General features: G+C 42.5%; 2 protein-coding genes across 3 annotated transcripts; one reads left to right on the forward strand and one right to left on the reverse strand.

Moving 5' to 3' along the window:
• Positions 1-1256: 1256 nt before the first annotated feature.
• Positions 1257-82850, reverse strand: gys2 (glycogen synthase 2). 2 transcript variants are annotated; one of them, XM_072241834.1, is made up of 16 exons: positions 82655-82850; positions 70767-70948; positions 66451-66642; positions 65197-65382; positions 49878-50022; positions 41830-41947; positions 37795-37915; positions 25879-25985; positions 24525-24584; positions 22077-22155; positions 20390-20503; positions 14141-14267; positions 3216-3311; positions 2934-3097; positions 2040-2120; positions 1257-1902 (listed from the first exon to the last, which is right to left on the reverse strand). In XM_072241834.1, the coding sequence occupies exons 1-16, from the start codon at positions 82773-82775 to the stop codon at positions 1711-1713; spliced, it is 2085 nt and encodes a 694-aa protein (XP_072097935.1). In that variant the 5' UTR covers positions 82776-82850; the 3' UTR covers positions 1257-1710. The 2 variants fall into 2 exon arrangements, with proteins under 2 accessions (XP_072097935.1, XP_072097936.1); XM_072241835.1 differs by lacking the exon at positions 82655-82850 and adding an exon at positions 81999-82102.
• Positions 82851-112253: 29403 nt separating this feature from the next.
• kiss2 (kisspeptin 2) lies at positions 112254-119356 on the forward strand. Its single transcript, XM_072241184.1, has 3 exons — positions 112254-112418; positions 112693-112795; positions 118610-119356. The coding sequence occupies exons 1-3, from the start codon at positions 112413-112415 to the stop codon at positions 118924-118926; spliced, it is 426 nt and encodes a 141-aa protein (XP_072097285.1). The 5' UTR covers positions 112254-112412; the 3' UTR covers positions 118927-119356.
• The last annotated feature ends 24823 nt before the right edge of the window (positions 119357-144179 follow it).

The following is a 144179-nucleotide window of genomic DNA, read 5'->3' on the forward strand; positions in this document are numbered from 1 at the left end:
ATCCAAACAATGAACTAAATATTTCACGTGTTTGTCAGTTCATAGAATTGAAGTTGTTTGGCAGCACATGCCACTATTTAAAGAAAAGCTTTGCAGTTAAGCAATGTGTGGTGACTTAATGATGCTGATGCATTTTGGAACAGCTGTTAAGGTTTAGGAAAACAACAGAGCTGGTGCATCACTCCTAGGTTATCCAGTTTGGAAACATACCATCAGCCTTTTACTGTATCCCTGCAATGGTGCTTACAGGGGTGAGAGAACCTTGATAGAAATGAACAGTTTTGCTTGAAGGAATTCAAATCAGATTAACTCTACCTTAAGTCTGTTGAATAACTCGAGTGGGTATTTTCTATTCCCTACATGCTTCAATATAGTCCAGCATTAAACTAAAAGATTTTCTTGCCTTATGGGCAAGATATGCAGTGACAGTCATATTTCAGACTTTCCACTCAGAGGAAGTAAAATTTTTAATCTCAGTCTAGTTCCAGAAGCAAGTTGTGATGTGCTAATTAGTTGCAAGATTCAGTCCATACTGATAGCATCGATTAGTTTTAAGCTTCTCACTTCTTGCAGTTCGACTGACCTTTGTGGAATGGATTGAAAACTGGTTGAAATTGGATACATTTCTTCCCAAGGCAACTTTAGATTATAAATACAGCTACAAAATATTCTAAAATTCACAAGTTGCAAAGAAATGCAGAAAAGGTGGAAATTATTCTTACTAGGAACTAATAGAAAATACCCAACCTGTGGTGTGAATAAAAGTGTGGTTGTAAGAAACAAAGCAAGTTATACAGCAGGAATATCTTGTAACATGTAACCAGTTACGAATTGGTATTCTCCAGTTATAGAAGAGTTTCTTCGCTGCATTGTCGTGAAGGAGTCCATTTCAAATTATATTGTCTTCTTTTGTATTGGGGATAGGATGATGAATGTGCACCATTTCATATAGGGGGTAGGGGTGGGCAAGTGCTTGGTAGTGGAAGTAGTGGTGTAAGTGGTCTTCAGTGAATGGGACAACAATGATGATTAGCATCCAAAAAAGTGCTTCCAATCACACTATTACAATCTGATTTTGTTTACTAGTAGTGTGTGTGTCAAAAGTAGTTATAATAAACTTCAACCTCTACACTAAAATATCAGTTCAAGTGACAAGTCTTGGGAGGTCCTTCAATTCATGGATTCTAAAGCATTGGGCATTTAGTGATAAACATCATGGCCAGCCACGCCTTCAATTCAAAAACTAATTACAGAAGGTATTTCCCAAGGACCAAATATCATGTAATATAACTAATATTCTTATAATTTTTCTAAGAAATTTATAGAGATAGTGTGTGCAATGGAATCAAGGACGGTTTTGACAGTTCATTTTTCCTTAAAGTGGAAATCCATTACTGGAATTAACTTCTATAACGCCGAGAGATGGATGATGTAACCAGATGTACAGCAAGGTGCATAATCCATACGGCACTAGCTTGATACAATGCAGCAGGAATGGGGAAAATGCACCACCTCTTCCCCAATTATTGTAGTTTCACTACAAGTTCACTCTGTATATTTGCAAACAGGTCTTTCATAAAAAATTCTGGCCTTGATATAGTTGAGAATGTATGACCAGATTATATGGATTTAGTTTGCTAGCTCTCGCATTTCCATTTTCCCATCAAGATATTGTAAATGAAGCTTCAAAGGGCTATGTTAGCCATCGACTCAGTTTTGGTACTCTGCATCTGACTGGTTCATTACGATAGGTGCTTTAATGTTCCTTCGATCCTTCTCTGCCTCCTCCTCCTCATCATACCGCTCATCATTCTCATCATCACTCTCATGTGGACTTGAAGGCAAAGACACAGAAGGGGATGGGGGCACAGAGGCTGGCCGAGGATATCTGAAACCTTCCGTCTGGCATATATATAAAAAAAAAAGAAAGATTAGTCTACGGTATTGCCCCTTAAGGAAAGGCATGTCTTTGTGGCATATAGTTTTTGTAATCCTGCTTTAGCACCAATCAAATCAATTGATAATACAGGTGGACTTACCAGTGGGGGCGCAGTTGGCTCCATATGAAACTTTTCTGGGAAGGCTTTACACAATGCAAGATGGCGGGCATGCACGTAATACTGAAGACAAAAAGAATTGAAAATTGTCATCACCATTAGAGAATGCAGTGAAGTTTATGGAAGCCAACACTGCAGATCCTTCATGTGCCACGTCTTCAGGTTGAGCTAGATCTCCAGAATTTGCATGAATCCAAAATAAAAGTGCAAAAAAAAACCTCTTGCAGAATAACCTTAATTAATTCTATTCAATTTTGAAATTGCTTAGTTTCTTTAAAGTTGGAGGCAAGTTTATTACTAAATTTTACAGCTTAGCTGATTGTCTTACTTCCTATCCACCATGGCTGATTATTCGGTCAATAAACTAAAATTATTAAACTCATTTTCACTGCACTTTGGAATAAGGTATTAAAAAGTGCCATACAGTAATCCAGCATCTGAACGTTAGAAGATCCTGATGGTTCAGCTTTTGGTTCACTCATTAATCTGCAATGCAAGTCCAGAGAGCAAGTAGTGTGTAGCTGGAGCTCAGGGTCTGGACTATGGGCTTGGAGAGCAGATGGAGCCAAAATCCAGAATACCTAGGATCAGGAACTTGGGTAGTTTTACATCTGGAACTATGATTTCAGTTGCTTTAATATTTCCCAGTCTCCTCAAACTTAGTGTTCACTGGAAATCCATCATACTACTGTACAATACCCCAAAAAAATGAAGGAAGTGTGTTGGGATATTATAGGAGCAACATCCAGAAGTCTAGAAAACCCTTTGTCTTGCAGCACCATCCCAAGGAATATTGAAATTTTACTATATTTCACTTCCAAAGGCATAACCAAGCTCAACAACCCTTCCTTCACGGAGACATTTACTTATATTTACCCTGGTCAGGTATCTCCAGTCTAGAAGTTCTGAAAGTCTTTCGGTCCGATTCCTCTGGATAATTCTCTGGCGACGTGACTGCTTGCAGAACCCGAACATGAACTGGGTCAACTGATTGCACGAGTCCTCGAGAGACCGGAATCTCCGATCGACAATATAAATCCCTGTACGCAGCAAAAAAAAAACACACACACACACACATAGATCGAGGAAGCACAAACCCTTTTGGAGAAATTAAATGCAGAATGTCCTGTGGTGCAGCATTTGAATCACAGAACTTACCATAAGCTGTTGGGTCTGCCACGTGTTCCTGCATGAAACAACCAAAGCCAGAGAGATTGGTGGTCACACTGGGAATTCCCATCACTGTGCACTCAGCTACAAATGCAAATATCCAAGTTATGAATTCTGCTTTGGAATCGGAGTATTGCAACACAAACACAGGACGTTCAGCCCAACCAATCCATGCTAACCTGGTCTTCTGTCCAACGTCATCTACCTGCACCCAGGTTCCCCCATACCCCCTCATCCAAACTTCTTAAATGTTACAATTGTACCTGCATCCTCTACTTCTGCTGGCAGCTCATTCCTCATTCACACCATCCTTAGTGAAGATGATCCCCATGAGATTCCCCTTAAACATTCACTCTTAAATTATGACCCCAGTTCTGGTCTCATTCAAACAGAGGTGGGAAAAAAGCCGACATGCATTCACCCTATCTATACTTGTCAGAGATCTATTCACCTCAACAAGCTCTCCACTGACTCAAGTTTTTGCAAGTTAAAGTTCATCTTTTAATTTGTTTTCCTTTCATCCATAGTTCACTGCCCTCTCTGATCAGATTCTTTCTTCAGCCCTTTACCTCTTCCACCCATCACCTCCAAAGTTCTCCATTCACCTCACCCAACCTTCTCTCTCACCTGGTTGTACCTGCCATCTTGTACTCCTTCCCCTCCCCCAGTCTTTTTATTCCAGCTTCTTGCCCCTTCCTTTCCTGTCTAGACAAGGGTCTTGGCCAAAAATGTCAACTGTATTCCTCTCCATATTGCCTGAGAGAACATAGAACAGTACAACACAGAACCAGGCCATTTGGCCCACAGTATTGTGCTAAACCAGCTAAAAAGCAAATCAAAAACACCCAAACTCTAATCCCTCCTACCTACACCATGTCCATATCCCTCCATCTTCCTTACATCCATGCGCCAATCCAAATGTCTCTTAAAAGCCTCTAATGTATTTGCCTCTACTACCATACCAGGCATCCACAGAGTAAAATATAACTCCCACATCCCACTTGAGCCTACCGCCTCTCACCTGCAATGCATGCCTCTGGTATTAGACATTTTAACCCTGGGAAACAGATTCTCCCTGTCTACTTTATCTATGCCTCTCAATCTTAGAAACCTCCACCAGATCTCCCCTCAGCCTTAGGCACTCCAGAAAAAACAACCCAAGTTTATCCTGCTTCTCATGATAGCACCTGCCCTCTAAACCAGGCAGTATCCTGGTAAACCTCATCAGCACCCTCTCCAAAGCCTCAACATCCTTTATATAGTGGGGGTGACCAGAACTGTACAAAATACTCCAGATGTGGTATAACTAGAGTTTCACAAAGTTCCAACATAACCTATTGACTTTTGAACTCAGTGCCTCAGCTAATAACAAGCATTCCACAAGCTTTATTAATTATTGAAGATCAACAAAAAATACATTAATCAAGTCAACATGTCAATATGTACAATGAGAAATTAAATTATCAAATAAATGATTAACAAAGCTAAACAATATATCAATAAGAAAAAATAAAATGTTAAAACTTTTTTTTTGGAAAAAAGGAAAAAAGAACCCCTACTAACAAAATAAACCGGGAAAAAAAAACCCATTGGGAGCACAACCCCAGAGCTATACGCCATACAAGCTACCATAAAAGAAAAACATCAATCTGCCAACTCAAATCCATTTAAACAAGAATCAGAAGGGGACCATCTTAATTAACTCAAATCAAATGATAGCAGCAGGCAAAAGAGCTCTACCTTTTCTCAAAGTCAAATCGAGGATCAAAACATCGACTTCTGATTTTTTCCAAACTAAGACATAACATCACCTGAGAGAACCATTGTATCAAAGTGAGAGCAGAGGCATCTTTCCATTTCAATAAAATAGCCCTTCTGGCCAATAATGTAACAAATGCAATTACATGTTGGTCTGATATAGAAATACCATGAATATATTGAGGTATTATACCGAACAAAATTGTCAATTTATTAGGTTGTAAGTTAATTTTTAAAGCTTTAGAAATTGTAGAGGAAATAGGTTTCCAAAAATGTTTCAATACAGAACACGACCAAAACATGTGTCAATATAGCTGTCTCAGTTTTGCATCTATCACACTGACTATCAACATTAGGAAATATTTTAGACAGTCTCTCCTTTGTCAAATAGTAATGATGTACAATTTTAAATTGAATTAAAGAGTGACTGGCACAACTCGAAGAAGAGTTAACTAACTTCAAAATTCGCAAACAATCCTCTGTTATCAAGGTCATGTTAAGCTCTCTTTCACAATCTTGCTTAACCTAAAGGATAATTGTCCTGTTGTAATAGCAAATCATAAATTTTCCCAATAAAACCTTTCACTAAAGGATTCATTTTTAAAATAATGTCTAACAGGTCAGAATCTTGTATATATGGAAAATTTCTCAAATATTCTTGTAAGAAATGTCTGACCTGAAGATATTGCAAGAAATGTGAGTACGAGAGAGAGTATTTAGTTATTAATTTCTCAAAAGACATCAATCGGCCTTCTTGGAACAGATCCATGAAGGAATAGACTCCTTTATTCCTCCAAAGGTAGGATCACTAAGTAAAGGTTTAAATCCACAAGCCTTCTTGATCATCTTAAATAGACACCTTATAGAGCAGGCAACAGGTAGAGGGAGACAGAGTAGGAAGGCCTTGGCTCAACGGGGCTTTCATGTTAATGGGTCGAGCCGAGGTAGGTTGCCTGAGTAGAATACAGACAGGAAGTATGTGTGTGAGGCTGGTTTTCTGTGCTCAGATGTGGGAGGTCCTGGAGATTCCCAGCCTCCCGGATGGTCACTTCTGCTCCAGGTACGTCAAGCTGAAGCTCCTTAGGGACCGTGTTAGGGAACTGGAGATGCAGCTCGATGACCTTCATCTGGTCAGGGAAAGTAAGGAGGTGTCAGAGAGGAGCTATAGGCAGGTAGTCACACCGGGGCTTGGGGAGACAAATAAGTGGGTCACAGTCAGGAGAGGGAAGGGCAGGAGTCAGAGGCTAGAGAGCACCACTGTGGCTGTACTCCTTGACAATAAGTACTCCTGTTTGAGTACTGTTGGGGGGGACAGCCTACCTGGGGGAAGCAACAGTGGCTGCACCTCCAGCACAGAGTCTGGCCCTGTGGCTCAGAAGGGTAGGGAAAGGAAAAGGATGGAAGAAGTGATAGGGGATTCTATAGTTAGGGGGTCAGACAGGCAATTCTCTGGATGCAGGAAAGAAATGCGGATGGTAGTTTGCCTCCCAGGTGCCAAGGTCCGGGATGTTTCTGATCGCCTCCGAGATATCCCGAAGTGGGAAGAACAGCTAGAGGTCATGGTACATATTGGTACCAATGACAATAGGCAGAAAAAGGGAGGTCCTGAAAGCAGACTACAGGGAGTTAGGAAGGAAGCTGAGAAGCAGGACCACAAAGGTAGTCATCCCTGGATTACTGCCTGTGCCACATGACAGTGAGTATGAGAATAGAGTGAGGTGGAGGATGAATGTGTGGCTGAGGGATTGGAGCGGGGGCAGGGATTCAGATTTCTGGATCATTGGGACCTCTTTTGGGGCAGGAGTGACCTGTACAAAAAGGACAGGTTGCACTTGAATCGCAGGGGGAGCAATCTCCTGTGTTCCAACCAAATAGACTCAGTATCCTCCATTGTGACTTCCCTGGGTGCAGCTGTGATATTGTCCCTGATTAGTAGTCTAACTCTACAACACCACCCCCCCCCCCCCCCCATCTCCTCTACCTTTTCAAAAACCTGGTACATTAATTGCCCATTCCTGCCCCTTTCTCTACCAAGTTTCAGTCATGGATATAACATTGTAGTTCCATGTTCTGATCCACGCTCCAAGTTCATCACCCTTACCCATAATACTCCTGCTGAGTTCCTCCAGCATTTTGTGTTTGTTTCATCTTTTACTATCTGTCACACAATAGTGAACATTACACACGAAAAGACATTCAAGTCATTGCTGAGCATCAGTTTACTACGATGACTTATTACCTCCTTTAGTCCACCAATGCTTCATATTCAGATTCCCTTCCAGGACAATAAAGAAGAAATGAATGAACACTCATACACAATACCATGTTCAGTGATGGAAGGAGGGATGTGTGGCAGGAGATTGTCAGGAGACAAGGAAAGCCTCCTGCTCCATTCTGTGGGAACATGTTCGGCACAGCTTTGTGAGCCGAAGGGCCTGTATTGTGCTGTAAGCTTTCTATGTTAACTTTACATGCACACTTGTATTACTAGAAAGAAGGAAATCAGTTGCAAACCTACAATACAAAAATGGGATCTTGTGTTCACAGTTTAGTGCAATAGCCGGTCAGATCGTGCATTCCAAACAATGATCAAAACAAAATTGCACATGCTCGGAAACAAATAACATCCAAAAGTGCTAGAAACAGCAGACAAGGCAGTATCTGCTGACAGAAACAGATAGCATTTTAGGACGGTGAGGAAGCGAGTGTTGGCTGATAGACTCTCTATCAGTTTGTTTTGATTTCGTGCTTCATGCATCTTAACCCAGATGAAATAGGAGTTTAGTGGACAGAGTAAAACACATCCTGCAATTTGGAACAATGAGACCAATAGACTTTAAATAATTACCCCAGAAGGACATCCAAGACAATGCAGAATTCTACTCTGAGCTTAGTTCTCCTATGTCTCAACCACTACATTTTGCTCAGTTCTTGCTAAAGTACAAATCCAACCAGTTTTGCACCTTTCCTATAATACAAAGTAACTATGCTTCCAGATAATTTCACAGCCATTGAATATTTTTGGTTAATTCAAGTTGACAGGGTTTTTAAGGCAGGGTATGATGTGTTGGCCTTCGTTAGTTGGAGGACTGAGTTCAAGAGTCATGTGATAATGTTGCAAATGTTTAAATTCCTGGTTTGACAACACATGTAACATTACACTCAGTTCCATAAGAGTTTGCAAGCTTCAGGCAGGCTGCAGAGATTTACTAGGGTGCTGTTTGCATTAGATGGTATGACTCTGACCTCAGTGGTTGGGAAGATGTTGTAGTCTATTGTTAAGCATGTGGTTTTGGGGACTTGGAGGCACATGTTAAACTAGGCCAGTCACCATGGGCTCCTTAAGGGAAACTCTTGCCTACAAATCTGTTGGAATTTTTTGAAGAAATAATAAGGTAGACACTTGGATTTTCACAAGGCCTTTGACAAGGTCCCACATGAGGCTTCTTAACTTAAGCTTACTGTATTTCAGGAAAGATATTAGCATGGATAGAGCGTAGGCTGATTGGCAGGAGGCAAAGAGTGGATATAAAGAGAGCCTTTTCTAGTTGGCTGCAGGTGATTAGTGGTGATCCACAGGGGTCTGTGTTGGGACTACTTTTTCCATTATATGTCAATGATCTGGATAACTGATGTGATGGCTTTGTGGCCAGGTTTGTGGACGATATGATGATAGGTGGAGGAGCAGGTAGTGTTAAGTAGAGAGGCTACAGAAGGGTTTAGGTGTGGAAAATGGGCAAAGAAGTGGCTGATGGAATACATTGTTGGAAAGTGTATGGTCATGCACCTTGGTAGAAGAAATAAAAGCATAGAGTATTTTCTAAATGGAGAAAAAAAATTCAAAAATCAGAGGTGCAAAGGGACCTGGGAGTTCTTGTGCAGGATTCCCTAGAAGGTTAATTTACAGGTTGAATCTGGTGTGGAAGATAAATGCAATGTTAGCATTCATTTTGAGAGGACTAGAATACAAAAGCAAGGATGTAATGTTGAGGCTTTATAAGGCACTATGGCCTCACTTTGAGTACTGTGAACTGTTTTGGGCTCCTTATCCAAGAAAGGACAAGACCATAAAAAAAAACATGACACAGGAACAGAATTAGGCTAGTCAGCCCATTGAGTCTGCTCCACCATTCCATCATGGCTGATCCCTGATCCCACTCAACCCCATACACCCACCTTCTTGCCATATCCGTTGACGCCCTGACTGATCAGGAAAATATCAACTTCCACCTTAAATATAACCAGGGACTTGGCCTCCACCGCAGACTGCAGCAGAGCTTTCCACAGATTCACTACTCTCTGGCCAAAATAATTCCTCCTTATCTCTGTTGTAAAAAGTAGAACCTCAATTTTGAGACTGTGCCCTCTAGTTCTGGATACTCCCATCACTGGAAACATCCTCTCCTCTCCACATCCACCCCATCTCATCCTTTCAACATTCTGTAGGTTTCAATGAGATCCCCCTACACTCTTCTAAATTCCAGTGAGTACAGGCCTAAAGCTGCCAAATGCTCCTCATATGTTAATCCCTTCAATCTCAGAATCATCCTCGTGAACCTCCTCTGGACTCTCTAATAGCAACACATCCTTTTGGAGGTATGGGACCCAAAACTATTGACAATACTCCAAGTACAGCCTGACTAGTGTCTTATAAAGGCTCAGCATCATCTCCTTGCTTTTATATTCTATTCTCCTTGAAATAAATACCAACAGTGCATTTGTCTTCTTTACCACAGACTCAACCTGCAAATCAACTTTCTAGGAGTCTTGCACAAGGACTCCCAAGACCCTCTGTACCTCTAATGTCCGAGCCTTCTCCCCATTTTGATAATTGCCAGCACTATTGTTCCTTTAACCCAAATGCATTATCGTACATTTCCCAACACTGTATTCCATCTGTCACTTTTTTGCCCATTCTCCCAATTTGTCCAAGTCCTGCTGCAATCACATTGCTTCCTCAGCACTACCTACCCCTCCACCTGTCTTTGTATCATTCACAAACTTTGCCACAAAGCCACCAATTCCATTATCCAAATCATTGACAAACAATGTGAAAAGTAGTGGTCCCAATACTGACCCGAGGACCAGTAGTCACCAGCAGCCATCTAGCTAAGGCCCCCTTTATTCCCACCTGCTGCCTCCTGGCTGTCAGCTGTTTCTCTATCCATTCTAGTATCTTTCCTGCAACACCATAGGACTTTATTTTATTAAGCAGCCTCACGTGTGGCATCTTATCAAATGCCTTCTGAAAATCCAAATAAATGGCATCCACTGGCTCTCCTTTGTCCATTCTGCTTGTTACTTCCTTGAAGAACTAACAGATTTGTCAGGCAAGATTTCCCTTTACAGAAACCATGGTGACTTGACTTATTTTATCATTAGTCTCCAAGTACTCCAAAACCTCATCCTTTAATAATAGACTCCAACACTTTCCCAACCACAAAGCTAACGGGCCTACAATTTCCTTTCTTTTGCCTTCCTCCCTTCTTTAAGAGGAAGAGAGACATTTGCAATCTTTCAATCCTCCAGGACCATGCCAGATTCAAGTGATTCTTGAACGATCATGACCAATATATCCGTTAACTCTTCAGCAACCTCTCTCAAGGCTCTGCAATGTAGTCCATCTGGTCCAGGTGACACGTCCACCTTAAGCCCTTTGAGTTTGGCTAGCACTTTTACTTTGTAATAGCAGTGGCACTCATTCCTGCTTCCTGACACACTGCTAGTGTCTTCCACAGTGAAGACAGATGCAAAGTACCCATCAAGTTCATCTGCCAGTTCTTTGCCCCCCATGACTGCCTCACCAGCGTCATTTATCAGTGGTTTAATATCAACTCTCACCTCCCTTTTACTCTTTATACAACTGAAAAAACTTTTAGAATCATGATTTATATTATTAGCTAGCTTGCCCTCATATTTCATCTCTTCCCTTCTTGTGTCTTTTTTAGTTGTCTTTTGTTGGATTTTAAAAGCTTCCCAATCGACCACCTTCCCACTCACTTTTGCTACCTTATATGCCCTTTCCATATATAACCATATAATAATTACAGCACGGAAACAGGCCATCTCAGCCCTTCTAGTCCGTGCTGAACTCTTACTCTCACCTAGTCCCACAGACCTGCACACAGCCCATAGCCCTCTATTCCTTTCCTGTCCATATAGCTGTCCAATTTAACATTAAACGACAACATCGAACCTGCCTCAACCACTTCTGCTGGAAGCTCGTTCCACACAGCTATCACTCTCTGAGTAAAGAAGTTCTCCCTCATGTTACCCCTAAACTTTTGCCCTTTAACTCTCAACTCATGTCCTCTTGTTTGAATCTCCCCCACTCTCAATGGAAAAAGCCTATCCATGTCAACTCTATCTATCCCCCTCATAATTTTAAATACCTCTTCAAGTCCCCCCCTCAACCTTCTATGTTCCAAAGAATAAAGACCTAACTTGTTCAATCTTTCTCTGTAACTTAGGTGATGAAACCCAGGTAGCATTCTAGTAAATCTTCCCTGTACTCTCTCTATTTTGTTGGCATCTTTCCTATAATTCGGTGACCAAAACTGTACACAATACTCCAAATTTGGCCTTACCAATGCCTTGTACAATTTCAACATTACATCCCAACTTCTATACTCAATGCTCTGATTTATAAAGGCCAGCATACCAAAAGTTTTCTTCACCACCCTATCCACATGAGATTCCACCTTCAGGGAACTATACACCATTATTCCTAGATCCCTCTGTTCTATTGCATCTTAGCTTTTATACAGTCCTTAACTTACCTTGTTAGCCATGGTTGCCTACCCCTGCCATTTGAGAACAACTTCTTTTGTGGGAAGTATCTATCTTGTGCCTTGTGAACAACTTCCAGAAACTTCAGCCATCTCTGCTCTGCTGTCATTCTCGCCAGTATCTTCCTCCAATCCACCTGGGCAAGCTCCTCTCTCATGCCCCTGTATTTCCCTTTATTCCATTGTAATACTACTACATGTGACTTGCGCTCCTCCCTCTCAAATTACAGTACAAATTCAATCATTATGATCACTGCCTCCTAAGGATTCCTTTACATTAAGCTTCCTAATAAGATCTAGGTTATTACACTACACCCAATCTAAGCTAGCCTTTCCCCGAGTAGGCTCAAGCAAAAGCTGTTCTAAAAAGCCGTCTTGTAGGCATTCAACAAATTCCTTCTTGTGATCCAACACCAACCCGATTTTCCCAATCCCCTGGCATAGTGAAGTCCCCCATTACAATTGTGTCATTAACCTATTACACACCTCTTCCAGCTCCCTTTGCAATCTCAACCCCACATCTTGGCTACTATTTGGAGACCTATATATGATTCCCATATTTTTGTTTTAAACCTTAACTCCACCTACAAAAATTCAACATTCTCTGACCCTAAGTCACCCTTTTCTAAAGATGTGATTCCATCTCTTATCAACACAGCCACACACCGCCTATGCCTTTCTTCCTGTTCTTTTGATACAAAGTATGTCCTTTCAGGTTAAGCTCTCAAGTATGGATGCGCTGACATCAGAGAGAGTTCAAAGGAGGTTTACGAAAATGATTCCGGAATTAAAAGGCTTATCACACAAGGAGCCTTTGATGGCTCTTGTTATTCAGACCAGTGGGGTGGGGGGGGTGGGCAAGGTGGAGAGGGCATCTCACTGAAACCCATCGAACATTAAAAGGACTCAAAGTGGATGCGCAGGGGATGTTTCTTATGGTGGGGGAGTCCGAGACCAGATGACACAGCCTCCGATAGAGACACGTCTACTTAGAATGGAGATGAGGAGGAATTTCATTAACAAATGAGTGGTAAATTTATGGAATTTGCTGCCACAGGTGCTTATGGAGGCCAATTCATTGGGTATATTTAAGACAGAGGTTGCTAGATTCTTAATTAGACCAGGCATGAAGGGACATGGGGAGAAAGCAGGAGATTGGGGCTGAGAGGGAAATGGATCAGACATGAAATGGCAGAACAGACTCAATGGGCCCAAAAGCCTAATTCCTCTGGTCTTGTGGGGGATAGACTGAGTAAGCTAGGACTTCTCTTTGAAGCAAAGGAGGATAAGAGGTGAGTTGATGGACGAGCTCCCACTGCTAAACAAATGCTCTTCATGGCGTGCATCTCAGACAGCCTCTGACAACCAAATGCAACTCTCCTGGCCTTCACGTGGTGGAGCTGTTCTCACTGACAGGAGAAGGGGCAAAGACGGGCCACTGGCGCCTTAAAACCAGCTGCTCCGGGCAGATGGGGCTCGTTAACTACAGATGGCAGCTCATCTAGGAGAGGGAAAACTCCAATTTCAAACCTCCGCTGCCTTGTGGCTAAACCCGCTCACGGGAAAGGCTCTGGGAGTAAACCCTGAGGAAAAATCCGGAGCCCAAGTCCCGAAGGCGGCTGACTGCTGTACCCAGCACTGGCACAGCAACTCCTGCCATGCTGCTGGCACCAAACTGTATCGACTATCGCCGTTCCTTTGGACCTGTCATCAGCATGGAGAGGGGGGGTCCCACTGCATGGGCATCAGGCGGATCTCCATATCAACTCTGCCCCGGCTTGCGCCCTGGAGAGGCCACTCCCAGTGACTACCAGGGGTACAGTACCCATGGTCGACCACGACCTGAGGCCACAACAATGATAGAGGTGTACAAGACCATTCATGTGGATAGACAGACCTTTACCCCAGGGCAGAAATGGCTAATATGAGGGGATATAATTTTAAGGTAATTGGAAAAAATTATAGAGGGGGATGTCAGGTGCAAGTTTTTTCTCACCGCCATAAAAAACATTAGTGAGTGTCTGGAACGCCCTTTCAGGGGGTGATGGTGGTGGCCTTTAGAATCATTTAAGAAACTCTTAGATGGGCACATAGATGATGTAAAAAAAAAAAAAAAAAATTGAAGACAATGTATAAGGGGAAGGATCAGATTGATTTTAGAGCAGATTATAAGATCAGCACAGCATTGTGGGCCGAAGGTGCTGTACACTACTGTAGTTTTATGTTTGATGTTTTTAATTAAGCACATTTTCTTTTCCTCCATCTCTCATACCACCTCCAGGTGAATTATTTAGGATCTTCTCCCAACACTACATGTTGAAACTCAATCTGGTTAGTCAGATTAGTTACAGAGCTGATGACACTTACCAGGAGTATATCCCCAAGGCTCATAGTAAGATGGAAATACTCCAAGATGACAGCCTCGGACAAACTCTTCATAGTCCATGGGTAAAAGTGGACTTGTGGATGATAGAAACTCAGGGTGAAAAACAATCTAGAAAAATGAAAATGGATTTTAAAAACACACCAAATATTTTTTTAAAAAAATGTCTGTCAAGGGTAAAGCCCTCCCCATCGTTGAACACATCTACATGAAGCATTGTTGCAGGAAAGCAGCATCCCTCGTCAGGGACCCCCACCACCCAGGACATACTTTCTTCTCACTGCTGCCATCAGGAAGGTACAGAAGCCTCAGGGCTCTCGCCATCAGGTTCAGGAACAGTTACTACCCCTCAACCATCAGGCTCTTGAACCAAAGGGGATAGCTTCACTCAATTTCACTTGCCCCCTCATTGAAATGTTCCCGCAATCTATGGACTCACTTTCAAGGACTCTTCACCTCATGTACTCAATATTTATTGCTCACTTACTATTTTTTTTTGTATTTACATTGCTTGTTGTCTTCCACACTCTCGTTGAATGCCCAAGTTGGTGCAGTCTTTCATTGATTCTATCATGGTTATTATTCTATTATGAATTTATTGCATATGACAGCAAGAAAATTAAACTCAGGGATGTATATGGTGACATGTACCTTAATAAATTTACTTTGAACTTTGGTACATCATGAAAATAGACTTTGATAGATATTTTTACAGTTACGACTAAACCAACCACTGAAGTCAGGCTAACTGGCCTATAATTTCCTTTCTTCTTCCTCCCTCCCTTCTAAAAATGTGAAGTGGCATTTGTAATTTTCCGCTGTGTGGAACCATTCTTGAATCTTGTGTCTCTTGAAAGATCATTACTAAAACCCCCATATTATGAATGAGCAGATTTCTGCAATGCTGGTCTAAGATTTAGAAAACTATTAATTAACAGAGAGTTAAATAATAAAGAGGCATCTGTTGAGACTTTCTGTTCAATTTCAGATAGCATTAGCTGTTACTTGGAGCGAGACAGATTTAATAAGTGGCACCTTTTTTTTGTCTGTATTCCCAAGAGAAAAGGAATAGGTAGTCAGTGCAGGGTACTCCTATAGCCATTCCCCTCAGTAAGTATATCATTTTAGATACTGTTAGGGAGTGGGGGTGGGGGGAAACAACTTAGCAGAGAAAAGCCACAGTGGGTCTCTGCTACTGAAGCTAGTTCTGTGCCCCAGATGGGAAGGTGGGAGATTGCTCAGAGGAGAGGTAAGCAGTAGTGATGGGTGATTCCCTGGTTAGGGTGACAAGATAGGAGGTTCTGTGGATGAAAACAAGACTCCTGGATGGAGTGTTGCCTCCCAGGTACCAGGGTCAGAGATGTCTCTGATCAAGCCCATAGCATTCTTAAGCAGGAGGGTGAGCAGTCAGATGTCATGGTCCACATTGATACCAATGACATAGGCAGGAAGGATGACAAGCAGGAAGAAGGGCGTCAGATTTTTGAATAGAACATAGAACAGTACAGCACAGTACAGGCCCTTCGGCCCACAATGTTGTGCCGACCCTCAAACCCTGCCTCCAATATAAGCCCCCACCTTAGATTCCTCCATATACCTGTCTAGTAGTCTCTTAAACTTCACTAGTGTATCTGCCTCCACCACTGACTCAGGCAGTGCATTCCACGCACCAGCCACTCTGAGTAAAAAAAACCTTCCTCTAATATCCCCCTTGCACTTCCCACCCCTTACCTTAAAGCCATGTCCTCTTGTATTGAGCCGTGGTACCCTGGGGAAGAAGCGCTGGCTATCCACTCTATCTATTCCTCTTATTATCTTGTACACCTCTATCATGTCTCCTCTCATCCTCCTTCTCTCCAAAGAGTAAAGCCCTAGCTCAATAATTGGGCTCCTTTCAGGGAAGGAGGGACCTGTACAGAAGGGACAGTTGCACCTAAACAGGAGGGGGGCAAATATCCTTGTGGAAAGGTAGTACTACTCAGGGGGAGGGCTAAACGGGAGTTGCAGGGGATAGGAACCAGAACTAGAGTGCCAGTGCAGCTAGTGGAGTGGTTGTTGGGAAAGTAGATATTAATCCTACATGCACAGTCAGAAACAAAGCTGAAGCACAATGGAACTCCTGTTCTAAGTTGTGTACATTTCAATGCAACGAGTATTGTTGGCAATGCAGAACATGCATAAGCATGTAGAATCATGTTGTTGCCCAACAATTGCTGGGAGGGGCAGGATTGGCAGCTCAGTTTTATACAGTTGGGGGGGTGTTTAAGGGGGGGGAGGAGTGGTATTATTCATCTGGAAAAATGTCAACTGTGCTCAAAGACATACTGGAGGACTCATCTACTGAAACAATATGGGTGGAAATGAGGTACAAGAAAGGGATGACCATGTTGGTGGGTTTGTACTACAGACCACCCAATAGTCAGTGGGACTTAGAGGTGCAAATGTGTAGGAATAGTATTCAGTTGCAAGACAAATAAGGCTGTGATGGTAGGGGATTAACTTCCTGTACAAAGACTGCATCACCCAGGGTGTAAAAGGACTGGATGGGATAGAGTATTTCAAATGCCTTCAGGAAACTTTCTTTAAATCATTACGTAGAGATCATGTGGAAGTTGCAGGCAGGTGTGAAAGACAACACCCAGCTGAGAGTGACTGTGGCAGTGTGTAGTCAAACTCAAACAAGGGAAAACTTTGAATTGAGACCACTAGAGGCAACCTTGCTTACCGCAGGCAGATTGACGAGAGTGACTATGGCAGTGTTCAATCAATCTGGAACAAGGGCTCCAAACCTGGGGTCCAAGGACACCGTGCTTAACAATTTTGGTCCATGGCATAAAAAAGGTTGGGAACCCCTGATCTAGAAAAACCTAGCTTTCTTTTAAAGAGTAGGGGGTGCCAGAGACAGACAAGATAGGAAAAATGGAATCATGAGAAATATACCCAATTATGGGACAATTGCTTTACCAACTTCAAAAATATCATCAGTTGTCAGCTTATAGTTCCTGTTGACTTTTAAAACCTCTATTGTGAACATTGATTGATCTTGCAAGTAAGGAAATCAAACATATAAATTTACAATGATCAATATCCATAACTGGCAAGTCAATTCTGTATGAGAGCTTCAGTACAGCGTGGCGTGGGTGACAGAGACCAATGCTGTTCTCCTTGTGCACAAGTAAAATAGAAATAAGCTTGAGTTGTACGAGTATGTGTATCCTGGGCCTATTTATTTCAATTATTGGCAATAATCATAAATAGACAGCACAACACTGAATCTCATCTTAAGGAATGAGACAGGGCATGAGACAGAATTGTGTGTGCTGGGGAAGATTTTGTATCTAATGATCATAATTCTTTGAATTGAGACCACTATAGGCAACCTTGTACGGTGTCCTTTTTTTTGCCGGTGGATTGGGGGGGGGGGGGGTGGCTGGAGGGAGGATTGTTGCTTGCTGCCACTTACACGTGCAAGGGAGGGGGAGCTGGGGGGGACTTTGGGGTTCTAACATTTAACTGTCATTCATTCTTTGGGGGCACTTCTCTGTTTTCATGGATGTTTGCGAAGAAAAAGCATTTCAGGGTGTATAGTGTATACATTTCTCTGACATTAAAGGTACCTATTGAAACCTTTGAAGTAGCAAACTGGATTCAGCATTGGCTTAGCAGGAGAGAGGGTGGTAGTAGATGGTTTTCTCTGACTGGGGGCTTGTGACTAATGGTATACTACAGAGATCAGTGCTGGCTTCAATCCAGTAAGATGGCAATGCATGGACACGGCAGCCTCTCTGGGTCCAACATAAAGGTGATTGTTTGCCCTTCACATCTTCTTCACATTCGCAAGATGCTGCTGGTTATTAAGGACATCAGGTACTGCGGCTCTAGCCCATCAGCGAGTTGCTCGATAGTAATGGAGCTGGACGTTGTATGTTGCAGCCTGCTTCAGCCACTCAGAGAGGACAGCAGTGGCATGAGGAGGCAGTGCATAACTCAATGGATGGTGAGGGGGAGGGGGCGGGGAATCTCAAACATTTTTGTTGTCATCGCAAGGCCCTGTTGGACACTGGTAATGTCGAATACTGCAAATCCGATCCACTGGTTTATGGGAGAGACTAGTTGCAGGGGAGCTACATGGCGTCTGTTGTGGCGTGGACCAGACCCTATTCATATCTCGGAGTCACCTAGTGTGGCCGCCAAAGATGGCTGCATCACTGGCACCCAGCACTGGGTTGGATGCTGGCCACATCTGTCCGTGCTGCCCTCGAAGTGTTCACTTGGCGGGAGACAAGATGAATTTCGTTCCATTGCAACTGCACTGTATGAGATGAGGAACTGCTACAGACTGTTCTTGCAGAAACATGGCTCTGGGACCACATAGCATGCACCATCAACACTGACCATGACATTCAGGGACATAGGCTAGTTTGTTATTTTTCTCCCAATATTAGTTTTCAGTAACTATGCTTTTTTGTTATCATAATTATATGAGCTATGTGAGATTTTGGTTTCGTGTTTTGCACCTTGGCCCTAGAGGAACAGTGTTTCTTTTGGCTGTACAATTAAACAAATTTGAAAGAGCAAGAATATTTGAAGATTTTGCCAGGACTAGGGACTTGAGCTATAGGAAAATATTGAATAGGTTAGGACTTCATACTCTGGACCAGAGTATGACAGGAGGTTTCATAGAGGCATACAAAATTATGGGGCTATGGACAGGGTAAATATACGTAGCCTTTTCCCCTTGAGGTTGAAACTTGAACTGGAGGTCATAGGTTAACAGTGGAAGGTGAAATATTTAAAAGGATTCTGAGGGGAAACTACTTCTTTCAGAGGTGGTGCAAGTGTGAAACAAGCTGTCAGGTTCATTTGCAATTTAGAGAACTTTGGATCTTGTTAAGGATGAGAGGGGTGTGGAGGGCTCAATGTGGTAGATGGGAGTAAGCTGAATTTCAACGTGGCATGCAATAGATGTGACAAAGGAGCTGCTTCTGTGCTGTGGTGTTCTATGACTATCTACTAATGAAATTGGTCAAGTTTATTAGACTTTACTAATCAAAAATACAATGAAATAGTTTCTTCCCCCTCCACCCCCAAGTAGTCCTGCATGATTTTCTCAGGGAAGGTAATCAATGCCACAAACCTTTCATCCCTTTAATGCCTCACCAAACTCTGAATGATAGATCACAGTATTTAATTGCACCTGCCATCCAGAAACACATTCAACGAGGGAAGCCAACCCTTCAGCCATCTGTACTCATTAAAGTAATGCTTATTTTCATTAAAATAATTACCAGTCTAAACAATATCCACATTTCACCTCATTAAGATGCAGTTCAATTCAGTTTATTTTTAAATTTAATCTTTAGAAATGCATCCCCTCCACCTCATTAGGCACTCTGCAGACCAGTTGTCATACCACTGTACATTGCAGTTGTATCTGATCTGCTTTGCTCCAATGATTCCAGCCTCAATCAGCAACACCTGGGGACAACGTTCATTTAAACATGACGCAGAAACCAGTGATAGGCAATGGCGGTGGGTGAGCAGATCAAAATTATGGGATTAGATCTCCAATTGAAATAAATTCACATCAGTGATGCATTAAGTAAATCCCCCTTTCCAAAACAGTGAAGGCCGTAATATCGCAGAGTTCTGGATTTGCCAAGAAAGCAGGGCATGTTACACCTTCAAGTAATAACGTGGGCCGACCAGCGGTGCAGTGACATCAGCACTGGACTGTGAGGCGAGTGATCCTGAGTTCAAATCCAGCTAGGTCCTGGCCTGGGCAGCAGCTGAATCTGCGTGGAAGTAAGGCCTGACAATCTGCTTCCGTATCTTGCCAGAAAACTCTATGGACATCTACACTATCTATACAGTGACTTGACCATACTCAACAACAGACCATTCAGCCCAACTTGTCCATGCTGACCAAGAGGTTCATATCCATCGAAATCTTCCCTATCCACGTGTTGCTCAAATGCTATTACTGTACCTACCACTTCTCAGGCAGCTCATTCTATATACACACACACACACCATACTGTGTCATGAAGTTGCCCCCTTAGACCCCCAATTGCCTTAATACTATGCCCTCAAGATCTTTCATTGTTTAATGACAATATATTCTGAGCACAGACTGATATCAGACAGCAGAAGAATATACAAGGAGGTAGACAGTCAGTCTGGGGCTGAAGGCAATGCTTCCCTCACCCATGGACAGCAGCTCAATTACAAACCTTGACCCTGTCAGCCCGGTTGTTGAATAGTCCGATTCGTCGGATGGTGTTGAGGATGGGGTCTTTATCATCGTCGAGCATGTTGTGGGTGGTCACTGGAGGCAATGTGTGACGCTGAAGTTAGGGAGGTAAAAGCTCCAAAAATCAGTAAGTGCAGTAACAGCAATACGTCTTAGCAACACCTCATGCAATAAAACTGGTAAGCTTTAAATTCACAGTTGGGGTCATGAATAGAATTCACTCGTTGATAAAAGGCACAAAGTCTGTGGTATCAACCAATAAAAAAAATTAAGTAGCAAGATAACCCTTCTGAATTGAAGAAAACAAAACAAATTAAGATCAAAGTACTGCAAAAATAGATTTAGATACAGCATGATATCAGGGCTTCTGGCCAAATGAGCCCATGGCTCTCCAGTTAGATTCAAATTCACATTTATCTATCCCAGGTACATTAAAACAGACAGTCAAAATAGACAGATAGTTTGCGTTAACAACCAACACACCCCAGCAGCATTGCCACACATTCCAGCAGCAGCATAGCAGGGCCAGAATGCTTGGCAGAATAACACAGCACAAAAAAAAAAAGAAACAGAACACAACGAACAACAAAACAGCAGCAAAGACCATCCTCTTTCCACACACACGGACATTCCAACTACAGGACTAGTCTCCAATGTCCCTTTCTAGGATTTAGCCATCAGACTGACATCCAGACTTCTGATTGGCCAATTACACCCATGTGCCCAATTAACCTACTAACCTGTGCACCTTTGGAATGTGGGAGGAAACCGATGCAGACACAGGGAGAACTTATAAACTCCTTACAGATAGTGTGGAATTGAACCTGTGTCAGTGGTACTGTAATAGCATTACGTTAACTGCTATGCTCCCATGCCACCCCAGCAGAGAATAGTTTACATATTGCATTTCTTCCTTTTTTGGAAAAAATTTCCTCATTGCAGTTGAAACTCAAGGCAGAGGTCAGTAATGCTATTAGAGGGATAGGGCTCAAAAAATGGGTGGAGGGTTTACGAACCACTAAAGGAATGATCTTAAAAAAAAAAGAAGAGACAATAAATTCTGCAGATACTGGAAATCTTGAGCAACACACACAAAATGCTGGAGGAGCTCAGCAGGTCGAACACCATCAATGGAGGGAAATAACTGTCAACATTTCAGACCTCCCAAAATATCAACCACTGATGCTGCTTGACTTGCTGAGTTCCCTCAGCATTACGTGTGCAAAATGGGAGAACAGTTTTGAGGGGGATAGCAAAAATGGTTCTAATCAGAATTAAAAAAAAAATCAGGAGGCAATAGGTACAAAATTAAACAAGTCTTTAAAATATGCAAGATTGATTGTTTAAAATCACGGCCCAAATCACATCCAAAGATAACCATTGCCAAATCCAGTGTCAACAATATTTTAAAACCACCCAAGATGTTAATATGCTAAACATTAAGATGTCATTGCAATGGAAATCCTTGGACATCAAGTTCACGAAAAATCCTTACCAGTCCCTCCTGAGGATTCAATCAGAAGATACAAATTAAAGAATTTCAGAATCAATAGTTTCATGCAATTTACATGAATTTATACAGTTTCTTTCTCAAACATGGGAAAATATAGTTTTTAAATACCTACCCACCCACCCTGCTGAAACAATGATTCTAATCCCAGGCATACCTGCGTTGCATAAATGGCTCTTTTCATTATCGTCATGTCATCCCGATCAAGGAACTTGGTCATGTCTGGAGTTTCTCCTCTGTAAACACATAGCATAGGTATGGTATTAACAGGATAGATTAAAGCAATTTTGTTGCACTTGGTGCAAGTTAGGCTGAGTCTACGTAATATCCCTTCATATTAAATTAGTCTCCTTGAAAGCAAAAATGTACAGTAGGGGAACATAAAGCAAAGCATGATCACAGATCAGGGTGTTAGAATTCAGAGTTCAATTCCAATGTCCTCTGTAAGCAAACCTATACGTTCCTTCCACCGTGCGTGTGGGTTTCCTCCGGGTGCTCCGGTTTCCTCCCACAGTCTAAAGACATTGTTTAGTAGGTTAATTGGCCATTGTAAATTTTCCTGCAATTAGGCTAAGGTTAAATCAGTGAGTTGCTAGGCAGCATGGCCTGCAGGGCCGGAAGGGCCTCTCCAAATAAATCTAAATATTTTAGAAATGTATTTCGAAATAAAATAAAGTGCTGGAGGAACTCAGCGGAGGAATAAAGTCAAAGTTTCAAGCCGAGACCCTTCATCAGGACTGGAAGGGGGAAGAAACCAGAGTAAGTGTGGGATGGGTGGGGAAGAAGGAATACAAGCTGGCAGGTGATAGGTGAAATCAGGTCAGGGGGAAGGGGGAAATGAAGAAGCTGGGAAGTGATAGGTGGAAGAGGTAAAGGGCTGAACGAATCCAAAAGAAGAGAACAGTGGACCATGGGAGAAAGGGAAGAAGGAGGGACACCAAAGTTAGGTGATGTGAGGAAAAGAGACAGAAATGGGGAATGGAGAAAGACAGAAGGATAGGGGGCTGGGGGAGGAGAGAAAATCACTGGAAATTAGAGAAATCAATGTTCATGCCAACAGGTTGGAGGCAGCCCAGATAGAATTTAATGCCCCAATCATCTCAATATGCAGCACGCCCTGGTATGGAAACACTAATGCCCAGGAACCGAGTTCCCAGCTGTCACTGATAACTTCAATCATTTCAACTCTGCACTGGTTCCACAGCTTACAGTCTCAGTTTCAAGGACTCTGCAACTCATGATCTTAATACATTTTTTAACAATTTTCTTTTCACAACACGCTGGAGGAACTCAGCAGGTCGGGCAGCATCCGTGGAAAAGATCAGTCGATGTTTCGGGCCGGAACCCTTCGTCAGGACTGAAGACGGAAGGGGCAGAGGCCCTATAAAGAAGGTGGGGGGAGGGTGGGAAGGAGAAGGCTGGTAGGTTCCAGGTGAAAAACCAGTAAAGGGAATGATAAAGGGGTGGGAGAAGGGAAGCAGGGAGGGGATAGGCAGGAAAGGTGAAGGAGGAATAGAGGAAAAACACAATCGGTAGTAGAAGGAGGCGGAACCATGAGGGAGGTGATAGGCAGCTGGGGGAGGGGACAGAGTGACATAGGGATAGGAGAAGGGAGGGGGAGGGAATTACCAGAAGTTGGAGAATTCTATGTTCATACCAAGGGGCTGGAGACTACCTAGACGGTATATGAGGTGTTGCTCCTCCAACCTGAGTTTAGCCTCATCATGGCAGTAGAGGAGGCCATGTATGGACATATCTGAATGGGACTGGGAAGCAGAGTTGAAGTTGGTGGCTACTGGGAGATCCTGTCTGTTGTGGCGGATGGCAGAGGTGCTCGATGAAGCGGTCCCCCAATCTGCGTTGGGTTTCACCGATGTAGAGGAGGCCGCACCGGGAGCACCGGATGCAATAGATGACCCCAACAGACTCACAAGTGAAGTGTTGCCTCACTTGGAAGGACTGTTTGGGGCCCTGAAATAAGACAAACATTACATAGAATAGAGCGCAATTGAATATATCAAATGATATAAATGTAACCAACATCAAAAGGCATTAAGTAATCCTACAAGTAGGCCAAATTTAAAAAGAAGGCTTTTATAAGTGTTTTGAAGTGTTCCATAGTCCTAGCCTGGTGTATCTCAGTCAGCAAACTATTGCAGGGTTTTGGTGCACAAGAGCAAAAGGCCAGATCTTATGTGCTTGGCTCTAGAAACACTAAACAAACCAGTATTTACTGTTTTAAGATTATGCTTGGTATTACTTACATTATGATTAATGCAAACAGGTGTGTGGTGAAAGCTAGTACAAGTTTAATGACAGCACAGATGCAAGATACTCAGTATGTGCTCATGGAAAATAACTCAGTGCTGCCTCACAGATATATTCTGTTTATTTCATGTCCAAAGGAGTATCATCTCAAGCACATTCAAACAGACAAAATGAGACCAGTGTAGTTAGCAACTTGCGTAAACATAGATAAGTTAGTGCAAAGAGCTTGTTTCCATGCCGTATGCCTAAGTTTTAAAACACTAACAATCAAATGCTATTACTAATGAGCACACCTGTAATTTTATTTGTAATTTTATGAAGGACCTGTGTAACTTACTTTAACAATGCTTCATAGAGTCTCTTTCCAAATTTCTCCTTGATCAAATGGGCAGTATCCCTGTGAACAATAAACATACAAAAGCATCATATGGCACATTAGTGTTTTATATAAACACACTCAGTAAACACCAGTTATTTTTCCTGTGTACCCTGCATATCCACATCACCAGTGTTTGACAATGTAGATATCTAGGGCACAAAAATATTCCGTACCAACATTCTCTCCATCTAATCCTTCCTATATGCCATTTTGGGGATTCACTTCACAGCCGGGATATTTACAGGAGTCATACCAGTTAAATCTATCCTTCCTTCCAGCACTGAATAAAACAATGGATATGGACAATTCCAGTGCAAATCTTTCCCTAAGGCTTTGCACAAGAGTCAAATGTACAGACTCATTAGGTTTGATACTGGACCAGAGAAGGAATTCAGAGACCACGAAGATAACTTGTCACTATGAACACCTGACATCAGCCTTCACATCTAAATTCACACAATGTGTTTCTTTTTAGTTTTAGTTAGTTCCTCACTTGTAACTTAAATCATCAGCCTGGTGAGTTTACCCTTGGTTACAAGTGGGATCTGCAGTACCAAGTGCTCAGAGTGCATGAGAGTCACTCTGAAGTGTGTAAAGGCAGCCAGTTGGTCACAGTGAGGTTCTGATTACTCAGCTGTAAAATAGGAAAATATGCAAATTGTGATAATTAACATATATCAATTGTTCTGCATAACCAGGCCTGGTCAGCGCACAGATGCTGCATCTGCAAGTTTATAGCTAGGAGCTGCTATGCTTACAGTTCAGGTTTTATTGGCAGTGAAATTCACCAGGGGTACAGGTGCTCGAATTATTTCCTTGTATTATCAATGGTGCATTGGAGACTATAACCAGCTGCGCTGTACCTCACAAAACAGCTTTCCCCCGCCTCCGCCATTTCAAAAATTTGAAACTTTGCTCAACAAATGTCCAGTAATGTCATCAAGCATTCAATGATGTGATAAAAACAGAAACTTCAGTACTCCTCCAGCTATAGCAAAGAGGCATTTGTTAACCTTGCCCCTCCTCCATTTCCTCATGGCTGCTATCTGATAGTCATTGCTTGCCTCTCACTTCCAGAAGAGGATTCAGTTTGCCCTAAATTTAACAGTTTAAGTTTCCAATCCAGTATATTTGAACAAAGTTCTGTGTGAAGTTTTATTTTTAAATTGTTTCAGTAAGACTAAAAATCAATAATCAAAACATGAGAATCTGGAGCAATTTAACTCGTTCATGACCCAGAGGCCACAAGATAAGGTTAACTGTTCAAACGCATTAATGAATGCTTAAAAAGTGTGAAAAAAGATGATATTACCATAGCTGTTTCCTGACTGCCTGCCCCTTCAAGGTTTCGATATTAAAGTTGTGAGTTTTGGCGGGCATTATGAAAAATACCACAACGGTTACATCACATTTCTGAACCTGATAAGAAAAAGATATGTTACATGTAAACAGAACAGCTCCTCTTACACCCTGCATAGGAAAGGATCTCTGTAGAGAATGCTTCACTATCTACTATGAGCCATTAATTGGCTAGGTTTGAAAACTGTATTGTGTCGTGCTTTCCGTTAACAGCACCTGCCCAGTGTTTCTACAGGGACGCAACTACAGTGCATCGAACAAGCACTACTGAAAAACTAAGCTGTCCTGGGTCAGATTTCATAAAATTAGGATTCTTTTAGTAGCTCAAGACTCTATGAATGAGTGGAACATTGAACACTAACAACTGATTACCAAATGTGCTAGTGAAGGGAACTCCAAGTTTAATCAGTCATAGGCTCCTGGTTGTATTAACATTGATTGGGCTCCTGTACCTAAAGAGTCCACTGAGTGTATGTTTGTGGTGTTCTTATGCTGCAGCCCACTTCAAGGCTCAACACGTTGTGTGATGTGACACAACAATTGTAGGCCGTATGAGTTTGAGTACAGAGAGGAAATTAAGAACCTGCCTCTCGGTTTTTTTTTGCTTCCCATTTTTCTATTTTCTATTTATGATTTATAATTTAAATGTTTAATATTTACTAATTTTAACTATTTTTAATATTTAATGTTTGTACTCCAGGGAGTGGGAAGTGCAGAATCAAATATCGCTGTGATGATTGTATGTTCTAGTACCAATTGTTTGGCAATAATAGAGTATAAAGTATAAGTGATGCCCCTCTGCAAAGTGCTGTCGCAGTGTGTGGTGATTTGAGTTACTGTTGCCTTCCTGTCAGCTTGATTCAGTCTGGCCTTTCTTCTCGGATCTCTCATTAACAAAGCAGCACACAAAAAGCTGAGGAACGCAGCAGGTCAGGCAGCATCTATGGAAATGCATAACCATTAACGTTTTGGACAGAGACCCTTCTCAGGACTGTCTTCTGCCTGCTCTGAGTTCGTCCAGCATTTGGTGGTTGCTGCTTTGGATTTCCAGCATGTGCAGAATTTGTCTTTCATCAATAAGACGCTTTGGCCCACAGAACTGCCACTTAATGTTCATTGTTTCTCAAACCATTCTCTGTAAACTCTAAAGACTACTGTGGGTGAAAATTCTCAGACTGGGACTGGAGTGGATCACAGAATTGTTTTATTATTTTAATTATTACTTTATACTTTATTGTCTCCAAACAATTGACATTAGAACGTACAATCATCACAGCGATATTTGATTCTGCACTTCCCACTCCCTGGATTACAAAATATTAAAAATAGTAAAAATTAGTAAATATTAAAAATTTAAATTATAAATCATAAATAGAAAATAGAAAAATAGAAAGTAAGGTAGTGCAAAAAAAAAAAAAAAAAAAAAAAAAAGGCAGGTCCGGATATTTGGAAGGTACGGCCCAGATCTGGGTCAGGATCTGTTCAGCAGTCTTATCACAGTTGGAAAGAAGCTGTTCCCAAATCTGGCCATACGAGTCTTCAAGCTCCTGAGCCTTCTCCCGGAGGGAAGAGGGACGAAAAGTGTGTTGGCTGGGTGGGCCGTGTCCTTGATTATACTGGCAGCACTGCTCCGACAGCGTGCAGTGTGGTGTAAAGTGAGTCCAAGGACGGAAGATTGGCTTGTGTGATGTGCTGCGCCACATTCACGATCTTCTGCAGCTTCTTTCAGTCTTGGACAGGACAACTTCCATACCAGGTTGTGATGCACCCTAGAAGAATGCTTTCTACAGTGCATCTATAAAAATTAGTGAGGGTTTTAGGGGACAGGCCAAATTTCTTTAGCTTTCTCAGGAAGTAAAGGCACTGAGGGGCCTTCTTGGCAGTGAACTCTGCTTGGTTGGACCAAGTCAGGTCATTTGCGATATTGACCCCGAAGAACTTAAAGCTTCTGACCTGTTCCACTTGCGTACCACCGATGTAAATTGGGTCGTGCGGTCTGCTACTCCTTCTGAAGACAACAACCAATCCCTTTGTCTTGATGAAGTTGAGGGATAGGTTATTATGCTTGTAAACTGTGGAATTCAATACCCAGAGCTAAAAGGGATGCAGTTGACACTTAAATGCCAGCAAATAATACTTAACTATCCTTCTAACGTTTGTTTGTTTTTTTTTCCATGTTATTTTCATGTTCACACTTTATCCCATCATAAAGCATTTTGAAATACACCTGTATGAATAGTTCTCTACAAGTTATTTGCCTTAAGGTGTACAGGTGTACCTAATAAAGTGACCACTGTGTTTTTACTAGCTCATTAAATGAATGGCTCCATCTAAATTCATAAGGACCCAATTCAGGATTTCTCAGATTAAATCTGAAACACCCAATCTTGCTTTGTTAGTTAACTTGATGCGGTCCATTGTAGCACAATAATGACAGCTTTTGTAGAACTCCATATTGCTCCAGATCCAGGTGAAAGGACATCACATGTGCAATTAACCCCCGACACCTTGAAATGACTCGAGCAGAAACCCAACTAAATTTCTTTGAAAAGAAAATGAGTGTGCAAATGCTTGCAAACTGAAATAAAAATACCAGATGCAGAAAAAATTCAGGAGGGTTGAGCAACATCTGTGGAAAGGAAAACAGTTAAATGTTTCGGGTCAAAGACCATCCACAGCTGCACGTGGCAACAAATCCCACAGATTCACCACCCTCTGGCTAAAGAAATTTCTTCGCATCTGTTTTCAATGGACTCCCCTCTATCCTGAGGCTGTAACCTTTTGGTCCTAGACTCTCCCACCATGGGAAACATCCTTTCCACATCTACTGTGACTGCGCCTTTCAACATTTGAAAGGTGTCCATGAGATCCCGCCCCTCATTCTTCTAAATTCCAGCAAGTATAGACCTAGAGCTAACAAACGTTCCTCATGCTAACCCTTTCATTCCTGGAATCATTCTTGTGAACCTCCTCTGGACCCTCTCCAATGCCAGCACATCTCTTCTAAATGAGGAGCCCAAAACTGTTCACAATACTCAGGGTGAGGCCTTACCAGTGCCTTACAAAGCCTCAGCATCATTTCCCCACTCTTGAAATGAATGCTAACATTGCATTTGCCTTCCTCACCACTGACTCAACCTGCAAGTTAACCTTTAGGGTGTTTTGCACAAGGACTCCCAATTCCCTTTACATCTCAAATTCTTGGATTTTCTCTGTTTAGAAAATAGACTGCACATTTATTTCTACTACCAAAGTGCTTGACCATGCATTTTTGAACATTATATTATTTCATTTGCCACTTTCTTGGCCATTCTCTTAATCTGTCCAAGTCCACCTGCATCCTATCTGTTTCCTCAACACTATCTGCTCCTCCGCCAATCTTCATATCATCTGCAAACTTGGCAACAAACCCATCTATTCCATCACCTAAGAGGCGGAGAGAAGAAAATGACGGTGCGACGCAGCGCGCACAGCCACTTCGGCGGTGATGTCTGTTATTTGTCAAGTAGGGGACTGTGCAGTCTGATTTGGTGGTGACAGATGTGAGAGTATGGAGGAACATCTGGAAAAACTTCTGAAATGCCCGCTTCACTGCCGCTGTTACTGTGTGGTCTGGAATCTCCGGAGAAGGCCCCGAATCCTCGGCTTTGCTTGTTTCGGCAGCCGGGCGAGGTCGAAGGCCGCATTGGAGGGGCTGGGCGGAGGCTCATAGTTTTCGGACGGACGGTCTCATTGTGGTCGGGTGCTTCCAATGCATCGGCAGTTGTCAGTGCCTGGAGGTTTATGGCAGGGAGTTTCTTCCTTTTGCCGCCTGCTATTGGGGATTTGGGAGTCGACTGACTCGGGACTTTGAGACTTTTTTTTTTTACTGTGCCTATGGCCTGTTCTTTATCAAATTATGGTATGGCTTTGCACTGCTGTAACTATATGTTATAATTATGTGGTTCTGTCAGTGTTAGCCTTTGGTTTGTCCTGTTTCTCCGTGATATCACTCTGGAGGAACATTGTATCATTTCTTAATGCATGTATGCATTTCTAAATGACAATAAATGAGGACTGAGTGTTCTCATAATCTAAATCACTGATATACAGCATAAAAAGAAGTGGTCCCAAAACCAAACCCTGCAGAACACCATTAGTAACTGGCTGCCAACCAGATAAGGAACCTTTTATTCCCACTTGCTGCTTTCACCCAATCAGTCAATGCTCCACCCATGTTAGTAATTTTCCTGTAGTACCACAGGCTCTTAACTTGGTTAGCAACCTCATGTGTGGCACCTTGTCAAAAGCCTTCTGAAAGTCCACTGCATCCCCTTTATCTGTCCTATTTGTAATCTCCTCATAGAATTCCAACAGGTTCATCAGGCAGGATTTCCCCTTAAGGAAACCATGCTGACTTTGTCCTATGTCACCAAGTACTCCATAATCTCATCCTTAACAATTGACTCTAACATCTTCCCAATCACTGAGGTCGAGCTAACTGGTCTATAATTTCCTTTCTGCTGCCTTCCTCCTTTCTTAAAGAGTGGAGTGACATTTGCAATTTTCCAGTCCTCTGGCACCACGTCAGAGTGCAATGATTTTTGAAAGATCTAATGTCGCTACTATCTCCAAGGCTAACTCTTTCAGAACCCTAGGGTGCAGTTCATCTGATCCGGGTGTCTTATGTACCTTTAGGTCTTTTAGCTTTTTGAGCACCTTCTCTCTTGTAACAGTAACTGACCCACTTCTCTTCCTTCACACACAACATCAGGCACACTGCTAGTTATCTTCCACAGTGAAGACTAATGCAAAATACTCATTTAGTTCATCAGCCATCTCCTTCTCCCCCATTATTTCTCCTGCCTCATTCTCTCGTGGTCCCAACTCCACTCTCATTTCTCTTATTTTTAAGATACCTGAAAAAGCTTACTGTCCACTTTGATATTGTTTGCTAGTTTGCTTTCATATTTCACCTTTTCCCTTCTAATGATTTTTTTTTTTTAAGTTGCTCTCTGTAGGTTTCTAAAAACTTACCAATCTTCTATCTTACCATTAATTTTTGCTTTGTTGTATGCCCTTTCTTTGGTTTTTACAATAGATTTGACTTCTCTTGTCAGCCATGGTTGTACTATTTTACCATTTGAGTAGTTCATTTTTAGAATACATATGTTCTACACCTTCCTCATTTTCTCCCCAGAAACACGCACTATTGCTGCTCTGCTGACATCACCGCCAGCAGCTCCTTTCAGTTTACTTTGGTCAACTCCTCCTTCATACCACTAATTTCTTTTACTCCACTGAAATACTGCTATGTCAGATGTTACTTTCTCCCTATCAAATTTTAAGTTAAACTCAAATAATAGTGATCACTGGCTCCTGATCTTGTGCTCCACACATTGAGATACAACAGGGGGATGGGAACCAGTGCAAAGAGACAGCGGGGTGTAAAGTGAGGGTAGAAGCAAAAAGTACTATGGAGAAAAGTAAAAGTGGCAGGCCGACAAATCCAGGGCAGGCATCAAAAAGGGCCACTTTTCAACATAATTGTATAAGGGCTAAGAGAGTTGTAAAAGAGCGCCTGAAGGCTTTGTGTGTCAATGCAAGGAACATTCGTAACAAGGTGGATGAATTAAAAGTGCAGATTGTTATTAATGATTATGATATAGTTGGGATCACAGAGACATGGTTCCAGGGTGACCAAGGATGGGAGCTCAACGTTCAGGGATATTCAATATTCAGGAGGGATAGACATAAAAGAAAAGGAGGTGGGGTGGCATTGCTCGTTAAAGAGGAGATTAACGCAATAGAAAGGAAAGACATAAGCCGGGAAGATGTGGAATCGATATGGGTAGAGCTGCATAACACTAAGGGGCAGAAAACGCTGGTGGGAGTTGGGTACAGGCCACCTAACAGTAGTAGTGAGGTCGGAGATGGTATTAAACAGGAAATTAGAAATGTGTGCAATAAAGGAACAGCAGTTATAATGGGTGACTTCAATCTACATGTAGATTGGGTGAACCAAATTGGCAAAGGTGCTGAGGAAGAGGATTTCTTGGAATGTATGCGGGATGGTTTTTTGAACCAACATGTCGAGGAACCAACTACAGAGCAGGCTATTCTAGATTGGGTTTTGAGCAATGAGGAAGGGTTAATTAGCAATCTTGTCGTGAGAGGCCCCTTGGGTAAGAGTGACCATAATATGGTGGAATTCTTCATTAAGATAGAGAGTGACATAGTTAATTCAGAAACAAAGGTTCTGAACTTAAAGAGGGGTAACTTTGAAGGTATGAGACGTGAATTAGCTAAGATAGACTGGCAAATAACACTTAAAGGATTGACGGTGGATATGCAATGGCAAGCATTCAAGGATTGCATGGATGAACTACAACAATTGTTCATCCCAGTTTGGCAAAAGAATAAATCAAGGAAGGTAGTGCACCTGTGGCTGACAAGACAAATTAGGGATAGTATCAATTCCAAAGAAGAAGCATACAAATTAGCCAGAAAAAGTGGCTCACCTGAGGACTGGGAGAAATTGGGAGAAATTCAGAGTTCAGCAGAGGAGGACAAAGGGCTTAATTAGGAAGGGGAAAAAAGATTGAGAGAAAACTGGCAGGGAACATAAAAACTGACTGTAAAAGCTTTTATGGATATGTAAAAAGGAAAAGATTGGTAAAGACAAATGTAGGTCCCCTACAGACAGAAACAGGTGAATTGATTATGGGGAGCAAGGACATGGCAGACCAATTGAATAATTACTTTGGTTCTGTCTTCACTGAGGACATAAATAATCTTCCAGAAATAGTAGGGGACAGAGGGCCCAGTGAGATGGAGGAACTGAGCGAAATACATGTTAGTAGGGAAGTGGTGTTAGGTAAATTGAAGGGATTAAAGGCAGATAAATCCCCAGGGCCAGATGGTCTGCATCCCAGAGTGCTTAAGGAAGTAGCCCAAGAAATAGTGGATGCATTAGTGATAATTTTTCAAAACTCGTTAGATTCTGGACTAGTTCCTGAGGATTGGAGGGTGGCTAATGTAACCCCACTTTTTAAAAAAGGAGGGAGAGAGAAACCGGGGAATTATAGACCAGTTAGCCTAATGTCGGTGGTGGGGAAACTGCTGCAGTCAGTTATCAAAGATGTGATAACAGCACATTTGGAAAGCGGTGAAATCATCGGACAAAGTCAGCATGGATTTGGGAAAGGAAAATCATGTCTGACGAATCTCATAGAATTTTTTGAGGATGTAACTAGTAGAGTGGATAGGGGAGAACCAGTGGATGTGGTATATTCGGATTTTCAAAAGGCTTTTGACAAGATTCCACACAGGAGATTAGTGTGCAAACTTAAAGCACACGGTATTGGGGGTAAGGTATTGATGTGGATAGAGAATTGGTTAACAGACAGGAAGCAAAGAGTGGGAATAAACGGGACCTTTTCAGAATGGCAGGCAGTGACTAGTGGGGTACCGCAAGGCTCAGTGCTGGGACCCCAGTTGTTTACAATATATATTAATGACTTGGATGAGGAAATTAAATGCAGCATCTCCAAGTTTGCAGGTGACACGAAGCTGGGCGGCAGTGTCAGCTGTGAGGAGGATGCTAAGAGGATGCAAGGTGACTTGGATAGGTTGGGTGAGTGGGCAAATTTATGGCAGATGCAATTTAATGTGGATAAATGTGAAGTTATCCACTTTGGTGGCAAAAATAGGAAAACAGATTATTATCTGAACGGTGGCCGATTAGGAAAAGGGGAGGTGCAACGAGACCTGGGTGTCATTATACACCAGTCATTGAAAGTGGGCATGCAGGTACAGCAGGCGGTGAAAAAGGCAAATGGTATGCTGGCACTTATAGCGAGAGGATTCGAGTACAGGAGCAGGGAGGTACTACTGCAGTTGTACAAGGCCTTGGTGAGACCACACCTGGAGTATTGTGTGCAGTTTTGGTCCCCTAATCTGAGGAAAGACATCCTTGCCATAGAGGGAGTACAAAGAAGGTTCACCAGATTGATTCCTGGGATGGCAGGACTTTCATATGAAGAAAGACCGGATGAACTGGGCTTGTACTCGTTGGAATTTAGAAGATTGAGGGGGGATCTGATTGAAACATATAAAATCCTAAAGGGATTGGACAGGCTAGATGCAGGAAGATTGTTCTCGATGTTGGGGAAGTCCAGAACGAGGGGTCACAGTTTGAGGATAAAGGGGAAGCCTTTTAGGACCGAGATTAGGAAAAACTTCTTCACACAGAGAGTGGTGAATCTGTAGAATTCTCTGCCACAGGAAACAGTTGAGGCCAGTTCATTGGCTATATTTAAGAGGGAGTTAGATATGGCCCTTGTGGCTACGGGGGTCAGGGGGTATGGAGGGAAGGCTGGTGCAGGGTTCTGAGTTGGATGATCAGCCATGATCATAATAAATGGCGGTGCAGGCTCGAAGGGCCGAATGGCCTACTCCTGCACCTATTTTCTATGTTTCTATGTAACACCTTGAGTACTGTATTTGCAATCCTTTTTGGTTTTACATCCCTGTTGGCTGTGACTATGTCCCATCACCTGTCTGCCCATCCAGACAGTCTGACTGCACTCTATCTTTACCTTTTTTTTTAAAACCATCTGTCCTATCCTGAGTCCCATCACTACAGTTCCCACCCCCTACCAAGTTAATTCAAACCCTCCCCAACAGCTGTAACAAACCTGCCCGCGGGAATATTGGTCCCCCTCGGGTTCAGGTGCAACCCGTCACTTTTGAACCGGTCGTACCTCCCCAAGAAGAGATTCCAATGATCCAAGAATCCGAAGCCCTGCCCCTGCAGCAGCTCTTCAGCCACGCGTTTATCTGCCAAGTCATCCTGATTCTACCCTCACTGGCGCATGGCACAGACAGCAATCCAGAAATTACTACCCTGGAGGTCCTGCATTACAGCTTTCTACCGAGCTCTCTGAATTCTCTTTACAGGACCTCATTGCTTCTCCTTCCTATGTCATTGGTACCAATATGTACCAAGACATCCGGCTGCCCTCCTTTCCTCTCCAAAACGTTGCAGACGTGATCGGAGACATACCTGACCCTGGCACCTGGAGGCAACATACCATCCGGGTGTCCCGTTAATGTCCACAGAATCTCCTGTCTGTTCCCCTCACTACTGAGTCCCCTATCACTACCGCTCCCTTCTCCCTTTCCCATCTGCACCACGGACCCATGCTCAGTGCCTGTAACCCGGATGCCGTGGCATTTCACCAGGAGGTCATCCCCCACAAAAGTATTCAAAGTGATGTCCTTATGTTTGAAGGAAATGGCCACAGGGGTGTTCTGCTCTAAATGCCCCTTTATATTTCCATTCCACCTGACAGTCACCCAGCTACATGCCTCCTGCAACTTTGGGATGACTACTTCCCTGTAACTCTGATAGATTATCTCCTCCCTCTCCAGTACAAGCCGAAGGTCATCCAGCTGCTGCTCCAGATCCCTAACACGATCTTCAAGGAGCTGCAGCCGAATGTACTTCATGCTTTATAGTTATATTCCTTTGTTTCAACTCACTCTCTTGTCAAAGCTTCCGTTTATTTCCCCTCTCTAATTGCTCCTATTAACCCACAGACCGGACAGCCTCTACAATGGCATTCCTACAGCAATCTTGGTCTCACCTTAGAGATATCCTACTTTCTGTTCAGCCCTCCCCACCCTCTTAGCAACCTAAACCCAACTTTACTTTCTTTTTACTAGTTCTGATGAGGGGTTGTTGCCTCCCTCCCACCCCGCAACAGATGCTGTCTGACCTGCTGAATAAGTTTTTGGTCTCAATTCCCACTGTCTTAACATTTGTCTTTCAGGGGAACAGGCATAGTAAAGAGAAATTAAGCTTATAGAGTCGAGGGAAGGAAGTAAATGGCTCTGATGCTTATTTAAAAAAGAGCCAAGTAGTGGTGGTGCTCAGGATGACAATGGCTCTGATTTCTGTTTACAGGTGTCCCCCGCTTTCTGAACGTTCGCTTTACGAAACTTCACTATTACGAAAGACCTACATTAGTTACCTGTTTTCGCTAACAGGTGTTTTCACTGTTACGAAAAAAGGCAGCGCGCGAAAAAAGGTAGAGCACTCCCTGAGCAGCCGCTCCTCCCGCGGAATGGCATTCTCGCCGGCATTGCTTAAACACATGCCTGTAAGCAGCCATTTGCAAGATGAGTTCTAAGGTATCGGAAAAGCCTAAAAGAGCTCGTAAGGGTGTTACACTTACTATAAAACTAGACATAATTAAGCATTTCGATCATGGTGAAAGAAGTAAGGACAAAGTGAGTTTGGCTTGTGGAAGTTGACGAAGATGACGTTGAAGAGGTTTTGGCATCCCATGACCAAGAACTGATAGATGAAGAGCTGATGCAGTTGGAAATGGAAAGGACAAGAATCAAAACCGAATGCAGTAGCGAACAGACCGAAAGTGAAGTCGTCCAGGAACTGAATGTGAAACAACTGCATGAGATTTTCGCTGCAATTGACAACAATGATTGCAGAAAAGTACAACTTTAATTTTGAAAGGGTACGTCGGTTTAGGGCATATTTGCAAGATGGTTTGAGTGCTTACAAAGAACTGTATGATAGAAAAATGCGCGAGGATAAGCAGTCAAGCAAGCCTTCCACATCAGCCACAGCAGACGACAAACCTCGACCTTCAACATCGAGGCAGGCAGACATAGAAGAAGATGACCTCCCTGCCCTGATGGAAACAGACGACGATGAGATGACACCCCAGTGTCCCACCACCCCAACCCCCAGGCCGCGGACCGATACACTGCCGCGGAGAATGCAGCGGTAGTTGGGCTGCACCCAACACATCTTTAAGAAAAAAGCTGAAATAAACAAGCTAATTAATTAGGTGCCACCCGGCACGTAAATGTCGGCCCAGATCAGATGCGATTGCCCATTGCGTCGCCTCAGATCTGGGCCGACATTTACGTGCCAGGCGACATTTAATTAATTAGCTTGTTTATTTCGGCTTTTTTCTTAAAGATGTGTTGGGTGCGTCCCGGCTACCGCTGCACCACTGCATGCTTCGCGGATCGGTATCGGGTCGCTGCTCGGAGGGTGGGGGCCACTACACCATCCAAACTCTGACGACTCAGCCTAACATACCATCATCAGTGTGCTCTGCGCTGTCCCAATTCCGGTAAGTGATACTACACTGTACATACATTATTTCTACTTTATATAGGCTGTGTATTTATGTGTTATTTGGTATGATTTGGCAGCTTCATAGCTTAAAGGTTACTGGAGAGAGTGTTCCTGCCGAGAGTGCTTGCGTGAGATCTTCGCTACGGAGAACAGTGCAGGCAATGATCGCAGAGAAGTATTTCTACTTTATATAGGCCGTTTATTTATCATATCATTCCTGCTTTTACTATATGTTACTGTTATTTTAGGTTTTATGTGTTATTTGGCATGATTTGGTAGGTTATTTTTGGGTCTGCAAACGCTCACAAATTTTTCCGCATATGAACAAATGGTAATTGCTTCTTCGCTTTACGACATTCCGGCTTATGAACCGTTTCACAGGAATGCTCTACCTTTGGATGGCGGGGGAAACCTGTATTGGTTTTTACAATTTGAGCATAGTTTACTTACACCGCAAATGAAATGGTTTAATGCATGATAATTTAATGAAATCACTTCGTATAATAAACCAGCAATTTAAACAGTAGCATCTAGGTGAGATTTATTACCTGCATACCCCTCAAATGGATACCTTAAACATTGGTTAAACTAATACTGTTCAATTACAGAACAAGTTCATAATGGCAACGTGGAAGTAAAGTATTATTGCTACAATTCAACACAAGCATATAACAGAACTTTGCACTTGTTAAAAAAAAAACCTGCCACAATTCTTACCCTAAGGAGAAAGTTTAACCTTGATAAAGCTTCCATGAACAGGTCAGCTCCTTTATTTGTAAATTCATATCTGCCAGCAATGAAGAAGAAGAGTGTCTTTTCCAAATTGAAATCCAGGTGGCTGGGATAAAATTTAACAAAATTGTTAAATATTCATAGCAACTAGAACACTTTTCTTCCATTCATAAAAATACTACTCAATACTGTTGTGTTTACATCAACACGCGTGAACGAGTCAAATTACTAAAGGTGTTCAAGGGGCTCTTAGAAGAATGTGCAGAGGGCCGGCTTGTTGCACATTGACATCAGCGCCGGACTCTGGAACGGAGGTTCCCGGATTCGAACCCAGTCGGGGCCGCTCCCGAGTACACTTTCCATCCGTGCCGGGTTGAATGTCGAGGTTGCAACTTGACCTTGTAAAATAAAGGGAAGAATACTGCAAAATGTCTGTGTGAGGAATGGCGCTCCACACAGTCTCTCTCTCTCGCTCCGCACCTTGTAAAGGCATGAAAAAGACATCGTCCTGCCAACATCGCACATGCACGGATGCACGCACACAGACGTACACGCCAAAAAAAGGAAGAACGTGCAGAATATGAACACTGTGTAGACAGAAGGGATTACTTTAGTTGGGCATCTGATTACTAATTTAATTAATTTAATACAACATTGTGGGCTGAAGGGCTTGTTCCGGTGCTGTACTGTTCTATGTTTTTACAAATAATACCAATGGAATTGATTTGTTATTGTCACATAAACAGGTAGGAGAGTCTGGGACAAGAGGGCACAACTTCAGGATTGAAGGATGTCCATTTAGAACAAATACGGAGAAATGACTTTAGCCAGATGGTGGTAAATCTGTGGAATTTGTTGCCACGAGCAGCTAAGTCATTGGATGTGTTTAAGGCAGAGATAGATAGGTTCTTAATTAGCCAGGGCATCAAAGGGTATGGGGAGAAGGCAGGGGATTGGGGATGACTGGAAGAATTGAATCAGCCCATGATTAAATGCTGGAGCAGACTCGATGGGCCGAATAGCCTACTTCTGCTCCTATATTTTATGGTGTTATACTGATGTACAATGAAAACCTTCTGTTGCATAGTTGATCCATTTAATTTACTGCACAGTGCATTGGGGTAGAACAAGGTAACACAAAACATGCAGAACAAAATGTGACAGCTACAGAGAATGTGCAGTACAGGAGAGCAATATAAATGCAATGAAATTATGAGTTTTGATTTTGCACATTTTGCCTGAGAGAATGGTATTTCTCCTCCCAGATTATTCTACACATAGAAATGCTCTAAATGAATGCATTGCTTCAGAAAGTCTAAGCAAATATCAGGAAACAAAGAACTGATGATTTGCAGCAGCTAGATCAGTATGATTCTAGGAAGCCTAATAATGAACTGAATTTCAAACAGGTTTGCACACGATGTCTTGGTAAAATTATCCGTGGCCAACACAACCATTCTCACTGCTGAAGGAGCATGAAACTCAGTCATACTTTATTGATCCCAGGGGAAATTGGTTTTCGTTACAGTTGCTCCATAAATAATAAATAGTACTGGAAGCATAAATAGTAATATGTAAATTATGCCAGTAAATTATGAAATAAGTCCAGGATATCTGACCCTTCAAGGGAGGAGTGGTAAAGTTTGATGGCCACAGGCAGGAATGACTTCCTATGACGTTCTGTGTTGCATCTCGGTGGAATGAGTCTCTGGCTGAATGTACTCCTGTGCCCAACCAGTACATTATATAGTGGATGGGAGACATTGACCAAGATGGCATGCAACTTGGACAGCATCCTCTTTTCAGACACCACTGTGAGAGAGTCCAGTTCCATCCCCACAACATCAATGGCCTTACGAATGAGTTTGTTGATTCTGTTGGTGTCTGCCACCCTCAGCCTCCTGCCCACGCACACAACAGCAAACATGATTGCACTGGTCACCACAGACTCGTAGGACATCCTCAGCATCGTCCGGCAGGCTGTTAAAGGACCTCAGTCTCCTCAGGAAATAGAGATGGCTCTGACCCTTCTTGTAGACAGCCTCAGTGTTCTTTGACCAGTCCAGTTTATTGTCAACTCGTATCCCCAGGTATTTGTAATCCTCCACCATGTCCACACTGACCCCCTGGATGGAAACAGGGGTCACCGGTACTTTAGCTCTCCTCAGGTCTACCACCAGCTCCTTAGTCTTTTTCACATTAAGCTGCAGATAATACTGCTCACACCATGTGACAAAGTTTCCTACCGTAGCCCTGTACAAAGCCTCATCTCCCTTGCTGATTCATCCAACTATGGCAGAGTCATCCGAAAACTTCTGAAGGTGTCAAGACTCTGTGCAGTAGTTGAAGTCCGAGGTGTAAATGGTGAAGAGAAAGGGAGACAAGACAGTCCCCTGTGGAGCCCCAGTGCTGCTGATCACTCTGTCGGACACACAGTGTTGCAAGCACACGTACTGTGGTCTGCCAGTCAGGTAATCAAGAATCCATGATACCAGGGAAGCATCCACCTGCATCGCTGTCAGCTTCTCCCCCAGCAGAGCAGGGCGGATGGTGTTGAATGCACTGGAGAAGTCAAAAAACATGACCCTCACAGTGCTCGCTGGCTTGTCCAGGTGGGCGTAGACACAGTTCAGCAGGAAGACGATGGCAGCCTCAACTCCTAGTCGGGGCTGGTAGGTAAACTGGAGAGGATATAAATGTGGTCTGACCGTAGGCTGGAGCAGCTCCAGAACAAGTCTCTCCAGGGTCTTCATGATGTGGGAGGTCAATGCCACTGGTCTGTAGTCATTGAGGCCGCTGGGGCGCAGCATCTTTGGCACAGGGACGAGGCAGGACGTCTTCCACAGTACAGGAACCCTCCTGTACTATTCCTGTAACTGTTGTTTCCATTGGAAAGAATTTTTTCGGGGCTTAAGAATTGCTAGGCTTTATTTCCAAACTATCTTTGGGAGTGTTTGCATGCTCTTCCATTTTTTATTTCTAAAAACCAATGCCTTGGTACTTTATACTTGGGTGTATAAAGGGAGGACAGAAGGATGAATACAGGGTCCTGGTGGAGGACTTTGTCAAATGGTGCAAGCTGAATCATCTGCAGCTCAACATCAGTAAAACAAAGGAGATGGTGATGGACTTTAGGAAGACCAAGCCTGCACTGCTCCCTGTTAATATTATTGGTGAGGACGTGGATGTGCTGAGGACCTACAAGTATCTGGGGGTGCACCAGGATGACAGACTTGAGTGGAGCACCAACACAAGAGGCTGCGTACAAGAAGGGCCAAAGTCACCTCTACTTCCTGAGGAGACTGTGGTCCCTTGGAGTTTGCAGGCTTCTTCACGTGTTCTACCAGTTTGTTGTTGCTAGTACAATCTTCTATGCGGTGGTGTGCTGGGGCAAAGGCATCAACATGGGTGATACCAACAGGCTCAATAAACTGATTAGAAAGGCTGGCTCTGTTATATAGTCAAACTGGACACACTGGAGACTGTGGTAGAAGAAAGTACCCTATGGAATATCCTGGCAATTCTGGACAATGTTTCTCACCCTCTGCATGCCACCTTGGCTGAACAGAGGAGCACATTTAGTAATCGACTAAGACAACTGCGCTGCTCCAAAGAGCTCGACACGAGGTCATCCTTACCCTCGGCCGTGAGGCTCTATAATGAATCAGCCTATAGTCTGAAAGTGTTGACCCCCTCCTGTTTGGAGGCAACTTTTTTTTTATTCTTTCTTACTTCCCTTCTAATATTTGTATATCTGTGCACTTGTAATAATACTGAGACACTCATTTTCCTTTGGGATCAATAAAGTATCTATTCATCCAAGTTTTCTTTCAGTGTACTAGTCTGCTCACTGTACACAAACACTTGATCAGCTTGGAAAATGGCTTTATGGATCTTAGGCTTTCAATAGGTGGTAACTCTCAATTATGTGTCTCAATATACCGTTTGTTGGATACAAAAATCCTAGCACTTTGCAAAACACAATGAAATTAAGAAATGCAAAAATGCAGCATACAATACCCATAGAAGTGGCCCCGAATAAATTCTTGGATGCGAGACTTGTACAGGGCATGCAGATTCTGAAACTCATGCATGGCAGAGAACTTCTTGATGTTCAATCCGTTAGGTGTGATTACATCTAGACCAAGTTAACAAATAGAAATTTGATTTCTGTGGTGGTTACTTCACAGGCTTAACGATGTAACGTGTTTTAAAAGTACCATAGTGGGCCAGCACTTGAATTGGAACAAGGGAAGTGGTCTAGCATGGAAACATACACTACCATCAATATCATGAACTTGACATTCACACTCACCTATACTAGAGTACCAAAATACAGTCAGGTGTGAGAAGTAATCAAATGTGACAATGCCCATTAGACATGGAGGTCATACACCAATAGGAATGCTGCCTGTCTACCAACAACAACAAAATACCAAGAGAGTCATTGAAACATTGGAGCTTGCACAAAAGAGTCGATCCTTGGCTTCCTTTACTTCCTTGATGAGGCAACCCTCCGGATGGATGAGCAACACATGTTTTGCCGGGGTAGCTTCCAAACTGACAGCATGAACATCGGCTTTCAATTTCTGGTAATTCTTCTCCCTCCCCCTTCTCTTTTTTCCATTCCCCCATTATGGCTCTCCTCTTACCCCTTGTCCTCAACTACCCATCGCTTCCCACTCGTGTCCCTCCTTCCCCTTCTCTCATGGTCCATTCTTTTCTGTAAGATTTCTTCAGCCCTTTACCTTTTCCACTCATCACCTCCTAGCTTCTCAACTTCAAAGCCCCTCCCCCATCCACTTATCTAATCGCTCACCCATCACTTGCCAGCTTGTACTCATCCTCCGTCACCACTACCACCCTCTTATTCTGGCTTCTTCCCCGTTACGTACCCCGTAACTGGGTTACCAAACCAGCAGAAATGGACCACTTAGTTGGAGTCTGGATTACTGGAACTAAGAAAGTTTTATTAAAGAAATAAGTAACACAGTACTCTAAACGTAAGGATATAAATGCAATGGGTTAGCAAAGATAAAACACACATGTACACAGAACTGGGATAATAGGATCAATCGAGCTCTATCGCAGCCTAGGGGTAAAATGATCAGTCTCAAGTGACACAGAGTTCAGTTCGCAGTAATCGCTGTTGTGCCGTTGGGGAGAGAGAGACAGAGAGAGAGAGAGAGAGAGAGAGAGAGAGAGAGAGAGAGAGAGAGAGCGAATGCTGATATTCAAATTGGATTCAACAGACCTTTGATATTCCTCGCAGTTAGTTTTCGGCGCGAGCCCTTTTTAATGTCTTCTGAGGTCACCGACTGTGACCCCTCCGTTCCGGATACGATCGTTCTTCTGTGGTGAACCCGGCACCCAGGCAAGGGTGGACACACACACCAGGTTCCCTCCGATCGTACCTTCTCACCCTGTGCGTCTATGGTTGGTCCCGCGACCAGACCTCCAAAACTCCCGCCAACTTGTGGGGGCACACCACACTTCCAGGGTCTCGTTATCTCGTGGTGTCATGGTGTGTCTCTTGCCTTAGCGAACCGGTTCCTTTTATCCCCCTGCTGGGGTATCGCCTGTCCATCAAACTTCAAACAGTTCAGGTTCAAAGCAACCGGTCTAAACAATACTTGGAACTGTGTCTCTTTTCGTTAATTTCTCTCATCTTCCATTAACATTTCTGAATGTTCCCCCATTGTCTTTCTTATCGGCCTCAATCTTCTGATAACTTGGTATTTTGTCACATACCCCTATCCTTCAAAGGGTTTTTACCGGGGTAAAAATTATAGGCATGAATACATTATTAGACACACACAAACATACATGTTCATCAGCTATGCGGCTAATACAGAGAATTTTAAGTTGCCAACACCTTGACAGACAGTCAGCAATCACATTTTCCGTTCCTTTTATATGTGTTATTTTAATAATCCTCTAAAACCAGGCTCCAACTTAGCAAAATTCATAGTGGCCAAAGACACTAATGAATTGTGATCAGTGTAACTTCTCAGTGGTTTTCGTCCCGGACCAAGATAACAACGGTCGTCCCATACCAACTTAGCATTCTTTGGCAAGGGCTTAGTAAGAGGGTGGGTAATATCTGCAAAGTTCTTGCAAAACTTCCTATAGTACCCCCCCCCCCATCTCCAAGAACCTTCTCAGGGCTCTCGTCTGTTGGGGTGGGGACATCAGAGATAGCCCGCACCTTAACTTGCATCGGTGCCAGCTGCCCGTTTTACCACAAATCCCAGATAAGTGACCTTCACGTGGCCGAACTCACCTTTTGCGAGGTTCACTGTCAGGTTGGCTTCAAACAGCCGTTTAAACAACTCCTCTACTGTCACAATGTGCTCCTCCCACGTGTCACTCCAGACCACTACATCGCCAATATACACTTCTGTGTTCTTTAGCCCTTTTGTCACTGAATTAATCATTCTATAGGGGTGTTGCTCACTAGGCTGACCTGATGTGACAGCAACACCATGTCCCAGCTCTTTGCATCGCCTCGGGACATTCGGACATACGTGGGTGTGCCGTTTAATTAGCTCTCGTAACGGGTCGCTTTGTTCGGGGATTAAGTGAGAGAACCCATCAGCAAAGTTGGTCAACACAATAGAGTTCTCCCATCTGGTCAGCACCACACTTATCTTTTCAAAATGGGTCCTCCCCTTATCAGGTGGCACCCTAGCCTCATTAATTTTCAATGTATCACCAGCTAGATCTGCTTTCTGATCGTGGTGAGCTTTTAACATGTTAATAGCCTCTAACTGTGTTAACTCACGTCTACAATAGTCAATAACATCCTTCCTCCTGTGGCCAGTAGAACTCTTTCATGATTCCGCCGACTGTTTTCCTCCCCCCAAAATGTCCACCGAAGGGTATCTTGTGGGCCAGGTTAAGAATCTCATCTCCATAAATTTTTGTCACCATCCCCCATTCCTCATCTGCGGGCACGGTACTTGGTCTCCCTTTCTTCCTTAGCACTCCCTCCTCCACACAATAGCCCACTGGCTCCCTTTTTAATTCTGCTTCGGAGAGAGCTGTCTCCGCCGAAACCATCAGCTCCTCGTCTTGCTCCTGTGCCTGTACAAATTCCTTCCTGGCTAATGCTAAGTCTGCCTCAGCTCCCTCACTTCCTCCTGTTCCACTACGCTCCTTCTTTTCACTTTCTACCTCCCCCTGGTACAAGGCTGGTAGAAACGTCTCAGCTAGAGCTGTATCAGCTTCGGCAGTCTTCCTGGACATACGCCGAGTCACTGCGCAAACAGGATGAACCTGTGAGTCCATGGGCAGGGCCTCAATCCTGGCAGGCTGACTTGTCAGTTTTACTGCTGAGAACACATTTCCGCCGGCAAGGTCATTACCAAGTAAGACCTCCACGTCTTTCATCGGTAGTTTGGGCCTCACCCCAATCGTGACCGGTCCGGAGACCAAGTCGCTTTGTAGGTGTATCTGGTGCAAAGGTACTGCTTCAGTCCCTTTTCCAATGCCTTTTATGACCCTGACCTCCTCAGTCTGGGTCTCTGAACTAAAGTCTAACACACTCTTTAATATCAATGACTGACACGCTCCCGTGTCTCTCCAGATCCATACTGGAACTGGGTTTAACCCCTCCTTCACCGACACCAATCCGGCCGAGATAAACCTCTCACCCTTCCTGAACTTTGTCAGACCTCTTCTCTCCTAGCGGTTTGCTTACCAGCTCAATGCAGCCAGTCGGAACCGCCGTTTTTCCTTTCCCCGTCTCCTTCTTTGGGGCAAAGCACCTGGACGGAAAGTGTCCGACTTTCCCACAATTATAGCATACGACCCCAGGAGACTTCCTACCAAACTGCTCCCGGTCTACCTTATCCTTCTCACTAGTCCCCAGCTTACTTTCTGACTTTTCTGGCGGACTCTCCCTGCCTTTCTGACTACCCTTCTGGTAGCCTTTACTCGGGGCAAACTTCGTTTTATGTGTCAATGCGTGCTCATCTGCTAACTTAGCCGTTGCGGCTAAAGTGTCTACCTCTTTCTCATCTAGGTAGGGTCTCATACCTTCAGGGACACAACCTTTAAACTGCTCACTCAGGATCAGCTGTAGCAGTCTGTCATAATCCCCATTGACTGCTTTCGAGGCGCACCAACACTCACAATATGTCTGCAGCTCACGGGCAAACTCTAAATACTTGCGGCCCCACTGCTTCCTCGCATTCCGGAACCTCTGCCGGTATGCCTCCGGGACCAACTCATAAATCCTGAGGAGGGCCTCTTTCACCACCTCATACCTCTGGGCATCTTCTGCGGACAAAGCCGAGTAAGCTTGTTGGGCTTTTCCTTTAAGTACACTCTGAAGCAAAATAGCCCACTTATCCCTCGGTCAGTCCTGACTTACAGCAACTTTTTCAAAATGGAGAAGGTACCAATCAACATCGGTCTCGTCAAATGGGGGAACCAGCCTAACCTCCTGGGTCGCCCTGAACCCTCCACCTTGGTTCGGCATGGGCCCCTGCATTGCCATCATCTTTAACCTCTCCAGCTCAAATTCCCTTTCCCTCTGTTTCTCCAACTGCCTCTCTCTCTCCTGCCGTTCTAACTGCTTCTCTCTCTCTTACCGTTCTGTTTCTCTCTCTCTTCGTGTTCTAGCTGTCTTACCCGGAACCCGTGCTCGAGTCTCAATTTTTCCATCTGCACCTGTACTGTGTCTCCACCAGGTTTTCCCATAGATATCACCTCCAGCTCCCCTTGGGGAAACACACCTTTAGACACATAATGCTCTATGATAGCTCTGTGCATCTCCTCTCTCCTCATGGTCGACTTCCCCTTAAAAAGATTCAACCGTTTGGCCACAGCTGCCAATTCTGATTTCCTGGCATCCTCTAATGCCTCCAAGGTCGGCACCTTTAGAAATTCCCCAGTCTCCATTTCTGCTGTTTGTCTTTTCTTTCTTTTGGGAATTTTAACCGAATCAATTTACCCAGTCCCAAATTTAGCGTTCAAAATCGCGGACGAGAACCCCATTTATATTACGTACCCCGTAACTGGGTTGCCAAACCAGCAGAAATGGACCACTTAGTTGGAGTCTGGATTACTGGAACTAAGAAAGTTTTATTAAAGAAATAAGTAACACTACTCTAAATGTAAGAATATAAATGCAATGGGTTAGCAATGATAAAACACACATGTACACAGAACTAGGACAATAGGATCAATCAAGCTCTATCGCAGTCGAGGGGTAAAATGATCAGTCTCAAGTAACACAGAGTTCAGTTCAGTTCGCAGTAATCGCTGTTGTGTCGTTGGGGGGAGAGGGAGAGAGCGCGAATGCTGATATTCAAATCGGATTCAACAGACCTTTGATATTCCTTGCAGTTAGCTTTCGGCGCAAGCCCTTTTTAATGTCTTCTGAGGTCACTGACTGTGACCCCTCCGTTCCGGATATGATCGTTCTTCTGCGGTGAACCCGGCACCCAGGCAAGGGTGGACACACACACACCAGGTTCCCGCCGATTGTACCTTCTCACCCTGTGCGTCTATGGTTGGTCTCGCGACCAGACCTCCAAAACTTCCACCAACTTGTGGGGGCACACTGCACTTCCAGGGTCTCGTTATCTCGTGATGTTGTGGTGTGTCCCTTGCCCTAGCGAACCTGTTCCTTTTATCCCCCTGCTGGGGTATCGTCTGTCCATCAAACTTCAAACAGTTCAGGTTCAAAGCAACCGGTCTAAACAATACTTGGAACTGTGTCTCTCTTCGTTAATCTCTCTCGCCCCCCATTAACATTTCTGAATGTTCCCCCATTGTCTTTCTTATCGGCCTCAATCTTCTGATAACTTGGTATTTTGTCACACCCCCACTTCCTTTTCAGCCCTGATGAAGGGTCTTGGCTCAAAACATGACTTTATTCCTCTCTATAGATACTGCCTGACTTGCTGAATCTATTCAGCATTTTGTGTGTTTGTCTGGACTTCCAGGATCTACAGATTCTCTTGTGTTTATCATACAGAATCATCCCTAACATCAGAAGCATAGGGTTGGAATCTTTAACCTTGTATTGTATAAAGTGTCTTAGAGGCATGTGCACAGGGATGCCAGAAAAAGATGAAGGATGCAAATTCAGACTAATAAAGGACCAGATCTGGTGAAGTACATGGCAGTTCTTCACACAGTAACACTGCAAGATTCAGAAGAGCAGACAAAGTATCTTTAAGTAACTGATGGAGGCAATGAAAGATGAATTACTGTATAACAGGATAAGTGGGCACCACTGTCCACCCTATGCAAACTAGGGCATCGTCTGCTGGCAACAAATGACATTACTGCAGAAATTAATAAATAAAAAAACAAAGAAATCGAGTTGAGGTGGTGGTTTATGGATCTTCATTAAGGTAGGGGTTGGAGAGGTGGGATTGGCTCCATTCATGTGTAGATCATATTGTGTGAATATTCATTCTATAAGCTGCTGGTTTAACGTAAAGTAAGATTAAGTGCATTTTAGAAGCACCTTGAAACATCTGTATCTGCTACTCCAATGAACAGTTAGTTCCCTCGTTCCATTTATTAGAGGCAGTTTATTAAAAAATATATTGTGGCTGAATCTACACCCACCTACTGTAATTAACATTTGTGAACAATTTTCTATTAGTGCACATATATTCCAACATTTCTTCATTTCCCCATAAAGATTCTCACAACTGATTCAGAAGTAAAGCCACAGAACAACTATTGGACCAATATAAACACAAGCCTTAGCTTGTATATGATTATAATATCATGAATATGGGAATGAAATCTTTTATTCTATAGTAGCAGAGCAGATAGTAATAATCCCCATAATTTAGTTGGTTTAGGGCAGTGGATCCCAACCTTGGGCGCTGGATCCTTTCACGGGAAGGGCCAAACCTGAGGCCATTAGCTTTGAGGTAATACAGTTAAAAACTTCACAAGTTTAAAAAAAAATGAATGCATGCGTATATTGCACAGGCATTTCCCAGGTTACAGAAGGGTTCTGTTCTGGTCAATTATCTATTTTCTATTGTAACACTTTTCATATCACACTACACACACTTGCTATAATTATTTCAGTCAATACTCACCCCAATTAAACTAATGGAATATATTCTGAACAAAGTCATTCATGCATACCAGTAAACATTTTATTATGATTAATAGCTTGCAAAAGGCTTTAAAGATGTATGGGATAATTTGCAAACAGTTACGTCATGTGTAACCCAGAGGCTGCTGCATTAACATTACATCTTGCAGAGTTTCCAAGATTCCCATGAAATTCTGGGTCAGGCCCAGCCCTTTAAAAGGTGCAGGCACTGACATCATCAGGCATTTAAGGTGCACAGTGAATGGTTGCATCAAATGATTAAAAAAGAAAGAAAGAAAGGAAGGAAGAAGATTTTGCGGAAGCTGGAGATCCAGAGCAACAAACACAAAATGCCAGAGGAACTTAGCAAGTCAGGCAGCGCCTGTGGAGTCGATGTTTTGGGCTGAGACCCGTCATCAGAACTGGAAAGAAAGGGTAAGAAACCAGAATATGAAAAGGGAGGGGAAGGAGTACAAGCTGGCAAGTGATCGGTGAAACCAGGTGAGACGGAAGGTGGGAACGAAATGAGAAGCTGGGAGGTGATAGGAAGAAGAGGCAATGGGCTAAAGAAAGAGGGATCTGGTAGGAAAGTGGAGTGGACCATGGGAGAAAGGGGAGGAACACCAGAGGTGGTGATGGGCAGTAGAAAAAAAAAGGGGCAAGAGGGGAGCCAGAATTGGGAAATGAGGAAAAAAGGGCGAGAGGGAGAAATCACTGGAAGTTAGAGAAATCTACATTCATGCCGTCAGGTTGGAGGCTACCCAGACAGACTGAGGTTTAGTTTCTCTAACCTGAGAGTGGCCTCACTGTGGCAGCAGAGGCAGCCATGGATCAACACTTTGGAATGGGAAGAGAAATTAAGATGGCTGGCCACTGGAAAATCATGATTTAATGAGTGAGAAATAAGATTCATTCAGTAAAGTTGGGAACCAGTGCTTTAGTGAGACATGGGGATGGAGGAGGTGACTTCATTGACCAGCATGGAACTTGCCTGGCTTTTTCTTGATCATGTTCTCTGCTTCAATTGCGGTGATGGCAGAGACGGTCGTGAATACGTGTGCACAGTGCGCTGTTGCTCTTTCTATGCAGTAGCGATGGTAGATCTGTCTTTCTCCTGCTTCCTTGTCAACATCAAACTGTTTCCAAAACAGAGAACGTGGGAATGAACAAGCTCAGAATTATTCAGCCCCACACAGTGTAAAAACAGACCCTTCCATCCTCCAACTCCACACCAACCAATAAACACCAATACCATACAAAGAATTTGTCTTTTCATCACTGAGAAATCATGAAACAAGATCATTGTTAGAATCTATACTTACAATTCTGTAGCCATTATGTATTACAATCAGATTTGACAAACTAACATTTACTTCAAGATCAGATGTCCTTACAAGGGGTTGTCCTGACTGTAAAAAAAAGGTCAGCAAAGCCCAGAGGGCCAATAGCAGAACACAGCCATTTTCCATTATAGTTTGCTTGTTAAATTCCATTGATGGGCAGATCCCCAAAGGCCAGAGCATTCCACAAATGTCAGGTTTAAGGAGAAGGCACTGAGTCTTCCATGTCAATGGGAGCTGCTGAGAGATGTAGTACAGTTTGACGAGACTAAATGCCCAGTGCCTCTCTGAGCGCTTCACTTCCGAGACAAACATTGTATGTGCACAAACATAAAACTAATTTTAAATTCTGTGAAGAGATAGATGCAAATTTACAACATGCACGAGAGGTTTAAGCACCAATTCTGGTAAGGATGCACTCTGTTCCAATCTTTCCGGAAACATCAAGCAATTTAGCACAAGCTTACTAAAAAAAAATTACAAGATTACTATGAAAGAAATGACTACTTTGTTGACAGCTTTTAGGTGCACAGATTTTTTAAAAAACAAAACAAAGAAACAATTTCTCCTTTGTGAGAATGTCAGCTGATTAAAAATAAAATGTCAGGCAGAGTCTCTTCTCAGTCTTTTTTCCCCTCCCAGAAAATTAATCTCAGTGTAGTACATGGTGACACATATACTTTGACAATAAATTTCCTTTGACCATTTTTCCCACCACCTTGTAGGGATTGCTACATTTCAAGCCCTACTTAAATGAACTCAGTCCCCATCACACATCATCCAGACCCTCAATCATTTCTGGGGCAACATTGTTTTGTCTCACCTCCTCCCCAATTCCTTTATAACCCCCCACTATTGACACTGCCAAAGTAAACTTGTCCTTTCAATCTGCTCTTTTCAGGGTCTTCAATTACACACACTTCAAAACACCGCCACTCATACTCGTCCATTGAAAGAAATTCACTTCAGCCTATATGCATTTCTTACTGTAATTTAAAGTACATTTTATGTATTGCATTCTATTGCTGCCACAAGATAACTAATTTCACAACATGTTTGTGAATGGGATTAAGGGAAAGAAATTGACCATGATTAAATTGCAGAGCAGTCTAATTATGCTCTTACATCTTATTTATATTACTGTAAACCCAATCCCACTGTTATAAGACTATTAGTTTGCTAGTACTTTAAATTATGAGGTCAAGTCCAATCAACTTCATTATGATCTTGTACCTTATCATTTACCTACACTGCACCCACTCTGTAGCTTTCTCCAGCACTGTTATTGTTTTACCTTTTCCTACCTCAATGCACTGCAATAATCTGATCTGTATGAATAATATGTAAGACAAACTTTTCACTGCATCTCGATACATGAAATAATAAACCTGTTCCTATTATTTTATAGGACATTTATCAGAACTTCACTTCACACTGAGGCTATGTCCACACTATGCTGGATAATTTTGAAAACAAAGCCTTTTCTCTTCGTTTTGACCCTCTGTCCACACTAAAATGGCGTTTTCATCCCTCGAAAACGGAGATTTTCAGAAACGGTCTCCAGAGTGAATAAATCTGCAAACGCCTAATATCCGTTGCAGCGTGGACATGGTAAATGGAGCTTTTTAAAACCGCTGTCATGACATGCCAGAACAGATGGTGGCAGTGCAGCATTTCATTGTTTTCTTATTATTACTTTTGCCAAACAATTGATCCTAGAGCATACAATCATCACAGCGATATTTGATTCTGCGCTTCGCAGAACCTAACAATTTCAGAACAGACGGCAATGAGACTGGAGCGCGAAGAGTTAGAAAAGTACTCACCAAATACTTCAACCCATAGCTTACTGAATAAATAAGTATACTCACTTTGCCCTGTTTTCTGTCCTTGTTTGTATGAAGGCAAGGACAGAAAACACCCTCCGCCACCTCCAGTTTAAATTCCATGCAGAATATTTTGGAGGATCAAGAACCAAGAAGATTTACCTATTTATGCAAGTACTTCTCTGACAATAGATGTGTAACAGCCTAATGTAACATTTTATGGAAATACAAGACAACACTGATGCAGACATGTTTAAAACATTTAACAAGGTGCTTTATTAATGTAGATTTAGTCAGTTTCTCTAATGGTCGTTGTCAGCCGGGTCATACTGTCCGTGACCTCCCTGTCAGTTGCTTCCATACGCTCCAGTGTTTTAGTTTAAGTTTTAAGTCCTTCTGCGCGAGAGCCAAGAGCAATTTCTTTTAAGTTTTTCTACTCCGTAACTTGTCAATCATGCACCAAGTATACCATTTCCTCTTCGCTTGTTTTCTGTGTGTCCTGTGCATGCCCAGGAGGAGATTCGCCTAAATATCCGTCTAATGTGGACAGAGATATATTGAAAAAAGCTTAGTGTGGACACCTGTCATTTTTACTTGAAACTGGCGTTTTCAAAATTATCCGGTGTAGTGTGGACGTAGCCTGAGTGACCACTTTATTTGGCACCTCCTGTACCTAATAAAATAACCACTGAGTGTATGTTCCTGTCTTCTGCTGCTGTAGTCTATTCACTTCAGGGTTTGATGTGTTCAGAGATGCCTTACTGCACACCTGTTGTAACGCATAGTTATTTGAGTTATTGTCACTTTGCCAGTTTGAACTAGTCTGGCCCTTCTCCGCTGACCACTCTCAATAAAAAGGCGTTTTCACCCACTGAACTGCCATTCAGTAGATGTTTTTATTTGCTTTTCGCTCCACTCCCTAAGCTCTAGAGACTGTGTGAAAAACCCTGGGGATCAGTAGTTTGAGGTACTCAAACTACCCTGTCTGGCACCACCTATCATTCCACAGCCAAAGTCACTTAAATCTTTCCCATTCTGATGTTGCATCTTTTGACCATGTGCACATGCTTTCATGCATCAGGTTGCAGCCACATTAACAAGGTGTCCAGGTGTACCTAAAGTGGCCACCGAGAGTCGATTCATCAGGACTCTCCCCAACTTCCACATACTCGCCTTCCAAGGACAAGTCTCCAGAAACTAGATTGCAGATTCTCACTTAGCACAAGCACCTCCTGCCACCTGCCCTCCAAAGTTGTGTACCATAGATATAATATAGAGCCGGCCATATACTTAACTCAGGCCCAAGTCCAGAGACAGATTTCTTAAAAACATAAATCATTCATTATTACCATAAAGTAATGGATATCAAGTGAAACTAGGAAGATTCTGACTATATTCACCTTCACACATCAACATTTGCTCTATTCAGCTGCAATCTTTCATTTATTAACTTCCTGCTCTTGAATAACCTTTGTCCTTTAACTTTACTTGTCAATATTTATTTTATGTCTCTTCTTATACTTGATCACATTTTTTAAAATATAAAAATATCATCCCTTGCGTGAAGTATTGAACTCTAATTCCTAACAAAGTAGTGAAATAATTTCATTTTCACTCTCGAATATTTCTGCCATCTCCAAACCTGAATACTTGAAACTGCAGGAAGAAAAAGAGTTCTGAATTGTCCAGTCCTGAAGATGGGCCTCAGCCTGAAATGTCAACTGTTTGTTCATTCCCATGGATACTGCTTGACCTGCGGAGTTCCTCCAGCATTGTGTGTATTTGGATTATACTTTATTGTCGCCAAACGGTTGATACTAGAGCATACAATCATCACAGCGATATTTGATTCTGCTCTTTGTGTTCCCTGGAGTACAAATCAATAGTAAATATTAAAAATTTAAATTACAAATCATAAATAGAAAAGGGAAAGTAAAGTAGTGCAAAAAAACCCGAGAGGTAGGTCCGGATATTCGGAAGGTACGGCCCAGATCCGGGTCAGGATCCATTCAGCAGTCTTATCACAGCTGGAAAGAAGCTGTTCCCAAATCTGGTCGTATGAGTCTTCAAGCTCCTGAGCCTTCTCCCAGAGGGAAGAAAAGTGTGTTGGCTGGGTGGGTCGTGTCCTTGATTATCCTGGCAGCACTGCTCCGACAGCGTGGGGTGTAAAGTGAGTCCAAGGACGGAAGATTGGTTTGTGTGATGTGCTGGGCTGTGTTCGTGATCTTCTGCAGCTTCTTTCAGTCTTGGACAGAACAACTTCCATACCAGGTTGCGATGCACCCCAGAAGAATGCTTTCTATGGTGCATCTATAAAAATTAGTGAGGGTTTTAGGGGACAGGCCGAATTTCCTTAGCTTCCTCAGGAAGTAAAGGCGCTGGTGGGCCTTCTTGGCAGTGGACTCTGCTTGGTTGGACCAAGTCAGGTCATTCGTGATATCGACCCCGAGGAACTTAAAGCTTTTGACCTGCTCCACTTACGCACCACCGATGTAAATGGATTTCTAGCATCTGCAGAATTTATGTTTATGAATTGTCTTACTGCTCATTACTCACCCATTTACAGGAAGGAAGTGGAGGCTTCAGAAAAGGTGCAGAAGAGGTTTACCAGGGTGCTGCCAGGATTAGAGGGCCTGAGCTACAAGGAAGTGCTGGACAAACCAGGGTTGCTTTTTTCTGGAATGAAGTCAGAGGGGAGAACCTGAGAGAATTTATAAAATTTTGAGAGCCAAAGATAGGAAGAACAGTCAGAATATTTTTTCCTGGATAGAAATGTCAAGCACTAGAGGACATTCACTAAAGTTGAGAGGGGGAGATTTTAGAAGGTGAGCAAGGTAATTTTTTAAATTTTACTGTACAGAGTGCGTGGAAGGGACTGCCAGGCTAGTGTGGAAACAGGAAAGATGTTTTAGAGGCTGTTAGATAGGCACATATAGCTGGCCGGTGGTGTAGTGGCATCAGCACCAGACTTTGAGGAGAGTGGTCCCAGGTTCAAGTCTGGCTTGCTCATTGCATGCTTTTATCTGTGCATGAGCAGTAAGCTAGCAACTCTGTCTTGTTTTTTTTTTTAAAAAAAGAAGAACAAATGCTGAAGAAATGGCACGGTTGCTGCCTGATGCACCACAAGGCGTGGAGAGAAACAACACAGATAAGCACATGAATAAGCAGGGAATGGAGAGACCAATGATTTGGAAATAGGCAAGTACCTTCCTTAAGCTGTTTTTGACTAAAAGCTAAGGTTCCTTACATTTGTGTGTCAATCATCACTGCAATTCAATTGCATTAAACACTGAATTGATTGTTTTGAAGTAAATCATTAGGAACTATCCAAATTATTTTTGTCTAATTCATGGTCAGTTTCATGCATCTCCCAAATTTTGGCATCCAATTCTGCCTCACATCAAACCAAATCTTGGCAGATTCTCATCCACCTTGACAGTTTAACTTGGCTTCTCCACAGCATTACCTATTGAGCCTTGCCATATCAAAGTTCTCATTCCAGCTTTCGGCCATCACGCATACAAAATTTAAAAGCAGCACCACGGTTGACTTGCATACAGGTCAACCAAAGGGAACTAGCGTAGCTTTAATCTGGAACAGGATCTTACTCCAGCTCCCTGCATCCCAAGTGTTTTATTCATATACTGAACTCTCACATCTCTACCGTAGCACACATCGTTTCCCCAACAGAACTAACCACCAATGAACTCAACCAGAGTTCTCTTTACAGAGAAAGGGCACGCCGTTCCAAAGGTATCTGGATTATCCTGTGTAATGTAACATTACCTTTCCACAACACTGGTCCATTGGTGAAGGCTCAGCAATAAAAGACACAGGATTTTCCCTGCAAAGTAAATCTATCTGCTTTATGAAAATACCAGAGATACTCAGCACTCAGCAGGGCAGGCAGTTCCTGAGGTGGGAGGAACAAGGTTAACATGCTAAACCAAGATCCTTCAATATCAATGTTTATTTTTGCTTTCCAATTACAAATTCTCTGCATCTTGCCTTCCAGAAAATCAAATATTGAAGTACAGCTCTTCTCTCCAGTGGGGTTTCCATTTTTGTGTTTCACCTGGCCAGACATCCCACCCTGCAAAAACTCATTTCAGGGAGGTAGCACCCCACCCCCTGCAACTCCATATTCCACCCTCCCCAACGCCCCCCCCCCACCCAACCCCACCCCAGTCAACCTCCAAGGGTATATGTAATTCTTTGTTTAGTGATTGTGTCTGATCTGTAAACCAAGTTGGGTATATGCAGAAAATGTGACATTAAAATATGTACTTATCATGTTTATTCTATTACAACTTTAAGCAAGTCTACAGGGAGTTTGGCCTCACCATGTAGGACAGGGGTCCCCAACCTTTTTTGCACCATGTGCTGATTTAATATTGACAATATTCTTTTGGACCGGCCGATTAAACACAGGGCATATTTTCCTCATATTTTCCTCACATGAATATAGTGATGTCAATAGCATCATAACATTTTAAGTAACGTTTGGATATTACACACACAGCACATATTTTCCTCGTATGAACATATAAAATCATTGCAACACACCAATATCGTTGAATCAGTGGGAGCCCTGGGCTCGTTTTCCTGCGACAACACGGTCCTATCGAGGGGTGATGGGAGACAGCGATACTCGAAGGGGGTTTTCGTATGTCCAGTCTATTCCGCAATTCAGTTTTCGTTGCATTCATTGCTGAAAACACCGCTTTGCGGCAATACGATGTTGGAAATGGAAGCAACGTTTTCAGTGCTTCCGTGGCTGTCTCAGGATATTCAGCCTTGACTTTCATCCAGAATGCTGGCAGAGATGTTATGTCAAACAAACTTTTCAGCCCGCCGTCATTTGCAAGCTTGAGGAGTTGATCTTCCCACGCTGACATGGATGACGTGCGGGTAATGACCTCGCTTGCGTTCGTTCAACAGTGCATGACAGGGAATGAGGAAAGGTGCAGCTGACTCATATTGTTTCATATCACCAAATCATATCATTTCCTCGTGGCCCGTAGTTGGGGACCACTCTTAGCACAAAGAGAGACCAATCAGGATGCTTGCTCTCCCTCTTTTTCTCAAAAAAATCGATTTTCCGTGATATTGTACATAATTTCTGGGTGTCAGGGAGCCACTATCGATATGCAGGAGACTCCCGGAACTTCCAGGAGAGGTGGGATGTCTGCCTGGCTCTCACATCAGTCTACCTTTTGACTAAGTGTTATCTAAAATTATTTCCACAGCAACAATTCTTTGGACACACCAAATGCAATTGCGTCAACTGAATAACTACAGTCTCTGTCTTATCCCAGACACTCCCCTGTTATCACTAATCCTTCTTCGCAATTCTAAACAATTTTTTCCCATTTCCCCCCAATCCTATTGATCCAAAACTTCAGTTATGTTCTTCTCTCCATAAATGCTGCCGGACCAGCAGAGTGTACCCAGTGGTTTGTTATATTGCATTTTCCAGCATTGTTGTGTTTGTGCTTTTCACACCACTGCAGGATTAGCTGTCCAGTTTTCTTTTGGCCCACACCACATTAATTGTCCCTAGTTTTGGGATGAATGTGGAGAGAGCTGATAGGGACAAAATAAAAAAATGGGATTAATGTAAATAGGAACTAGATGGTCAGCACAGACAGTGGACTGAAAACTCATTTCAGACAAAATAAAAATTCAGAATGAAGTAGAATTCATGGATGGAAGAAAAAAACAGAACAATTTACTCAGGAGATTGTAGACGTACACCAATTGATTATCTTTGGAGAATACTTAAACAGATATTCAATCCATTCTAGACTGAGCTCTTGTACCTACAGTTAATTTAGGACACATTTATAATTCACCATAGCCCCTTCCTGTAGGGCTGAACCTTTCAGCCGACATCAACATCTGTCAGTGATATTGTCAAAAGACAAAGTTGTATATATTTTACTTTCCTTTATGAAAAGTAATTTCTGATGTTCGCTCCAATTCTATGCTCATGTTCCCTTGATCTTGCTAACTTCCTTGTGGTAAAGTTCTTTGAGGGGTTGGGGGTGAAACATGTCGCTCCTCAGGCAGGAGTTGCTTTGGATCCACTCCAGTTCACCTACCATCACAACAGGTCCACAGCAAACGCCAACTCATTAGCTCTTCACTCAACCCTGGGACATTTAGATAGTGAAGATGCATACATCAGGGTGCTCTTCATTGACTACAGTTCTGTATTAAACAATACCATTCCCTCAAAACTAACCAACAAGCTCTACGACCTAGGCCTCAATATATCCTTAAACAACTGAATCTCACTTGCAACCCCCAGTCAGTTCAGATTGGCAAAAACGTATCTACAATCACCATCAACACAGGTACACTAAAAGGCTGTGTGCTTAGCCCCCTGCTCTACTCACTTTATACTTATGACTGAGACCAAGTACAGCTCCTATGCAATATTCAAGTTAGCTGGCAAACCCATTGACGTTGGCCAAATCAAACAGCATTTAGAAGGGAGATGGAAAATCTGGCTGAATGGTGCCACAAAAGCAACCTCTCACCCAATGTCAGCAAACCGAAACAGCTGATCATCAACTACAGGAGGGAAAAACTGGAGGTCCATGAGCCAGTCCTCATCAGCGGTGGACAGGCTCAGCGCCATCATTTCAGAGGATCCGTCCTGGGTTCAGCACATAATTGCTATTACAGAGAATGCACAAAATAGCCTCTACTTTCTTAGAAGTTTGCACAGATTCAGCACATCAAAAACTTTGATACATTTCTATTGATGCACATTAGCAAAAATACTGACTGGTTGCATTATGGCATGGTATGGAAACACCAATGCCCTTGAATGGAAAATCCTATAGAAAGTAATGGATACAGCCCAGTCGATCACGGGCAAAGCCCTCCCCACCATTGAGTACATCTGAAAGGAACGCTGCTGCAGAGATGCAGTATCCATCAAGGAACCCCACCATCCGGGCCCTGCTCTTTTCTCCCTTCAGCCATCAGGAAGGAGCTGCAGTTCCCACACCAGCAGGTTCAGGAACAGTCGTTTCTCCTCGACCAGCAAACTCTTGAACTGGACAGAATAGCTTCACTCACTCCAACACTGAAGTGATTCCACAACCTATGGATTTACTCTCAAAGACTCTGCAACTCATGTTCAGTATTTACTACTTACTCATGTAGTATTGTTTTTTTAATCCTTTTATATTTGCAGGCTATCTTTCGCACATTGGTTATTTGTCCACCTTTGTTGTGTGTGGTTTTTCATAGACCCGTGTTTCTTCCTAGTTACAAAGAATGCCCACAAGAAAGTGAATCTCAGCAGAGTACAGTATATAGTGACCTATGTACTTTGAACTTTGATTTCGTCATCGTCGTCGTCTGAACCCCTAGTGCCCAGAAGGCACATGGGGCCTCCGAACTTTGATTTACTCGAAGAAATTAAGTTCTCCACATCTACCCCAGCAAATCTCTTTTTTTACTCAACCAACACACATCAAAGTTGGTGTTGAACACAGCACGCCAGGCAGCATCTCTAGGAAGAGGTACAGTCGATGTCTCGGGCCGAGACCCTTCGTCAGGACTAACTGAAGGAAGAGTTAGTAAGAGATTTGAAAGTGGGGTGGGGGGGGGGGGGGGGGAGATCCAAAATGATAGAAGACGACAGGAGGGGGAGGGATGGAGCCAAGAGCTGGACATTGGCGAGACCCGACGCAGACTGGGAGACCGCTTTGCTGAACACCTACGCTCTGTTCGCCAGAGAAAGCAGGATCTCCCAGTGGCCACACATTTTAATTCCACATCCCATTCCCATTCTGGCATGTCTATCCACGGCCTCCTCTACTGTAAAGATGAAGCCACACTCAGGTTGGAGGAACAACACCTTATATTCCGTCTGGGTAGCCTGCAACCTGATGGCATGAACATCGACTTCTCTAACTTCTGCTAATGCCCCACCTCCCGCTGGTACCCCATCAGTTATTTATTTTTATACACAAATTCTTTCTCTCTCTCTCCTTTTTCTCTCTCTGCCCCTCTGACTATACCCATTGCCCATCCTCTGGGTTCCCCCCCCCCCTTGTCTTTCTCCCTGGGCCTCCTGTCCCATGATCCTCTCATATCCCCTTTGCCAATCACCTGTCCAGCTCTTGGCTCCATCCCTCCCCCTCCTGTCTTCTCCTATCATTTTGGATCTCCCCCTCCCCCTCTCAAATCTCTTACTAGCTCTTCTTTCAGTTAGTCCTGACGAAGGGTCTCGGCCTGAAACGTCGACTGTACCTCTTCCAAGAGATGCTGCCTGGCCTGCTGCGTTCACCAGCAACTTTGATATGTGTTGCTTGAATTTCCAGCATCTGCAGAATTCCTCTTGTTGTTTTTTTTTACTCAAAAGGATATTTCTCTATATCCATCCTAACAAACTTTTTAAAAGAAACACTTCAATGCTCATCAGCACCAGGTAACGAACATACTTGGCTTAGTGTAGAAACTATTCCGTCCCATGTTTGATAAAACAATAAATCACTCTTTGCACATTGTACAAGTCACCAATCTGAAATTATGCAGCTTTAATTTCAAATACATTTTTAAACTCACCCACTTCCAAACAATATCAGCAACAATGAGCAAATCCCTTGACAGTGATACAACATCTATGGAGGGGCATAAATGTCGATGTTTTGGGCCAAAACCCCTCATTAGGTCTTGATGAAGGGTCTCAGCCTGAGGCAGTCATCATCTCTCTGCTCCCTCCCCCCCCCCCCCCCCCCAAATAGATGCTGCTCGACTTCACAAGTTCCTCCAGCATGTTCTGGATTTCCAGCATCTGCAGAAGCTCTTGTGTTTATAAACCTCCTGTGATGTTGGACCTAGGCAGTCGAGGTTAAATGAGTTAACACTCGATTGATTTCTGACTGGCAATTTCTTTCAAGTTACAGAGATTAGTTCAAACAGAGATAGCAAGTTGACATACCTACATTTTTAAAAAGTATAAATAATGTGTTTAAAGAAAAAGCATTCAAACCCTCAAGGAATGCCTTCAGTCCTTAAGAAACCCAGTTGTGACTCAAATGGCAAATTGAAATACAATAATGATATGGAAAAGGAAGATAAACAAGTTTAAATTTACTGGTATTTTAAGGAAAAGTTATAATTCTCTAGGTTTGTATTAATGTTGTATTAAAATAAGTGATACTGTTATGAGGTGGACTTTGTTCTCTAGCAATGTTACTATTGCACCGAATATCACTTCAAATGTCTCCCACTATTGGGCTGTAACCTTAGAACACACCAGACCCTGTATTATGGCATCAATTTACTGCATGATCAGTCTCAAAATTAATATCAAAAACCATCATATTATTTCCCTAGGCTATATTAGTGCTCTAGTGGCAGATAAAGACATCACAATCAAGAAATAAGCTCCAGGTGAAAAGGTATAGACAGGACACTCCTTTTAGTACCAAGGCGTCCCACATTTTTATCTTATCAGCCCATGACGATTATCCTTCTAGATGCTGCACAGTTTCCCAATCTAACCCTCGCCCCAAAAATGTATTTATTGATTTAAAAATACCAAGATGGTCAAATTATCCAAAGAAAAAAAGTAGCACACCTTTTCTGAAAGCACAAAAGAAATCCCATCTCCAACCATTGATGGCTGAGGAGTGTCCTAGATGGGCAAGTCTTGAGCTGTCAGGATGGACAGAAGTGGAGGCCACTTGTCAGAGAAGCATCACAGCCGTAATACAGGAGGACAGGAAGGAGAGCCTGGCAAGTCTCAGGCCACAGGTCATAAGAAAGGGAGTATATTTAACCTTGCATTTAAAAGCAAACGGATTGAATTCCAGACAATGGTGAAAGGAGATATGCTAACTCACTTGGCCAGCCAATCTGTCAATGATGGAAGGCATCAGCTGACTCAGATGGTCAAATTGCAGCACAAAGTACTACACCATTATCCATGCTATGAGGAAACAGGGAACCCATATTTGTGCTCAGAAACATGAAAATGAAGAATGAGTTCCTCCAGCCTAGAATAAAGGCCCTTCAGCCCAGCAAATCTATACTGCTGACAATCAAGCACCCATTTACAGTAATCTACCATGCAGGGATGCGGGTGTGTTCACTAGCTGAAATAATTAATATCCCTCATGCATTATCTTCATACTTGACCATTCTAAACTTGTACATCTCACCGTTGGAATGAATTCTCAAGGAAAGCCGCGCCCTTGAATGTAATTGGGAGGATTTCCAGTTGCCAAGCAACCTTCCACAGGGTGAGGCAGCAGAATTGACAGGTCCATCACATGCAACAGTGATGCAACAGCCTGCAAGGTCCACCTGCATGGTGTGGGCAAGCTCGTTCTGCAGTTAACTTGCCACACTGGGAAATGAGAAACAGGATCAAATTGCTCGTTATTATTCTCATAAATCCTGTATGCGATAGATGTCACTTTGAGATAGCTTCTTTAACTCATATGTTTTGGTCATGTCCTTTTTTGAAAAATATTGGAAAGATATTTTTGATACTATTTCAACTGTTCTGAATATTGATTTACAACCTCACCCTATTACTGCTATTTTTGGGTTACCAATGATAGAATCAAGTCATTTAACCTCTTCAGCTCATCGGATGATTGCATTTCTTACATTAATGGCTAGAAGATCCATTTTGCTGAATTGGAAAGAGATTAATCCTCCCACAATTCATTGTTCCTCTCAAACTATGTTGTGTTTAAACTTGGGAAAAATTAGAAGTGTTATTTATGATCCCTCTACTAAATTCGAAAAGACTTGGAGGCCATTTATTCAATATTTCCATATGACATAATTTGACCTTTTCCAAACTTATTCCATTCCCTTTTAATACATGTTGAGAGGAGCGGAGTCGACATCAATGGTTCCATTTTTTTGATGTTACATAACAGCCCATATCTTATTTTTCTTAGTTTAGTTGATTTAGTTTAGGTTAGGTTGACTGTTTAGGTTAGTTTTTCTTTTGGGGTATATTCTTATATATTTTTTTTCCTTTTTCATGATTTTTTTTTCTATTTTTTTTTGTATATTACATTTGCATCCTGTATGATTGGGAGGTTTAATACCCTGTGTTAATTGGGTTTATATTTAACTATGTTAATTATAACAATGTAATCCAATAACTTTGTATCAATACTATGGTATGTTTATCATTATGAAACTAATAAAAAGATTGAAAAAGGATCAAATCCCACCAAGGCAAATGCAAAATTACACAAAATGGTGAAGGAACTCAGCAAGTCAAGCAACATCTATGGAGAGGCATAAACAGTCAACGTTTTGGGCTGAGACACATCAGTGTTTTGGAGAGAGTAGTGGAAGCAGAGCCACTGACCGGAATTAAGTGTCCAGACAAACACTTGAATTGGTGAGACCAAGTGCCAAAGATTGGATTAATATGGATGAATGCTCACTGGTTGGCATGGACACAGAGGGCTGAATGGCCTGTTTCTATGCTGTATGACTCAAAACTACCCATCTACACACAGTGTCCACTTTATTAGGTACACCCGCTCATTAATACAGATATCTAATCAACCAATTATGTGGCAGCAACTCAAAGCATAAAAGCACACAGACATGATCAAGAGATTCAGTTGTTCAGACCAAATATCAGAATGGGGAAGAAATGTGATCCAAGTGACTTTGACCAGGTTCTGATTATTGGTGCTGGATGGGGTTGAGTATCTCAAACTGTTGATCTCCTGGGATTTTTCATCTTTTTTTAATTAAACACAGTCTGTAGCATTTACAGAGAATGATGCAAAAAACCAAGAACATCCAGTGAGCAGTGATTCCGAGTGTGAAAAGTCCTTGTTAATGAGAGAGGTCAAAGATAAAAGGCCAGACTGGTTCAAGCTGACAGGAAAGCAACAGTAACTCATAACCGTACCAGGTTAAAATAGTGGTGTGCAGATGAGCATCTCTGAATGTGCAACATGTCGAACCTCAAAGTGGAAGGGCCACAGGAGCAGACGACCACGTACATGCACTCAGTGACCACTACTGAACACAGGTGGTACGTAATAACGTGGCCACTGAGTGAACTTATTAATTTCCTCAAACTTACTAATGCCCTTTGGACAGATAGTCTGACCAGTGTGGTTATTCGCACAGTCTATTCAGAACAATTAGGGGCAGACAATAAAAGCTAACTTTGCTAGTGATACCCAGATCCCAAAATATTAATATAAATAATTAAATCATTGTTAGCACCAAGTACTCAAACCTTTACAGTTAAAAGCCCAATTTAATCAAAATTCCTGCCTCCAGGCTAATATTTTCCCTACTCATTAAAAGCTACAGCACGTTCCTATAATCCTGCCTCTTAAGCTAACATTATGCTTGGATCTCGAGTTTGCTCTCAGCAGTATACTGGTCTTTCATAAACACACACAAGCGCGTTCACACATCACTTTCAGCTTCATGCACATCATCCAACACCCCTAATCTCTGCGAAAGTTTGTATAACAAACCAGTGTCTAAACATACAGTATTGTGCAAAAGTCTAAGGCATGTATATATAGGAAGGGTGCCTAAGACTTTTGCACAGTACTGTAGTAATTTTAAATATTGCACTAAAAATTTATGACAAATGCAACTGATGATACATGCAATTCTGATATGGGACTATTTTTGTCTCAGAATGGGGAGGGGGCAGGAAGAGGGGAAATCATGGGTTGGGAAAGGGGAACAGAGAAGTGGAGCAGGAAGCACCAGCGAGACATTTTGGAATGATCAATATCTTATTGCTTGGAATCAAATAGACCTTGCCTCGTGTCCCAGGGCTGGGTGTGTCTGCACCCACACCACCCTCTGCCCCCGACACTTCTCTGCCAACTGTCCCACACCTTCCCACGGTGCTTCATCCTTTTCTCCCTACAGATTTACACACTCACTCTGCTCCAAGTTGTCAAATACAGTACAAGGCAAAAACCTTAGGCTCCCTAGATATACATGTGCTCAAGACTTTTGCATAGTACTGTACAAATGCAATTTTTGAAAGGACAAGAAATATAGGCAGTGCCAAAAGGTGAAAGACATCCCCAACAGTGCAAATCAATTTCCATATACATCTAGTGAAGTAACAGTGATTGGGAGATTAAAAGCTTACCTTATCGAGTTGGTTGTAAAAGTCAGTGTTGCCAGCACACAAATACCTGCCCAGCAATGTGGCATGAGTGGTGAAAATTGTTGCAATGGGGTACTTTCGTATTCTGCTCAGAATCAATCCAACACCCGCCTGCCACTCGTGAAAGTGGGCGATGATGTTGGGTTTGTCACGGAACTGTTCAGCGAGCTGAAAGAAAATGATGAAAAATGTAAGCTGTGAATAGATGCATTTCAAACAAACCCACTCAGCAAGAATCAGTGGGTAAAAATGCATCAACGCGCCCAGGTACGATTATTCTCAAAAAGAAAAAGAGTGGAGATCTTTATAAAATTACAAAGCACTACGTGTTCCATTTCTCTGATGTTGCTATGTAGAATTTGTACATGAGCAGGGGTCCTAGTGTCCTTGCTTAATGGTATTGGTCCATGGCATAAGAAAGGTTGGGAATCCCTATACACGACTGAGGCACACACCAGGCTAGATGGGACTGATGGGGTTTCTCTGCTGACAAACCTAATGGGCCAAATGCCCTCTATATGTATCACAATAAGTAATTTATAAATACCTACCAGGCCTTTACCTGTTACTAATTCAAAACTAAATTCATGCTGCTTTTCACTACTCTACATACTTTTTCCCCTATTGTGTTGGGTTTGAATATCGACCAGCAGAGGCAATGGTGTAAACAAGGAACTAAATAATACAACTAGTTTTTGCTATAATCTGTATTGTTTGAGTTAAAATAAATGTCAGCAATCCATCTGCCAAGGTTGGGCTCAGATACTTTGGATTGGATATTGACATTGAACTTGGACATAAAAAGCAGAAGGTTCAAGTTGATTCATTCGACTTTGTCTGACCTGAACCTCATTTCCATTCATTCACTCCTGTTCTATACCAGTAAAGTGTTATTTTAGTATTTTACACTTCAATCTGTTAGGCATTGGGTGGATTCCAATCTCATCAGATCAAGGGTCACTTGCCAGACTCCTCGGCAGATTACATAGCAACATCCCCCTAAAACACACGGTCATCAGGCCTTCGGAAATGGATCTTTGCTCTTTGAAATAGAACAACCACAGTTCATGAACAATGTGCCCTGATGCAGTCCCATTTGAAGATGCTCCTACATCAATTATACTGTTACACACTACATTAGTTTCCAGAATTTGCCTTCAAGAACAAATCCCAGCAGTTTCAGAAAAATGAGGAGTGGGTGAACGCAAACCAGAGCTGTTACCAAGGCCAAGATACCTCTTTCAAAAACAAGGCAGTTAAAAATCCAAAAATTATAGCGTCATTTGATTCGCCATCATAATGTGGGATGCCAATGTTGCAAGCATCCCAGAATTCTCCTTTCCATCTGTCCAGGTTCCATGTTGCTGACCCAATGTCGAAGAGCAGCACGTACGGGTTACCTTCGATCAACCATCTGCCAAAACAAACCTGGAAACAAAGATTTCAGGAATCAGAGGAGAGTGATTCAGATTAGAAACACATTTTTTATTAAAATAACATTTTTATTTAAATTATCTGATCCTTGAGTTTTGTCAAATATTACTGAAATTCTAAAACTGCTTCCTTCAAAGTATCAACCTCTGCTGATGTTTATCCAAATCGGAATCTGCCTACACTCAAACTGGTCCTGATGCATTCTCTTGACTCGAAACATTGACATCTTTTGCCTCCACAGATGCTGCATGGTTCTGTTGAATGTTAACTGTTTCTGTTGGATCCTGATGCTTCCACAATCCACAATTTTTTGGAGGGAATTAAAGAATGAGGCATTAAATGTGTTGCTTATTGCTATTTTATTAAGTGTTAGAAGAACAAAGAGAAATAAGCTGTGGTCACCTCATGCTGGAGATTACAAAATTCTGGTGATAGAAATTAACCTATGAAATAGCCATATTCAAGAGGCAGATCACCTGCTACAGAAAACCAAGCTGTTTCTAGAAAAATACCAAACTACTGTAAATACTGAAATATTTATTACATGTATTAGGTGGTTATATAAAAATTTAAGCATAGAAATTAGAACAATACAAGAAAAATTTTACATCCCAGCCCAACACTCAACTTCAAGTATTGTTTTTTTTGTTCTCGATGCCAGCAACTGCTGTCTCATCTACATTCAAACATTTTCATCAATTTTTCCCATTCGTTAAAGGAGGTGCTCTAAATTTTTATCGTTTAGTAATGCTCACAATGTCACATTGATAGACTTTTTAAAAAAAAAAATGCTTGATTTGTTGCACTATGATAAAAGCCAAGAAAAAACTAAACATTAGCGTGGAAGCACCAATGCCTTGAACAGAAAATGCCACAGAAAGCAGAGGATACAGCCCAGTCCATCACAGGAAAACCCCTTCCATCACTGAGCACATCTACAAGCAGAGCTATCACAAGAATGCAGCATCCATCAAGAACCCCTGGCACCCAGGGCATGGTCTCTTCTCACTGCTGCCATTTGGAATGAGGTACAGGAGCCTTGGGTCCCACACCACTAGGTTCAGGAACAGTTATTACCCCTCAATCCTGAACTAGCATGGATAACTCCACTCACCTCAACACTTGAACTGCTTCCTCACTTTCAAGGACTCTACAACTGATGTTCTCAAAATTAATTATTATTGTGTTTCTTTTTGCATTGTCTTCAGTACATTGGTTATTTGTCTGTCTTAGTTTGAGAGTCGTTTTTCAATGAACTCTGCCATGGACGGTCCCAAATCCAGTTGTGAACAAAGGAGAGTTAGGCACAGGGCTAGCAACCCCATCCTGTAAAATCCCAGTGCTACAGAAATGACAACAGAAGCTCCAAGGGCCTCATTTCTGGGAGAGGAATGATTACCAAGACAGCCTTCACTAGGGAAAACTTGAAAGACTAGTCTCGGACAGAGGACTCCGGTGAGCTGCTGTGAGTAGTAGGGGTGATGACCGTAAGTAGTAGTTTCTCCATTGATTCCATTGTGTTTCTTTGATTCTACTATGAATGCCAACAAGAAAATGAATCTTGGGGTATTTTGAGGCACATGTACTTTGCTAATACGCTTACTTTGAAATCAGGAAGAATTGAGAATAATGGAGATATCCAATAGATTAGGCAGCATCTGTGAAGGAAGAACGTTAATATCATGTGTTAATGATTAGATTTGGGAGAAGTTGGAAATGTTTAAGTTGCGGAGAGAGATGAAGAGTAGAGTGAACAAAGTGCAAATTCCTCAGGAGACCAAATGATACGAGCTGTGGTGTCAGAATAGGAGTGCTGCAGCAGAGTAATGTGATTGGCTACTGGGAGCTCACAGTCACTGTTATATTCTGGGAAAACCTATTCTTCAATCAAGCTGCAACTTCTACACCAGTTTCTGATAGATGGATTGCATTTGTAGATTTCCAGCACCCACCCACCACTGCTCGAGATACTCACCTTTCTTTTGCTCTCTACACTTCTCTGCAACTTAACGTGTTTAATTTCTACTCTTGCATTGATGCAAGACATCAACTGTTCTGCTTTCCACACACTGAGAGCAGATAGCTAGACCATGCTCTCCAGCAGGACCATATTAACCAGCCAGTGTAATGGAAAGGCCATGCTTTATAGCTCAAGCCAGCAAATTTAAACCAATTTAAAAAAATTCCTCCCCAAAAGATTCATAACTCTTGCCATCATTAAGACTGAAATTAAATCGAGTGAAGCTAAAAGACTTAAAATATTGCTACTTAATTATTAATGAGACTCGTTTGAGAGAGTGCCAAGAGTCAAAGTAGTTTGAGTGCACATCCGTTATTTGCAGCTATGCAGTTTTGTGGGATGGTGGAATGTTGGGGCGGGTGGTGAAGTATACCATCTTTCAGACTGGAGGGTAATGCGCTCTCAGGCGGATTTGATTTCTGAGTGATCTGGTTTAGATCGCTTACTCAATTAAAATATCAGAAAATTAAATTTTCATATGGTCACTATATGGTTGTCTGTGGGATCTTGCTGTGCAGAAGTGGGCTGACATTTCAAAAAGAGCATCACTGTCTGCAAAAAAAAGATACATTTGGGGAATGACAGGGTTGCAAAATCTGTTTTACATGGGGGTGGGTTCACTAACAATTTCCTGACATCTATTGACAGTTTTTATTTTCGTAGAATAGTTTCCTCCCCCATCTATCTTTTCTTGACCACACTGCAAATTGTTTACCCTGACTTCAGAGGGTGTCTTCTTAGAGCTAATGCCATACTGGTAGCCATCACAAACACAGGGATAGAAAGTATAATTATTCATTCACTTCACAAAACTTGGCAAAGAACAAGACCGCACACCACAACTCTATCCAGCATCTGAATATAATTACTTTGCTCAGATGGAATTACTGCCTTCTGGCAGTATGTATCGACTAATAGCTTGTCAGCATATCTCAGTAACTAATCACAAATTAAGTCAGTAGTTATTTTGTTAAAAGCATTCACGAGACTTTGATACGTCCAGGAAGGACAGAATTTATTGTCCATTCATAATTGCTCAAAAATTGACTGGTTTGCTAATCCTTTTCACCAGCAGCTGAATGTCAGCCACAAGGGGCGAGAGTCATATATAGGCTATTCATGCAAGAAGACTGCTTTCTGCTGCTTAGTAAACTAAAAGGGTATTATTTACAACTATCCATTAAAGTATAACTGGTACAAAGTTTATTCCAGATACAACTTCTCTAGATCAGGAGTTCCCAATCTGGGGTCCATGGACCTCGTTTCTTAACAGTATTGATCCATGGCATAAAAACCCTGCTTTAGATACTGTAGCAAGAATTAAACTTTTATTCCTTGATCTTTAGCCCAGACCTTTGAATCACCAGCACCATAATCACCTTATTAGTGTGGACTTAAAGTATTTCACATTCCAGCCACAGCCTGCTTTCAGCACGTGGCTGTTTAGGACTTGTACCCATGCTCCTAATTGCTAAAGGAATTGCAAGCACTGAGAGGCATGGACAAACCTCTGGATTTAGAAAGTGCACTCCGTGGATTTGTCTTGCTTCTCAATATCCATCGGCGTTGACCTTACATGACTAAACGTCCAATAAAGAACACAAGTGATTCTGCACATGGGAGAAATCCAGAGCAACATAACCAAAATGCTGGAGGAACTCAGCAGGTCAAGCAGGATCTAGGTAGAGGAATAAAGCAACTCTACCTCTTCTTTCCATTCACCCATCACCTCCCACTGGTGCCCCTCCTCCTTCCCTTCTCCTCTCCACACTCCCCCCACCCAATGGTCCATTGTCTTCTCCTAGCAGGTTCCTTCTTTAGCTCTACCTTTCCCACCCATCACCCGCAACTGGATTTTCCTATCACCTGCCAGTTTGCACTCCTTCCCCTTCTTATTCTGGCTTCTTCCCCCTTCCTTTCCAGTCTTGATGGAAAGTTTCCATCCAAAACGTCAACTGTTTATTCCTATCAATAGGTGGTGTCGGACCTTCTGAGTTCCTCGGCATTGTGTGCGTTGCTTTGTCACAAAGATCCGGTAATAAAATACCAGGAGCCATTTTACAACCAGCTGCTTCCTCAGACCCAGGGTAGTGCTTACCCGAAATCCTTGATACCTCATGAAATCCATTGTCTTCTTTATGGCGTAGTTATTTGGTTCAAACACTTCCACTTGTGTCTTCACATTATGCTCATAATATGGACCAATTAGCACATAGTTTTCTCCCCATTCATCTGCTGTGATCTTGCCCTTTGTTTGTATTACAGTGTAGATACCACCAACTGAAAGAAAAATGTAAAACTAAGCAACATAGCATTAAACAGCAAAGCAATTATGTATTTCATGTCTATCCGAATGGTTCTCCTCATTTTGTTTGATCTGGGATTTGGGAATGCAGGGGCATTTTCACCTCTTGGAACACTTGGAAATGCTTAGGCTTTGGATGATTCCTACAGCCCTGCTGATTTTTCCCTCCTTGGGGAAGAAAATGCAGGTTTGGAAGGTGATGTCAGAGGGGCCTCGGACTGTACTTTGTACTCTACGCACCCTGAAACCAGAGTGCACTAGTAATGATAGGAGCAAATGCAGAGAATGGTGGATGGGCTGCAATCATTGTCTTGTGGGTAGACAACAAAACGTGGGTAATCAGGAGATAAGCCACCTCCCAGAAAAAGCAGCCTCTGATCTTCCCTTATAACCACAAAATTTTTGTTGGTCCATCCCAGTTTCTGTAAATGATTGGTGACTTGGTATTCGGGCAGTGGGCAAATCAGCCCTCTTGTGCTTTTTGATCTCGTCACTTGAGATTCAATTTCACGCAACCCTGCCACTTTGATCTGAACCACGCCTTCATTAACCAGGTCCAACACTTGCCTTTCTTGGACCTTGCCCTTCCTGACAAAGGTCACTGGGTTTGTGGGGCTGTGGTCAGGGTTAATCAGGGTGTGCCTAGGGTTTGGGGGGGTGGGCCCAGGGTGATGGAGATGTCAGGAGGAAGATGAATTGGCATTTTCCACCACCAGCAATGGATACATCAGCCATATCCACTGGAGTCACAAGAGATGCTGTGGATGCTGGAAATCAGGAAGAACACACATAAGACACTAAAGGAACTCAGTAGGTCATGCAGCAACTCTGGAGGGCAGTGAACTGTTAATGCTCCATGCCAAGACAGTTTGTTATGACCAGGTTATTTACTGGCGCTCCTGTGCAAGACTCAACCGCTGTTGAGGATGGGGTGGTTGAGAAATGGCAACAAGAGGTTACTAGGTTCCCTCTTCTTGCGGGTCGTCATTGGCTGGCATTTCTGTGGCCCAAACGGCACACGACACTTCTCCGGTCACGTCTGGAGTGTGCCTAGGCTGTGCTGCATGCAGCCACAGATGGCTTCATTTGCTGAGGAGTTGTAAGCAGAATGGAATGCTGTGCAATGGTCTGTGCACACCACCACTTCTGACATCCTACCGGAACAGGAGTTGTCACTGAAGCAACTCAAGCTGGAGGAACAGCATCTTATATTCCCCCTGGGTAGTCTATAACCGAATGGCACAAATATTGAGTCCTCCCCCCCCCCCCAGCAATTTTAAGGAACCCACTCCTCCAGTGGATTGGTCTCCACTCTCATACCCACCCCCCACAATCTCCGGATCTCCCATTTTGTAACCTTTCCCCTCACATCACCGCCAGTCCTCCCTTCACCCATCTTTGCCTCCTCTTCGTCTTGGTTCCATCCACCCATTTTACACACAGTTCACCAACAGGTTCCCCCCCACCCCATATCACCTCTATGGTTTTGGTTCCAACTGCTATTCACCTGTCCTCTAATAGATCCCTGTATCTCAGATTCCAGCGTAGTTAGCCCTTTGAGTTCTTCCTCATCTCCTTCCAGTAGTCGCCCATTTATACACTTCTTCCCAATCCCTCAATCTTGGTCCTTTATTGTTTTTCCAATCTTTATCTACCTCTGTCTATCATTCACCTGCCATCTTTATCACTGCTCCCCTCCCCTACCCAGCAGAGCCTTGCCCACGCTCTCCTACTCTTCAGTCCACCAATTACTTCACTTGTCTCATTACTCCTCTTTATATTGGCCATCTCTCTTCTCCACTAAAAGTCCTGGTTCAGGGGTTTGGCCCGAAACGTCAACAATTCCTTTCCTCCCACGGATGCTGCTTGATCCACTAAGATCCTCCAGCACTGTTTGTTACTCCAGATTCCAACATCTGCAGTCTATTATTTCTCCATCATTGGAGCAACCTTGCTTACTGCCCCAGGGAGCAAATTGTGGCCATACCCTGGTGCTGAAGTGATAGAGTTCCAACAACAATGAAGTATATATAAATAAATAAACAAAAAAGTATGAATGAATTCTTTTCCCAATCATTTCTGTGCTAACAATTCTTTGAAACTCCACCAAGCACAGATCCAAGCCCGGCTATGAAAAGAAGTTGGTTGGGCATGGGGCTTGTAACCCCATTATGCAAATGCCTAGTAACCCAGTACTACAGAAATGCTAACAGATGCTCCAAAGACACCATTTAAAGGAGAAGGATCTACACTTAGGGACAATTTGAAAGATTGGCCCAGGACAGGGGACCCTGGTGAGCTGCTGTTGGTAGTCTAGGCCCCAGTAGGGGTGATAGACTAAAGTATGTACAGTTTTTCTGAGGCCAGACTCAGTCAAAGAGCATCCTGACATCAAGAGCAGTCACTTCCGCTGTACCTTAGCCCTTTGATCTAAGCTGAACAAGAACATGTGTTATTTGAGGTAGGAGACCTTGAATAGCAAAGCAGATTTAAGCGACTAATTGGACTTCAGTTTCTTAGGTTCTTTTAATAAAAGATTAAAAAGTGAGGAAACTGAAGCACCCAGAGAATACCAACACAGTCATGAAGAGAATGTACAAACGCCTACAGTCAGTGGTGGGAATTGAACCCCTCCCCACAAATCAGTAATTTATTCATCGAGATACAGCAGTGAACAGGCCTTTCCAGCCCTGCGAGCCACACAACCAGCAATCCCCTGATTTACTCTTAGCCTAATCACAGGACAATTTATAATGACCAATTAACCTACCACCGGGTAGGCCTTTGGACTGTGGGAGGAATCCGCAGCACACGGAGGAAACCCATGCGGTCACAGGGAGAATGTACTATGTCCTTACAGGGCAGCAGGATTGCATAACAAACAATGGTGCAAAGGGGCAGGGGCCGAGGTGATTCAATACCTAAAAGGGACTGGATGGACATCAGCCAGCTGGAATGAACTCTCCAGTGAGGGTTCAAACTTCACTTTCTGAATGAAATGGTAAAGTTTTGCTGCTGGTTCTGAGAATTAGGAAGAATTTACCCCTTTCCCACAGAGGCAACCCACCTGCTGCACAACCTTATTAATTTCATTCTTTTCAGTGAAAAAGTGTTTCCTTTTATTGGCACATCTACATTTGACAGTCTAACACAGCAGTTAGTGTAACGATTTATAGCGCCAGCAAATGGTGTTCAATTCCCACCACTTCAGAGGTAGCTGAAAAGACTGTGGAGGCATTAGTGGTGATATTTCAAGAATCACTAGATTACAGACTGATTCCAGAGGACTGGAAAATTGCATATCCACTCTTTTGAATTAAATCTTCTGGTTAAAATGGCGCTACTGAACACGTGCGACAGCTTTCTGGTGGTCAAGAAGTTAAGAAATCTGACTAAAAACATCACTAAAAGTACATTTCTGAGGGAAATTGTGTTAAATTATCACTGCAAACAGCGAAGGGGCGAGCGATGTCAAGGCAAGTTCAGGGGATGAGCTGAGATGGTGTGTTGCAGAATAGTTGCAGATGGCGTTTCAATGCCCATGTAGCTGATCTAGGAGTGAGGATGGATCGCTTTAGGTGCCAAAAGGAGAAGTTGGGGCTCAGGCAGACGAGACTTGGTGCCTGTACAGCTGATCTGGGTGAGAGGCTGGATCGCTCTGGGCACCGAGCTGATTTGAAGACCTTGAGAGTGGCTTTGGGCTGGGTGACGAATTCAGCACCCACAGCGAGTTGCTGGGCGGCGTGGTCTAGGCCCGGAGCCTTCCACAGCTTCTGGGTCCTAATGCAAGGTACGATCCGCTGTTTAGACAATTTAAACGCCAGCCCAGATCGGATGTGGCAGCTGATTTGCTTACTCTCCACGGTGTTTACTCCTCTCTCCAGGGTGCCTGAGCCTTTGCTGTTCTGTCATTTGTTCAGATAGATTGAAAAGGCAAGGTGTTGGTCAGGACGAGAGCCGATTTTGCTCCATCTCCATGGCACTGAGGCAATGAAGACTGCCCGGCTGCTGTGTCCCGTATCTGCTATTATGAACTGAGAAGTGAGGCTTTAGATCTGATAGTGAATTTTTGGTTCGAATTGTTGTTCACTTCAATTGCTTGTATAAGTTTTGTTTTTTTTAAATCTTCCTCTTGCGTGTCAGTTTTGTCTTTTATTTACATTTTTTTTCTTTCTTTAATAGAGTTCTTCCAGGTCTCTTGCTATGAGCAAACAAGTCAAGGTCATATGATTTATACATTCTTTGATAATAAATGTACTTTGAATTTTTGAAATTTGAGGAGGAAGGGAGGCCAAAAAAAAAAAACAGGACATTATCGACCAGCTAGCCTGACTTCAGTGGTTAGAAAGAAGTTGAGTCCATTATCAAAGATGAGGTTTCAGGGTAGTTGAAAGCATATAATTGAAAATGCCGAAGTCAGCATTTTCCTTTTCAAAAAGGAAAAATCTTGTCTGACAAATCTGTTGGAAATACCTCAGGAAATAACAAACAGGATGGACAAAGGAGAGTCAGAGGATGCTATTTACTTGGGTTTTTAAGAAGGACTTTGACAAAGTGCCACAAATGAAGCTACTAAATAAGAGCCCATGACATTACAGAAAAGATACTGGCATGGACAGGTGATTAGCTGACTGGTAGGAGACGAAGACTTGGAATAAAGGGGGCCCCCTTTCCGGTTGGCTGCAGGTGACTTGTAGTGTTCCGCAGGGGTCCCCTTTGGGACCTATTCTTTTCGCATTGCAGATGCATACCACCGCATATATGCCAGGGATTTAGATGATGGTATTGATAGCATTGTGGCCAAGATTGCAGAAAATACAAAGATAGATGGAGGGGCAGATAGTGTTGAGGAAGCAGGGAGTCTGCAGAGAGACTTGGACAGATTGGGAGAATGGGCAAAGAAGTGGCAGATGGAATATAGTGCAGGGCAGTGTATGGTCATGCAGTTTAGTGGAAGGTATAAAGTGTACACTATTTTCTGAATGGGGAGAAGTTCAGAAATGAGAGGTGCAAAGGGACTTGAGAGTCCTCATGCAAGATTCCTTAAAGAAGGTTAACTTGCGGTTTGATTTGGTGGTCAGGCAGGCGAACACAATATTAGCATTCATTTTGAGAGGACTAGAACATAAAAACAAGGATGTAATGCTGAGGCTTTATCTGACATTGGTGATACTGCACCTGGGAGTATTAAGAGCAGCTTAGGGAACCTTATCCAAGGAGGGACATGCTGGCATTGGAGTGGCTAAAGGAGGTTCACGGGAATGACCCCAGGAATGAAAGGGTTATTATCTGAGAAACAATAGTGAAGGAGTCTAGGACCAGAGGGCACAGCCTCAGTATAGAAGGAAGTCCCTTTAGAACAGAGATAACGAGGAATTTCTTCAGCCAGAGGGTGGTAAATCCACAGAATTCGTTGCCACCAATGGCTGACGAGACCAAGTCATTGGATATATTTAAGGTGGAGGTTAATAGGTTCTTGATTAGTCAGGGCTTCAAAGGTTATGGGGAGAAAGCAGGAGAATGGGGTTGAGAGGGATAATAATTCAGCCATGCTGGAAAGCTGGAGGAGACAATGAGCCTGCGCTCTTATGATCAGTGCACCATGATCACGCGAGTTTCCTCCGGGTGCTCCGTTTCCCTCTGACATCCCAAAGACATTCAGGTTAGGGTTGCCAAGTTGTGGGCCCGCTACACTGGCACTGGAGGCATGGCTCACTTGTGTACTGCCCCCAGCATATCCTCAGACCGTTGATCATTGATGCAAATGAAGTATTTCACTCCATGTGTCGATATGATTTACATGTGACCAATAAAGCTAATCTTTAAGATCATGAACATACAGCATTTGAGGCTGTCTGCAACTATAATTCAACTAAAACCGGTTTAGCAGTGATTATATCAATAGACGATGAGCTATTAGTTGTGCCCATTGGTTACAGTCAATGTCACTTGGTGGTTGTTCTCCATTGAACTGAACGGCTTTTATTTGACATCCTCATAAGTATATGTTCAGTCCAAATGTGACTCATATTTCTTTGACATGTTGTTCACACTAATCCAGCAGTTGACCAAAAAAGACAAGTCAACAGTTGCACTTAAGAGCAATCATCAAGGACTAGCACCATACAGGACGTACACTATTCTCACTGCTGCCACCTGGAAGGAGGTCCCACACACCCGAGTTATTAACCTTCAACCATCCAGCTTCTTAACCACGCAGCTCAACACTGAACTGATTCCACAACCTACCAACTCACTTTCAACTCATTCTCAGTATTATTTATCAACTTATTGTTTTTGTATTTGCAGTTTGTCTTTTGCATTATTTGTCAGTCCTTGTGGGTAGTTTTTCCATTCAGTCTACTGTATTTCTTTATTTACTGTGAATGCCTGCAAGAAAATGAATCTCATATGGTGACATATTTGTCTTGAAAGTTCAAAGTACATCTCTCCCAGCCACAAATCAGAATGAATCTCTGCTAAAGTCAAAGCCATTTCCCGCAAATATTAACACTGAAGTTCAATAAACTCATTAAGTGTATGCTCAACTGCAAACATTTCATTTTCACTCACACCTTATCCTTTACCAAGATTTTCAACTCTGACATTAACAGAACTCTGAAAACAGTGTGACAAGACACATTTTCTTCCAATGGCTTCCAAACTACTTATGCGGATATGATGGAATCTTGATTTTCATTTTAGTAGGTCTTCAAAGACCACCGGCTCCCTGTGATCCCACAATTTATATAATGACTGCATCACAGCAAAAAGTCATTCAGCTCATCAAATCTATCCTGGCTGCAAGCACAACAAATCACATCATCAGTCCCACTTCCTCTATTTTCCTGCATTCCATCCTCTTTCACTTACCAATTAATTCCCACCCAATTCTTCCACCTCCCTCTGACACCAAGGGGCAACTTACACTACTAACTTCAGAGCTTCTTGTCGTCTGGTTCACATCATCTCCCACAATGCATCTAGCTTTCCCTCCTCCAGCAACAACACCCTTCATTGCTATCCCACCCATTCTGAGAGTCTTTTGTGTCATTGTATCCCATCTCTTTACATCACCAACATCATGGTATCTGTCCATCCCCAACAAAATCTCTCCCCTCAGCTATAACCCATAACATGCTCTTCTTCAGCCTCATTTTCAGATATCCAGCTCTTCAGTCTGGATCTGGCCTGCAAAGCTGTGGGATATTGCTCTCAAGATATAGAGCAGTAGCTTCACTTAATGGTATTTTATCATTTACAAGTATTTTAATATTTCACCAAAAAAGCAATTTTGACCCAGTCTTAACATTTCTAATTCTTACCCAATTTACTTGATTTTTAAAAAAGTGTTGACTCTACTAAACAGGACATTGACATAGAAATCTTTCGCACCACAAATTCTATCCAGGAATAACAATTAACTAATTGTAGCAGTTTGGTGCCCTCTATCTATATAAAGCAGAAGTCTGTTATCAAAATACAAAGATTAATTGTGCACTGCTGCCCACTTTATGCCTCTTAGATCAAGAATTGTTAACTTACACTCTGGCTAAATATTGAACAATTTCCAACCCACATCATATCTGTCGAATCAAATCAACATGCTCACCATTGTCTCCTCCCAGTTTTCATATGGAAAAATCAGAATAGATGACAGTGCAGTAAAGGCTCCAATTACAGAGACACGATATCATAATGGAATGCTCATCGTTACCTGTACCAGGCTTCTATCTCACTGTTATAAGACTCTCAGATGAATCTCCTGTACGATAAAGATGAACTAAATCTCAATCTACCTCATCATGGTGCTTGCACCCTAACGTCTACCTCAAGATTATAGAAGCAGAACTACGTCATTCAGCCCATCAAATCTGCTCCAGTATTCCATGATTGATTTATTATCCCTTTCAGTCCCAGTCTCGTGCTTTCTCCCTGTAACCTTTGACATCCTTATTCATCAAGAACCCATCAACCAACACTTTAAATATACACACTTACCTGACCTCCACAGCCATTTATGGCACTGAATGTCACAAATTCACGACACTTTGGCTAAAGAAATTCCTCCTCATCTCTGTTCTAAAGGCTGTACCTTCTGATGCTAGAGTACCCCACCACTGGAAACATCCTCTGCACGTCCATACTGCCTGGGCGTTTAATATTTGATGTGTTTCAATGAGCTACCCTCCTCATTCTTCTAATCTCTAGAGAGTACAAGTCCAGAATCACCAAATGCTCCTCATATATGAACCCTTTCATTCCCAGGACCATTCTCGTGAACTTCCTTGGGACCATCTCCAATGCCAGCACATCCTTTCTTAGATAAGGTGTCCAAAGCTGCTCACAATACTTCAAATGCCATATAAATTTTCAGCATTACATTCTTGCTTTTATATTCTAGTCCTCTAAAAATAAATGCCAAATTGCATTTGTCTTGCACAACACTTTTTTTTACCCAAAACACTATAATATGCCATTTATTTTCCTTTTGTATTAACTCAGTGTACTTATATTTTCAAACAATCTGTGCAGATGGCCTGCAACATATTTTCTTAAACCTTATTCAGCACATGTAACAATAAATCAATTACACTCTCCAGATCAAGGTCAGAGATTCCTGTTACTGACCTTAGTTCCCCCACTTCTCAGCTGCCCCTGCACTTCAATCCCAGATAGTTCCCAATGATTTGCTCCATTTGCTAACAATACCCTGGCACAGCACATAATGAAAACTTTAAAAAAAAAGAGACGACAGTGAGTCTTCCCCTCACACAAAATGCTGGGGGTATTCAGGTCAGCCAGCACCTGTGGAGAGGAGTAAAGAGTTGACAGTTCAGACTGAGACTCTCCATCAGGACTGGAAAGAAGCCAGAATAAGGTGGAGGAGGAGGGAAAGGAGTACCAGCTGGAAGGGGATAGGTGAGGGGGAAAGGTAGTGGTGATAAAATGAGAAGCTGGGTGGCAGTAAGTGGACAATGTAAAGGACTGTAGGAATCTAAGAGAATGGACCATGGGAGAAAGGGTAGGAAGGACTCCCAAGGTAGGTGATAGGCAGATGAGAAGAGAAAGATTAAAAGGGGAGCCAGAATGGAACCATAAATGCTGCCTGACCTGCTGAGTTCCTCTAGCATTTTTTATATTACTTTGGATTTCCAGCATCTGCAGAATCTCGTGTTCATGTCTTCCCCTCAGCCCTGAACTGCACAGCTCTAGAACACAGGGCTGAAATTCTGACTCAAAAACACTAATGACTGGCTCCCTGGTTTAATTCAACTTAATTATTGATCTCCTAGGTTAGCGTGCTGGAGCAGTATCACTGAGGAATAAGAAAAACAGCTTATATAGGTTTCAAACAGTACGTTTTCCTGCCCACTGATTTTTGGATCAAATGCAATCTATTAGTCTCCTAATCGATTGTTCTTTGCTCTACTTTAACCATCTCCAGGCCAGCAGCCTGCTTTACCACTCAATTCAAATCTACCTTCTGAACCACGCATTTTTAGCACCATATTTTTAATGTAATTACTAAAAACAGCCACAGCTTCCTTACTGTGATATACGGTGCTGAGTATCATCAGAAAATTAGTTCACATATACCTCAGGTTCCCCTATTACTTACCACAGCATTAGAAGGGTGAAAAGTGGTCCCAAATTTGGAAGAAAACTACAAATATTATAAGATTGTATAATGAATAAAGATGAGCTTAATTCTAATAAGCCCATTCGTGACTGTTCTTCTTAGTCCATCACCCCTACTTGGGGCCTAAGCAACCAACAGCAGCTCACCAGAGTCCTCTTTCTTGGCCAGTCTATCAAATTGTCCCCAGGTGTACTGGTGCCGCCCATCTTCTGAGATCCTTCCTCTCTCAGGGATGAGTTCTTTGGAGTTTCTGTTGGCATTTCTGCAGAGTTTAGTTTTTGCAGGATGGGGTTGCTAGCCCTATGCCCAACCCTCCTTTCAAACTAAGCTTGGGACCATCCATGGCAGAGTTATATGTGACTGTTAACTATATTTTGAGGGCTGAACATAGTGCTGTCTCTTTATATACAGTATGTCCAAAATTTAAAGTAAATTTATTACCAAAATACATACACGTCACTGTATACTACCCTGAGATTTTTTCTTTCAAGCATTCACAGTAGAACAAAGCATGCCTGCAAGAAAATAGTGGGGAGGGCTTTTGCTGTGATCACTGGACTGAATCCACTACTTTCTGCAGGCTTTTCCATTCTTGAGCACTGGTGTTTCCATACCAGGCCATAACACAACTAGTCAGGATACTCTCCACTATAGTGGAGTCAAGTTTATTGTCATTTCCACCATAAGCTGCTGGTACAGTACACAGTAAAAATGAAACAACATTCCTCCAGGACCATGGTGCTACATGAAACAACACAAAACTACATTAGACTATGTGAGACAGCACAAGGCTACAATAGACTACATAAAACAAACATAAAAACTGCACTAGACTACAGACCTGCACAGGACTACATATAAAGGCATCCATTAGTCTTACGAGACCATGGATCTGCGCCTGGAAAGTCTTCACTCTCCAGGGCACAGGCCTGGGCAAGGTTGTATGGAAGGCCAGCAGTTGCCCTTGCTGCAAGTCTCCCCTCTCCACGACACCAAGGTTGTCCAAGGGAAGGGCATTAGGACCCATACAGCTTGGCACTAGTGTCATCACAGAGCAATGTGTGGTTAAGTGCCTTGCTCAAGGACTACATAAAGTGCACAAAACAGTGCAGGGCACTACAATAATTAATAAACAAGACAATAGGCATCAACAATATACCTTAACAGTGTGCACACTGGATCATTTAGAATTTTCAAAACATTAATAGTTCTGAGGAGCCATTTGATTGGGTAATTATAATAAAGGCCATTTACAGACCATATGATAATTGGATCTCCTTTCTTGACTTAACCATAATATTGAAAACAGTAATTATCCCAACACATAAACCAATCATCTCCTTCCAGCCGATGCTGCCACGTTCTCAACCCGATAACTCTACCTTTTCCATTATTGTCACTTCAGCATTTCTTTGGTACTATTGTATTTCAGTTTTCACCGCGATACTTTGTAACAGTCCGTTGTTTGGTGCTCTTTGATGTTGCATTTACCATTACCGCGTACACTTTTAACTCCGAGCTTCAGACCAACAAGGAATCTCTTTGCGCCCTGATTTATATGTTAAAAACTGACTGAATCTGAACCCAACCCAACACATGACGGGCTCGCACTCCTATGTGAGCCCTAATGGGTTGCTTAAGCGAAAAGCCAAAATTCACACAACTCGAAAAGAAAAGAAGGGCAGCACAACTTTGCACTGGATATCCCTCCCCGCCACACAACAGGCATTTCCTAAAGTCAACTGGCTTAAAGTTAATGAACAACGCGTAAAGGTCAAAGGTTCGGAGGGTCGATAACACACAGCCTGACAGGGAAATTAAAGGTTAACATATCAGCATTTCACTATTAAAAATGGACAATCTTAAGTCAATTATTTGATATGGGTAATTTTCAAATTAAATTATCACAAACACCCGGCGGGAAACTATTAAACTTTAAATATGTAATGGCTCTAAGGACACTGGGGAGTGGGATAATGCCAGTGTCTTGCGGGGGGGGGGGTGGAGGTCATTTCTGTTGCTGAAACCGACTACTGACCTTTGTTGGTAACTTCCCAAGACACCTCAAAGAGCATTAGATCTTCCACGGGTAAATTCTCATCCTCCCAGTCGGGAAGGCCATTTAAAGAAGTCACTGAAAGTGACCTGGCCAGGGGCATTTTGGAGAAATTCCTCGAGATCAAACGTGCGCAGAATTGACCTCTATTGCTCGTCGCTCCTTGTGACTCCGCACTAGAATTTCAAAGACTGGATAAGTAAAAAGCTCCCCTCCAAAGTCAGACAACGGACTGGGCTGGAATAAAGAGAGGAAGGGTCCTGGCTGAGGAAAAAAATCAGAACAGCTGGGACATTCCTGTGTCACGTGATTGTCCCAGTGTCCAGCCCATACCCCGGAAGCAACACAAACTTCCCCACTGATTTTTAGTTTAGGTCAATTCCACTCCGTTATTTCTTGGCTAATAAGGTGTTCAAATATCGATAGTAAACTTAGCTTCATTGAGTTCCATGCAAAAAAATTTTTTTGCGTTTAATTTAAATAATTAACGAAATCATCAACCGAATATTTTAAATCCGTAGATGCACATCGCCATATGCCCAGAAATAACATAAAATTATCGACTCCACGTGTTTTATGGTTGTACGTGCTGTTTCCTTCAGTAGAGAAAGAAAAACAATGGTGTTTTTATTTAGCTGTTATAATGACAGAAAGCTCCGTAATAAGTTCCCAAAGTAATTTCATTAAACACAAAATAAGCCCGACCTGCTGAGTTCCTCCAGCGTGTTGTGAGAGTAATTTCATTAAACACCTTCCCCTCCCTTTTCCCTGCACTCCAGCAACTCATTCAGCCTCACACCTGCCAATCAATTCCCCTTTGATTCCTTACTGCTATTAACCAACAGTGATGGGAAAAAGGTCGATATAACGGAGATTTAATAGATCAATTAAACTACCTAGTAGTCTGTGTTTGGGATATAAGTAGAGTCCAGGGCACCTCAGGGTTACAAGAAGAAAATGCAATTGCCACATTCAACATATGACAGTCCCACCTGCCTTGTGAACCTACGCTGCATTCCCTCAATAGCAAGAATGTCCTTTCTCAAATTTGGAGACCAAGACTGCACACAATACTCTAGGTGTGGTCTCACCAGGGCCCTGCACAGCTGCAGAAGGATCTCTTTGCTCCTATACTCAATTCCCCTTGTTATGAAGGCCAGCATGCCATTAGCTTTCTTTGCTGCCTGCTGTACCTGCGTACTTGCTTTCAGTGACTGATGTACAAGAACACCTAGATCTCATTGCACTTCCCCTTTTCCTAATTTGACTCCATTTAGCTAATAGTCTGCCTTCCTATTCTTACCACCAAAGTGGATAACCTCACATTTATCCACATTAAACTGCATCTGCCCACTCACCCAGCCTTGTCCAAGTCACCCTGCATTCTCACAACATCCTCCTCACATTTCACATTGCCATCCAGCTTTGTGTCACCCGCAAATTTGCTAATGTTACTTTTAATTCCCTCATCTAAATCACTAATATATATTGTAAAGAGCTGTGGTCCCAGCACTGAACCCTGCGGTACCCCACTGGTCACCGCCTGCCATTCCGAAAGGGACCTGTTAATCACTACTCTTTCTTTCCTGTCAGCCAGCCAATTTTCAATCCATGTCAGTACTCTGCCCCCAATACCATGTGCCCTAACTTTGCCCACTAATCTCCTATGTGGGACTTTATCAAAGGCTTTCTGAAAGTCCAGGTACACTACATCCACTGGCTCTCCCTTGTCCATTTTCATAGTTACACCCTCAAAAAATTCCAGAAGATTAGTCAAGCACGGTTTCCCCTTCATAAATCCATGCTGACTCGGACCAATCCTGTTACTACTATCCAGATGTGTCGTAATTTCATCTTTTATAATTGACTCCAGCATCTTTCCCACCACTGACGTCAGGCTAACCGGTCTATAATTCCCTGTTTTCATTCTCCCTCCTTTCTTGAAAAGTGGGACAACATTAGCCACCCTCCAATCCACAGGAACTGATCCTGAATCTATAGAACATTGGAAAATGATTACCAACGCGTCCACGATTTCTAAAGCCACCTCCTTAAGTACCCTGGGATGCAGACCATCAGGTCCCGGGGACTTATCAGCCTTCAGACCCAACAGTCTATCCAACACCATTTCCTGCCTATTATAAATTTCCCTCAGTTCATCCATTACCCTAAATCCTTTGGCCACTATTATATCTGGGAGATTGTTTGTGTCTTCCCTAGTGAAGACAGATCCAAAGTACCTGTTCAACTCGTCTGCCATTTCCTTGTTCCCCATAATAAATTCACCGGTTTCTGACTTCAAGGGCCCAATTTTGGTCTTAACTATTTTTTTCCTTTTCACATACCTAAAGAAGCTTTTACTATCCTCCTTTATATTCTTGGTTAGTTTATCTTCGTACCTCATTTTTTTCTCCGCCTATTGCCTTTTTAGTTACCTTTTGTTGCTCTTTAAAAGTTTCCCAATCCTCTGTCTTCCCACTCATCTTTGTTATGTTATACTTCTCTTTTATTTTTATACTGTCCTTTACCTCCCATGTCAGCCACGGCCTCCCCTTACTCCCCTTAGGATCGTTCTTCCTCTTTGGAATGAACTGATTCTGCACCTTCTGCATTATTCCCAGAAATACCTGCCATTGTTGTTCCACTGTCATTCCTGCTAGGGTATTGTTCCATTGAACTTTGGCCAGCTCCTCCCTCATAGCTCCATAGTTCCCTTTGTTCAACTGTAATACTGACACTTCTGAGTTTCCCTTCTCCCTCTCAATTTGTAGATTAAAACCTATCATATTATGGTCACTACCTCCTAATGGCTCCTTTACCTCGAGGTCCCTGATCAAATCTGGTTCATTACACAACACTAAATCTAGAATTGCTTTCTCTCTGGTAGGCTCCAGTACCAGCTGTTCTAAGAATCCATCTCAGAGGGACTCCACAAACTCCCTTTCTCGGGGTCCAGTACCAACCTGATTCTTCCAGTCTTATATCAGTGCTTCACAGGACTACAGTTAATTAATAGAACACAGAACATAGTGTACAACAAAGTACGGGCCCTTCAGCCCATGATGTGCTGACCTTTTAACCTACTCTAAGATCAGTCCAACCCTTCCTTCCTATATCGACCTCGATTTTTCTGTCATCCTTGTATGTATCTAAGAGTTTCCTAAAAGAATGCAGAGGAAATTTACAAGGATGTTGCCTGGATTGGAGACCATGCCTTATGAGAATAGGTTGAGTAAACTTGGCCCTTCTCCTTGGAGTGACAGAGTATGAGAGGTGACCTGATCGAGGTGTATAAGTTGATGAAAGGCATTGGTCATATAGATAGCCAGAGGCTTTTTCCCAGGGCTAAAACAGCTAACACGAGGGGGCATAGTTTTAAGGTGCTTGGAAGTAGATACAGAGTGGATGTCAGGGGTAAGTTTTTCACACAAGGAGTGGTGGGTGTGTGGAATGCACTGCCAGCAACGGTGGTGGAGGCAAGTACAATAGGGTCTTTTAAGAGACTCTTAGATAGGTACATGGAGCTTCGCGGGATGGAGGGCTATGCGGTGGGGAAATTCTAGACAGTTTCTAGAGTGGGTTACATGGTCGGCACAACATTGTGGGCTGAAGGGCCTGTAATGTGCTGTAGATTTCTATGTTCTAAATGTCTCTCGTGAATCTGCTTCTACCACCACTCCTGGCACCATGATCCGTACACCCACCACTCTGTGTAAAAAATATATCTCTGACATCTCTCCCCCATACCTTTCTCCAATCATGTTAATATTTTGCCCCCTCATATTAGACATTTCCACTCTCTGGCTATCCATTTGATCACTACTTCTTATAACCTTGTACATGTTGATCAAGTCACTTCTCATCCTCCTTTGCTCCAAAGAGAAAAGCCATAGCTCGTTCAACCTATAAGACATATGATTCAAAAGAACCAATAAAATTACCTACAGATGATGGAAACTTCAAACAAATATGGAACAAATAGTTTTTAGCCTGGAACTCTCCTTCTCTCTCCTAAAATGCTGCTTTATCTGCTAAGAGTTCACACCATTTTATGCTTTTTACAAGATATGTTTTCAGGCACAGACGCTAGCTAGACAATTAAGCAACAGCTTGATTGGAAAGGTCGGTTCTGAGTAGTGTTGTGGTATGTTGGAAGAGAACAGGAGGTAGAGGTTATCAATGAGAATGTATCTGAGTGACAGGCCAATGGAGATCCCTGATGGTGGATCAGTTAAAATGTGGAAGGGACACGAGGACATATTTTGCACAATGCAAGTATATTAAAGGACTTAGGAGGAGTAATCAAGAGTTTTAAAAACAAGTGCAAACATTGTAAATTATCATTTGCTTCTTCAGGAACCAATGTGGTGACACTGGTCCTTGATTCCCAACCTTGTCATTTCAACACTGTTGCCATACACAACTATCAGGAAGACCCTCCAGCCGTCACAGTTGCATCTGCTAACCTTGGCTCATCTTCACTTCATCGCTGCCTTAAAGTACTCCCTCCACCTTTCCCTTCACATTACCATTTCTATCTGAAGTAATAAGACCATAAAACATAGGAACGGTATTCAGCCCATGGAGTCTGCTCTGCTATTTGATCATGGTTGATTTATTATCCCTTTCAACTCTATTCTCCTGCCTTCTCCCTGCAACCTTTGATGTCTTTACTAATCAAGACCTATCAATTTCCACTTTAAGTCTACCTAATGACCTGGCCTCCATGGTCATCTGGAGCAATGAATTCCATAGATTCAACTCCTTCCGGCTAAAGAAATTTATCTTCATCTCTGTTCTAAAGGGACATTCTTCTATTCTGATGTTATGCCCTCTGGTCCTAGACACTCCCACTATTGGAAACATCATCCGCATGTCCACACTATCTAGACTTAACATCCCAGGTTGTAATACTCATTTAACCAGCCCACTGCTCGGTTACAATGGTGTATGGCCTGGAAAAGGTTGTCTCAGCAGCTTGTCACATGAGATAACTCATCCTGTATATGTAATTGTTCTCTTAGAGAATAGTATGATATATTCCAAATGAAGATGTAAGGCACCAGCACGGTGTTAAAGGTACCATGAAGGTCCTGGACCATAATGAGAAAGTTCTCGTCCACCTGTTCTAAATCCTTCATTGGCGATCACTCACTTGAGCTGAGTATGATGCTCTCTCAAGGGGTTATTCCCTTAATGGAGAATGCCTGTGCATGCTTTTGTTTAATGAGGGAAGGCTGATGCATGAACAGCCTTCACACAGTCCTTGACAGATAGGGCTCCGGGTCCAATGGCATGGCATTCAAGAAGACTGGTGACTCTTCCCTGCTGTAGCCTTCTTCCACCTTCACTGCTGTTGTGATGTGTCATCATCTTCTGACAGCTTTACTGTTGAGGTCTTGGTTGGATTGCTCTTTGTCTAGAACCTCCCCCTCAACCTTACCGCCATGGGTGACCCTACCAGGAGCTAAGCTCCAGACAGCATCACTCTCAGCATCTCAAGAACTCACAAGTCTCTTCACCACGCCAGGGTGGCAATCCTTCATTGGCACCACAACGCTGACACATTCTTCATGGTGTTGTCGCCACAACCCTCTTCTGCTCTTTTCATTGTCCTACTGCTTTCTTAAGGGATCAAGCAAAGTGAATTGCTTTGCGAAATAGGTTAAGATTTTATTCCCTGCAGTGCAGGAGAATGAGGCTAAATTTAATAGAGGTATACAAAAATTTTGAGGGGTATAGATAGGGTAAATACAAACAGGCTCTTCCCTCTGTGGTTGGATGAGACTGAACCAAAGGTCAGGGGTTAAGGGTGACAGGTGAAATGATTAAGGGGAACCTTAACCTGTGGGGAACTTCTTCACTCAGAGGATGGTTCAAGCTGCTAGCAGAAGTGGTGGATGCAGGTTCGATTTCAACATTTAAGAGAAGTTTGGATAAGTACATGGATGGGAGAGTTATGCCAGATTATGGCATAGATATGGGTCGATAGTACTGGTTCGGCATGGACTAAATGGGCCAAAGGGCCTCCTTTTGTGCTGTATTATTTTTTCTGAAATGGTGCGGCATTTATTGCCCATCCATTGTTGCTCTTGAGCGAGTGGTGGTGAACTGACACTTTGAATCATTTCAGTCCATAAGGTAATGATACTCACGCAATGCTGATGGTCAGAGTTTCAGGGGTTAGACCCAGCGCAGAAGACGGAATGGCAATATATATTGAAATTGGCATGGTTTGTAACCTGGAGAAGAACCAGGATATGCCTTTGTCCTTCAAGCTGATGTGGCGTCACCTGGACAAGTACTGTAGTGTATTTTGCAGACTGTGTGACCAAGTGCTGGTGATAGGGGGACTGAGTGTTTAGGAAGGTAGTTGAGATGCTGTCAAGCAGACTGCTCCATCCTGGACGGTGTCAAACCTCTTGAGAGTTGCAGGAGTTATCCTCTTCCAGAGAAGAGGAAGATTTCAATGATGTTCCTGGCTTGTGTATTTTAGATGGTGTAAAGACCTTGTGTGGTATTGGGAGGTGAGTCACTCTTCCAAAGATTCACAGCCTCAGACCTGTTCTTGCAGCCTCACGATACACATGAGTAGCCCATTTGAGTCTCTGGTCAACGGGAAGTGCTGGATATTAATATCTATGATGATAGTGTCATTGAAAGCTGGAGTGGATGTTTAGGCTTTCTCTCACTGGAGATGGTCAGTTTCTGATACTTCTGAGGAATCTTCCCTGCCACATATCAGCCCATACCTGAACATTGTCCAGGGTTTGCTCCATGTAGGTGCTTCATTTGCTGAGGATTTACATATGGAATTGAGCAGGGTGTGATCATCAGGAAACATCCCTACAGCTAACCTTATCAAAGAGCAAATTTATTGGCCAAATGCATTTATATATATTAGGAAATTGCTGTGGTGTGCTGGCATAACAACAACATTTAACAATTATCAGTCAGTCAGTCAGTGGGTGCTGTCCCAGATCCAAGGTTGGTGGCTATGCATCTCCATCTTCTTCAATCTTGCGACAGCACCGAGTACAGCCTCTCCTCCAGTCCGCCCTCGCTGGCCACCCGCCACTGCCCCCGCTGAACTCGAGCCCCAGGCTGTGTCAGCCTCCAGCCGCGGTCACTTCTTCGAGCTCGGCCCTTCCTTGGGCGGAGGCCTTGGGCAGGTCCAGTCACACAGTGCAGCGCCCAAGTTCATCATGTCTCTTCCAACAAGGTGCATAGCGTACGATTCGTAGATACGTGGTGAGGCTTTAATCTCTTCCACGGAAGATGGCTGTTGGCTCATCCGCCCTTTCTCAGGTCTTGTTCTTTCTAGTCCTGCAGTGTGTCCTCACACCATCCTCACCAGACTAAGTCCAGTGGGGGAGCCGGCCAAGTCGCCGACCACTTGACCATGGTTTCCGGTCGGGCACCAGTCGCTCGGAGAGATTCGGTGGGGGGGCGGGCGCCCAGAGCTTGGCCAGGGGCCGTGGTCGAGTGGTCGGTGACTTGGCCGGCTCCCCCCACCGGACTTAACAATTACAAATAATATCAAATTATATAAAAGTTAAGTTTGAGGTTAAAGACAGATATGGAATAAAATGTGCTTAAACACGTAAATACCAGTATATATTTGTGGTGTAAACAGCATTATAACAAGTTATTCAAAGAGTTTACAGTGCAGGGCAGTGACTGAGGTAATAGATAGAGGGGGTGAAGATGGCAAAATAGAATGGTTGATCAGAAATTTTTAAGCTAGCATAAAGTTTTTGTTTTAATAGCTTTATAGCACTTTCCAGAAGGGAGCTTTTGGAAAAAGAAGTTTGCTGGTTGGGTGGTGTATGTAATAATTCCTCCACTTCTTTGTCCTGGTCCCACTGAAGACTTGCAGTGGTTGTAGATTGGAGCCAAAGACTTTTTCCGCTGACCTGACAGTCATTGTTAGCAGGTGGAGATGACTGAGCATTGGTCAGTGCCTTGAGGAACTTCTGAGGCTAAGATAATAAATTAGAGGTTCGTCCATCGTCATCGATGAAGACCTCGACACCATTAGTACTTTTTAACGAGATCGAGTTGCTAGCTCGACACTCAACCTGGCACAGATGGAAAGCGTGCCCGGGAGCAGACCAACTGGATTTGAACTCAGGAACATTCGCTCCGGAGTCCGGCGCTGATGTCACTGCGCCACCAGCCGGCTATGATGGCATTGAGACTAGCGCTTGATTTGGATTTAAGTGAGGGAGAGTTGCGCAGTGTCAGCCTCACTCTCTCTTCCCAATTCCCATCTGGATCCAGTGGCAAGACAGCGTCGAGACGGCTGGAGATGGGACTAGGTGCAGTGGATGACCAGGACATCTTCTGTGTCTTGTCCTGCTCTATGCGTTCCACGACGCTTGGAGAGACCACCTTCTTGACCATTGGACCTTCCATTGGTCTCGTCCGCTCAATCCGCCGGAGTCTGTCTTCACATGCTGGGATAGACAACTCCCTATCTCACCGAGGGTTTGAGACCCGTCCGCTACCCTCACCTGGTTTAGCCAGCTTGTCGAAGCCATTGCCTGGGGTGTGGTTGCCGTCGCATGCAAACAACTACGGGGAGCCACCGGTGAGAGCTGAGTGCCAGGTGGGGACCAAAGGTGGACTAACCGCTGTGAAAAAGACATGACATGTTCCCCCACCAGAGGTGCTACTCCTCCCTGACACCCCATACACCCCAAGATAATAAATATCTAACAACCAGAGCCACCTTTTTATGTGTGATGCATGAATCCAAACACTAGGACAAATTCCTCTTGGCAGTCATTGACTTTACTTTTACTGTACTAGGCTGTGTGATGTCACCCTCAATCAAATGCTGCCTTGATGTTAAGGGCAGCAACTCTCACCTCACTCCTGGAAACCAGCTCCCTCTGGAACAAGGCTGGGGTGAAAGTAGGGTAGACTTCTAAAATGGAGGTGCAAAGGAACTTCTTTTCACAGAGGGCGGTGAACCAATGGAATTCTCTACCCCACACGGTTGTGGAGGCAACGTTATTAGAATTATTTAAGATGGACGTGAATAAAGTTTAGAAAAATCAGGGGAATGAGAGCTGTGGGGAACTGGCACATGGACCTGCCCTTTCAACATGATCATTCGTGATCGTATGATCAGCTTACTCCTACTCCTGTTTTCTTAGAACTTTGTGGAGAGATCCAGCATGGGAACAGTCTGCATTGGCCATCAGTCACCCATTTACACTAAAATACACCAAGATTTTACCATTCACCTACACTACTTACAGTGGCCAATTGGCCTAACAAACTGCACACCTATGGAGACCTGAGATCCTGGGGGAAACCCCACACCTACACAGACAGTGTCCCAAGTCAGGTTTAAACCCTTGTCATTGGCATGGGGAGGTAGTAGATCTCCCAGCTGCACTACTGTTCTTCTCTGCGTTCTCTCTATGTTGTGAATTCTATAGCACCTTGTGAGATGCAACAGTACCTTTATTGGCAAGCACGCATGTGGACTATTAGTGAGAAAGGTTTGCAAAGTTCTTCAGCATTTAAAAGATGAAAGGAGAACTTGGATCTGTATTAGTACCTGAATATTCACTGGACATACCCAATTATTTTAAATGTTCATTCACGATCTAATTCCTTTACACTTGAGTACTGGCAATAACATTAAACAATCTTGAATCTTTGGAAGTTTAAACTGGTGTGTCATTTTAAGAAATAAAGGCACATTATTAAATGTACCAGCATACATTTTGATGTGAAGTACGAAAAAACAATCTTTCTCTTGGCTTCACACAGACCAATGAGTTGGAAAATTCGCATGATATGGGATATCAGGTAAAGATAGGAGTCAGAGCCCGGCTGCCATTTCGATGTCCCCTTCTGAGGATTTTTTTTTTGTTGCTTTTTAGGTTGTAAGGATGGTTTTGGGGAAAGAGAGGGAGTTAGGGGTCAGGTTAGGGTTTAGAAGAGGGATGTGGAGGCATTAGTGGTCAGACTGGAATCTAGGCCTCTGCTCCACATTCAAAGCGCAGCGATGTGGATGTGGGATATCTGTGTTTGGAATCCTCATCCTAGGGCCTCATTCATTGATAATGGCAACTCCCGGGTCGATATTGAACTTCAAAACCCGAAAGTCAATCAGAAGTCTGCGGAGGCCGGGGTCTGCTGGGCTCTGTGAGTCCATAAGACCATAAGATATGGAGCAGAAATAGGCCATTCGGGCCATTGAGTCTGCTCCGCCATTCAATCATGGGCTGATCCAATTCTTCCAGTCATCCCCACTCCCCTGCCTTCTCCCCATACCCTTTGATGTCCTGGCTAATCAAGAACTTATCTGTCTCTGCCTTAAATGCATCCAATGACTTAGCCTCCGCAGCTGCTCGTGGCAACAAGTCTACTGGGAAAGTCAAACAACCAAAGTTGTGGAATCAGTTCAGAGCTGAGGTGAGTGAAGATATTCACCCCATCATGAACCTGATGGTTGTAAGGTATTAACTGTTCCCAAAACTGGTGGTGTGGGGGCTGTATCTTTAAGGCCTACTGATGACTGGGGGGGGGGGGGCGGTGTCTGTGATACAGTCCCATCAGAATAATCATCCCTTTCCTGTTTCTAATCTCTTATAGAGCTCAGCCAGATGAGACTGTCTGCTGGTACAGGAACATCTGGCAAACTGATCAGAAATGGTCCCTCAGCATTGCTGTTACCTGCCTACCAAGTGTTTAAATGGCTCTTACTCTACTTCTCAGCTGCTACTCCTGACAGGTCAGAAATCTGGTAACTTTTCGCATCATCAAATAGGTGTTTTGTGTTAATAGTGCAGGACCAGCGTGCTTAGAATTGCAGCCAGTTCGCTGAGGTACCCTGATGATGAGACCTTCAGGAGAAAGTTCAGGTGGATCAGACAATCAGCACTTCTACCTATTTCAAACTAACTATTCCGAATCCTGGACATCTGAACTAGTAATAGGAAGTGCTGGGATTGCTCAGCAGGCCAAGTAGCATCTGCGAAGAATAAAAGAGAATTAACGGTGGTGAATATTGTTGATGGGACTAGCTTGGATGAAAATCTTGGCCAGCATGGACCATTTGGGTCAAAGGGCCTGTTTCTTGTTGCTAATATTCCTAGCATTTGCTCCAATCTTTCTGCTAGTTATCCACCAATGGAGTGTTGATTTTCTTTTTCTGTGAGTATTCAAAATTGTACATCAGTATACATTTTATAATTCTATATGAAACAAATACGGTTTTTACATTATCTGCAATGCAAATTACTCATTCTATTCTCAAATAGATAGATAAATATTTTATTGATCCCAAAGGAAATTACAGTGTCACTGTAGCATTACAAGTGCACAGATATACAAATATTAGAAGAGAAGTAGGAAAGAATAAAAAATAAATTACTTCAAACTGTCTAACAGGAGGGAGTCATCACTTATTCAGCTATAGGTTGACGCATTATAGAGCTTAATGGCTTAATGGCTATATGAATGACCTCATATAGCGCTTTTTGGAGCAGTGGTTGTCTTAGTTCCAGAGCTCTCTAGTGGAACTTTAGGAGTAACTACAAGATAGTCAAAAGTCCACGTATGCACAGGTGCAATGAAAAACTTACTTGCTGCAGTGTCATAGGCACAATATACACATCATTCACAAACATAAAAACAAAAACTCTATAAAATTATACAAGAAAGAGCACAGTCTCAGGGATATTCACATACGAACATATTGATAATTACACAAGTGATTATTTTCAAATTGCCCACAATTCCCTTTGTCAATGTTTGCATCACCAAAGGTCCCATCATTCGGGCCATATCCATTTTCTCTGAGCTTTATTGGGCAGGATGTACAGAAGCTTGAAGTCCCACACCAATTAATTTGATAATTAATTTATTATCAAAGTACATATACATCATTATGTACAACAGTGAGATTCATTTTCTTGTGGGCATAGAGTACTCAATAAATCCATAATAGAATAATATCCATAACAGAATCAGTGAAATTCCGCACTGTTTTGGGTGTTCAACCTGTGAGCAGAAAATAACAATTGTCCAAATACAGAAAGAAAGAAATAATAATATACAAACTATAAATGTTGAAAACACGAGCTGAAGGGTCTTTGAATGAAGAACAGCTACTTCCATTCAACAATTCTGTTCTCGAACCAACCTGCACAACTATAATCACTATGTTAGTATTCAACACTTTGACTATTTTGGCCAATTTGCACTGCAACCGACTTTTTTTGTTCTTATTGTGCCCTTTCTTGTATAATTTTGTATAATTTATGTTTTTATGCTTGTGAATGATGTGTATTTGATACTAAGTGCCTGTGATGCTGCGGCGGGTAAGTTTTTCAGTGAACTTGGGCATACATGGACCTTTGACTATCTTGTACTTTACTCTTAAAGTTCCAGTAACTGCTCTGGAATTAATGTCACCTTTATGTCAGTTAAAACAGTTTACCAGCAGGTGGCGACTACATACCATTGAGATAAAGCTAATGTAATCATTGGCATCGAAATCACACAAGAGTAAAGGCAGATTGAAGATTGAAAATTCAAGGTCTTTTAAGTGTCATTTCCAGTACACAGGTATAAAAGAGAATGAAATAATTGTTACTCTAGATTCGATGCAGCACAAAAAAACAATAAAAATAAATACATATGACTGCTTAAATACATAGATTGATTGATTTGTGATAATAAAGTGATGCTAGACATAAGAAGATTTGTACCTAAGGTAACTCTGATAGGAAATGATAAAGTAGAGATGGTGGGAACTTTGTGGTGGGATGATTTAGTGAGCAGAAATGTTGATCAGCCTTACTGATTGGGAAAGTTACTGTTTTTGAGTCTGGTGACCCTGGTGTGGATGCATTCTTCCTGACGGGAGTGGGACCAACAGTTCATGAACAGGGTGGGTGAGATCCTTTGTGATGTAGCTGTCCTTTTCCTAGCACCTTTCTGTATAGGTGCAGCTGTAATGTCCTTTTGCTGCTTGTATTTAGTTTTTGGAAGAACAACTCCAAGTTATATTTGCAATCTATATCTCTAGATTTTACAAGATTATTACATATTTTCTAAGCAACCACTGAATCCTGATTTTCAGCTTCAGAATTTATATATGATTGCACACAGAACAGTTCATCACAGAAACAGGCCCTTTGGCCCATAATGTCTTTGTCAATCATTATGCCAAATTAGAGTAAAATTATTTGCTGCACATGATCCATATCCGCCCCATTCCCTGCCTGCTCGTGTGTCTGTCTAAATGTCTCATAAATACCACTGTTGTATCCGGTTCCACTACCTCCTCTACCAACACGTTCCACACACGTCTTAAATAATTCCTCCGTAATTGCCTCCATCATTCTTACTCAGAGCGTATTCCACATATTTGGCCTCAGCGTCATACAGTATTTTCCCTGTTATTCTTAGATTCGGTTAGCATTCAATATACGTATTCAGTCAGCAGCTGACGATAGCAAAGAGACAACTGATATTCTGGAAGGTGCTTCCTGGCTGGGAGTGAAAAACAGCCATTGAATTAAATAAAGGGTTATGGTTTCAATGCATATAAAGTTCCTACCCCCTTCGTTAGGTGGGAACTAACCGACACCTTCAAAGATAATGGAACTGAAGATACTCAGCTAACAGTACAACACATCCAGGACCCGGCTCTCTGTTCACTGAATCAGAATCTGAACCAGGTTTATTATCACTTTAGTAGGTGTACCTGTACACCTGCTTGTTATTGCAAATGGTGCTTGAAAAATGCTCGTTAATCAGCCAGTCGTGTGGCAGCAACGCAATGCAGAAAAGCATGCAAACTTGCTCAAGTGGTTCAGTTGATGTTCAGACAAAACATCAGAATGGGGATGAAAAGTGATCTAAGTGACTTTGACCTTGGAATGATTGTTGGTGTTACAAGGGGTGGTTTGAGCATCTGAGAAGCAGCTAATCTCCTGGGATTTTTTTTATAGTGAAAGCCTTTAGAGATTTTGCAGAGAATGGTGCAAAAATAAAAAAAAAAATCCCATTAGTGGTAGTTCTGTGGTTGGAAATGCCTTGTTCATGGGAGAGGTCAGAGGAGAATGGCCTGATTGGTTCATGCAGACAGGAAAGTGACAGTAACTCAAGTAACCACTTGTTACAACAGTCACGTGCAGAAGAACATCCTTAGATGCACCACATGTTGAACCTTGAAACGTTTAGGTTATAGAAGTAGAAGGTCATGAGCATTGACTTACTTTAGTAGGTACAGGAGGAAATTTGTTATTTTGTAGTAGCAGTACAGCGAATACATACAAAAATTATTATAAATTGCAATAAGAAATGTTTTTTTGAAAATCAAGTAGTGTAAGAAGAGAGCAAAAAGTAAGGTGGTGTTCATGGGTTCATTGTCCAGTCAGACATTGAGTATGTGTCTTCAGGCTCCTGCACCTCCCCTCTAATGGTAGTAATGAGAAGAGGGTATGTTCTGTATGGCGAGGGTCCTTAATGATGGATGCTGCCTTCTAGAGACCTGGCCCATTGAAGATGTCCTCGGCTGTGGGGTGGGTATTTCTAATGACGGAGCGAGCTAAGTTTACAACTCTGCAGCTTTTTCTGATCCTGTGCATTGGCGCCTCCGTACCAGACGGAAGTGAAACTAGTCAGAATGCTCTCCATGGTACACCTGTAGAATTTTACTAGAGTCATTGATGAATTTCCAAGCCTCCTCAGTCCTAATGAAATATTGCTGCTGGTGCCCTCTTTGTAATTGCATCAATATGCTGTTCCCAGGATAGATCTTCTGAGACAGCTAAATAGATGCACAGTGATTTATATGAATATATACTGTGGTGAAATGTAGAGTATTGATCAATTATTTTCAAGACAAGTCATTGTAAAGGATAAACAGTAAGCACTGCAGCCTCAGATTCCCACACCGAGTGCGATGCAATCACTGCTGGTCTCTGTGGGAGAGTATCAGATTATCATGTGATCATTGCCAGTCACCAATGAGATATTAACTCGTGTTACTTGCTTACTACTTTTCACCAGTGGTGTCTGAGTGGTTCTCAACTCAGTATGATACGATCATTATCAGTACTGGGAATGTGTTACTGGGTATTGGACTGTTATCAGGATAGTGAACACTGAAGAGGTGAATTGAAGGGGAAGGAAGTGCAATTTCATGCTTGCTTGAGCCTTTGGGTTCCCACTTGATTCAAACATCGTTATAGTACCAGGGAATGTTGAGGTGATGCCATAATTGGGGAATGATGAATTTTCAAACAAAGGAATATTAAGCAATACACACAGAGTGCTGGAGGAACTCAGCAGGTCAGGCAGCATCTATGGAAAGGAATAAAAAGTAGACAATTCAGGCAAGACCTTTCATCAAAACTGGGCTCTTTATTCCTCTCCATAGATGCTGCTGAGATCACCCAGCATCTTGTGTGGGCCGCTCTGGATTTCCAGCATCTGCAGAATCTCTTGTGTAAAGGAATGTTAAAGACTGGGATGGGGGTGTTAGCTGCTGCCAAGGCAGCAAGGCTAGGTTGGTATAGCCACAGCTGGGCTGGGACAGAAATGTGATTGTAGAATATTTGTGTACAGAATGCTACTTGTCTGCAATCCGGTAGAAAATAAGGTAGTTTTCTTTTTAAGGATAAGCCTCATTTATAACTGTTATCACATTAATTCTCAGACCAAGGATAAATCATTGGTCCTTTCTTAGTTGAGCTCTTAACACGGAGCAGGGTATTGGGGGTCCGGATTGAGAAGGAGACGTCACTCAGATTGACAAGCCACTTGGTATAAGAACAGAAATAAGTTCTGGCATCATAAAATGCTCAGTGAAAGTCAAGAAAATATAGGAAGCTGAACTATATTAAATATATACTTACAATCTCTAGATTGATGGGTAGTGTTGGTGACAGGGACATGCATTTTGTTTATTTTAATCACAAGGCGGGACAGGGTGTTGAAATGTTGATGGGTTTCTGAGGTTTCACTGATTTCAAAGTTCAAAGTACATTTATTATCAAAATATGTATAAATTATACAAACTTGAGAAATGTCAGCTTACAGGCAGCCACGTAACAAGAAACCCGAAAGAATACAATTTCAAAAAAAAAGGCCAACATCTAATACACAGAGAGAAAGTGAAACAGAAAAACACATCACACAAACAGTAAGCATTTAGAATGAAAGTGAGTCCGTAGCCCGGAGCAGACCCGTAGCCCCAGCCACAGCTCATCACATGGCGGGCAAAATCGTAGCGAAGATTGCAGGCGCGAAGCCCGGAGCAGCCATACGTAGCAAGACGTAGTCTCGGTCTCAGCATCATGGAGAGCGGAGTAAACGTCACGAGGCAGTGAGCAGAACTGGCCTGAACCTCGCCTCTGGTCTGGAATCCCTGCCTTTTCAATCCATTTGGCCTGGCATTTAAATTGCCCAAACACCATGTTTCCGTCACAAGAGGACCCGGGCCCACTGCATCAATACACTCTAGGCCTGGACTCTGCCTGACTTTCCAGCCCATACCCGACCTTTACAAATCAGCCTGGCGCTTAGATCGACCCAACCTCACTCTCAGCTGAGGTGGATGAGCTCCGAAACTCCTCTGCTCTGCTCGGTCCAACTCCATCTCGAACGTGCCTTGACCTCGTACCATCTTTGTAACGCCCCCACAACGCACCTTGACCCTCCAGTCAGCCTCGCCTTTACTCGCCTCTTCATTGTTTGTGGTGATGTTTCTACAGAAAAAGTATTATTAATAAGTTATTTAGTTGTACTTCTTGCTTTATGAACCAACCGTAAGCCATCGCCGATCTTCAGTCGCTGATTTCCCAGGCATTCAGTATTTCAATGTTTCTGCGCTCCTTTTGCCCTTGAATAGTTCATCCCTAAACTCGGAAATAATATTATCAATTGCCTTGGAAAATTTGGCTCATTGCTGCTGAGAGCTGTGCCTGGATGTGATCCACAGAAGCATTCACAAGATTAGTGAGAGTTTCCTTTAGGTAAAAGCCTTGGGAATCTGATGAGGAAATCTCCTATATCACCTCTGCTCTTTGACGAAACACATTGGAGCTTGACCAACCCCGGTCTGGATTCGGGGGAGTGCACCCAAGGTTATGCAGCCCAAATATTGCCTGCCCCTTGTCCCTAGTCACTTCCCCAATTCATTAATAGTCTAGGTTTTGGCTTTGGCAGGATACTCAGAAAGGAACCCAATATTTGCTGCTTTCCCAGGCCTCAGCTGAAGGTTGGAGAGTGCCATCTCACAACATAGAAATTCACTGTTCTTATCTCTGCTCTAGTTATTACCTCAACTCCACCTTCTCACCAGCTCCTGATAATCTTTCACCCCTTCTATTGACCTCTATCTTAAAATATTCCAAGACTGCTTCTATCAAGAAGTGAATTCCAAAGACCCGCTATCATCTGAGAGAATAAATTTTGACTCATCTTGTTCTTGAGTGGCAGACCACTTATTTTTAAACAGTGACCCTTAATTCTATATTCTCCCACAAGAGGAAACATACCCTCCACAGACACTTTCTCAGCAGACATACACTGCATCCAGCAATTAAAATGATTTAAGATTTTTAAGTACACTTCAGGAAGTAGAACTATAAAACTGGCAAGTGAATAATCCATGCAAAAGCTGGTATTGTCATGGCTACCCCACTGGAATTATTGACTCTATGACATAGGTTTAATACTAGACATTAAAGGATTGTGTCATTGTAAGAGAGTTGTAACCTTGGGCCATATTCATTTGAATGGAGAAAGTTAAGAGTTGATTGTGGGTGTATTGAAAATTATGGACAATAAATATGAAAATCTTGTATTCTCTGGGGTGAAGTTTAGAAGCATATTAAATGCTTTACCACAAGTAGTTACTGAAGCTGAGTCAATCATGACATTTGAAGGGAAATTAGGTAAATAGCTGAAAAGTGAATAATGTTACAGGGTTTGTGAAAAGAGAAGAAGATATTCAATCAGATTTCTTTCTTTTGAAGAAATACTTGTATTGAAAAGGTTGCAGCTCTGGTGTCAGCGTTTGGAGTTCAGTTCTGGTGCCCTCTGTCAGGAATTTATATGTGAACGTGTGGGCTTCCTCTGGGTGCTCCAGTTTCCACCCACAGTCCAAAGACATACCAGTTAGTAGGTTAATTGGTCATTGTAAAATTGTCCTGGATTGGATTAAAAAAGCAGGTTGCTGGGTGGTGTGGCTCATTGGGCTGCAAGAACCTGTTTCACAGTCTGTCTCTAAAAAAACCTTATGAGGACAGGTTGTCTCAATTAGTCTTCAATTCTCCTGACAAAAGAAGATTAAAGTGTGATATATTTGAGGTATTATAGACGATGAAAGTATTTTGACAGGCTGGGGGGAAGAAACATTGGCGTAGAGTTTAGGAAGAGTTGTGGTGTTCAGAACAAGGAGCCTCCTAATATTCAAAATTCAAAGTAAGTGATCAACGTACATATATGGCACCATATGCACCTTGAGATCCAGTTTCTTGCAGACATTTACTGGAAAATAAAGAAATACCATATAACCATCTCGGCCCTTCTAGTCCGTGCCAAACTCTTACTCTCACCTAGTCCCACAGACCTGCACTCAGCCCATAAGCCTCCATTCCTTTCCTGTCCATATATCTATCCAATTTAACTTTAAATGACAACATCGAACCTGCCTCAACCACTTCTGCTGGAAGCTTGTTCCACACAGCTACCACTCTCTGAGTAAAGAAGTTCTCCCTCATGTTACCCCTAAACTTTCCCCCTTTAACTCTCAACTCATGTCCTCTTGTTTGAATCTCCCCCACTCTCAATGGAAAAAGCCTATCCATGTCAACTCTATCTAACCCCCTCACAATTTTAAATACATCTACCAAGTTCCCCTTTAACCTTCTACGCTCCAAAGAATAAAGACCCAACTTGTTCAACCTTTCTTTGTAACTTAGGAGATGAAACCCAGCTAACATTCTAGTATATCTTCTCTGTACTCTCTCAATTTTATTGATATCTTTGCTATACAATAGAAACTATGAAAAGCCACACAACAAAGACTGACAAACATCCAATGTCCAAAAAGAGGATAAATCGTGAAAATAATAAATAAAAAAAGGCTGAGAACATGGTGTGTAGAGTCCTTGAAAATGAGTCTGTAGGTTGTGGAGTCAGTTGAGCACTGAAGCGAGTGAAGTTATCCATGCTAGTTCAGGAACCTGATGGCTGAAGGGTAATAACCTGATGGTGTAGGGCCTAAGGCTCCTATTCTTCCTGCCCAATTGCAGGAGTGAGAACAGAATATGGTCTGGATGGTGGGGGCCCTGGATAATAGATGCTGCTTTCTTGCAGGAGCGCTCCAGGTAAATGTGCTCAGTGATGGGAAGGGCTTTGTCTGTGATAGACTGGGCTGTATCCTCCGCTTTCTGTAGAATTTTCCATTTTTGGAGTCAGGCTAATCAGGATTAATATGGGAAAGAACTTCACGAACAGAAAGACAGTAGAAAAATCAATGCCTCACCCCAAAATGCCTTTGAGTTTAGAAAAGAATGGAAAAAAATTACAATTGAACTCAAAAGGTTTTGTCTGGCAAATATACTTGGGAACTAAGGTAGACAGATATGGATTAATATTGCTCAATTGATTGGCAGAATGCCTTGAGAGACTGAATGACCGATATCAGTTCTTATTTTCACAGCGATCAATGGGTAATCTTAAATTAGTTTCCCAAGTCTTGGTAGGTAAAGGGTGAGTAAAAGAAATTTTTCTATAGTATTCTTTCATCATACTGTCAGGTAAGACTGTTAAGGGCTAATAATCATAAATCAAAAGTAATTATTTTACAATAGAATGAATATTAATGTGTAGTGTACTGTTCTTTACTCATTCTCAAGTAAGATCATGACATCTAGTCCATAGTGGTGCAATATATATATGGAGATAGCTGATTAGACCAATATTACATGCAACAGATGACATTTTTCCCTTTTTCTGATAAACTAGATCTTCAAAAATCCACTATATTTGCAGGTGAAAACTTTTGAATTACTTCACTAAATCAAAGCAATGGTTTATATTTGTTTAATGTCAGAGTGACCACAGGTTAAAACAAGGCAAGTTTTTCCGTTAAAAATACAATTAATATGGAATAAACCATAATGTTAAAAGGGTTACTGAATTTTTACTGCAATAACCAGGCTCTGTATTAATACTACTTAGTGAAATACTAATATTTGTATTCATAAATATCATAGTAGTTTATCACTACATCAGTACAATCTCCATTCAAGATTCAAAATTTTTTATTGCCATTCTTCAGTACACAAGTGGAAAAGAAAGTGAAATGATTGTTACTCCAGGCCTGATGCAGCATAAAAAACTCAGTAAGCATGAGGAACACAATAAAAACACAATAAATATAAATACATAAGGTTAGCTTATATACATAGACTGATTACAAGATGGAGTACAGAGAGGACGTGGAGCGGCTGGTAGATTGGTGTGAGGAGAACTACCTAAACCTGAACATGGAGAAGACCAAATAGATTATTGTGGACTTCAGGAAGGTGCAGACGAACCATCCCCCTCTGAAAATACATGGCATCTCTATAGTGCACCAAGGTCCTGTGAGTTCACATCACAGATGACCTCCTCTGTTCCCTTAATATCACCTCCCCGAACAAGAAGACACAGCAGTGCCTTCACTTCCTAAGATTGAGGTAAGCAAGGCTCTTCCTCCCTCCCACCTCCCATCTTCACTGCATTTTACAGGAGCACCATTGAGAGCATCCTGACAAGTTGCATCTCTGTGTGATATGGGAGCAGCTGAGCATCATCCTGGAGGACTCTACAAAGAACTGTGAGAACATTGTGGTCTCCCTACCATCCATCGGGGACGTTTATCAATACGCAGGGCCCTTAGAATTATTAAGGATCCCACCCATCCATCCAGCATCGTCTTTGACTTTCTGCCATGAGGCAGGAGACTATGATGCATGAAGACAAGAACAGTCAGGATGGAAAACAATTTCTTCCCTCAGGTCACTGGGTTTCTGAACTCCTTGTGCGTCGTATTTGAAGAGTCACTGGTTAACCTGTTCTGTACTTTACTGTATTTAATTTATGCATTTTAGTTCATTATTTATGTATGATTCATCTGTAGATTTTATCCTTCCCTACATAAGTTATTGTGTGTTATGTGTGTTATGTGTACCACTGTGCATAACAGCCTGGTTTGGAGAAACATTGTCTCATTTCTATATACATTATATTGTTATATATGTTATATGCATGTATATGGTTAAATGGAAATAAACCTGATTGACTTGACTTAATTGTATTTACATAGAGTGATGCTAGGTACAGGAATATCTGTACATGAGGTGACTGAAGGGAAATGATAAAGTAGTGGTGATGGGTGTGTGGATGTGGTTGGATATTGATCAGCCTGAGGGTTTGGGGGAAGTAACTGTTTTTGAGTCTGGTGGTCCTGATGTGGATGCACAGCCTCTTCGCTGATAGGGGTGGGACAAACTATCCATGAGCAGGTGTGTGTGATCCATTATGATATTTCTGAACTTTTTCTGGAATCTTTCTGTATTCCAGTCAAATTTTGAGCATACCCTTGATGATGAATGAAAGCTGGGCTCAAAGGATGATCCAAGGGCTTAGGTGGAGAGGGTGCATGGTTTAGGAAGGGATATGGATTGAAAAGAGTCCTGGATGGGGAAGGCTCACAGATGGGAAAGGATCTCAGATGAGAAAAGGTCCTGGACATGGAACGTTCATAAATGAGGAAGGGTCATGGAGAAAGAAAGGCCATGAATGAAGAAAGGTCACAAATGTGGAAGAGTCATAGATGCATTAGGATCACAGGTGGATGAACAGGGTCACTGCTTCATTAATATTTGAGTACTGTTGTGAATATATTGTTTGATTAAGCATTCTTTGTTGTTTATATAATTCGTTATCGGTTGTATATAAAAGTGCATGGATGGCATATGTCATAAGTGCGTGTACCTCGCTCAAAGTAAAAACTAAAGCGTACACGTCATTCCTGGCTCCATGATTTTCTTTCGATTATTTTAGTTTTATGTTTGGAGTTACAAAACATAATAGTCATGACTGGAGAAGGACCACAAACGGGGAAGGATTGAGACTGATGAACTGATCTGCCGCAGAACAGAGATCTCACATAACTATTAGACAGGCTGAGTACTTCCAGCATTTTGTGTGTTACACAAAGGTTCTTGCTTAAATAATGGTCTACGGTTTGTCCCAGCAACTTGTGGATGAAGTAGGTGCCTAGATTTTAACACAGCATTGGAGGAGGTCATCCCAACAATTCTATTCCTCACTTGTTGCTCTGTAACCTATTCCATTTCACATAGCCATCGACTCCCCACCATGATGGATTGGTGGCACAGGCTCAATGGGAAAATAGCCTACTCCTATGTTTTATAGTCTTATGACCTTAACAGGCATCTTCTATGATATCCCTCCATCCAGAGCAGGAGTTGAAGCCACAGGCTTTTGATTCGGAGCAAAATGTCATCACTGAAACTTGCGTGTGACTTTAAAGCAGTTGCCACACTCAAAGCAACAAGCAATCTATTAGAGGATCTCAGCAGGTCAAGCAGCCTCTGTGGGTGGGGGTGGCAGGGGGGAAGTGGTGGGAAGAGATTGTCAATGTGTTCCTTGCCTCTATCTCTCTATCTAACTATAACCATATAACAATTACAGTAAGGAAACAGGCCATCTCGGCCCTTCTAGTCCGTGCCGAACTTTTACTCTCACCTAGTCCCACCGACAGGCACTCAGTCCATAACCCTCCATTCCTTTCCTGTCCATAGATCTATCCAATTTAACTTTAAATGATAACAACGAACCTGCCTCAGCCACTTCTGCTGGAAGCTCGTTCCACACAGCTACCACTCTCTGAGTAAAGAAGTTCCCCCTCATGTTACCCCTAAGCTTTTGCCCTTTAACTCTCAACTCATGTCCTCTTGTTTGAATCTCCCCTACTCTCAATGGAAAAAGCCTATCCAAGTCAACTCTATCAATCCCCCTCATAATTTTAAATACCTCTATCAAGTCCCCCCTCAACCTTCTACGCTCCAAAGAATAAAGACCCAGCTTGCTCAACCTTTCTCTGTAACTTAAGTGATGAAACCCAGGTAACATTCTAGTAAATCTTCTCTGTATTCTCTCTATTTTGTTGACATCTTTCCTATAATTCGGTGATTAGAACTGTACACAATACTCCAAATTTGGCCTTACCAATGCCTTGTACAATTTCAACATTACATTCCAGCTCCTATACTCAATGCTTTGATTTATAAAGGCCAGCATACCAAAAGCTTTCTTCACCACCCTATCCACATGAGATTCCACCTTCTGGGAACTATACACCATTATTCCATGATCCCTCTGTTCTACTGCATTCTTCAATGCCCTACCATTTACCATGTATGTCCTATTTTGATTCGTCATACCAAAATGTAGCACCTCACATTTATCAGCATTAAACTCCATCTGCCATCTTTCAGCCCACTCTTCTAACTAGCCTAAATCTCTCTGCAAGCTTTGAAAACCTACTTCATTACCCACAACTCCACCTATCTTAGTATCATCTTCATACTTACTAATCCAATTTACCACCCCATCATTCAGATCATTAATATATATGACAAACAACATTGGACCCAGTTCTGGTTTCATTTGTCATTCACGTGTCCCCTAATAAGGTGGCATGGTGTAGCAGCCAGTATAACACTATTACAGCGGCAGCTGTAAGGTCAGGGTTCGATTCCACCGCTGTCTGTAAGGAGTTTGTATGTTCTCCCCTTGACCTTGTGGGTTCCCTTCAGGTGCTCTGATTTCCCCTCACGTTCCAAAGACCTACAAGTTAGTGTTAGAGAATCGTGGGCATTCAGCGTTGGTGTCAGAAGTGTGATAAAATGCAGGCTGCCCAATACAATTCTTGCTCGTTTGATTTGATGTCAACTGCGTATTTTACTGTATGCTTCTTTGTACGTGTGAGAAAAAAAGTTAATCTTTAATCATTAATGGTTCCCATCATCACGACCTTTAATTATCTGGTTTCAGCACTGGTAACCCTTTGTCTCCTTCCCGCAGCTGTCTCCCACCTTCACACTCCCCACCTCCCATCTGCTTCTCACTCCTTTTTTCAGTGTTATGTGTCTCCATTTATTATTCTTCTGCCATTACCTCCCAATTCCTTTCCCTCCCCTACCTGCCACAATCTACTTGTCGTTTCACACCCACAATCATCTCGGGCTCCTGTCTCACCATCGCTATGTCTTTATATCGGCCATCTCCCCTCTCCACCTTCCATCCTGTTGCAGGATTTTGACTGAAATATTGCAAGTCTTTCTCCCCCCACAGATGTTACTCTATCCATTAAACTCTGGATTCCAGCATCTGCAGTCTCTTGTGTTCTAGTCAAAGCTCCATATTCCTGGACCGATGCAGCATTGTGTACCAGGGTTCAGACCTGCATTCAGTCTGTTTGACGAACCATAGAAAAAGCAAAACATATTACCAGAGCCTGTTGGAGGAGAGTGTAAAATTATTTTTCTTATAGTTTAACTTTTACTCTGCTTGCTTGTATTTTTACGTAATCACCTATATACATGTAATTGTTCAGTGAAAATTTCAGTACTGATGATTCTGTATATTTCAAGAAACTCCTCTGTAGCCAATGTCTTGTCACTAAATTTGGCTATTTCATGAGTTAATCATTTCACTGGACTGTTTTATTTTCAACCAGCCTGAGCTAGTTTTCAGTATAAGAGGCCCACAGCATTTTTATTCCTTGTCTTTTTATTTCTTCTTCATTTTTATAACACTTAATAAACAACCATCACCAACAAGTTTTATGCCTCATTCTTGACTTCTAAAGAACTTTGGATTGCAAAATCACTAGGATCCAGCAAGCCCTATTTATTGATATTGGTTTATTATCGTCAAATGTATCAAAATACAGTAGAAAGATTTTCTTGCATACTGTTCATACAGATCTATTCATTACACAGTGCATTGAGTAAAACAGAATAAAACAACAATGCAGAATAAAGTATAAAAACTACAGAGATAATGCAGAGCAGGTAAAAAATACGGTAGAAGATCATAACGAGATAGATTGTGAGGTCAGGAGATTTTATCTCACAAAAGGTCCGTCCAAGAGTCTGAAAACAGCAAGACAGAAACTGGCCTTGATCTTGGTGTTGCGTGCTTTCAGGCTTTTGTGTCTGCTGCTCAGTGGGAGACGGGAGAAGAGGGAATGTCCAGAATGGGCAGGGTCATTGATTATTTCAAATCAAATTATAAAGGAAATGAAATATAAATATACATTATACAGCCATGGGAGAATATCAACTAATCTTTGGCTGAAATTTACTTAGCCTGGTGCTGTCTAGAGCTCTGAAGAAATCAAAAGTCGTGCCTGGAAATGTGCCTACCTTGCACCTTGGTGAACACATTAGAATATCAAAGTACTTCTCTGTTGGTGTTGGGCACGTGGCCAAGTGGTTAAGGTGTTCGTCTAGTGATCTGAGGGTCGCTAGTTCGAGCCTCAGCTGTGGCAGCGTGTTTGTGTCCTTGAGCAAGGCACTTAACCACACATTGCTCTAGTCTGTGCGAGGAGTGGCGCCCCACACAGACTTCCAATCTGCGCCTTGTAAGGCATGAAAATGTCCGACGCAGGCCTCTCATGGTCTGAGTCGACGTTCCCTCCCCTCTCTGTTCCCCATCCCTTCACTCCACTGTTACACCCACACCAACACTTGCATGCACATAGGCATGGGAGAGGAAGGATGGGGAGGATGAAAGCAGAGCCAATCAAAGCCCAGAAGGTAAAATTCTGCTTTGCTAATAGAAACCCCGTCATGCAATTTATTACAAAAATGCTAATTCTAAATTTTTTATCTTTCGTGTAATGAGTGCCATGGAGCTAGATCGCCTACTGTCATATTTGTTGGTGTTTTTCCTCTAGATATCTAACATAGGGGTATTAGGGTCCACATCTATATAGATCCCTTAAAGTTGCTTCACAAGTTGATAGGATTGTGTTGGCCTTCATTAGTTGGGGGATTAAGTTCAAGAGCCATGAGGGGTATACTAAAATATGACTGGAACACAGAAAGGTGCCGGATAAAGTTCAGAAATATCATGATGGATCACATGCACCTGCTCATGGATAGTTTGTCCCACCCCTTTCAGTGAAGAGGCTGTGCATCCACATCAGGACCACCAGACTCAAAACCAGTTACTTCCCCCAAACCCTCAGGCTGATCAACACCCAACCACATCCACACACATATCACCACTATTTTTTCATTTCCCTTCAGTCATCTGATATACAGATACTCCTGTACCTAGCATCACTCTATGTAAATACAATCAAGTCAAGTCAATCAAGTTAATTGCCATTTAACTATATACATATATAACCATATAATATATATAGAAATGAAACAATAACTTTTTAATGAAAAACATTAGGATAGATAATTCTCCAGGGTCAGACAGGGCAAAGAAAGATTCGGTAAGTCTTAATTGAGGTGTATAAGAATTGAATTGAAAATACACGTGGACTAAGATGTTAACTGTCCTGTGCTATCACCAGTGGGATCATCAGTTGATCTGCCACCTGTCTTCAGGAGCTTCGGCCCGCTTATGATCAAGATTCCCCTGATGACAAGAGGCTTAGATAAAGTGGTCAGTGAGTGCTTTTTCCCAGTACAGCAAGGGGATGTATTTTAAGGTGTTTGGGGGTAAGTACAGATAATGGTTATGTGCTGTGTAGCTTTCATGCCATCGGTAATGTATGATATAATCACAAGATTATAAAACATAGGAGCAGAACTAGGCCATACAGCCCATTGAGTCGGCTCTTCTTCTTCTTCTTCTTCTTCTTTTTCCAGCTGTTTAGACACATCTAGGCATATTACAGCCCTCCGCAGGTTGTATAATTTATTATAGAACTTCAAGGAACTCAAATTCTCGAATACAACCGAGTCTCACATATAAACTGAATAATAAACTCTTCAATCAAATGTTGATTCTCTTGATGGCCAAACGAAGATTTAATAGAAAACCAAAACAAATTTAAGCCAGATAGCCTCTTGAACAACATGCTTCTTTCAATTTTGTATCAGTTACAGCTCAGAAAAACTTGCTGGACTGTCTCTGGACTACCACAGTCACATAATCCAGTAGGATGTTTTCCTATTATCTTTAAATAATAATTTAACCCACAATGCCCCAACATAAGTCTTGTAAATTTCACTATATCTCTATGACTTAAAAGGTAACAGTCTGAGACCTTTTTAACTAGTGGGTGACTAGAAAAATGAGTCTGCTCTGTCATTCCATCATTGCTGATTTATGGCCTCTTTCAATCCCATTCTCCTGGCTTCTTTCCATAACCTTTGACAATCTTACTCATCAAGAACCTACAACTCTCTGCTAAAGAATTATGAGGCAATTTGTTGTCCTTTAGGAACTGATCAGACCAAATTAATTGCCAGTCAGAGAGAACAGAAATAGGCCCTTTTGCCCATGTCTGTAACGGTCTTTTTGGTCATTGCCCACATTAGGTCTATATGCTTCTGTTTTGCCTATTTAAATGCTTGTCTAAATGTCTCTTGAACATAGTGTCTGTATCTGACTCTACCACTTGCTTCAGCAGAGAGATCCAGGTATCAACCACTCCCTGTTTACTATGGCAAAAATCATAGAGCACAGAAATAGTCCCTTTTGACCCAGTCCAATATTGATGCCTGTCTGTATTAATCCAATTTGTCTGCATTAGGTCCACATCCCTCTGTGCCAGGGGTTCCCGACCACAGATTTCTCAGTTGGTGGTAGGGGTCCATGGCATAAAGAGGTTGGGGGTCCTCTGTTCTATGTCTTTCCTATTTTACTATCTGTTCAAATGACTCTTAAACTCCGTGGCTGTATCTGTTGTGTTGCGGGAGCAGACATGCACAATACATACATACATATACACACACACACACACACACACACATATATATATATGTATAAATGAAGTAAGTACTGAGAAAAAGGAGCAAAATTAGTGAGGTGGTGACAAGGATTCATTCAGAAATCCGAGGGCGGAGGGAAGGATCTGTTCCTGAAGCGTTGAGTGAGCGTCTTCAGGCTCTTATACTTTCTTGTTGATGCTAGCAATTAGAAGAGGGCGATGGATGCCGCCTTTTTCATGCATCGCCTTTTGAAGGAGTCCTCGATGCTGGGGAGACAGGCGCCCATGATTTCTACATCCTTTAGTTAGAATCAAGCAAAATCCATTTTGAAAAGTGATTAAAATGTTTACCCTTTTTCACATTTTTTTTGTTGTTGGCAGGCTGTAATCTGGTTATTTTTATTTTTTTAAAAGAGCTTGTTCTTTGGAGTGTGGACAGGATTGCATGCATTGAAACATTATGTAACTGTGCGAGATGCGTGAATCTAAAGACGGAAGTATATTGACGGGGGAGGGTGCGGTTTTTAATCTAGTAATTGTGTTTTTTTAATTTCAGTAGCTGAAATAGACAGATTTTCCAGAGAACCGCAAAAGCGTCTTTCACGAAGACTCCAGAACAAAGTCAACCCACTAGTAAATCAGAAGAAACGGCAACCGGTCAGAGTATCTGAAACAAGAATGGGTTTTATATATGTTTATATACTTCGGCCAAAATTTAACGGTAGATGTTTGAGCAGAATTATTTCAAGATTTTTTTTTATTTGAACGGAGTAACCATTTAGACACAGAAAATGACAAGAGAAACTACAGTAGCTGGAAGTCTGTCATAAATACTAGTCGAAAATACAGTGTGAAATAAGCCCTTCCAGTCCTTCGAGCAACCCGCGATTTAACCCTAGCCTAATCACAGGACAACTTACAGTGACCAATTTACCTATCAACCGATACGTCTTTGGACTGTGGGAGGAAATCGGAGCACCCAGAGGAAACCCACGCGGCGCTTCTTACAGACAGCGGCGGGTATTGAACCCGGTTCGCTGGTACTGTAAAGCGTTGCGCTATCCACTACGCTACCGTGCCGTCCTAGTCACAAAGATGGGCCAAATAGTCTTCTGCACTACTCTAGTAAATGGTAATGAGTAAACCGTGATGGGAGTGTGATTTGTGTAAGGGGGAGCATTGATAGCAGCAGATCAACCCGATTCTCCACACGTTTAGTGAAAAAAACCACGGCATTGTTGGAGAAGAACCGATTCAATGGCAATATGAAACCAGCGCGAAAGTTGACGTCCACCGTCACTCCATATCATACTTTTGCCATTTATTGATTCTTTCGTAATAAATAATCACAAAAACGTCCGGATCAAGCAATGCGCACTAAGTAACTTCTAACCTCTAGTTACAAGAAATAGAATTAGTAATAGGGGGTTTCAACAGGTATTCTATTTACATTTAAATAGACGTACATCAGTAGGTGGGGATATGACGACTGGGTTTCAAACGTGAACGGGAATAAAAGCGTCTTGCATGTGGAACTCCACTCGGTGACAGGTTCGACCATTTTGGAGTTCCTCCGAGAGTTTGGAGTCCCTTTTCAGCATCTCTGCCAAGGGACAGCTCCCACGCCGTCCGAGCAGCCTCGAACCAACACCAGCCTTCTTACAGCTGTGGGGACAATTTTCGATTTTGCCTCGTGGCTCCCTCCTTATCAAAATGCAGGTAAGATGAAGTGTAGATGTGTTTTTTGATAGTTTGTGAAAAGTGCCAACTATTTTGTCTTCAAGCAGGAAGAACTTAAATGATTTTCATTCAGATTAGAATTTAGTTTGTTGACGGCAACCAGCCAGGGATGCGTTGTGTTGTTCAGTCATTTGAAGCACCTTAGCATTGAGAGACGTGTCCTTACCTGTCTTCCAACCAGAAATTTTAACGAGTTGCTTCTGTTCAGAAGGACCGATATCAGTGTGTTTTGTGTTTTATCCTCTCTGAGCAGATTCGTGACATGATCAGGCTGCTGTTGTTCGCGGCTGTCATAGTACATTGCCAAAATGGATACTTTGGGAAACCGGTCTCCGATGATAAATTTGTTTCCGTGGGTAAGTGTAACAAGCTGTTTAGTAGTCGATAAATTATATTCGTTAGTTGGGTAAGGATAAAAGTAGTCAAAATATAACGTAATAGTGTCTTCAGTTAGTTTGCAAACTATATATTTGTGTTGTAAAGACAATCGAGACCGGAATGTTCATACCTGCCACAGAACGGAGTAGTTATAATTTTTTCTAATTCTCATCATGGTTCTGTAAAATCTAATTACTGTTCTAGGGTGCTCAGTAATATAACAATTAGTAAAACTTGATTCTGGTCGAAGCAACTACCTCGGGCAACATTGTTTCCTCGAAATTTCAAGCTAAAATACAAAAAAAAAGCTGGCACTGGAAAGAAAAAGAAGATAATTACTACAACATATTCTTGGTGAAAACTAAGTCAACCAGATCCCTATTCAGTTATCTGAGTTAACAATTTGCTAGATTAAAGTAACAATAAGAACTGCAAAATTAGGTGTGGAAAGCAATTTACAATCAATGTCAAAATCCACATACAACAAGCTCTAAAATTAAGTTTGGGGATAAGAGGGAGGTTAAGAGAGGACCTTAAAATGATTAACAGTAACGTTTTAACAAACATTAAGAATTTTGTTGAATACTTAGGTTGCACCAGTATTTGCAATAGATTGAACATAGTAACCATCCCAAGCAAAGGACTATTGGAACAGTGAAAGAGCCTCTTCAAAATTGTCATTTTTGCAAATTAAAAATTAAATAGATTAAGCAATAGCAAAGACAAGTAGTAAGTGCTCTAGGGATTAAAAGACATGATAGAAGTAGATTCCTATTATCTTCCCAAGTCTTTTTTCAACAGTGGAACCATTGCTTCCAATTGAAAAACTGCAGGCAGTAAACTATGAAAGGTGAGAGGAGGAAAACAAAGAAGTTCCCAAACGTCTGCTGCTGAAAAGTAATCAACATCTATAATTTAGCAAGGAGTGTCTGAACACTGAAATATTTCATCCGATCTGGAGGAATTAGAGAGTGTAGGTTGTGCTTAATGCACTTGTTGAATGTTTTTAAACCTGAGGTGAAAACTAATCTGTGGGTAAGGAGTATTATTGATTTGGATTTCCAGGAGGCATTTAATAAGACCTTATAATAGCCAATGTTGAATTAAGACATATTATTGATCCAGTTTGAAAACTGGTTTAACAGGAGGACACAATGACGAGGGACATGGATCAGGTTCACTAACTAGTTGCCCGTGACCAATGGTTCACCTTAAACGACCAGTACTGAGGTCTGATGCATTCACTACACCAGTGTATGTCTTGAATGTTGGGTGCAAAGCCAGATAATGAAGTTTGTTAAACAAAGACAAACAATGTAAGCAATGTTCCCTCTAATTTGTAATGATCAGTGTGTACAAAAATCTTGTGCTGTGCAATTTTTGGCCAGTGAAGCATGTACACACTGAATAATTTCTTCAACAAAAACAATATAAATAAGACAGTTTTAAATTCTGCAGACAAATCGTCACAAATTCTATGTTGTCAACACCATCTACATCAGAATCCAGAAGGGGAAATGTGATTGTGTACGATTGTGAAATATACTTAATATGCCATCAAGATAGGGGGGTGACAACCTTTTGAGCGAAGTTTAAATTCCTTTGTGTGCTAGTAGCAGAAGACGTGTGTGCGTACACACACTTACACATACCCCCCTACCTTAGAGGGAACACTGAATGTAAGTGGCATCCTTAAGTGTGCAAAAGAAAGAAAAGAAATAGAAAGAAATAACAGTAAATTCTATGATTCTTTAAGATTGGAGCAAAGAGCTTACGTAGTGAGCTGTTTACAAAGTTCAAAATTGGGAGTAAATTTATTATCAAAGTACATATAAACCATGTATACAACCCTGAGATTAGTTTTCCTGTGGGCATATTCAATAAATCTATGATAGAATAATAGCCATAATATAATCAATAAAAGACTACACCAACTTGGGTATTCAACCAAAGTGCAGAAGACGGCAAACTGTGCAAATACAAAAATAAAGAAATAATAAAAAATAAATAAACAAATAAATAAATAATAAATATTGAGAACATGAGATGAAGAGCCCTTGAAAGTGAGTCCATAAGTTGTGGGAACATTACAATGATGGGACAAGTGAAGTTGAGTGAAGTTATCCCCTTTGGTTCAAGAGCCTGATGGCTGAGGGGTAATAATTATTCCTGAACCTGATGGTGTGAGTCCTGATGTTCCTGTACATTCTTCCTGATGGCAACCGTGAGGAGAGAGCATGACCTGGGTGGTGGGGATCCTTGATGATGGACAGACACTGTCTTAAAGAAATATACATATCAATACCTCCAATATCATGAAGAACTAGAAGCAAAGTGGCAAATAACATACTGACCTTTATATCTGGAAGAGTAGAATACTAGCAGATAGAATTTATACATCAGCTGTACAAAGTGCAGATTGGATCACATGTGTACTGTGAGTAATTCTGTTAAGTATACCTTAGAAAGGATATATTGGCCTTAGAGGGAGTGCAGTGAAGAATTTCCAGGATAATATCTGACCTCTATGGATGCAGATATGAAGAGTGATTAGACTAACCAAGTGGACTTCCTAGAAATTAAGTGTTCATTTAAACTGATCAAAGCTTAAAATAATAATGGGAAGTGACTGAAAGAAGCTGCTACTGCCAATGAGTAGGCCAATGATGCAATAGTTAAACTATTACACAACTGGTATTCCAGTTTTACAGCTGAGCCTGAGTTCACTCCAACCATAGCAGCATTTGAGTGTAGTTAATAATCTGGACTTTAAAACAAAAACTATTACCAATGGTGAACGTGAAACTACCATTAATTTGTTGTTACTCATGTCCTTAAAGAGAAGAAATACTGCTACTTTCAGTCAGACCTTTATGTGATTCCTACAGCAAAAGGTTTGACATTTAAATGCCTTCTGAAGGCAACCAGAGATGCTAGGGATGGGCAGAAACTATTGATCTTGCCAATGATGCCCACATTCAGGTAAATCAATATTGCAGGAAGTATTGGGCTAAGGACATTTCTAAATACTGGAACCAGTCTTTTGAGAAGCAAGGTTATGAACAGGTCTCAATGCCAACTGTATTTATTTCTATTTTATTTAAAGATACAGCACAGTAACAGGCTCTTCCAGCACACCGAGCCCACATCAACACTTGACCAATTAACCTCCAAACCCATATGTCTTTGTAATGTGGGAGGAAACGGGAACATCCAGATAAGGACCATGTGCGTTCACGGGGAGAATGTACGAAGACCTTACAGACAGCGGTGGGAATTGAACCTGGGTCACTGCTGCTGTAATAGTGTTACACTAACTGCTACACTATGAAATTCCCTCTATGGAAATGGCACATTAGGTTAAATTAAATGTTAAACAAAATTATTAGTGGAAAAGAAATAAATGGTTTTGAAGTTAGGCACTAGTCACCCATAGACGCATTCAATGGGAAAACGAGCTTGAAGGGTTAAAAAAAAACTCCATGCTCTGCGAATGATATTTGGATTCCAGATAGTCAATATAATTTATCTTTGGTTCTAGATCATTCAAGAATGCTATCAAAGAGCACATTCACATAATAGGTTGGAGAAGTTTGACACTCTCCCCATTTCTTGTTATTACTCTATCACTCCACGCACCACTGATGCTGGGCAACATTTTCTAAAGGCGAGAATAATTGTTTTATGTTATGTTGTATCAAAGAACATTCAGCAAAGATGATCAATGATGTTGAAGGTGCAAGGGTGGGATATGCTGCCTTATAAATGTTCCTTCATCTCCATGATAAAATTGCTGTTTGCAGTGATCTTGAAGTCAAAGTCAAGTTTATTGTCAAATGCACAAGTACATGCGTGCACAGGGGCAATGACAAAATAATTGCAGCAGCATGGCATTAGATATACTGTAGTATTAGAGACACAGCATTCACAGGAGGAAAAGCATAAATTATTTGAGAAAGGGTGAAGTTCAAAGTAAATTTATAATCAAAATACATATATGTCACTATATACTACACAGAGATTTATTTCCTTGTGGGCATTCACAATAAACACAAACACAGTTAGAACACAGCATGAAAACAGTTAGGACCAAAAAGAAAAGTCCATTTTAGTGCAGTGGTCAAAGAGGTCACGGTGTTGCCAAATGAAGTGATTAACATTGTGTGGATTGGTTCAAGAACCAAAGGTTTGAACAGAGGTAGCTATTCTTGAACATGGAGGGGTGGGACTTCAAGTTTCTGTCTGACAGTAGTGTCGAAAAGATGCCATGGCCCAGATGGAGGAGGTGTTTGATGATGGATGTTACCTTGCTGACACAGTGTTTACTAAATATACTTCAGATAATGGGGAGGAGTACTGGGCTGTGAATGCAGTACTCCCTGCGGCTTCTTACGTCCTTTCAAAAATTCCTCATTTGAAATGAAAGTTGATCTGTTCACATAGTTTTGGTTCAGAAGAAAAATAAAGAAAAAATATTTATTTTTAGCTATCAATGTGATTTTGCATTGTAAAACAATTAGATCCAAAGAAACTCTAGATTCATCCTAATCAGCATTATTTCCCCACTTCAATTCGGATTTCACTGTATCACCATTTGATACTTTTATAAGTACCTAGCAATCTAGGCAGTTTTGGGACAACATTTAACTAGAACAGAAACATAGAACAATACAGCACAATAACAGGCCCTGTGGTCTAACATGAGATGATGACATGACCAATCTAACTAATTCTATCAGCCTACAGCGGATTATCGGCACCCAATTGCCCACCATTGAGAACATCTACCATAAACGCTGCCTGGGCAGGGCGAAAAGCATTATCAAGGATGCATCTCACCCTAACCATGGACTTTTTACTCTCCTCCCAACCGGTAGGCACTACAGGAGCCTCCGCTCCTGCACCAGCAGGCACAGGAAGAGCTTCTTCCCTGAGTCTGTGACCCTGCTGAACCTCTCATCACAGCGCTAAGCAGTATTGCACCCATATTGTACTGTCTCAGTACTTTTATATTTGTGTGCTGTAGCACTTACTTTTATTCACAGTTATTTTGTAAGTAACACTATTCTTTGCATTTCTGGTCAGATGCTAAATGCATTTCATTGGCTTTGTATCTGTACTCGACACAATGACAATAAAGTGGAATCTAATCTAATCTAATGGTCAATAACCTTTGGTCCTCTGCCTGTTCATGGGCCTGTCTAAACGCCTCAAATATTGCTATCATTTCTGCTCCCACCAGCTCCCCAGCAGTGCATTCTGTGCAGTAGCCACCCAAAAATACTTGCATTGCCCATATCTTTAAATCATCCCCCACCCCCGGCCATAAAACTATGTGCTCTAGGATTGGACATTTCCACCCTGGGATTAAGACTCTATCGACCCTACCTATGCTACTTGTAATTTTATATACTTGTGTCAGGTCGCATTGGAATCAAAATGAACTGCACAATAATGGCCACTTTCCAACGTTTGAAAACCAAAGTAATTGCAAATGCAGGCTATCTGAAATAAAATTCAACATAAACTTTTAAAACATAGGGCAGATTGTGACAAGACCAAAAGGGTTAAGACTTCAGATCAAAGATCCACCTCACGTTTTCTTTTAAATTTAAAACTGTCTTCTTTTTCTCTCTTTCCCAGTTCTGAAACAACGACTCTTTACCCTAAAATAGTGACTTGGATTTTTTTCTCTACGGACGCTGCCTGACCCGATGGATGTTTGCAACGTTCGTTATTTTATTTTTTTCTCCCTTCTACCCTTTCTGAACAACTTTTTACTCCTGTTGCAGATTCAATATACCCGGCCCCCGAGTCCGAATTTCCCGGCAACTCCCTCGTCCTGGCTCGGAATTTAGATGGCCAGAACTCATCTGAACAGTCCAGCATGTGCTACTTCCTCCAGGAAAGCGACCTGGAGAGTCAGATTTCCTGCAAACTGCGATTCCAAAGGAGTAAATTTAACTTCAACCCGTTTGGACTTCGGTTCGGGAAGAGAGGCGACGCCGGCTCAATGGCCTGGAAAACGTTGGCGGTAAACGGGAACAAGCTCCCTTATCTTTGGAAACACAAGAAACCGGCATGTCGGGTCCTTCAGAGCAACTGCTGAACAGTCTGCGCTAGATTTCTATTATAGGCTTGTTGAATGCTGTACCCCTCCCCACCCCCGTTTCAGTTAATGCGATGTAAAACTGCAGTATCCATGGAGACCAGAAGTGACTTGCTGTTATCTGCGTCTTTCCAATGATACTTTGATAATTCCAGCAGAGTTGCATTACTTTTGTATGTCATGTGTAATGTAACGCGAGTTAATTCTGTCCAGGTACACAATAAACGTAGCAGAAATGGATTAGTTTGTAATTTTAGTAGACCCGAGTGTTGAATGAACTTGAGGTCGACTAGAATATCAAAGACACTGATCTCACTTCTAGATCTATTTCTCTGTGTATTGTTGGTCTATGTCAGTTTTCAACTGGTTATACATCAAATAAAGAATTCAATTTCCGCTCCAGTATACGTATGGAGCAAGGATATGACAATGAATTTGTTGGTATATGTATTAGTTTTGAAAGTTCAAAAATGGTGCCCATTAATTACCCGCTCAAGATAAAGTTTTAAACTTCAATTAATGACTGGAAGTCGAATAAGGCAACTTGCACTCCAGTAAACTGGGTAGCGCGATAATGCCTCAAAGATACATAGACATTTATAGACATGGTCGGATAATTCCTTAGTACCAAGAGACGTCTATTCCTTCATAGGTTAACAACATACCGTGACACGCTACAGCTACCGAGTCAAGTACACTGGCCCATTCACTCATCTGGAAAACGTTTCTTGTTTCAAAGACACAAGCAGGGCATCCAGAGAATTAATCAAGGTGAAATTAGAAATCAAAATTACTTTTACGGCCAGTGAATTCTAACATTGGAATCAAACAGGAGGCACTTTTGAATACGTTTATACAAAATAACTTTATAGAAAATCCAAACTATATGAAGATTCACAACTGGAACAGTTTGCTGTTAGAACATATTAAACATGCGGTAATTCATAAATATTTCAAAAATAGGTGAACTGGTAGTTGTTAAATTCACTTCACTTTTTGAATGAAAAGATTGCTTTGGAAATAAATCACAATATTTGCACAGCAACAATAACATTACTGTTAAGAATAAATATCAGATCAGAGTCAAATCTTGGTTCAGGATCAAATATTTCTTCAGCCAGTTTAATTAATCCAAAGAAAAGATCATTGCACCTTACTTAATTTGGCACATTTATAAAGTAATGCTTGCAATGGAATTACAGGTCCAGTGTTTCTGTCATGGTCCAATCTGTTGACTCCTCATTTCAGTTAATTTCCTTTTCCCCGTGTTCCACTGGGCTCCTTGATTAGGGCACCTGATCCTCGTTTGAACCAGTAGCATAAAACTCCGGTTTTCATCTACTCGCGGCTGGTTCGTCACCTCAGCAGTGCGGCTATGCCCGTTCCGGGCTGCCGAGAATCAGTCGAGTTGAGAGCCTGTCGTCCGCAGTTCCTGAATCAACTCAAGAGCCTGCCATTCGCTGTTCCTGCGTTGAGTCGAGAGCCTGCTGTTGAGCTGAGTTTTGCTGGCCGTTTGCCGCTGCTCTGAGCCACGATACAAATTGTCTGGCACTGTTTGTTTTTGTCATCTTGTGTCCGGCTGAGTATTGCAGGCCGTTTGCCGCTGCTTCAAGCCACGATACAAATTGTCTGTCATTGTCTGGTTTTGTCGTTCGGTGGCCAAGTCCAAGTCCAGGCTCTGAGTCCCAGTCAAGTCCAAATCCAGGCTCTGAGTCCCAGTCAACGTTCAAGTCCAGGCTCCAAGTCCCAGCCAATGTTCAAGTCCGTGTAAGAATCCTAACCTGCTTTCCGTGCCTGTGTCCTGCACTTGGGTCTGCTTCTCTATGCCCCATTGCAACAGTTTCAAATCAGTAATACTGCATAGTAATAGAGTAAACTGTACAAAGTCTTATTTGCATTGTTTGCTTCAGCTCACTCTTTCCTGAGCCCCCGTAAGTGAAAGACGTGAGCAATGAAATATGCAACACAGTTGAAAAGATGTCACAACACTTAAGCTCAGACGTGGTGGATGAAATAAGAATGTAAGACCATAACACCACAAGACATCAGACCATTCAGCCCATTGAGCCTGCTCCACTATTCCATTATGGCTAACTTATTATCTCTCTCAATACCAATCTCCTGTAACTATTGATGCCCTTGCTATCAAGAATCTGTCAACATCCACCTTAAATATACCATATGACCTGGCCATCTGTGGCAATGAAATCCATAAATATACCATCCTCTGGCTAAGGAAATTCCTCCTCATATCTCTCTGAAGGGACATCCCTCTATTTTGAGGGTTCTCAACTCTCTCTAGTTCTAGACTCCCCCACTATAGAAAACATCCTCTCCACATCCACTCTATCTTGGCCTTTCAATATTTGATAGTTTCCATTCTTCTAAATTCCAGTAAGTGTAGGCTCAGAGCCATCAAATGTTCCTCATATGTTAACTCTTTCATTCCTGGAAGCATTCTTGAGACCCTTGTCTGGAGCCTCTCCAATGCCAGCTCCTCTTTTCTTAGATAAGTGGCCTAAAATTGATGACAATACTCCAAGTATGGCCTGATCAATGTCTTTTAAAACCTCAGCATTACATCCTTGCTTTTATATTCCAGTCCTTTCAAAATTAATGTTAATATTGCATTTGTTTCCTTACCACTGAGTCAACCTGCAAATGAGTCTTTATGGAATCTGGCACGAGGACTCCCAAGTCGATTTGCACCTTTGATTTCTGAATGTTCTCCCCATTTAGAAAATAGTCTATGCCTTTACTACTGCTACTAAAGTGCATGACCATAAACTTCCCTACACTATATTCCATCTGCCACTTCTTTGCCCATTCTCCGAATCTGTCTAAATCCTTCTGCAGACTCCCTGTTTCTTCAACACTACCTGCCCCTCCACTTATCTATGTATCATCCACAAACTTTGGCTACAAAACCAATTCTATTATCCAAATCACTCACATATAACATGACAAGAAGTGGTCCCAACACTGACCCCTCTGGAACACCACTAGTCACTGGCTGGCAACCACAAAAGGTCCCTCATATTCCCATTTCTTGCTTCCTACCAGTCACCCAATATTCTATTCTTGTTAGCTTATTTCCTGCTCTACCATGGGCTCTTGTTAAGCAGTCTCATGTACAGCTCCTTGTCAAAAATCTTTTGAAAATCCAAGTAAGTAACAGCAACTGACTCTCCTTTGTCTATCCTGCCTCTAATTTCCTCAAAGAAATTGTAGCAGACTTGTCAGGCAAGATTTCCCTTTACGGAAACTATGCCGACTTTGGCACATTTCTTCATGTGCCTCCAAGTACTCTGAAACCTCATCCCTAATAATGGACTTCAACATCTTTCCAACCACTGAAGTCATGCTAAATGGTCTAGAATTGCATTTCTTTTGCCTCCTCCCCTTCTTAAAAGTGGAGTGACATTTGTAATTTTTCAGTCCTCTGAAATATTCCAGAATCTAGTTATCCTTGAAAGAGCACTATTAACGTCCCCACAGTCTCTTCATCTAGCTATTTCAGAACCCCGGGGGCATTGTGCATCTGGTCCAGATAACTTAGGAAACTTCAGTCCTTTCAGTTTCCCAAGCACGCCAGTACTGTAATAGCAACTACACTCAATTCTGCCCATTGACATTCTCAAATTTCTGGCATAGTGCTAATGTCTTCCACAGTGAAGATTGATGCAATATACTTGTTAAGTTTATCCACTATTTGTTTGGCTGCATTACCACTGCTCCAGCATCATTTTCCAGTGGTCCTATACCTATTCTCACCTCTCATTTACTCTTCATATATCAGAAAAAAACTTTTAATATCCTCTTTTTTATTATCGTCTAACTTCCTTTCATATTTTCTCTCCTTACTGTTTGGTTAGTTGCCTTCTGTTGGTTTTAAGCACTTCCAATCCTCTAACTTCCCACTAATTTTTGCTGTATTATATACCTTCCTTTTCCTTTTTTGCTGTCTTTGACTTCCCTTGTTAGCCATGGTTGTCTTATACCTCGATTAGAATATTTTTTTCTCAGACCATAAGATGTAGGAGCAGAATGAGACCATTTGGCCCATTAAGTCTGCTCTCCCATTTCATCATGGCTGATCCAATTTTTCTCTCAGCTTCAATCTCCTGCATACTCTGACCAATCAAAAATCTTTGGGATGTATCTATCCTACTGATAAACTCCAGCCATTGCTGTTCTGCTGTCATCCGAGCTAGTGCCCCCTTCCAATCAACTTTAGCCAGCTCCTCTCTCATGCCTCTGTAATTCCCTTTACTCCAGTCTAATACTGATACAACTAATTTTTGCTTCTCCCTCTCAAACTGCAGGGTGAGAGGGACTCTGCCAATAACTCAGCACCAGTGAAACCATATTCTTTTTGCTGAAAGAACAAAGAAATTCTTCTTACTATAACCACCAGTAGTCATCCCACACTCTAGTTTATTGGTACAAAACAGAGCATGGATGTGTGCAAGATGGCAGAGAGTTTCCCTACCTCAATGAAATTACCCAACTGCTAAACAAGAGCTGGAAGTCTAAGACCATTTTGCTTTGGAAGTTTTAAAATAAGTTTAGTCTGCTAAGAAGTAGAAGTAGTGGTTTGCAAGGAGCCAATTATCAGTATTTGGAGGTGGTTTACCATGGTGTTTGCGATAGCTCCTTCCTACAAGAAAGCAGCAATTGATTTTAGAGAGGAGGAATTATGGCAATATAAAGGTATAAATGTACCATCAGAATTAATGACTCTCAGAATGGAGACGGTGACTGTGAATGCTGCACTTGCTCGAAGATGATGTCTGCGTTCTACTGGGAACTTATGCAGTCACAAAATATGAAAGATGCAGGCAAAGCATTCTAATGAACATGCTGTTGTCAATAGGGCAGACCAACAAAGAGGGGCTGATTATTACAGGGGATATAGTGAGGGGACTAGATGGTGGCACTCATAAACAGTGCCAAAGACTGCAGTAGAGCAAGGGCAGATTAATTATGAAGAGAAGGAATATTTGGAATGATCAGAATCAGGATCAAAATCTGAATCAGAATCTGGTTTATTATTATATACTTTGAAATTTATTGTTTTGATGGAGCAATACAGTGCAACACATAAAATTCTATTAATTAAAAAATAAATAAATCAATCAATAATGGGATAATGAAGTAGTATTCATGGGTTCATAGACCATTCAAGAATCTGATGGTAGAGTGTAAGAAGCTGCTCCTAAGTTGCTGAGTGTGGGTCTTCAGGCTCTTGTACCTCTTGCCCAATGGTAGCAATAAGAAGAGAGCATGCACTGGATAGTGAGGGTCCTTAGTGATGGAAGTCACCTTCTTGAGGGAACACTTCCAGTAGATGCCCTCAACGGTGGTGAGGTCTGCATCGGTGATGGAGCTGGATGAATCTACAATGCTCTCGTGCCTGTGTTGGAGAAGTTTCATTTGACTTATGGAATTAGCTAAGATGGAAGGGCAGTTACTTAGAGCAGTTTACGTGCAGGGCTAAAGGAGAGCAGAGAAAGTGAGTTAAAGTGTGGATAAATTTAAGTGCATTGCATTGGCTTAAAGCTCTTTAGAAGTCAAAGGAGGTGAGGGAGCTGGCAACATGAACCTTTAGACAGAGGAGCTAGAGCACTACAAAGAAAGGTCTCTGTAAAATAGGTGATTTATATTCAAACAGATGTAAGAAATTCTTCTGTCCTCATTCACCCCAAAGAACGCAACCTTCATATAAACAGCCAGCAGGACAGATGCTGATTCATCCATTTTGTCTAATAAAATTGTGAAGTCTTAGATGTTCAAATATATACAGTACTGTGCAAAGGTCATATGTACATGTATATCCCTAAAACAGACAGACACAGTACTGTATTTGCTAACATGGAGTGGAGAGTGAATTTGTAAATCTGATGGGAGCAGGGAGTGTTGGGAATGGCGAGGGTAGAGCAGTGAGGGAGGGATGGGGAGTAGGTGGCAGAGAACGAGTGCCAGGGGTGGGGTGGTTCAGGTGCAGACACACTCAGCCCAAATACACCAAGCAAGGTCATTTGATTCCAAACAATTAGTTTATTGATCATTACAGAATATCCCTCTGGTGCTTCACACTCCTTCCCCTCTCCATTTCCCTTTTCCCAACCATGATTCCCCTCTCCCAGCACTATTTACAGTTTCAAGTTACGGCAATAATAACACTTGCAACGCACTTGAGCCTCTGTGGCACCCCCACTCCAAGAAACCGCTGAACCGCGTGCTCCGTCTCCAGGGACACACGGCCACAGACGTAACATCGGAAGAAAGGCAGGACCCTCGACTGCCTGCCTTCTGGACCTGTGAATGGTCATCTTGGCCAGGCTTAGAAGCAAACCGGCCAGGAGATCCCCTGAACAACCGATCCCGCTCAACACCAAGTGACCAAAGATCAGGAGCGTGGGGCTGTAACGCAGCTAAGTTAAAGGAGCAACCTTCATATACTCAGAGGCTGCAACATCTTTCACCCCGTATACACATGATACACCATCTCCTCTGGGCTGCAGAAATAGAAAGTGGCTGAGGAATCTGTATGCTGACCTAAGAAAGTGCCACATGGTACTGCTCTGTGCAACACTTTCTACCACAGGCCCCAAAGTAAGGGAAGAGCAGTACCTGCTTCTTGTGTAAAATGAGACACCTCTGTGTCATTATTCCCATTTTGCTGTTACTCACCATATTTTATTCTGATTGGCTTAATCCCCTCTTGCTCTTCTTTAAGTTTCACGGTTCCTCTGCCTGCATCCCTTGGAGCTTGCATTATTTTCCACATTAGGATTACATTGGTCTAGCTTCTGTGAATGCTATCCCAAATGAGAGATGATACCAGAAAATACAACGGGGTTTTGCCTGATATTTCGCCATGAGCTAGCTAGTTCAATACTGTAGAAAATGCTGCGTATCATTTATATCCAACAGCTCAGTAAAATACAATTAACTCCAGTGCAAACTGAATAAATTTAGATCAAAATATTTGATTAATCCTGTACCCTTTTTAGAAGAGGGAATCTATTTAGGAATGGGGTAGGCACTTACATAGCTGAATATATTACTGAAGGTTGTGACTCATGCTTTAATCCTATTACAGTGATGAAGAGACTGTTACTTGTGCAGTTGTAGGGACATTACCTTTTGGCCATAGCATGAGGGATGGAAGTAAAGGGGAAGCAAGATCCTATTGCTGCCTTTGTCTCTGTGTATCAAGAATGATTATGCAAATCTACTGGGTGAGGACAGGAAGCTGAATGCAATGTTAGCATTAACTTTCAAGAGGACTAGAACACAAAAACAAGAATGTAATGCCGAGGCTTTATAAAGCATTGGTCAGATCGTACTTGGAGAATTGTGAGCAGTTTTTGGCCCCTTATCTAAGAAAGGATGTGCTGGCATTGGAGAGGGTCTAGAGGAGGTTAACAAGAATTATCCCGGCAATGAAAGGGTTAATGTATGAGAAGCCAGCTGGTGGTGCAGTGACATCAGCGCCAGACTCCGGAGCGAAGGCTCCAGACTTCGAATCCGGTCGGGCCGCTCCCGGGTACGCTTTCCATCCGTGACGGGTTGAGTGTCGAGCTCGCAACTCGGCCTCGTTAAAAAAAACCACGCTGTGAGAAGGACGTGGGGGACCACTCACAGAATCTTTCCTCCAAGACAACCACTTGAAAAAGTGGTCGCCGAGGCTCTGGCAGAGTATGACACACAAAAAAAAAATGTATGAGAAATGTTAGGTAGCTCTGGGCTTTATTCACTGGAGTTTAGAAGAATGAGGGGGATCTCATTGAAATCTACTGAAAATTGAAAGGTCTAGATAGAGTGGATGTGGAGAGGATCCCATAGTGAAAGAATCTAGGACCAGAGAGCACAACCTCATAAAACAAGGACATCCCTTTAGAACAGAGATGAGAAGGAATGTTTTTAGCCAGATGGTGGTGAATCTGTGAAACTCATTGCCAGATCCAGCTCTGGAGGTCAAGTCAGGTATATTTAAAGTGAAAGTTGATAGGTTCTTGCTTAGTTTGGGCATCAAAGGTTACAGGAAGAAGGCAGAAGGGGTTGAGAGGGATAATAAATCAGGCATGATGGAACAGCAGAGCAGACTTGACAGCCAAATAGCCTAATTCTGCTCCTATTTTTCATGGTCTTATGGTTTAGCAGTGAGATATTTCACAGAAGAATTTCCTTCCAGAAATCACTGTGAAGAATTCAGTGTAAGTAGTTATCACTGTAGTACTGGTCCCGGAAAGCGACTACTCGCTCAGACCTTTGAATTACTCCTGTAGTCATGCAAAAGGAAGCAGTAATAAGGGCTTTGCAGATCATGCCAATTGCATGCTGCCAGCTTCAAGAATTTTAGGAAGACACTGAGGGCCGTTAGCAGCTTTGTGAGGTTGTTATGGAATTGATAAGTTGCATCTTAAAATGTCCTATGTCATATATTCTGAAATTTGAACATTCTAAAAATGTTCTTTATTCCAAAGTCTTAATATATGAAAGGAAATGCACAGCGGAAGGTAAAAGTGCAGTGACAGGAAGTAACTGGAGAAAACAGTACTAGACTGGTTATGTTCATCAAGCTTACAAATCCTTTCAAACCGGGTCTCTAACTTCAAAGTCCAATGTTCATTTATTATCAAAGTATGTATACTGTATACAACCTTAGATTTGTTTTCATACAGGCAGCCACTAAGCAAAGAAACACTAGAACCCATTAAAAACCCCAGACCACAAAGACCATCCAATGTGCAGGAAAAAAACAAACCATGCGAGCAATAAAATAAGTAAACAAATAACACACAGACTATGAACTGCAGAGTCCCCGAAAGTGAGTCCACAGCCACGGAGCCAGTTTTAGCGAAGAAGCGAGTGAAGCCAGTCCAAGAGCTACAGAGGCACTTCAGCACTGAGGCCGTGGCGATGGTTCCATGCCACAGCTGCAGTCAGTTCTGCGAAGAAGCGAGCAAACCTTCATGAATAACTTAATATCTTGTTGCCATGATAAATTGTCCTCAAATTTTTGACAAATGAGAAGGTTTGGATGTGTAGCAGAAGGTGCTAACAAATCACTGCTCCTGCTTATAATGGGTTAGATTCTACTCAAAATACTCTACTGAATGGGATTGGAGATGGAACTTCCCATAGATGCTAAAGTTACTGTCAGGTGAGGTAAAAGAATCCCAGACTGTCAAATTGAAGCCAATAGCTGAAAGGATATCAAACCCGTAGACAAGGCAGGTGCAGTAGTAGTCTAGCGGACTGACCTCTACCTTGCCGAGGCCCAGCACCAACGCTCAGACGCGTCCTCTTAATTACCCCTTGAACAGGACCCCATTAAGGAACACCAGGCGATTTTCTCCCACACTGACACCAACCTTATTGACTGCTTATGTCCCCCCATCGCCACCAACCTGCAACACACACCTCCCATTTCTACCTCCTACCCAAGATCCACAAACCCACTTGCCCAAGTAGACCCATTGTTTCAGCTTGTTCCTGTCCCTCTGAACTCATATCTGCATACCTCAACTCTGTTTTATCCCCCTAGTTCTGTCCCTTCCTACCTACATTGTGACTTCTCACACACTCTTGATCTTTTCAAGGATTTCAAGTTCCCTGACCCTCATTATATTATTTTTACTACGGATGTCCAGTCCCTATACACCTCCATCCCCCAACAGGAAGGCCTCAAAGCTCTCTGTTTCTTTCTGGACACCGGACCCAACTAGTTCCCTCCACCACTACTCTCCTCTGCCTCACGGAATGTCCTCACTCTCAATAATTTCTCTTTTGGCTCGTCTCACTTCTGTCAAAGGGTGTAGCCATGGACACTCGCAAACAGGCCTGCCTGTTTGTTGGCTATGTGGAACAGTCTATGTTCCAAGCCTACACTAGTGACTGTCCTGCACTTTTCCTATGCTAAATTGACGATTGCATTCGTGTTACTTCCTGCACCCATGCTGAATTCGTTGAATTCATCCAACTTCCACCCTGCCCTTAAATTCACCTGGTCCATTTCCAACACTTCCCTTCCCATTTTCGACCTCACTGTCTCTATCTCTGAAGACAGCTTATCCACCAGACTATTACAAATCCACAGACTCTCACAGCTATCTAGACTACGCCTCATCCCATCCTACTACTTGTAAAAATGCCATCCCTTTTTCTGAATTCCTCCGTCTCCAAGCGTCTGCTCTCAGGAAGATGCTTTTCCTTCTAGAACGAAGGAGAAGCCCTCCTTTTTCAAAGAAAGGGGCATCCCTTCCTCCACCATCAACGCTGCCCTCAACTGCATCTCTTCCATTTGAGCATGTCTGCTCTTACCCCCATTCTTTCGCCACCCTACCGGAGACAGGGTTCCTCTTGTCCTCATCTACCACCCCACCAGCCTCCACATCCAGCACATTACCCTCTGAAAGTCCCACCACCAAGCACACCTTCACCCCTTTCTGTTTTCCACAGGGATCGCTCCCTACGCAATTCCCTTGTCTATTTGCCTCTCCCCACTGATCTCCCTCCTGGCACTTATCCTTGCAGGTGGAACAAGTGTTACACCTGTCCCTACACCTCCTCTCTCACTACCATTCAGGGCCCCATACAGACTTTACAGGTGAGGCGACACTTCACCTGTGAGTCTGTTGGTGTTATTTACTGTGTTTGGTGCTCCCGTTGTGGCCTCCTGTGCATCAGTGAGACCCAACGTAGACTGGGAGACCGCTTTGCTGAGCATCTACGCTCTGTCCACTACAATAAGCGGGATCTCCCAGTGGCCACCCATTTTAATTCCACTTCCCATTCCCATTCTGATATGTCCATCCATGGCCTCCTCCATTGTTGGGATGAGGCCACACTTAGATTGGAGGAACAACACCTTAACTTCTGTTTGGGTAGCCTCCAAACTGATGGCATGAACATCAATTTCTCAAACTTCCGGTAATGCCCCCAACCCCCTCCTTTTCCATTTCCCATCCCCCTTTCCCTCCCTCACCTCATCTGCTTGCCTGTCCATCGCCTCCCTCTGGTGCTTCTTCTAGCATTTTATTTCTCCCATTATCCACTGTCTCTTTCACCAATCAACTTCCCAGCTCTTTCCTTCATCCCTCCCCCTCCAGGTTTCACCTATCCACCTGGTGTTTCTCTCTCTCCTACCCTCACCTTTTAAGTCTACTCCTCAGCTTTTTGTCTCCAGTCCTGCCAAAGGTTTCAACCCGAAACGTCGACTGTACTTTTTTTCCATAGATGCTGCCTGGCCTGCTGAGTTCCTCCAGCGTTTTGTGTGTGTTGCTCAGACTTCCAGCACCTGCAGATTTTCTCTTGTTTGGGAGCTGAAAGGACATGAATGGACGTTGGGGCACAGGGACTTTTTCCTTCGATGTGATGTTGTGAGTTCTGGTACCATTGTTGAGTTTAATGCAGGTTTATTAACTCAATAGACCCAGCTAGTGGCGTAGTGGCATCAGTGCCAGACTTCGGGACGAAAGGTCCTGAGTTCGAATCCAGCTGGCTCCCCGTGCTGGGTTACGAGCTGGTGATCTCTTTGGAAACTCACCCGGCAGAAGGCAATGGCAAACCACTGTTGTAACTTGCCTCGTACGCGGTTCCCCACTACGTTAGAGAAGTGTGGAGGGAAATGGTCTGCTAACTGGAGAAACTCCAGATGCGACGTACCTTTCCTTTTATTAACTCAATAACTGGATGCTAATTGTTATTCGAGGTCTGATCTGAGCATGGAACAGCCATGGATATACACTCAGTGGTCACTTTATTAGGTACAGGAGGTAGTGTGTATGTTTGTAGCTTACTGCTGCTGTAGCCCATCCACTTCAAGGTTTGACGTGTCGTGCATTCAGAGATGCCCTTTTGCACACCACTGTTGTAACATGTTGTTATTTGAGTTAATGTTACTTTCTTGCCAGCCTGAACCAGTCTGGCCATTCTCCTCTGACAGCTCTCATCAACAAGGTGATTTTGCCCACAGAACTGCTGCTCACTGAATATTATTTTCTTTTTCATACCATTCTCAGAAAATACAACTGATTTTGTATTTTCTTTTTCTGGAGACGGAGGCGGAGTTAAGATGGCGCTAAACAGTGACCTTTTTCTTGCATCTTCGGAAACAGCTCTATTTCCATCTTTAATATCTCTATTTTTCCCTTTCAGGTTTCTTTTAAAGACCCTGACCTGCAGTTACAAGCTGACTTTGGTTCTTTGCGGGAATGGGACCCACTCTCGGGGTTTCAGGACCGGCCGATGTTCAGCACGCCAAGGGTTAGGCCTGAAAGGCGGCCTAGTGTTCGGAAGTCTAAGATCTCGGCGCTCTGGAGGCGGGCGGATCAAGGGTCGGTATCGCGGCAGGAGACTTGTGTGCCGTTGGGGGGGGTCGGAAAATCTTTCACCGTGGGCCTGAAGACCTAAAATCTTTGCGATCTTCGGGCACAGAGCTCATAAGAAGTGATGAAACGGACTTTTTAAACATCATAAACCAGCAGGTTGTTGATATGTCTCCCACTCACTGTGAAAATGGGGGTCACCTCCCTCTCCCTTATTAGGGAGAGAGAGAACCTATGGGTTGCCGGATGAATTGCGATAGTCTTTGGGGTAACTGCAAGGTCTGTGTCTTTGCTATCGCTCAGCTCATGCTTGTGCTCGGAAACGGGTGCACATTTTGTTTGCCGGTGGGGGAGGGGGGATTGATGCTCACTGCCGCTTACATGCAGGAGGGGTGAGCTGGGGGGGTGGGGAAGACTTTGGGGTTCTCACATTTAATTGTTCATTCTTGGGGCACTTCTCTGTCTTTGTGGATGTTTTGTGAAGGAAAAGCATTTCAGGATGTATATTGTATACATTTCTCTGACATTAAATTGAAACTTTGAATCAACACAGGTATTGATCATTTCACTGAAACATACAAAACTTTTAGAGGGTTTAACTGGGATGTCTAGGGACCATGTTCAGTCTCAAAATTAGGACCGAAGTGAGAGGAAATTTCTTTATCCAGACAGTGGTGACTTTTGGAATCAGCTATTGAACATATACAAATTAATTTTCAATGGATATTTGACATTGGGGTTAGTGCTGGAAAATGGCACTGATGTGACTGATCAGGCATTGTCAACCAGTGCGGATGACGGCCCAGGTGCAGAGTGAGAGACACTGAAGTGGGTCGATAGTTCACAAACTTTAATGCGAACAGTGTTAAAGGGAAAAGAAAACAATAAACGCGAGGCCAAACAGGGCCATTGACTAAAACTCTAAAATGGAAAACGAAGCCTGAGAAGAACAACTAAGGACAAAGCGAATACCGCTAGTCTTCAGTCTCAGTTGACTTGACAGTCCAATTTCTCAGGCAAGGCAGAATGCAGATAACGAAGCGTAGCTACGTCCTGGGGTCAATTCTCGACAAATATTACGACGGAATGAATGGAGTTAAATACTATCACAATGAAATAAGAATTAGCTGACACGTGCATATTCACGAGCGCAATTGCTGAATCTGATGCACTGCCAAATCCATGGTTGTGACAGGGCCCCCCTCTCTAGTCGCAGTCCAAGGCATCACAGACCTGTGTCCGCTGGAAGTCCCGGGTGAGAGACTTGTCCAAGATGTCCTTCAGTGATGCTGGTAGATAAATGCCATGGTGTGCACTGCCAATATCAGAGCCAAAGACTTCCATGCAGAGACAGAAGCAAGAGCTTATAAGGAGGTAGCTCAAGAAATTGACACCATGAGACAAATCATTCTCAAAATGAGGACCCTCCAATTGGAGCTAATCCAGCATCTGCTTCAAGAATAAAACTAACACAGAATCTGAATTTATCAAAATAAACTTAAATAGAAAGCACCAGGAAACCGTATTACAAAGAGAGTCGCTCAAAAAAACACAAGGAACTCTTAAATCATTAATAACTGTTAACCAACAGTTAACCAACTGTTAGCAATGCTTACCCAGTTCAGGTGTTCTAAAAAAAAATCTCAGAGCCCAAATGTTCTGATGCCCTGCACAGGCCTGAAGTCAGTACAGGACCCCCTCCCTATAGATGGCCCAGGAAGACCTGAAAACTCGAGACCTGGGGAACTTGAGAGAAGGACCTGGGAACCCCAACAGACTGAGAGACCAGGGAATCCTGAGGGAGATCAAGAAACTCCAGGTGGGGCCGAGAGGGAGGCTTGGGAGTCCTCAAGATGGGGAGGACATTGAAAAACGCTAAACATATTGAATAAGCCTTGGAAACAATCAGAAAAATAAAAACCTTAGGAACATAGGTTTAGAAAACCTGTCAACTGAATCCTAACATTGAGCAGAAAACTGATCTAGTGGTGGGATCCCGTTGGAGGTGGCGGAAGTTATGGAGAATTATATGTTGGACCCGGAGGCTGGTGGGGTGGTATAGTGGTGGTATTATCTCACCACTAGGCACATCTTTCCCTCCCCCCCCTCTGCTTTCCGCAGGGATCGCTCCCTATGCGACTCCCTTGTCCATTCGTCCCCCCCATTCCTCCCCACCGATCTCCCTCCTGGCACTTATCCTTGTAAGTGGAACAAGTGCTACACATGCCCTTACACTTCCTCCCTTACCACCGTTCAGGGCTCCAGACAGTCCTTCCAGGTGAGGCGACACTTCACCTGTGAGTCGGCTGGGGTGATATACTGCATCTGGTGCTCCCGATGTGGCCTTCTATATATTGGCGAGACCCGACACAGACTGGGAGACTGTTTCGCTGAACACCTATGCTCTGTCGCCAGAGAAAACAGGATCTCCCAGTGGCCACACATTTTAATTCCATGTCCCATTCCAATTCTGATATGTCTATCCATGTTCTCCTCTACTGTCAAGATGAAGCCACACTCAGGTTGGAGGAACAACACCTTATATTCCGTCTGGGTAGCCTCCAACCTGATGGCATGAACATTGACTTCTCAAACTTCCGCTAATGCCCCACCTCCCCCTCGTACCCTATCCGGTATTTATTTATTTATATACACACATTCTTTTTCTCTCTCTCCTTTTTCTCCCTCTGTCCCTCTGAATATACCCCTTGCCCATCCTCTGGGTTTTTCGCCCCCTCCCCCTTTTCCTTCTCCCTAGGCCTCCTGTCCCATGATCCTCTCATATCCCTTTTGCCAATCACCTGTCCAGCTCTTGGCTCCATCCCTCCCCCTCCTGTCTTCTCCTATCATTTCGGATCTCCCCCTCCCCCTCCCACTTTCAAATCTCTTACTAGCTCTTCCTTCAGTTAGTCCTGACGAAGGTGTCTCGGCCTGAAACGTCGACTGTACCTCTTCCTAGAGATGCTGCCTGGCCTGCCGCTTTGATGTGTGTTGCTTGAAATTCCAGCATCTGCAGATTTCCTTGTGTTTGGGTCAATAATAAAACTGCCTTTAACTACAATTACGCCGGAGCAGTAGTTATTTGTCTGTTTAGCTTGAGAAAATGGGGAAGATCCTTGAGCAAGTGTAGAATGATAGGACCAGTGGCATCTTTGGAGGGTCACCTAACATCTTGTTGGTAATCAGACTGAAACTGCTGGTTGCTGCTGAATCCAATGGGCATTAATGGAACTAAATAAACCTGCAAGCTCCTCAAAAGGTGAACAGGAGGCTGCATACTTGGCCCACCCCATGTCAGAATGGATAAAAATCTCCCATCCTCACTCTCCAACTAACAGAGCAGACTCTGAGCTGTTCTGTGACAAAGCAAGTTAATGTGACAGCTTGAGGTCAGTTCTACTTCTTCACCTGGGTACCTGTTGCCAACAGCTGGACTGTAACAGCCGCTGAGTGCATCAGTCTATTGTAGGAAAGGGAAAAGCTAAACCAAAATCATAGATGGATGGCAGAAAGAAAGAGTTGGGGGCAGCATAGTGGTGTAGTGGTTTATCACAGGTGACTGGGGTTCAATTCCCGCTGCTGCCTGTAAGGAGTTTGTATGTTCTCCCCATGACTGCGTGGGTTTCCTCCAACAGGTCAAAGATGCTCTGATTGGGAGGTTAACTGGTCTTTGTAAATTATCCTATGATTGGTCTAGTATTAAATTGGGGATTGCCGGGCGGTGTGGTTCAAGGGCCAGAAAGGCCTACTCCGTGCTGTTGTCAATAAAGAATAAAATTTTAACAATCTACATTCAGTCCAAAAGTCTAACTGTTCCCAGGTAAAAGACAAGGCATTATTCTTCAACTTGTGTTGGGCCTCATTGTGACAATGTACAAGAACACAGACAGCTTGGACTAAGTGAGAATTATAGGCATCTGTTAGTCTCATGAGACCATGGATTTGCCCCTTGGAAGGTTTCCAGGCCGTAGGCCTGGGCAAGGTTGTATGGAAGACCGGCAGTTGCCCATGTTGCAAGTCTCCCCTCTCCACACCACCGATGTTGTCCAAGGGAAGGGCACTAGGACCCATACAGCTTGGCACCGGTGTCGTCGCAGAGCAATATGTGGTTAAGTGCCTTGCTCAAGGACACACACGCTGCCTCAGCCAAGGCTCGAACTCGCGACCTTCAAATCACTAGACGAACGCCTTAACCACTTGGCCACTCGCCAACACATTGTTGGAATAGGATGGTGATAACATTGTAGACCGATAGAACATGAGGGCACTCCTGAAAACTGATTGCAGGGGTTCGGCAAAGTCTGCACATGGCTTCTCCAGTGTAGAGTTACCCACAGGGATCTCCAAATGCTATACACTAGATTGGAAGTGCAAGTGAATTATGGCTTCACTGGAAAGACTGTTTAGATTTTCAGATGGTGAGAAGGTGGCAGGAGCAGATTTGGATGGGTAAAACATCAAATGGTGCCTCCCTTGTAGCTACTTGAGTTTGTTACCTTATCAACTGATTTTGCATGGTTCCATTTTTCTTGTAAGCTGTGGTGACTAGAATTAGGGCTAAGCTGTAATTTGCAGCAATATTTTAAATAAAAATGAACTTGTTTGTGAATAATAGGTTGTATCTCAACAAGGGTGTCACTAACATGCAGTAGCTGCTGATTATAAGTTCAGAGTCACCTGTTCCATTATTTCCTTAATTGCTTCATCTGTATTGTTTGTGGAAAGCGCCTACCTCAAGGTCACATTGCAAATTGCTGTGCCACTTTATAAGCATCATAATACTTACTCAAAATTAGTGGGCAGTGCTCAGAAATTCATTGCTAGCTCTCTGAATGACTCTAGACAAATGGGATGGTCTGACTCACCGTGAATCAGTCTAGTTAGCACACGGAAAGAGAGAATTGGCAAGACACACTGAAATGCATCAGAAAAAAATTCTGGCATTTATGCAAAACCTTTCACTATCTCAAAACGTTACAGATTACTTCTAGTCAAGAGAATGCTTTTAAAGTGGCAGTGCTGATGTAATGTGGGAAATATAACCATGCATGAAAGGCAGGAAGTTGTGTGCAGTTTCGGATCTGCTTTCTTTTAACTTTGAAGCTGCAGTTAAATACAACTGGTTCAGCTCCTCCCTGTTGCAGCTGTTGGCAGGGCGAGCTGAATGATCTGCTGCACGAATGCTGCCGGAAAAGCAAACAGCAATGAGAAGTTATTAAGAGAGTCTCCTGTAAGGGAAGGAGGGGTGCGTTCTGGGTCAAGGGGATCCAACATGGCAGTTCTTCCCACCAGATGTCAATCAGCTACAGCTTAGCAACAGAAGCGAATGTTGAGAATTGGCTTATTCCCTTAGACTGCTGGGCTAGTCAATCAAACGCAAGTAATCAAATCAGGCAACTTAATCAATTATTTATTTAGTTCAATTACATCATGATCTTGTAAAGAAATTAGGAGACTCAGGTCTAGAAGATAACAAGTGTGATATAAATATTTAACTCATTGATTCTTTCTTAAAGTTGAGGCAAGAAAATGAAGGGAGTTTCAGAAGGAGATATCAACCTCAGGAGCTAAGATGGTGCTAGACAGTGACATCATCGAGCTCCTGCGGAAACAACTTATTTCCCCCTTTAATGTTGCTCTTTTTTCTTTTCAAGGTGGGCGGGTTCCTGTCGAAGACCCTGACCCAGAACTGCGCTCAAACGTTCGGAGATGCTTCCTGCTCCCGGGGGCTCACTGGCCAGCCATTTCTCGATTTCCCAAGGGCGCAGTCCAGAACATGAGCGCACCTTCAAGGTTCCAAGGTTTCGCGGCCCTGGAGACGAGCCGATTCTATGCCTGTGCCACCGACGGAAGTGTCACGGGAGAAAATGGAACATCGGGAACAGTGGATCAGCTATCAGGGGCTCTTGTACTCAGATCATGCTCTCTCTCTCTCTCCCTCCCCCCCCCCCTCTCTCTCTGTCTCTCTCTCTCTCCTCACTTTCTCTCATGGTGGGGAGAGTTCATTGCTGATTTTCGAGTCAGGGAATTCGGAAAAAGCGACAAGGCAGACTTTAACACAATAAGTCAGCAAATTGTTTTGTGTATGTCTCCTCTCTCACTAAGTGACACCTCTCCGCCCCTTTATTAGGGGGAGAGAGAGAGAACGACTGTTGTATGCCAAATTGTCAGGTGAGCAATTAATTCTTCTTGTACGGAAGATCATGGTCTTTTCTGGGGGCTTTGCTATTGTTTTCCTGGTGGGTGGAGGGTGCAGATGTCTTTTGCTGAAGTAAGTGGAAAGAGAGAGGGTTGATGCTTTGCTGTTGGCTGTGCATAGGGTTCTAACATTTTTACCATCACACATCCTTTGGGGCACTCTTCTATTTTTGTGGATATCTATGAAGAACAAGAATTTCAGATTGTATATTGTATACAAGTGCTCTATGCTACACAACTCTACAGCTGTATATTTGCCATCCATGGATTCTACTATACAATAGCCTCACCAAAGCTGATTTCTTAGAACTGGGAGACTACCTATTTCAAAGTTCAAAGCAAATTTATTATCAAAGTACATATATGTCACCAAGTCCTACCCTGAGATTCATTTTCTTGTGGGTATTCATAGTAAATACAAAGAAACACAATAGAATCAATGAAAACCTGTACACAACAAAGACGAAGACACAAAGATGGAGATAAAAAGAAAAAAAAATAAACAATAAAAATCAAAAACATGAGTTGAAGAGTCCTTGAATGTGAATCCATAGGTTGTGGGAACAGTGATAGAGGGACTGAAGTTGTCCCTCCTGGGTCAAGAGCCCAATGGTTGAGGAGCTCCTAAAGCTGGTGCTGTGGGATCTGTAGCCCCTGTACTTTCTTCCTGATGTGGGCAGCGAGAAGAGAGCACGTCCTGAAAGGTAGGGATCCTTGATAATGGGTGGTGCTTTCCTGTGTCAGTGCTTCTTATAGATGTGCTCAATGGATTTACCCATGACAAACTGGGCTGCAGTCGCTACTTGTTGTAGGATTTTCCATTCAAGGGCATTGCTGCAACCAGTCAGTATGCTCGCCACCACACATCTATAGAAGTTTGTCAAAGTTTTAGATGATATGCCAAATCTTCGCAAACTTCTAAGAAAGTCGATGTGCTGCTATGCCTTCTTTGTAATGGCACTTAGTCATAGTCATAGTCATAAGTCACTTTATTGATCCCGGGGGAAATTGGTTTTCATTACAGTTGCACCATAAATAATTAAATAGTAATAAAACCATAAATAGTTAAATAGTAATATGTAAATTATACCAGGAAATAAGTCCAGGACCAGCCTATTGGCTCAGGGTGTCTGACCCTCCAAGAGAGGAGTTGTAAAGTTTGAGGGCCACAGGCAGGAATGACTCCCTATGACGCTCTGTGTTGCATCTCGGTGGAATGAGTCTCTGGCTGAACGTACTCCTGTGCCCAGCCAGTACACTATGTAGTGGATGGGAGACATTGTCCAAGATGGCATGTAACTTGGACAGCATCCTCTTTTCAGACACCACCGTCAGAGAGTCCAGCTCCATCCCTACAACGTCACTGGCCTTACGAATGAGTTTGTTGATTCTGTTGGTGTCTGCTACCCTCAGCCTGCTGCCCCAGCACACAACAGCAAATATGATCGCACTGGTCACCACAGACTCGTAGAACATCCTCAGCATTGTCCGGCAGATGTTAAAGGACCTCAGTCTCCTCAGGAAATAGAGACGGCTCTGACCCTTCTTGTAGACAGCCTCAGTGTTCTTTGACCAGTCCAGTTTATTATCAATTCATATCCCCAGATATTTGTAATCCTCCACCATGTCCACACTGACCCCCTGGATGGAAACAGTGGTCGCCAGTACCTTAGCTCTCCTCAGGTCTACCACCAGCTCCTTAGTCTTTTTCAGATTAAGCTGCAGATAATTCTGCTCACACCATGTGACAAAGTTTCCTACCATAGCCCTGTACTCAGTCTCATCTCCCTTGTTGATGCATCCAACTATGGCAGAGTCATCAGAAAACTTCTGAAGATGACAAGACTCTGTGCAGTAGTTGAAGTTCGGGGTGTAAATGGTGAAGAGAAGCTTGTCCCAGGACAGGTCCTCTGAAATGATAATGCTGAGGAATTTAAAATTGCAGACCCTTTCCACCTCTGATCCCCTGATGAGGACTGGCTCAAGGACTTCTGGTTTCCTCCTCCTTGTCAATAATCAGCTCCTTTGTTTTACTGCCATTGAGTAAGAGGTTGTCGTTGTGGTACCACTCAGCCAGATTTTCCATCTCCTGATTCGAATCCACTTTTGTTTCAGCCAACAACAGCAAACTTAAATATGGTATTGGAGCTGTGCTTACCCTCACAGTCATAAGTATAAAACTAGTAGAGCAGGGGGCTAAGCATGCAGACCTGTGGTGGACGTGTGTTGATGGAGATCATGGAGATGTTGGCAATCTGAACTGACTGGGATCTACCAGTGAGGAAATTGAGGATTCAGTTGCACAAGGAGGTATTGAGACTAAGATCTTAAAGCTTACTGATCAGTTTTGAGGGGAGGATAGTATTGAACACAAAGCTGGAGACATCCTTATGTATGTACTTTCATTGTCCAGATGTTCCAGGGTTGAGTGAAGAGCCAGCGATATGGCATCTGCTGATGACCTGTTGTAATGGTAGGCAAATTGGAGCAGATCCAAGTCGCTCCTCATGCAGAAGTTGACATGTTTCATGACCAACCTTTCAAAGCACTTCATCACCGTGAATGGAAGCGCTACTGGACGATAGTCATTGAGATAAGTTACCAATTTCTTCTTGGGCACCAGAATAATTGAAGCCTGCTTGAAGTAGTTGGGAACCTCAGACTGCCAAAACAAGAGTTTAAAAATATCAGTGGATACTGCAGCCAGTCGGTTAGCACAGGTCTCCAGTACTCGGCCAGGATACCCTGTCTGGATCAGATACTTTCTGTGCATTCACCCTGTTGAAGGATGCTGCTACACTAACCTCAGAGACTGAAGTCACAGGATCATCAGGGGCTGTTTGAGTTCATGAAGCTGCCTCCATGTTTTGTCAGACAAAGTAAGAATAAAAGACACTGAACTCATCTGGGAGTGAAGCCTTATTGTCACATACAATACATACATCGCTTTCTTTTACTTTGTGGGATGCGACATATTCAAGTCCTGCCACAGATGTCAAGCATTTTCCTGAGATTCAGGTTTAGTCTGGAATTGCCGCTTCACATGTGAGATGGTTTTCCGGAGGTCGTACCTGGGCCTTTAGTAATTTACTTGGTCGCCAGACCTGAATGTTACTGATCTGGCGTTCAGCACATTATGAATCTCTTGGTTCATCCAGGGCTTCTGGTTGGGGAAGACTCTGAATGATTTTGTGGGGATGCACTCATCAACAAATGACTTTATAAAGTCTGTGACAATCATGCTGTGTTCATTCAGATCCTCTGACATGTCCTTGAACTAGGCTCAGTCCACTGACTCAAAGCAACCCTGAAGCTGTTCCTCTGCCTCCCAGGTCCTCATCAATTCTGGACAACACTTCTCACTCTCCGCATGCCACCTTGGCTGAACAGAGGAGCACGTTTAGTAATAGTCCAAGACAAATGCGCTGCTCCAAAGAGCGCTATATGAGGTCATTCTTACCCTCGGCCATTAGGCTCTATAATGAGTCAACCTATTGTCGCGGAAGCAATGACCGCCTCCTGTTAGACTGTTTGAGGTAACTTATTTTTTTATTCTTTCTTACTTCTCTTTCAATAATTGAAAATTTGTATATTGGTGCACTTGTAATACTATTGTGATACTGTAATTTCCTTGGGGATCAATAAAGTATATACCTATCCATTTATCTGCCTCTTCATTGTCCTTACTCCTGGAGCATTATCCTTTAACCTTTGCCTGTAGACAGGTAAGAGGACAACCAGTTGATCAGATTTCCCAAAATATAGTCTAGGGATGGAGCGGTAGGCGTTCTTTATGGTAGCTTGGCAGTGGTTGAGCATGTTGGGACCCTTGGAGCTACAGGTGACATGTTGATGATAATTGGGCAGAGATTTCTTCAAACAAGCTTGATTGTAGTGCCCAGCATTGATTTGAAAGAGTGAGCAGACTGAAGCTCTTTACTCTGAAATTAGTGATGGTCCAATGAGACCTTTAAGATTTTGAAGGGTTTTGATACATTAGAGGTTTTGATTGTATGGGAGACCAAAACTATGGGCACTAAGTATAAGATAATCCTTAAGAACTTCAGAAGGGATTAGAACTGACCACTTCCAGGAGCAGTTGAGGTAGCTGGCATAAATAGATTTAAGGGAAAGTAAGGTAAGCATGTGAGGATTAGATAGTAGTAGGTGTGAGGAGGTGTATGTGGGGTATGAAGACTGGTATGGTTTGTTGGACCAGATAACCTACAGTACTTTAAGTGTACATTCTAGGTACAATAAAAGCTTGTTTTCTGTTACTTTACTAAGTGGTGCAATCATGTAACTGGAACATCAAAGAATCACCTCTAGCTAGGTTAAGTAGTGCCCTAGTCAATATCAGGATAGTGCCTTGGGAGCTTCCGGGCAGACGTCAGCAGTGTGCAGACAGACACTGTTGGAGCACTGAGGGAGTGTCCAGTCAGCTTCATAGTCATAGTCATACTTTATTGATCCCGAGGGAAATTGGTTTTCGTTACAGTTGCACCATAAATAATTAAATAGTAATAAAACCATAAATAGTTAAATAGTAATATGTAAATTATGCCAGTAAATTATGAAATAAGTCCAGGACCAGCCCATTGGCTCAGGGTGTCTGACCCTCCAAGGGAGGAGTTGTAAAGTTTGATGGCCACAGGCAGGAACGACCTCCTATGACGCTCTGTGTTGCATCTCGGTAGAATGAGTCTCTGGCTGAATGTACTCCTGTGAACAACATCATGTTCACCATGGTGTTGTGGCAGTGTGCAGACCAGCATTGGGTCAGCACTGTGGGAGAGCCCAGGATGACATCATGGCAGCACTGAGGAAGCACCAAGAAATCTCTGCCACCGCACATTGCTCATAACCCTTCACTTGCCACTGATGATGCTGATTACAAACTTACTAATAAGTACTGCAGAGTACTACATTTCATTTCCTTTACTCTATAACCTTTGAAAACCTACTTAGTTCTTGAGTGAGTGGCATTATGGCTTATCAGCATCCCCGCTCCCATTTTATATAACCGTGATCATTTCAGTGACTGCTTTAATTACAGTCTCCACTCATGTTATTGTGGAGCCTTGCACTAAGGAGGTTTCAAACTCATCCTTTGAGTTTACTAATCCGCTCACCTAATATTTAATAAAACTTATCTTCTTAACAGTCATATAAACACCAGATGCCTTGTTGATATTAAAGTTGAGGCCAGTCTTTTTACAAAAATTCTGCAGGACCTTCAGGTCTTTTGACGTGCCTTGTGAGAATCTCTCATAAGGGCCTCATCATCTCCAGAATGTTCAAAGTTTAAAGTTCAAGGTAAATTTATTATCGATGTACATATATGTCACCATATACTACCTTGAGATTTTCTTGCAGACATTCACAGTAAAACAGAGAAACACAGTAGGATCAGTGAAAAACTACACACAAAGACTGACAAAAGAAGTGCAAAAGAAGACAAACTGTGCAAATAAAAAATATAAGTTAATAAGTAAATAAATAATACTGAGACATGAGTTGTCGAGTCCTTGAGAGTGAGTCCATAGCTTGTGGAATCCATTCAGAGTTGAGGTAAGTGAAGTTATCCATGCTGGTTCAGGAACCTGATGGTTGAAGAGTAGTAATGTGATTGACATTATAGCGAATACTAAATTATACACTATCCCTGTCAATTTAAACAGAAAACTGACTACTTAAAGAGCAGAGAAAACAAGACCAATAAATGAAACTGCAGCAACTTCTCCTAATATTCGGGTCAATTCACCAGAAAACAGTGAGTATATTTACATAAATATTGTGTGCCTTGATTGAAACTCACGCACTCATTACACTCCAGTCAGAGCAACAGGATTTCAGTGGAAGAAGTGGAGAAGATACACTCAGTAGCCATTTTATTAGTTACACCTGCACAACCGCTCGTTAATGCAAGTATCTAATCAGTCAATCATGTAAGAGCAACTCAGTGAATAAAAGAATGCAGGCATTATCAAGAGGTTCAGTTGTTGTTCAGGCTAAACATCAGAATGGGCAAGAAATGTGATATAAGTGATTTTGACCATGGAATGATTTTTGGTGCCAGATGGGGTGGTTTGAGTATCTCAGAAACTGCTGATCACCTAGAATTTTCACGCACAACAGTCTCTAAAGTTTACAGAGAATCGTGCAAAAAACAGAAAAAAGAACATACGAGTGACATTTTTGTGAGAGAATCTACCTTGTTAATGACAGACGTCAGAGAAGAATGGCTAAACTGGTTCAAGCTGACAGGAAGGCACCAGTAACTCAAATAACCACATGTTCCAACAGTGGTGTGCAGAGGAGCACCTCTGAATGGACAACACGTTGAACCTTGAGGTAAAAGGACTACAGCAGCTGAAGGCCACATACATACACCCAGTGGCCTACTTATTAGGTACAGGAGGTGCTTACGAAAATGGCCACTGAGTGTATTTGCCCTTGTGAAGTAGAATAGAACAGGAGGCCTGAATAGAAGTTGTTTATAAATTTAAGAACAAATTCAGGAGAAGTTGTTATTAAATTTATATGTTGCTAACTCGGGAGTAATTGAGGTGTAACATATGGTGTATTCAACTAGAGGTGTGAGAGAAATGAACTAAGGAGTTTCAAAGGGCTTGATGAAAATAAGTGGAAGAAAAATAAGACCTGAGATATGAAAGATCTGAAGCTCGACTTTTCCATTTCTATCCACAAATG

This window comes from Mobula birostris, chromosome 23 (genome assembly GCF_030028105.1).
Source record: "Mobula birostris isolate sMobBir1 chromosome 23, sMobBir1.hap1, whole genome shotgun sequence".
NCBI lineage: Eukaryota > Metazoa > Chordata > Chondrichthyes > Myliobatiformes > Myliobatidae > Mobula > Mobula birostris.

What these genes read in the sequence shown, in the direction of transcription:
- gys2 (XM_072241834.1), bottom strand. Translation starts at nt 82,775, where the DNA reads ATGCCCCTGGCCAGGTCACTTTCAGTGACTTCTTTAAATGGCCTTCCC. An exon ending in ATTCGGGGCCACTTCTATGG is followed by an intron (nt 37,916 to 41,829) that starts GTATTGTATGCT and finishes ATTTTATCCCAG; the next exon opens with CCACCTGGATTTCAATTTGG. An exon ending in GAGCCATTTATGCAACGCAG is followed by an intron (nt 20,504 to 22,076) that starts GTATGCCTGGGA and finishes CCCTAACTTCAG; the next exon opens with CGTCACACATTGCCTCCAGT.
- kiss2 (XM_072241184.1), top strand. An exon ending in TGATAAATTTGTTTCCGTGG is followed by an intron (nt 112,796 to 118,609) that starts GTAAGTGTAACA and finishes CTCCTGTTGCAG; the next exon opens with ATTCAATATACCCGGCCCCC.